The sequence below is a fragment of the Vanellus vanellus genome, assembly GCF_965231255.1.
Source record: "Vanellus vanellus genome assembly, chromosome: Z".
Lineage (NCBI taxonomy): Eukaryota > Metazoa > Chordata > Aves > Charadriiformes > Charadriidae > Vanellus > Vanellus vanellus.
In genome coordinates this window covers 20,912,396-21,056,574 of record NC_138908.1, presented here as the reverse complement: position 1 = coordinate 21,056,574, position 144,179 = coordinate 20,912,396, and the positions used below count along the sequence as shown (strand labels likewise).

At 40.7% G+C, this 144,179-nt stretch overlaps 1 protein-coding gene across 2 annotated transcripts; it reads left to right on the top strand.

Moving 5' to 3' along the window:
- Positions 1-26,912: 26,912 nt before the first annotated feature.
- ZNF608 (zinc finger protein 608) lies at positions 26,913-113,411 on the top strand (the record flags this gene model as incomplete). Of its 2 annotated transcripts, XM_082497267.1 has the most annotated exons (10): positions 26,913-26,994; positions 27,126-27,284; positions 30,608-31,655; positions 67,461-67,716; positions 104,843-104,930; positions 105,410-107,861; positions 109,636-110,053; positions 110,614-110,786; positions 111,695-111,848; positions 113,096-113,411. In XM_082497267.1, 8 exons carry the CDS (start codon positions 30,768-30,770, stop codon positions 113,179-113,181), a joined length of 4,515 nt encoding a protein of 1,504 aa, XP_082353393.1. In that variant the 3' UTR covers positions 113,182-113,411. The 2 variants fall into 2 exon arrangements, with proteins under 2 accessions (XP_082353393.1, XP_082353394.1); XM_082497268.1 differs by lacking the exons at positions 26,913-26,994; positions 30,608-31,655 and having other exon boundaries at positions 27,243-27,284.
- Positions 113,412-144,179: the final 30,768 nt, after the last annotated feature.

Genomic DNA, 144,179 nt, shown 5'->3' with positions numbered 1-144,179 from the left:
TCGGCAGCGGCACGGCAGACACCGCCAGGCAGCCAAGGAAGCCAGCTGGGGGAGGGAGAAGGGGGGGACGGGGACGGACGGACTACATCAAAACATTGTTAGCACAGTGTATAAAGAGCTCTCAGATGCTGATCACAGATTGCTTCTTCATTAATAAGACTTTACATCATCCACCTGAAAGGAAAAGTAGCAGAGAAGAGAAGCAGAAAGAAGAGTACAGTGATAATCTTTTTTTTTTTTTTTCGGTGGAATGTGGCAGTCATTAAGTTAAAAAAAAATTTAAAAAATACCACCCAAACCCACAGTTTTCACAAGAATAGAGAGACTGTTGCTGTATAAGGATCCATTGAAAACACTCCTCCAAGGAAAATGGGTCAAATATTCAGTTGCTATAATTGTGCTAAATCGGAAAACACTCACCATAAAATCTTCCTTAGAATATTTTTGGAGCTGTAAGAGGCTGGAAAACATACCACCTGGCAAACACTCTCTCTCTTTTCATGTGTGTGTGTTTATACATATATATTTCAGAAAACCAAAACCTCAGAATTCACAGTCATAAGAAGACATTATTTGAAATTATTTCCCATTGCTCTGACTGCAACTTTCTTTGCTCTGAGCCGGCCATGATGACTAGCTGAATGAGGTTTCTGATTTGACCTGAGGATAACGTGGGGATTCAGGCGAAGCTGTTGAAGGGCATTGATAGTGCGAAGCCAGTCCATTTTAAATTAAGCTATCCAAAAAAGAGATTCAAATAACATGGGCATTTCATTTAGAAACAGAGCGTATCCCAGCTGGGTCACTAGTGTTTCAATGTCATCATGACTTGAAGGCTGCCTAGTGACTCATTCAAAATGAATCAGTGCTCCTTATTTGTGGTTTGTTTCTTTTTTCTCAGTTGTGTATCCCTCTCACAAAAAAAAAAAAAAAAAAAAAAAAAAAAAACCACTGCTAAAGAATGGACAAGAAACGCTCATATTGTTTCCTCAAGTTGAAGCAAGGACTGGATGACTGCTAGATTACCCTCACACCCATGGAAGCTAATGCTGCTCTCCACAGTGGGAGAGACGTGCACTTACAAAGACAAACGTACCATGTATCCTCTTCAGTGGTCATGTCACACATTCCCAACCCTGCTAGATGCCCGCATGTCCTGCCAGGCTGTGGATGGGGGTGATGGCTGATCCTCATGGCAGCAGGGCCAGAATATGCTGGCAAGTGGCTGCCCTGCGGAGCCTTTCGCCATTCCTCTTCTCCAGGTCCAGCAAAGAAGGCATGTACTATGTCTTCACAGGCACCTTCTACCTCGAAAGGGTGGTTATATCAGGTCACCGCTACTCAGAAAGAGAAGTGTGTCTCCACACTGATGCTGTACTGCTGCCCAAGAAGCCAGAGCAACAAAGCTGAAGAAATTGATTGTAGGTCATGTCCAGAGTTGAGCACATGTTCCCCTCATTGCTTGGGGCAGGGTGTTTGGACAAGCAATGGAGAATCTATCAAAAATCTTTGTACACAGAAAAAATAGTTAATGATCTTTACTGTTAAAAAGAATGCCCCTCCCCCCTCAAGACTGCACTGAGACGGTGCTGAGTTTGACCAATTCATTCCATGCTGTTATGTCTCCGATGGAGCTCCATAGCACCAAATTTCTGATTCCTCATAAGAATTTGCAACTGTGACCAATGCTCCCATTTAACATCTCTGTGATAAACACAACTGACTGCACACCCCAAATCTTTCACGGGGAGACTTGTTTGCCAGCCTTTAAATTTCTCTTCTGATTCTTTTTTGTGTTTTCTCCAGAATATGAACATACTGCTTGAATACAGTGATTCTGTACAAAACATCCCACTGAAAAAAACCCAAAACATAAAGTTAAGATTTCATCTCGTGAATTTTATTCGAGTTACCCAGTTTTGCCATTCAGCTGACTATTCCCTATCAGCTTCAGCTCATTTTCAGAGCTGCTAAAGTCCTTTACCCTGCAAGTAACGGCTTCTATTATTTGTTCCAAGCCAAACTGCTATATGGTTTAGCTGGTCCCTTTCTCCTTACTTTTGTTGGAAAAAGAGAAGCCACAGTGTTGTGTCAAAATGCTACAAGTTATGCCTTAAAATAATGTGTGTAAAGAACCTGAGTGTGCTAACACAGGGGATTCTTTCATGCAGTTACCATACCTTCAATAGTTTTTCCATGGTACAAATACAGATTATAGACAGGAATTGTTACATTTACACTTCACCTTATAGTGAAAGGGCATTCATACTGAATACTGTTTTTAATATTAATTTTACTCATGCCCTGTACATTTCAAGAAGCAGTTACCAGGATTAGTATCGGAAAAGGGAGCATATTGTACACACGGAATTGGCATAGTAGTAAGAATGAAGCCAGGTGAGCAGGAGTCTAACACACAAACAAGAGTAAATATATTTTCTCCAACACACTGCAGGAGCTAAGTGGCTTTTTTCCCCATTCTTTCCAGAGTTCAAATCCCTGGCAAACAGCTTGCTGCAGCTCAAGTTATTTTGTTTGGAGAAATCTAAAAAGGTTAAGCCAACTAACACCATGAAACAAATGGATCAGAGGTATTTGAGCTCTGGAGAGTCAAAGTATCAAATAAATTGTAAGTTCATACTGTGCCAGTTCTTAGTTTTCATTGCCTTAATCTGAAGGATGAAGTAAAATAAAACTGTGTCAGATAAAACCAAAACAAAATAAAAAAATATGAGTAATGTGACATAACATATATAAAGTAGAAAATAACTGTTTTCACTCAATCTGCTCACGTAGAACCTCAGCAAATTAGCACATTTTTCCTGAAAGCAGTTCAAAGAACACGAGCTGCTATTTGCACCCTGTGTTTTTTGCATCTCTTTGTGCTTGCCATCTTCCATGCCTGCTTCCTAAAAGCTTTGCATTGTAGATACAAAATAGGAGTTTTGATTGTGAACCTGACACCGTATCAAGGTTTTTTTTGGCAATCTTGATGGGTTCAGTTCTCCGCCATACAAGGACCCACTTAACACAAATGGCTTATGAACATCTGCAACCGCATGCACTTTCAAAACCAAATACTCCTGAATCTTGAATGCACTTTACATGCATTGGCTTGAGGCACAGATCCTTGTTGTGCCTGCGAATCAGGCCTGGTAGGTATTCAAAGAGCATAGAAATGCATACTACATAATACCTTCTCCTGTCCACCTAGACCTTCGCTCTATTAAAAAGTAATAATAAATGTCATTCTTCTAAAGTATGGTGGCATGTTCATCATGAAATCACTGGTAGGTAAAGCAAAATGTGTAGAAATTACCCAGTATAGCTCTAAAAACAACTTTATGAAGACTTTTTCTTGGTCCCCAAATCAAAACTGAATACCAGCAAAATTGGAAAGATACAAGTAGTTTTCCAGTGTGTGTGTGTGTGCATTTTTGTGTATGGTCTATTTGGAGTTATCTTTAATCCTTATTCGGGGTTGTTGGTTGGTTGGTTGGTTGGTTGGTTTGATTAGCATTGTTCTCACCGAGATGACACTTTCTACTCTTAAATCTTGGGGTATTAGTGAACCTTAGAAAGATGACCAGAATGAAAACCCTGAAAAATGCATGGAAATGTTGGTCTTTTGCTATCTGTCCAACCCTGCAAGGTGTTGGAGTTTTACCGTTGCCATTGAACTGACCTGGGAGGGATGATAAGCCTCTGGAAAAATCATGCACCCGTGAGGACTGGGCTCAAGTGTGTCTGTGGGTTCAACAATTGGGCTTGACGCGTACATGCAATCTGCATTTGCTCTTTGCTTTATTTTAAAGGTTGAAATGTGGCATTTCAAAAATATAATGTCAGATAAGTCATAAGTCTGAATGTTAAGGGTTTACTGAATATCAGATTTCATCCAAGGAGACGAGAAAGGCATAATTTCTGCAATATTTGCTAGATTAGGGCTTTTATTTTTGTAGGAAGGGTAGATTTTGTGAGGGTGGCTGGCAGCTCCTTGTCAGCAGACGGGTAGGAGTACAAGAAGCTTCCTTGTGTTCAGTATCAGCAACTCCTGCTTAATTTGCATTTGAGGGAGTTTTTTCCATAGCGTATTCATTTGCCAGTGAGTTAATGTGTCCCTGTATAATCAGATAAGAATGGAATAGAATTACTAATGATAAGAGGAGGTGGAACAAGGGCATGCCAGTAGAGCAGCCTTTCCTTCGCCCACCTAATCTGAATAGACCATAATTTCAGCTATCTCAAGTTTGGTTTGGTCTTATTTCTTTTCCCAAGGTAGGAGTAGAGGTATTTTTTTTTTTTCTCTCAAATCTGAGTTTAGAAAATTAAATGCTGTGGATTGGCTATGACAGCTACTACCTCATTCTGTGAAGCTGGAGTTAAAGAATAAAGCACTCTAGCTTGCAGCTAGGCAAACACATCTCTTACCTTCTAAATCCAATCCAAGAGCCAATTAATTAAAGCAGAGTAAAAAAAAAAATATTCTCTGTGAAGCACGAAGGGAAAAAAAAAAAAGAAGAAACACAGCAGAAAAATTCTGCTCCCAGTGCAACATACCCTTAATGTGTGCAAGTCAATAGTCATAATTGCATTAGAGTAAATGCAAATGTCATAAACCTTTAGGGTTGTAATGTGCCGCTCATGAGGCAGGTCTGCACAGCGAAGGAGGGAGGACTTCCAAACAGCTTTGTCAGCTGGTATTGGGCCTCCGGGGCTCAGAAAGCAGGTTGTGCGCAGCAGTGCGTGGGGTGGGCTGCCCTGCCAGAGATGTTGGTGTTGGAGAGGTGGGGCCTGGGCCTCACCCCGGAGGTGAGGGCTTCTGTTGCGACCAAGGACCGTGCTTCGGGCTGTTTAGCAAGGCGCTTCTGGGGCCTTCTTTAATATTTGGTAAGGGGCACAGTGACGAGCGAAAAGCTGCAACACCAAGCTGCAGCGTTGTTGAACATCGCACAAAAAACCCCATGGATTTACCACGAGTAAATTCATCTCTTCTGGTGTCCCCGGGACAAAGCAGCAGCACAAACACCCTGGAGTTTTGTGTTGTGTTATTACTTCTGAGCTTCTGTAACTCGACATAGATTATCCCTTTTAGCTGAAATACTTTGCAATGTAGATGAAGCCACTTTTGAATCAGAGAGACAGGTGTTAATGGCCAAGATGTAGGAGGCCCCATTTTAAACTCGTGTATGATGTCATTTCACTTGGCTTCACTCAGCTTCTAATTTGGTTTTGTCTGAGCAAATTCTCACTGAACTGAGTGAGCTACACCCTTTAAACATGATAGCTAATATACGAAGCAGATACTTCATATGCTTATTAATTCTGCGTAACAAACTCCATAGTGATTTTTCACATAAAACTGGCAGCATGTATGCCATGACACACGGGAAGGGGAAGGGGAAGGGGAAGGGGAAGGGGAAGGGGAAGGGGAAGGGGAAGGGGAAGGGGAAGGGGAAGGGGAAGGGGAAGGGGAAGGGGAAGGGGAAGGGGAGGGGGAAGGGGAAGGGAGGGGAGGGGGAATGTGAGGGGTGGGAAGGGAAGGGAAGGGAAGGGAAGGGAAGGGAAGGGAAGGGAAGGGAAGGGAAGGGAAGGGAAGGGAAGGGAAGGGAAGGGAAGGGAAGGGAAGGGAAGGGAAGGGAAGGGAAGGGAAGGGAAGGGAAGGGAAGGGAAGGGAAGGGAAGGGAAGGGAAGGGAAGGGAAGGGAAGGGAAGGGAAGGGAAGGGAAGGGAAGCTATTAACACAGTATCTCAATAGGTCTGTTATGGTCTTTAAACCTTTAACCTTTAAGTTTCTAAATATGTTTTATGTGGCAAACCTTAAATAGTTCCTGCAGCCTAAAGCTTTCCTGCGGATTTCGCTTTGGCCCCTTAAAAATGTACATATACATTTCCTGTTTGCATATCATCTGCTCAGCAGGACAAATAAGCCAACTATAAACTACTCTGCCTAAGTAACATAAACTACACAACCTTGCACTGGCCTTTGCAAATGGTTTGGACCAATGATGTGTTTAATTGGGAATTTAATGGGTGAAAGAGATGCCCCCGTGCTTTTCCAATCCACAATTAATGTTCTTATGCTTTTACTTCCAGAAAACTCTACTGACTTTGAGGAAGACACACTTTGGACAAAAAAAAAAAAAAAAAGTAGCAGTGCAACAACCTCACGCCATCTTCACTGCTGAAAACCAGTGGAATTTGCACCACCATAGAGCAAGCAGATCAAGCTGTAAAACAAGGCAAGTAACTATGGTGTTCACTGAAAGAGAGTCCCCAAAAGAAGCACCAGATCCTTGAGAGATCTTTCAGCCACTGTCACTGAAACTAAACTTTGTGACTGATAATGCTGTTGAAGAGCATTGAAGAATACTTGATCTTATCATCTCATTCAAGCAATACAGCCCAAGAATCACCCTAAAGATTACAACAGACTAGTCCTTTCTGAAGAAAGCCTGTTTGATGCTACCAAGTTCAGTATTTATAGTTCTCTTTCTTCTAAATTCTCTTTTCTTAGTAACATAGTTGAGAAAAATATATAGCTATCTAATCTGAATAGGTTTTTATATTTTGTCCATCACTGTAGTGCTTGAACACTTAGCACTGTCTTGGCAACTGTAGCAGTATCTGTCTACATACAGAATTATGGGACACCTTGTTTATATAAGAATATCCTTCAGAAATCACCCTCAGAATTCAGATTCTATCCAAAAATTCTAGCTTTGATTACCTCTAAAGTCAGAATATAATTAGCAAACTACTGAGAAGATGCTACATGCAAGAAAGGTGAATGTATTGAGATCCAGCATAGCAGCAAAACACAGTGCAAGAGGGCTCCTCCCATGGAAACTGGAGCACATCTCAGGGGTTGTTTGATGCAGAGATGTCAAGCTAAGGAAATGTAGCACCTGAGGCAGATACTCATACAGGAGGAGCAATCCAAGTTGGATGCTTATTCTGTCTAAAACAGAGAGATACAAGCTATGGACAGCGTGTTCAGATCACAGAGAGATCAGAAGGAAAAGGTTTGGCTTCAATGGCAACCTGCTGCGCAGAGATTCTACTTTTCCATTGGTTTCTATTGGTGCAATTGCAACTCACAGAAAAAAAAAAAAGGCATGATCTGACTGTGCCCACACTAGAATGACAATGATTAATTGCTAATTCTTCATCCCCTTATGGAGTTTATTTATGGTAGGCAACTGGTAAAGTGGAAAGAACTACATGCCTCTGATTTTTAAATACCATTTTGTTCCCTCTGTACTGAAGATTCGTTTCAAGCACAATACATCATTCAGTGAATCACTGAACTTACAAGAATCTGAGGCCCGCACAAAATTTTCCAAAAATAGGTGCAACTAGCTTTCTTATTTCAACTTTCCCACAGTCCTTTAAGGGATTGGTGTTGCCCTTCAGGTACCCAGACAATGTCTGGGAATGTCCGTGATCTTTAAAATACAAAAATTCCAGCTCCACTGTATTTGTATGAAAGCCAATTTTGTATTTTTCCCTAAGCCATAGAAAATGTTAAAATGTGTAAGGCATAACGATGGTCAGAATTAGAGCCCTTACTGCATTATGAATAGATATTAAGATATACCACAGCGATTGTCATACATAAATAAGACCAAGAAGCCTGTGGTTTTAAAGATCTTCAAGTGGATATTTGCATAATAATGGTTGTGAAGGAGTAGGTGTGTTCTGCTACGCAAACCTCTGTAAGTCACTTGTTTCTGCAATTGGCAACAGCTTTTTGCAAAATGTTATAGGAATGTCTTATAAAGTTGTTGCCATCTAGCCAGAAAAATAATATCCAGATTTTAAGAAGGATTTATTCATTCACATAACTAGACACTGAAGCCGTAAATGGCTGTGCCATGCTTTATGTTTCCATTGTTCCCAAAGCTGCTACATATGTTTGTCGCAGTGGCCCTTTCCAGTGGTTAGTGCTGGTCAAATCTGACTTTTTTTAACTGAAAGGGGAATAATTATTTTTCTGTAAATAGCCCCCTAAGCTATGGTCCCGAGTTCGTGGGATTATAAGCCTATGTTTAGGATCTATCTTATCCAGTCTCTTCTCTAAACTCCAGCAACAACGTAAAGGCAATATTCAAGACACACAACCTTAAGAAAAGTTACAGCGAAGCCTTTGAAGGGCAGAGATTTTGCTTCAGCAACAACAAAGATGAATATTCATCCCTGCCTGTTGATAGGCCACCAGAAGATGTCTAATAAAGTTCACAGACCTTAACTTTCATGGAGAAAAGCTACAGACTGTCAAAGTAGATGCTCTCTAGAAACAGGGTGATCGGAAATGATCGAAAGGCATGGGACATGGTTTCTGTGCATGCACAGCAAGACGGCAGGACCAGACTTCCAGTACATGGGCTGCTTTCCATTGCTTTGTGAAGGCAGCTGATCACTGCTGCCCAGGCAGCTCCAGGGACACCTGCGGGGTTGCAGAGCAGCTTTGTAGGGAATGTGCAATTGATACAACGTGCCTGGTGTAGAGTTTCCTGCAATGGTTGTTGGAGCCTCTGTGAACAGAGACCTGCAGCTCCAGGGGCTCCTGCTCTGAGAGGACAGTGAACACCAGGAGCAAGAGTGAGAAGCACTGAGAAACAGATTCGTTATCCTTGTTGATTGTTTTGGTCAATTCTTACTGAGTTGTGAAAAACAGACAAAGCGATCACCTTTATGCTTTTGAAATCTATGTGGTGATGACAAGCATACATAAATTCTGCCAACATAATTCATTTCCCTTTTTATGCTTTAGTGCTTCATAGCGACCTACAAAAAAGTCCAAAAAGCAATAGGGAAAATAGTGTGCAGAAGAGGGAGATGGTCTTAGTAAACAGGTGTTGAAATATCTGTTCTTTTTTTCTGGAGGTTTTTGTCAAACAACTGCAAATCAAAATCACATTATTTGATTACAATGTCTTGTATATCATTTTGTGTAATCGTTCCTATTGTATTCCTTTAGCAGCACAGAATACATGTCAATTACCATTTGCAGGTTTGGAGATGTATATATTTGTTACGTCTTTACTGAAAGGCTTGAAAATAAAAGCATTTTCATTTAGCTTATTAACATTATGTAAATGGCAACATAACTAGCCTTGATTTGCTGCCACTACCTTGGAAATATTTAAACATTATTATTACTTAGCTCAACATTCCAGTTTTATCTCTGAAATTAATGCTGTTAGGCTCAATTTATGCTTGTCAACAAATAATGATCATAGATGTGAGCTGGTTCATAATCCAGAGGTACTAGGTTACAATGTGTTGCCATGGAAACTGTGTTTTATTGCATTTTCTCTACTTAATTTAAGACATTTGACAATCATAGCAACTGTTTGCCTGTCTTCTCATATCATAAAAAATCAAAAATACAAACAACCAATCGGGGACATTCATACAGTTCTTGGACCTCACTATAAAAATAAAAAAGAAATTACAACCTTATATTTAATGGGGACCTTTTGTGAATAGTTTATCTCACAGAATGTCTAGGAGTGTTGGAAAATTCAATCAGCGGTTAGTCATCGAATGGACCTGTCTTGCCTGTGGTTCATTTTGTTTATTGCATCATATATCTTTTATGATCACTGGGACTTTAGCCTGAAACAGCATTTTCTTTAACAAGAGCCATGTTTCCTCTAACATTGTTTATTGCATCTGAAACATTACTCTTTGAAACCACGGTACATTTTCAATTGAGCAAAGGTCTGTAACGGAATACAGCATGTCTGTGTTTATTCAGGATCCTGAGTAAAAAATATCCCAGTTCATGTAACATTAATCACTTTGCCAGTGTTCAGCTGAGGTCATTGCCACATTCCTAGCAGTATTAAGCCGAGTCAAGATTAATCACGTACATTAAACCCTGCAAGGAAAGCACGTGAAGCGGATCTGAAATTAGACATTTGGTGAAGGACTAAGGGAGCACTGTAACAAAATATGTTAGCAGTGCTGTAGCAAGCTTTCAGAATGATATGAGATTTTTCCTACTATGTTGTTGTCAGCTCATCTATATTTAAGGCTTTGTTGTCGTCTCCTTCATTTAACCCATTTTTTAGAAGTTTTAAATAAAACCACTAAAAACCTTTCTACACTGTAAAACTGATTTTTCCCCTTTTTTTCTTATTCATTTATTTTTAAAACGCATTAATGTATTCTTACATAACTCAAATTAGGCTTCCTGGAATTTTAAAAAAACAGGTGATAAAATTCTGCAATATTTTAAGACAGAAAAGTTAATAATCAAAGAGTATTTAAAATCAGTTATCCTTTCATACTTTCTCTATGTGCACATACATTAGTACCATAATGCTTCATATTTCATGCTGATGTTGCTGCAAGTGTAAAAGATGCATTTTACACTACACCACTATGTTCTACATGGTAGACTGTAACAATTGCTTTGTCCATTCTTGTAAACTTCCATTAAACGTTTGTTTGTTTTTATTATGTTACACTATCATGAAAGGATAATTGAAGCACAAATAATTCCTACTGAAAACCCCAAGGAGAAAAACCTATGGTGACATGAGGTTTACAGTCAGGTATCTCTGTCTTGAGAATATATTGAAGTATCAAAAATACTAGATTCATGTTTTTTTTAAAAAAAATAGGAAGCTAGGCAATTCAGCAGCAGGAATAGAAACTAAACTGCTGAACTATAAAATTAAAGCAGGTAGATTAACATTATTCTGCCATTCTGCAATGGCCTAAAAATGGCCTACAATATTAAATGCTCTCTTCTTCAATGATAATAGACTTTTTTTTTTCATACTGCCAGCATCCAAAATCTGGGCTTGCCCTAACTGTATGTGTATAAGGTTGTGGCCTTATACAGCTCTACAGAGTCACAGAAGTAAATAAAACACGCTCTCACACAGTCGTCTCATCAGAGGACAAAAAAGGCTCCTTGCTGGGGCTGGAGGGGCTGAGCATTGAAGGCAATCCTTCTCTCCTTGGAAAGTCCTGTACTCCCTACCTGACTTCTGTGATGTGCAGGAGGGATATCGCCATCTCAAAGCCCTCGACGGGTATAGAAGTATATATTCTATAGAAGGTATATATTCTATAGAAGTGGCATCTCACCTTGATAAAGACCCTCATCCTGAAAAGGACGCCTAGCACCAAACTCTACAAGCTTTAGGAGAATCATGATGTTTTTGAATAGGTTCTGGACACTATGAAGTTTTTTATCTCCTTTCCCGATGAACTTTCACTGAGCAAGAGTGGGCTTTTTGCAGTAGACCAGCGCAGAAAGCAGTGAGAAAGCCTAATGCTTCCCTGCACTTAGAAAAGAATGTTCCTCTTGCGGATCATCAGAGGCATTAGTCACAGCTGAAGGCGGGAGATGCTTCTAGTAGCAATGAAATTTATGAGACATCTGTTTCGTGTGTGTTTTCCACAACTTTATGCCAAACTGACGTCTGGAAACAATTTTTATTCAGATCTGATTGGCATGTACTCTTGATGTTCCTCTATAGAATTAGTCTTTTTCCAGTGGTTGTCTGGGAGGTTTCTCTAACAAGTTCCCCTCTGCTACAGAGGCTTAGAACATCGGGGGGAAAAAAAGGTCTGCTGCCTTCCTGGGACGTACTATAGGTGTGGCTTTCGTTGTTTGGATATATGTCTCATATTTGCTGTAGGACTTGGGAATGAATTCTGCAGCCTACGATGTTTCAGTAGTATGTATAATACATATTCTGTGAACCCCCTAAAATACTTACTGCGTAGTTTTCTGCAACAGCAGGGATTTGAACTTCTTGTACATTTTCTTTTGTAAGGGAACTAATGTTCCCTTACAAAATGGCTAGGAGTCCAATGATTTTGACTGTGCTCTTAGTTCTGCCACAGACTTCATGCGTGACACTTCAACTTGCACTTGTCCATACTACCTGTCTACCTACCAGTTTTTCTACTAGATGTCTCTGTCACATTTGGGCTTCTGACGTGTATTCTGAAGGGGTATTTATGAGAAATAAACCACACCTCCTTGGGTTTTTTCAACTCTTTGTGGAAGATAAGACGTAAAAAAACTCAAAAAAAGAAAAAGTTTTGGTCCCTCTTTTCTGTCTTTGAGAATATTTTCTTCCAAAAACTCCATTAATCCAAGTTTAAAGTCAACTGACAGGGCCTTATGTGCCTGCAGTATTTCAAACTGTATGTGCAACATTGCCCCTGGAGATCAGAGTTTATCACTGGCTTTATCTGAAATGAAATTGCACCAGTACCTGTCCCATTGGCTTTAGGTGATGCCATGGTATTATGCTGGGTTGGTAGTATTACTGCAGTTATAAAGTTCCACCACCATAACAACCTGACAATGTTTTTCTGAGTCCTTTTTTATTATTATTATTTGATTGATTGATTGATTGACTGATTGGATGACTGATATCCTTTTATAGATTTGGAATTAATAGTCACTCTATACCAGTCTTAGGAGCAGGGATGCCTCTTAAAGATATTCCTCCGTGCTCAATTTTAGAGCTGAAGAGACAAAGCAAATGTGTCATGAATGTCACTAAAAAGTTCTGGTTTTGTTCAATTCACAGTGAAGAATAAGATTGTTGAAATCCTCTGTGAAAAAATAAGAATCTGTGCTCCATGTGTGCCAGTGAATGCATCCCAGCTGATGCACTGAAGGCCAACAGAGATACGGCACAAAGCAGTCCCCATGGACGAATCTGAGGCAGGAATGCAATGCTTTAACAAATAAGTAGCCTGCCCAGAAGACAGGGAAGATGCCAGTAGGCAACGTGGCAAGAAATCAGGTGACTTTGTATCAGGTTCCTTCTATTTGAAAGAAGTCATACAGAGATTTTCTTAGGATTTCTAAAATCACTCAATGAATTTCACTCAACATGAAAATACACAGACCAAGACAAGAAACAGTAACTCTTGCAATTATTTCCTTACTCCCGATTTCTTACCATTTTGGAACATTCTTCTGTAGTCAATGGCCTGGCCCAGAATATTCCGTGTGACTCTTCCAAACCATTTGTCTTCCAAACCATTTACTGCCTTCAGCTCAGCTCATCATCTATTGCATATGTTGATCTAACAGCCAAACCTCTCTGCTCTGCTATGAAAGCAGGTTTATTTCTTCCCCTCATTTGCCTAGGATTTCCCATGCGTCTCTGTGAGTCTCTGTTCCAACACCTTGATTTCTTTGCTCTTTTTTTTTTTTTTTTTTCAGTGAGGAAGTTACTGCATACTGTTGTGAATTTATAGCACAGTCATTCTTCTGCCCTAAATCCCTCTCAACGCGGATGCTCTAAGGACAGAGGCAGATCATTTCTTTTTACTGCAGCCGTGCCAGAGGAAGGGATTTCTATCTCTAGGTACCAAAAGTTTTTACCTGTTCCTATGAATGAGGTGCCTTCATGAGTATGTCTTAGTCTGCTCCTGGCAAAATGAACAGGATTGGTTTATGTTTAAAACATATTTTTTGACAATTCAGCTGGCACACGTGGTGATGGCAGCTGGGACAGCGGTCCGAGAAGAGGCAGGTCTCTGTCCTTACAAGCATAGTTAGATGAAATGGCATAACCCAATTTCATGGTTTGCTGTGACTAAAAGGGGTGGCTCTGCTCTGTTCAGCTCTCAATTTCCTCTCCCTTGCTCCCACCTAATCTACACGCTGCCGGTGACCCCTTTAGAGGTGACACAACTGCCCCTCTGACTGCAGAGTGAGCTGATTCAGCTCACTGAGCCAGCAGCAAACTAACCCCACAAAACAGTCAACAGTTTTTTTGTTGGCTGAACAAACTCCACTGACTCACTGAGGGGTCAAATGAGTGCCAGAGCCGTGCAATGGAGAGGATGAGACCACACAGCTTGAAAGGCTGGAGAAAAAGTGGGAAAACAGGGCCTGAAGAATGGGACTGCCCCTTTTGGCAGCTGTTAGAGCAGCTCAAGTGTCTGGCTGAGCTGCGCCCTCACCGTGCACAAAGGATGCCCATGTGAGAAAGAGCGCCGTAGTTAGTGTGCTGTAAAGTCACACCCCTGCATACTTTGCAGTAACTTCACTTGATCCATAAGTCTTTTGTTCTGTGTTTGTTCTCCAAATTCCCTCCCTGCAGGCAGGTAAGGGAAGTAGCTTCAGCTAATCTCCTTAGCATACCTATTGTCTGGCTAAAGTACAGTCATTATGTTCAACAAGCCTCCATTGTAACCAGTCTGGGAGAGAGAAGACACAATCCATGTGAGTTGGATACCCATTTGCCAGGGCATTCAGAAGTACTGCAAACACGCAAGCTCGCCGCACCAGCCAGAACTCCTAAATCTCACCCATTCACCCCATCGCTTCATTATGTCAAGAGTTTAAATTACTAGACGTTGATTAGGTGGGAGAAAGATTTGCCAGAAAACAACTTCTTCTGGCTCAATGCACACACGTCGCACAGGCAGAACATGTCGGGCCCCTTATCTAATTAATTCTGTAATTAACAGACATTGCCCAGTTTTGGAGACATCAGCCTTTTTGTGAGTACAAGTAACGCCAGTGACTGGGCCAGAAAATGTGGTTTTGAATTAAATTTTCAGTGACCAGTTTTGACCTTATTCCCTCTAGTATTTAGCAAGAATATTCTACTAGAATAAACGGGTTAACAACAATAGACGCAGCTTCAGGATGTGACTATTAGGCTGTAAACCACCACTTCAGGCAGACTAGAGTTATTTTCTAAGTCTATTGTGACTTGTTTATCACTGTACTCCCATGCCTCTTCCCAGAAGTTACTAAACTTCACCTCTTCCAGTAAGAGCTCCCTCTAACTCATTTCTGCCTAAGTGGGTTCAACTACGTAAACGGGGGGGGGGGGGAATAGTTTTGCTAATTTGTCTCGTTCTGACTGGAATGGTCCAGGGAGTCCTCAGGTCAGAAAGAATATGATGTACTATCCCCAGGCAGATGATGGGCAGAGCCACTTCCACTGCCGCAGCAATTTGCAGAGATAATGTCTATCTCTACCACTCCAGTCTCCCAGGGAGGTAACCAGTGATGTCTTCAGAGTAAGAAACTTTTAAGGAGCAATTAGATATATATTGGACAAGCCATTAAAACATCATTTCATTTTAATGATTTGTATCTGCAAGAGGATGTAAATTAGTGATGGCTTATCAAACTTTATAGTTGAAGTTATTAAAAAAAAAACCTCTGAATGTTATGATTTTAAAAAACTGTATATACATTTGGATATACATATACTCACGCACATGCGTATACATTACTGCAGGAAGAGCTAAAATCAGTTTGGGGGGTTTTGTCTCTCATAAAAGAAATGGCTCACACATGTTGTCCAGCTTGAAAGTTTCCAAGAGAGCTGATTGCCAGCAATTATTTTATATTTTATGGTGCATTCTTTCACTCTATATTTGGTTTTGTTCATATGGAGTGCTCAGTGCAATACAAAGGTTTGTAGAGGGTTGGAATTCCTAGATCCCTCCTGAAAGCTTGTTATTAACAGAGGCTGCTTAAAAGTACTTTCCATAGCTGCTGGCTGCTCCTGAAATGCATAACAACGAGCTTTCTTGCTGGGGGGGGGGGCAGGATTTAAAAAGACAAAAAAAAAAAAAGGAGAGGACACTAATTTTCCTCATTCTGAGTAGGAGGTATAATGTCTTTATAAAGTAATAATTAAAAGAAAAACAATTACTGGTGCCTTATCTGAACCTTGCAGCTGTACTTCCCCCTTTTGCACTAGCAGTGTGTGTTCTAAGGTTATGAAAAACCATGAAAATTGCATCTTAAGAGGAGTTTTATTCTTTTTCCTAGGATTTGATTGAAACAGACAGCTACATTTTGTGTATATATAATTAGGCAGTAAAATAGGCTTTGAAGGCAGATTTCTGTTTAGTATGTGAGTCACACGCACAACAGTCTTTCATTCAGCAACCAAAGACTGATCTTTTTAATGCCTCAACTCGCTCAACATGTTTTCTGAATGCTACATATTGCAGGAAAGGAAAAAAAAAAAAAAAAAAAAAGGGGAGAGAAGGAAAAAAAAAAAAACAAACAGCTTTTAAGCCATATTTCTGTCTTTCTTTCTGTTTTTCCTCGTTTCCCCAAATGAAAAACAATCTGAAAAGCCAATCTAGCTAGTCTGTGGTGATTTAACCTTATGACAAACTGATTTTTATCGTCTTTCTTTCCAGATTGTTGTCCAGGGCAGCACTGAATGCTGCACCAGCTCTAGGCGTATCTAATCCCTCTCATAAAAGGCCATTGTGGTAGTAAAACTGAGACCAATGGCTTTTTCATTCTCCACCTCTCAGCTCTCCAAAGTAATGGCAATGGGGTCTCCTCTTCATGTTTTTCTTTTCAGATGCATAGTTTCTCCTTTTAATAAGGCTAAAATAGAGAGAAATAAAAGGAACACAATCACATTTTCCTCAAAGCTCTTTCTATAGATACCTTCTGGAGAACTGAACTTAGGAACAATTATCTGCAATCTGAGTTGTTGTGACACTGCGTGTGAATACAGCTATGTATCCTTGGAAGTTTCTGATCATTATGAAGTATGTGAACATGTTAAAATGTTGCGCGGATAAAACTTAGGGCTTCATATTTTCTGCTTAGGGTCACACACTGGCATTCTTCCCCACCCCGAAGTCTATGGAGCTAAGGATGAGATAAGGCAACACTGGCACAATTCTCACACCTACTCCTTGCAAAACAACCACGTAGAAGCCATTGTCCACTTATTTTGTGCACTTACAAATGCATTCTTGTCAACAATATTTTCCCCAGAAGACAAATTATAACCCCTTTTTTTTTTACAAAGAACAAGTAAAAAGAGTACACAACAGATATCCCCCTGAAAAAGTGCACTTTCCTTTTTTTTTTTTTTTCCAAAAGCCTTGACCTCAGTGCTAAATCTTTTCATCAATAATATGCTAATGGATTATATTTCAGAACTAGTTCACCAGTTTGAACAGCAGTACAAGAGAAAGTTGGTCTGCATTCGATTACAGATTTTTATTTGACCTCAGAGGAATGCTTTTAACTGGCAAAATACAGAGTGCTAGATAAAAAGATTTACAGCTAGAAATAGTTCTTACAAATTCATTTCTCCAAATAAAAACACTGCATTTTAATACTTCTTATTAATATCATTGTACTTACAGATATCTTTTATCATCACCATAGAATCATAGAATGGTTTAGGTTGGAAAGGACCTTGAAAATCATCGGGTTCCAACCCCCCTGCCATAGGCAGGGAAACCATTAAAATTAAAACTCAGCAACACTGTTTAAAAGCTATAAAAATGCTTTGGGCAGAATTTTAACACAAGTGTTTTAATTCTGAGGGCATTACATTTGCGCATTTATAGAAATGCAAAATAAAAAAGCAAAATTTTATAATAAAAATCTATAATCTATTCCTAAATTTCAAATCTGGAGAGAAAGGGAATGGAGTATGGAGTATTCCAGAGTATGGAATAATTCATAAGTATTCTTGTCTTTTAAGTACAATTTGGAAATCGTCTGTTGGGCGTTCTTAATGAATATGAGCTCGAATACACTCTGTAGAAGAAGCGATCCTCACAGCATTTCTTCTGGGTTCTTTTCTGTGGGAAGATGGTTGAAAAATTGGCACTTCTGGCTCTAGGACACCACAGAAAACCATAGGCTCCAGAAAGATCCCCGAGCATCTCCTAAGGACTCAAGACTTCTTTAACCAGAATTATGAAATGTGCACCAGGTCTTTTATCACATCCCCATGACTGTTCAGGGAAGACAAAAAGTCAGCTGCGGTCCCCCTTACAGGGTTTGAAAGCACCGAGCCTCTTCACATAAGGCAGATAAAGCTGAGACCTGTGTGTGACTCCTTGGACTGTCTTTCTTTTCCCTAGCCCCAGAGAAGAGAGCAGTTTCAGTCACTGGAAGGTCTGCTTTAATAGTAGTTATTTGCAATACACATGTCTAAATCTAATGCAGATGTTCTTAATCACTTTACACTTGATCTCAATGTGCTTAACAAAAACAGTCCTCAGGGCACCCTGTAAGGTAAGCAATCACTGTTATGCGAAATTACAAGTGAGGAAGCAGAAGCATTGTGATGAGAAGACCGACAGGTTTCAAAGTCCAAATTGTGCAGAGGCTCACCAGCTAAGCAGATCACCTCTACCGTGTGTCTGAGACATGCCACTGCTGTAGAAGAGAGACATAAGTGATGCACTCGGTTTAGCTACAGTATTATTTTCTGCTCTAATAATAAGAATGATCAATCAGTGATGATGACGTGTGTTTTTTTCTTGTATCACAGCTGTGGTGTGTAAAACCAACTAAGTTTCATGGCCCCTGCTGTGGTACAACTCCTAGACGTTGAACCAAGGAGCATAACGAGACTATTGGAGTGTTGCACACAGAGCACATACAGACAGAGTAAGACATCACCAAAATAGTTTTGAATATTGTATAAAATTTTCTGGATTCTCAGGTGATTTATTGCCTTTTGTGGGAAATTCTCACATTAAATTTTTGTGTGACTTGAGACTGCCAGACTTCCAAATCTATGCATTCCTCAGAGGTTTTTTCTTGACATTTTCTTCTTTATTTATCAGGTTTCTTCCCTTTCTAAATTAAACTTTTGCAATCATATCTATGCAGAAAATATCTAAAGGCTGGATGGGTCTTCTCCTCAAACATCAAGAACGCAGTTCTGCAATGTTTGAGGTAGCTCCACAGAGAATATCGGCCTTGAAAGTGAATAATGTCTCATCTGATCCAGGCTCCCCTTCCACTGAAAAACCTAGCTGCATTATTTTTGGCTGAGGAATTGGAGATGTTTTTACAGCCACTCATTGTTTTAGTTACCATTTCAAGGCAAGATGGCCAAGTCACAGAGAGAAGTACCATGAACTTCCCAAGGTCAAATAGTAACTGTGAGAAAGCTGAGAACAGACCACCCAACTCCCCATCCTCTGCACTAATGACATCATTCCTCCCCTTTTGTATTTACACTGTCCTCTTTTCTGTCCCCCTCTCTTGGTGTCAACCCCCCTTTCTCCTTCTTTCCTACTGTCTTGATCTCTGTCTCCTCACACTTCTTTTCCAACAGGTCTTCTTGTGCAGTTGAGGGTACAAAGCTCTCTCTGTGTTTCTCTCCTCCTGCCCCAGTACAGCAAAAAGAGTAACAAGGACAGGCAGGAAAGCAAGAGGCCACAGTTGTCTGCCCTGGTACATATAGAGAAGTTCTTAAGGATACTCCCTGCACTCGTAGCTCCCGTGGCCCACTTACTTCATTTGTTAAAATGCCTCTTGGCCTGATTATCAAGATCTCAGGCGTTCATCTTGTCCCAGAACATTTATTTTCTCCTTCCACACCTCTGCGGTTTTTAAATCTACCAGACGTCAACTCCCAAACACATTCTGATAACTTCTTTGGTGAGTTTTCAGGGTCATTCCTCTTCCAGCTCCTTTCTGTCAAAAACGTAGCAGCACGTTTCCTCATTCCTCCCCTGGGGATGATATACCTAACCTTGGCTTCAAAAACTTTCACAGATTCATTCCTCACTTCACCAGCCAACACACACTTTGCCTCTTAGTCATCGTTATCTTATTCCTGGTATGTAGGAATCTAATCCCATTGCTGGCCTATTCCTTCTGCTCATCCAGAATCATGATTCTTGCTTTCCTTTCACATTGGACAACAAATACCTCTCACCTGTGCTTCTGCCACAGCCTCCTTACATCTAACTGGCTACTTTTCTACAAATTCCATTTCACAACTCATCTTCCCAGTCCCTGGCCTATGACTCCTAGCCTTCTCTCTGACAAAACAATCCAATCCTAGTCCCTAAGCCTCAGTTTTGTTTCTCTATGTTCATGTGTTCTCTCTGAAAACCTGAAGTATGGCACCCAGCCAATGGCCTTTTGTACATTTTTCACCTTTCATGTGGATGCTGCCCGACTGAAATACTGAATCTGCATCCATCATTTCTATTACAAATTTGTCCTGATTTGAGGTAAAACAGAACCGCTTTTGCTCAGTGACTTTACTTCTTAGCTGGGCCTCTTCTAACTACTGAAATTAACAGCATATTGTGCAGACACTGTTCGCTCTCAGAGTGATGAGACCTATGTTGATGATGCCCAGGCATGGTATGCAGAGAGGCTCTTGCTTAGACTTAGGGCTGTAACACCCAAGGGCAGATAACGTGGTTATTTGCCCCGTTGGAGGGTGGGAAGAGGAAAAGCGCAGAGGGGTCACACCTGCGGGGAGGAGCGGACAAGGCAGGTGACCCAAAATTGCTCAACAGGGTATTCCATCCCATCTGCCTCATGCTCAGTAGAAAAGCTGAGGGATCAAAGGGTCAGCCCTCTTTCTTCAATGGCCGACATCTGAGGAGGACTCTCTCTGTTCATCTGCCTTTGATCCCCATCCTGAATGCAGATCTAGAATCCAGTTCCCATCCATCACTGCGTCCAGCCTGGGACTTCCCCAGTGCCAGTTGGTGATGTGATTGTCATCCTGGGAGCCTGATATGGTTTTGTATATATTTTATCATTTCTCTTTTTTTATTATTATTATAAATATTTCATTAAAGTAGTTTAGTTCCTTCTAAACTCATAAGTCTCTCTCTTCTCTCTCTCTCTCCTGCCTCAGTCATTCCACCTGAGTGGCCAATCCAGCCAAAACTGGGCTATCTTGTATGAAAGTAGCTGTAAAAAATACACTATGTAATAGAGTATTAAGGCATACAACAGGCTATAACAGATTTTAGCATGTATTGCCTGCTTCCTATTGAACACAGTCTATTAAGCAAGAAATACATGTTTTTAATATTATCTGACTGTTTACGCAATGCACTACACAAATTAATAAGCTGTTGTTTAAATTGAGGAGAAATCGAGTATCTATACAGTGAACTGAAGGCTATGTTCACGTCTGAGTAAAAGGTTTGTAGTTCAAATTCTATAGCAGAACTTCACAGCACTATTAAGTTACGAAATGGAAAAGACTTACTAGGTCATTTAGTCCATTCTAATGCCAGAATGGAGTCATTCTCCACAGTATTTATTTTTAGTGCCTTTTCAGCCTAATTTTCAAGTCCTAGGCAATGGGACTTAAGAACTTCCTTTGGGACACTATTTATTTCACTGATTAGCATATTTCACCGTTAGGATTTTTTTTTTAAATCTTCAACTATTGTTTTTCTTTTGTGTGTGTGTGTGTGCATGTGTTTTTTTAACCCCAGTGTTGTCTTGTAGTTAGAATTTTAGCCAGTTTTGTTGTCATTAAAGTTAGTTAGGCCTGTTAACTATTTGCATTAGCTGAACTTCTGATACAGGGTCTTGTGTACGACCATTTTGTTATATACTTGGCCAGATGGTCAGCCTTGGAAATGTTTCTTCACAAGTACCGGAGATATTAGTAGAGGAACTCTTTGAGACATTTTCATGGATAATGAGGATTCTATCCTCAAGTCATATGAGAAAGAACACCTAATCAAGGAAAGCAAGTATTGTTGTCGTTCTTTGAAGTGAAACATCCTGGAGCATACAAGCATAGGAACCTTGAAGATGTGATGAATCTACCATGTTTTGAAAGGTCTAGCCAACTTGGCAGAAAAGTGAAAATTTTGAGTGTCTTAAGCTGAATTACTTTCACTATGATACTAAAAATCACACCCATAGGTCAAGACCCTTGCCCAGGCGGAGACCCGTCCCTTGCGCAGGCTCAGTGACTGAAGAGAATGACACAGCAAACATTGTAATCGTATGTAAATTACTAAACAATCATTGTAACTGGGAGTGTACTACCTTGTAACTTTCATGCATAAATATGATGAGGAAATGAGCATGGGACGTGCATGATTTGTGGAAATACTCCACCGGGCACCCTGGCCAGAATAAAGCAGTGTCTCCTCTCTAAACACAGTCTCTGTGTTTTGGGAAAATTGGGACTTAGACCTCTTTTTCAGGTAACACCTATGCTCTTAGAAAGATAGTTTCTATCCTGTCTACCTCTTATACTCTCCCCCTACCCCCAGATAAATACACACACACACAGAGTCTTTCTGAAATCATTCCCTCCAGGTGCCAGTTGCCAGGCCATTTTGGTTGCTCCTCTATAAATGCCACAGGGGTACCTTGTTTCCATGTATAACCTGTATTTGTGTGCTGAAACATCAGAGACACTGACCGTTACACTAAATAACAAACTGAGGCTCCTTGTGAATGTGCAGATAAATGCAAAAGAGTCTACGGAGTGTTCTAAAGAAGAAGAAAACATTGTTAGCACTGCCTCTTTCAAAAGAAGAAAAAAAAAGTAGCATCTAACATAAGTAGGTGCCAAGTGTATAATGACTCCTCTGTATGTTTGTATCACCAGTTCCCACACTCCAGTCTATGGATCACTGGCAGTCTGCAATGCTGCAATAAATTACCCGCAACAAACCCGCAGAGCCAGTGGTTTGTGCACCACCAATTAAAAGTTTGTCCATAAGACTGTGTGATAGAATGTGATAAATTCTGAGAGTTCTATGGGTGTGCGAATCCAAAATTTTCGGATCAGTAAGACAATTTCCAATGTACTGCTTTCAAACCTGCTGCGGGAAACCCTTTGTGCACAAAAAGTTGTATACGAGAGAAATGCCACTCAGTTGTTTACCTAATCAATCTGGCAAACAAGACCTGAAGAAAGATTTTTGTCCTCTCTTTAGTGCACAGTTGAAGGAAAAAGAACGATAATCTTTATAGACGTGCTGTGTGGAATACAGAGATTGCACATACGCGTACCCCTGATCCTGCAACACGAAGCGCAGGAACAAAGAGAAGAGGTCGTCTCAGGGAAGGTAATTAAGGCTCCGCTGTAAATGACGGTGCGACTACGTGGCATTTTCAGTCAGTAATAAAGTTAACACCGATAATCTTAAAAGTTCCTCCTGGTAGCGGGACTGGGGCATCGGCAAGAACTGGGGGGGGGGGAGGGGGACGGACGGGGACACACGTTCCCGCAGTCACCCGTGAATAAGTTCTTGATGTGGCCTTTATTTCCCCGGACACAGGTGCCCCGGGATTGCGGGGAGACGGGAACGGAGGGGGTGGGGGTGGCAGCCCGCTGCCCCTTCCCGACCCCCCCCCCCCACTCCGCGGCCAGCGCCGTCCTGCCCAGCCGGGCGCGCCCCCGCCCGGCCTCAGCCAATGAGAGGCCAGAAAAGCGTTTTCTAGAGCGCTGATTGGTCGCTGCCCGCTCGGCGGCTGGGGCAGCCCGGCGGCCGCCGGGGGGAGCGGGGTGGCGGGCAGAGCGGTGGCCGCCGCTGCCCCGGGGGGCTCCCGCCCGACCCAGGCGGCTCAGTTTTGTCTGCAGGCTGCTCCGGGAGAAAGGAATTGGAGCGCTTCCTTATAACAAACGTGTTTGGGTTTTTTTTGTTTGTTTGTTGTTTTTTGGGTTTGTTTTTTTTTTTTCCCCCCAAACTGCCCGGGAGTGTAGAGAGCCGCGCGTTCCTTTCGCAAAAAATAGACGTTTGGCGGCAATTTTTCTTAGCGTGTGTGATGCATGTGTCAGGCAAGATTAAAAAAAAAAGGGGGGGGGGGAAGGGAGGGGCGGGGAGTGTGGATGGGGATCTCTTTGGGATTATTAGCGCTCTGCAGCTGCATCAATTAAAACCGGATTTCCTATTTTAGACAAACATCACTAATTTATTGGCCTTCTGTCTGTCTTGTAAAAAACGTACGCGCATACAAAGTTGTAATTTAATTTGGCGAACAGGCTGAAATTAAGGCGAAAAAAGCCACTAAATCACACAGCATGCGCTGGCCTCTTTTTGGAATGGGGACATTCCCAACTTGACAAGACAATGTGAGTTAAGGGGTCTTTTTGCAGCCACTGGGAATCGGCTGCTGCAGATGCACCCATGGGCCTGCGAGTGGTCTTGCTGTAATTTCTGCCACAAAAATAGGTAAACAAAACCCTGCTTCGGTAATCGTGCGGCACGTTGGGCAGGCTCCTTCCCTGTATAGTCACAGACAAAAGTTAGGAGGGGGAGGGGCGAGAGGGGAGGCTCCCTTCTGAATTTCGTGACCAGGGGAGGTTTGTGAGGATATTTTACCCATCAATTGGCGGCTGTGGTTGGAGAAACGGCTCTTCCACGGACCGTTGCTTTCAGAAATTAAAATGATGGTGTAATGCAGATAAAGCAGAGGCATTTTTGCAATCTCTCCCAGTGACTGTTCCTTGGCTAGTTAACAGACCATCTATTCAGAAGCAATTTTCTTTGGGCTGAAATTATGTGCTGACCATAGCAGATCACTTCCCATAATACCCCTTCCCCCACCCAACGCTAAATACAAACTGTCTCCTACTCACTGTATAATAATGTGAAAATGACTGTAATTTCGCAGACGAGAAGCAGCCCAAAGTGAAACGTGTCTAAACAGAGGTCGATATTGAAAAATCAGGGCCATTACCTAAATCTGAAAAATACATACTGTAAAGAAACAGGAACAGTGATCCGCAGCTAAGTAGACTAAAAAAAGGAAGCTCGGTGTTGCTGATGTTAAAATTTTCGCTAACCACTGAGTGAAATCACCCAAAAGTTACCCTGGGGAACCTGTGATTTTCAGTACCTGGTAACATTATGCATGCTCGTTCTCCCGTGAACTGCAAATGCCCGTCCCATCCCCCGTGCTGCCTGCAGCATCCCAGACATCTGGGCATCCACATCTGGGCACCGCTCCGTGTGATCATCCCCGGCGCTGTCCCAGTGCCGGGGCGGGAGGGCAGGGACGCGTTCACAAACATTTCGTGTTTGCACGATGCACTTCCCGTGCCTTTTCTTTTTTTTTTTATTTTATTTTATTTTTTCCACCCCCTTTATAATCACTTAAAAATTTGATGTGATCAAGGGCCTCCTTGGCAATGAACTTACCCCTGCTCATAAACCCTTCATCATCAGCCTCTGAAGATGAGCTGGGAGGCCAGAAGTGGGTTTTCTGCCCAGGCCTCCCACGGGAGTGTTTCCCGGTGACCCCGGAGCCCTCGGCGTGGGGCCTGGGGGGAAGGGCGATGGGAGGCCGGGGCTCACCGTGTTACCTACAGCCGGACCGGGAGGGTAGCCTTGCCTCCCCAGGGCCCTGGGCACGGTGGCCTGGTGGCCAAGGCACGGCCGGGTGACACATCACGGGTGGCCTTTACCCCCCACTCCCCCCCATTTTGCGTCCCATGCCCCCGCGGTGAGCAGGTTTGAGGGGGTTTTACTCCTCCGCTACCTCTCCGCTAATCACCCCTTTGATGGGAAGCGTGTAACGCGGGCACGCTAACGCCCGTAATTTGCTCAGCTGGATGAAGTCCAAAGAGGGTATTTTGTCACCCTGTCACGGGTGTGCAGGACATCGTAAATGCCACGCTTTGACTGCTCGCCGGAAACCTTGACTTGGGCAACGCGTGCGTTTGGCAAGAAAAACATCCCCTATCGATTTTCACAGGGAGATAATTCCCAGTGAGATCAAGGGAAAAGGGGGAAAAGAAAACAACCCACCAGCACAACCAAAAAACAGGGTGGGGGTGGGGGGAAGGAAACCGTGCTTAAGGGCATGAAAAAGGACAGGGTCCGACCCCCCGGCCCGGCGCACGGCAGGGCCTGCTCCCCCCCCACCCCCCTCCGGTGCCGCGGGCGACCGCCGCCCCCGCCCCCCACCGCCGTCTGCGAAGGGTTAAACGCAATTTAACGCAGTGGTGTAGCATAATGGCTCCCAACCTAAACAAAAGGAATGATTAAGGGGGATATTTTCGAGCTACACAAAGCCCGATAGGGAAGATTTGTGTTACTAATTCCTGTGAAAGGATGTTCACGTGGTAGTTATACGGTCGCTGGCATTCACAGTTCAGTGCGTGCAGCAGTAAATCAGCAGGCTGGAAACAAAAGGGTTATTTTCTGCTCCCCCTCCTTCCGAAAAAGAAGGGGGGGGGGGGGGGGGGAGGAGAAAGAAAATGAAAGAGAGAAAAAAAAAAAAGAATAAAACCCGACCTGCCTAGCTTAAGCCATATTGTAAAAATGAACATGGAATAAAACACGCGAGGAGGGTACGGGAGCGAATGCAAGGGAGCGGGCGGGTGGGAAAAGCGCAGCAGCGCCGGGGTGTCCCCCCGGGCGGGGGTGGGGGTGCTGCCCTGCCCCGAACCTTCCTTCAGCCCCTTCCTCCAGACACTGTTTGCTTTTCCCCTCCACTAAGCACGAAAATAATCGCACATGTGTATCAGCAGCCCTCTCTCACCGGCTTCAAGCTGTTATAATTTTGAATGAGGGGGCATTTAAAAATTATGAGTGAGATTCTAAATTGCCTCTTTGAAACCGGCACAGAAAAATCATTCATCATCGCTTCGAAAACTGCCCTGAAATTAAATTAAAACGAAATGAGGGAGTCTTCCTCCCAACGTGTGAGTCTTGGCAGAGCTACTCTCCACCTTGGTTTTCTATATTTTTTTCCCCTCCTCCCTCTCTTTTTTTTTTTTCTTTTTTTTTTTTTTCCTCTCCCTAAGCCCTAAATGTTATATAGGATAATTGAAATGGGAAGCATGATTTGTATCTGGCTGCAGCGGGAGGCTGCCGGCTGTGGCACTCGGAGCAGGCTGAGGGCTGTGTGTGTGTGTGTGTGTGTGTGTCGCGTCTGTGTGTCTGCGTGTGTGTGTGTGCGTAATGTGAGTGTGTGCGCGCTTAACGCCTGTGTGTGTACAGAGAGAGTGTGTGCGTGTGTGTGTGTGTGTGTGTGTGTGTGTATGTGTATGTGTGTGCGTGTCTCTGTCTCTCACCCTCGCCGGCAGGCAGGAGGAGCGACGGACCAATCAGAGAGCCCGGTTTCATAAAAGCTGGCTTCTGATTGGCCAGGAGGGACAGGGCATTGTGAACAAAGAAAAGTCGCTCTCAGGTAGCGCGGCGGAGCGGGTCCCACTCCCCCGCCTCGGCCGCGCCGCGGGGCAGCGCCCGCGTCCCCCGTGGGTGTCCGCCGGTGCGGGGACAGGCGTAGGTGCTGGTTCTTCTCCTCTCCCCCTCCCCCTCCCTTTTTTTTTTTGGTGTTGTGTTTGTGTTTGGTTTTTTTTTTTTTTTCTTTTCTGGTGTGTGTGTTTTTTTTAAAATTTGTTTTAATTTTGTTTCTAGAAAGAAAGGAAGGTTCATGGTATCTGGTGCTCTCTTCTTCCAAACACAATAAATCTGTTGAAGACATTAGATTTTTTTTTCCTAAAATAAAAAGCGGCTGCAACAAAAACACACTCAATGCAGTTAGAAGGAAAAGGTCAACTCGATCCAATACAGACCGTAAGTACGGTTGCGTGGTGTGTCTATAGCACTTAGAGGGGATTTTTTTTTTTTTATCTCTGCAAAGGGGAGTGTTAAAGAGTTTTGGGAGTTGAGGTAACTAGGGTGTTTTTTTTGTTCTTTTTTTTTTTTCCGGGTTTTTTAAAAAAAAGAAGAACCCCACAAGCAGGATGAGTTATTTGAGGGAAATGAGAGGGTGAAAGCGCTGCAAGTCCCACAAATCATACTTGACGGTGCACTCGGGGGGGCGTTAAAGCATAGTGCCTTTTTGGGGTTTTAACTAACCAAGGGGGAAAAATAAAAGTGACACAATTCCAGACAAGCCTGCATACCTCCCTTCCCCTCCCCCCCCCCCCCCGGCCCCGAGAGCCAGGCGCTCGTTAGGAGGAGTGATGGGGGGTACGGACAGACGCCGGCGGCACGGCAGGCATCGCTCCCCTCACACCGACACGCCACTGAACGCCGGGCTGGAGTTGGGGGCGGGCAAGCTCGGGGGGGGGGGGGGGGCGTGAGTTGCCCGTGGGTCGCCGGTGCCTTGGCCGTGCTCGCCCCCACCGTCCTGAGGCGAGAGGCGGGGAAAGTCCCAAGGTACCGGCGGTTTGGTGAGGTGTTCCCCGGCAGCGCCCCGCTCCACTGGGGGGGGGGGGGGGGGGCTGCACGGACCACACCAGCCCCCCCCGGGGGGGAAGGGGGGGAGGGGGAGGACGGTGAGGGGGCGGGCGGCAGGCCCTGTCTGTCTGTCGGGGTGTGGGGGTTGGTTTTTGTTGGTTTTTGGTTTTTTTTGTGTTTTTTTTTGGGGTGTGTTAAAGACCCGCACCCGCGCTGGCGGGGATGCGCCTGTCACCCATTTTTGTTCTCACGACGACCAATGGAGCCCGCCAGCCTCACGTGACGCGGGAGGCCTGAACTGTAACGGAACCGCCGCGCCTCGCGGGTTGGCGGTTGCTGGCGCGAGCGCCCCTCCTCCCTTCCCCCCCCTCCCCCTTCACTCCCAGCCCGCCACCGGCAATTCATTACGGCTTTTAGCTTCCCATCGCCGGCTAATTAAAAATACTAAGCTAAAGCTCCGAGACCGTCTGACTTGGGGAAGGGGGGGGTGGGGGGGGAAGGGGGGAGGGGTAGAAGTAGGCTGCGAGGCTTTGCCGAGACAATGAGGTGGGAGCGATCTGTCCTTAAAAAAAAAAAAAAAAAAAAAAAAAAAAGTCGTCTGCTTTATCTCCTCGGACTCTAATTACTGAATTACTTACCGCATGACTGATTAGCCCGAGCTCCCGTTTTGTTGTTTTTTTTTTTTTTTTTTGGTTGGCTTGTTTGTTGTGTTTTTAATTTTTTAAATTTTTATTATTATTTCTTCCGAGACAGCCATTTGAAACTCTGTGTCTGTGCTTTTTTATTATTAATACCGTTTTTAAAAAGCGCTGATTTGAGGCGGGGGGGGGGTGACGGGACAGGGGGACGGACGGGGACAGACACAACCCTCCCCGAAAGCTTATCCCTGGGAAAATTCATTTTGTTTGAGAGCACGCTGTCCTTCCTCCACTCCCACAAAATGTTTTGATAACCGGTTTATCAGATCAGTGATTCCCCCCCTTCCCCCCCCCGCTGCTCCTCCTCCTCCTCCTCCTCCTCCTCCTCTTCCTCGCCACCCCTCCCCCGCTCCCCCCCCTCCCCCCCCTTCGTTTCCCCTCAAGTTACTTCAAGAAATCAGATCTGTCAGGACGGGCGAAAAAAATGCCACTTCCCAACTAACAGGCGGAATCCAGCCCAGATTTTCAGTCCTTTCTTCTTCTTTTTTTCCTTCCTCCCTTTCACTAATTTATCCCGATGTTAGCACATTCTGTCTTGTAACACCCGGGCGCCTGTAGGTTTGTTTCATGGGATCATTACTTACTGATCACGATGGCTCCCAGGTCCGGGGCTGAAGACGGAGTGTGAAGTTGGGGAAACATTTTTTTTTTTAATTATTATTATTTTTTATTATTTTTTTTAAATTAACTGTGATGATTATTACCTCTCGGTGCTTATTCAGGAAAAGCAAACAAACAAAAATCTGGTCCTTGATGCTTCAGTTCTGAATGTGAAATATTACCTACCAGCTGGTAAAGTTGTGAGGATCAGCATTTTTTTTTTTTTGGTAATTTTTTTTTTCTTTAAGCGAGGAGGAAAAAAACCTAAACAAACAAACAAAAAAGGACTTCTGATCCGTGTGCCAAAGTAGGGGGAGATATGTTATTGACCGATTTATACTGGCTGAGATGATACTTGCTTTCTACTTCTTGATCACTTGCTCTTTAAGTAAAATGAGGCACAGAGTTGTTGCTGAGACGAGTGGGAACAGCACTTTGATTTGCTGGTTTAATTAAAAAATGATAAAGGATTAAAGGTAAGCATTATGCCTATATATGTATAAATATTTCGACATTTGACTGTAAAAGGGAGAGATCCCTTTAAAAATCGTTTTAACTAAGCTTTGTCAAACACACACTCATTTGCGGTCACTGAGGCCACCTTGGTGCAGATCACTTAAAGTGTATGTCTTAATCAGTTTCCTGTACAGTCAGTAATACTATATTTAACAGACCTAACAATTGTGTGACCTAGGAGTACATTAGAACTGCTATTAGAACTGTAATGTTGAGAATATTTTTTTAAAGAAATAAGACCTTTTTATTTATTCTCTTTTTTTTTTTTTTAACCTATCGAGTTTAATATTTTCCAGTAGACATTTGTGTTTATAGGTTGTTGGTTTTTAACAGAAGCTGTATTGTGGCAAGGAAAATTAGGTTTCCCACTTCCCTTAGTGCCCCCCCCCCCCCCCCCCAAGAGATTAAATAGAAGGGGGGTAAAAGATAATATAGGAGAGTCACAAAACTTCAAGGGTCTGGTTTAAAGCCACAAAATCCATGGAATGCAGTGAAGAGTGAATCTGTGTCCTGCCTTTTCTCCCTTTCGTGTCTAGGTGGTGGTCCAAGGGGTTAGATTACAACATGTGCTCCAACAGCTAGGCACCACTTCTAAGACTGTATTTCCTGAGCTTTGTGGATTTAAATCATGTAGTTAATTTTTTTCTCTCTTTCTTTTTTTCCGGACGTGACTTTTTAAGACGAGACTTCTTAAGACGAGACTTTTTAAGATGTTGGTATACAACTAAGATGCTGACTATAAAAGCATCACGGCTACTGCCTCCGGTTTAACAAACTTAAGAAAAAAACGTGGCAACGGTGCATGATTTCACTCCCCCCTACCTCGCCCCCTCTTTATTAGTCGTATTATGTTCTGTTAACACCCAGACAAGAAATATTCAACTTTTCCTCTCTTCACAGGACAAGGTGGACGTGGACTGCGGGCTGTGAACCTAGACACACCTGGGGGAGGAAGACAAGAAGAGTTGAACTTAAGAGAGCCCAACGGAGATAAACGAATGTCCCCACATCTCCAAAGGAAAGTTCATCGGATTTTTACTCTAGAGATCTCATCTTCAGGATGTCATTGAACACTTCCACTGCAGAAAAAGGTGTGGATCCAAACGCGGTTGACACTTACGACAGTGGCGATGATTGGGAAATAGGTGTTGGGAATTTAATAATCGATTTGGACGCCGATTTGGAGAAGGACAGACAGAAATTTGAGATGAATAATTCTACTAATACCACCAGCAGCAGCAACACCAGCTCCAAGGATTGCGGGGGTCTGGCTTCCAGTGGGGCTAATGCTACCTCAGCCTTAGCTGATGGCCTAAAATTTGCCTCTGTTCAGCCCTCTGCTCCCCAGGGGAATTCCTCTCACAAAGAGACTAGCAAATCAAAAGTGAAAAGGAGTAAAACTTCTAAGGATGCTAATAAATCTCTGCCTTCTGCTGCCTTGTATGGGATTCCTGAGATCAGCAGTGCTGGCAAGAGGCAGGAAGTCCAAGGGCGCCCTGGAGAGGCAACTGGCATGAATTCAGCACTGGGTCAAAGCGTGAGCAGTAACCCAAACGGCAATAATAACAACACCAGCAACACCACCACCATTGCCTCTTGTGGGAAAAACAAAGAGGAGAAACCAGGTAAAGCCCCGGGCAGCAGAGGCTCCAAGCGGGATAAGGATGCGGGAAAATCCAGGAAGGACAAGCAGCATGACCTGCAGCAGGGCCACCCCAACGGCAGTGGGGGTGGCAGCAGCCAAGCTCCCCCTGGGCACCTCTATGGCTTCGGGTCCAAGGGAGGTGGTGGTGGAAGCAGCAGCCCCTTCCACTGCACCTCGTCTGCTGTGGGGGAGGTGAGCAAAAGTACCCCGGATTCAGGGTTAATGGGGAACTCTATTTTGGTAAAGAAGGAAGAGGAGGAGGAGGAGAGCCACAGGCGAATCAAGAAATTGAAAACAGAAAAGGTAGGACAAAGCTCCTCTCCACCTCTTCTCTTCTCTTCTCTGTCTCCTTGTGTCTATAATAAATGTTCCACAACTGTGTGTTCGGCTCCTGTGTCCTTCTCTCTGCTGTGTATTTGTGATGTGCATCTGTTCTTCCTCCTTCTCTTAAAAAAAAAAAAACCAACCAAACAACCCCGAGACCTCTTCCCTAGACAGAAGACACCATGTTATGAGTGTGCTACTCTTCTTTATGATTTCTCCTCCCTGTCCTCATACCTGGAGGACATTTCTGTGTTTTGTCCATTCCTTTTGATCGCACTCGCCCAGGAGGAGAAACCCTGAGATGACCCTGACTGAGCTGTCCCCAGTTTTAGCAGAGAGCAGCAGTGTTGGTACCAGCGGGATGGCACGTGTTTGCAGGCTGGAGGTCCGTGTGTTTGCCTAGGGGGGGTGTGCAGCGCAGGCTCCAGGAGCAGCAGGTCTCCTACGTGCTGACACTTCTCCACAGCACTGGTGGGCATTCGCGGCCGTTCCTCTCCCAAAGTCTAAAGGGACCCCTCTGCCTTCTCCCCTGACCCCCTGTCTGGAGTTGAGATCGTGCTTTGGGGGGGAAAAACAGGAGGCATCGGCAAAGACCCCGGGCTCCACCGTTGCGCTTCTTCGTGGAGGCACAGGATGCTTGTGGTCCGGGGTGCTCCTGCATACCGCAGGCAGCCCAGAGGCCCCAGAAGCTGGCGTGGAGGACGGGGTGGAAGGAGCCAGCAGCCAGGCGGTGCCTCATGTCCTCCTGGAAGGAGGAGGCTGGGAGGAGGGGAATGAATACACCTTGTGCTGAGATACGCGTGTCTGCTGCAAAAGAGCTTTTGGAACAGAAGGGAGCGGTTTGTCTCCTGTCTGGGGGAGCTTTCCTATCTGAGCCCTGCTGGCTCTTGGATGCCAACTACTCGTTTGTTGAGTGGTTGAAATGTATGAAAGAAATCAGATGGGGGTGTGTGGTGTTGTTTTTTTTTTTTTCTTTCCGTTACGTTACGAAGGATGCTGTCTGTAAGAATACATGGGCACGACTCTATTCATCAGGAAGGGTGGAGGGAGAGCTTGGCTTTTGTTAACGCTGGTTCAAGGAGGTTCTGGTGTCGGCGGGAATTGTTCTGTCTGTAGGGCAGAAGGCGCCTTCTGGGGGACCAAGGGTTGAACGTTGGCCCAGGATTACGAATCCGATGAATTCTACAGGTTGTTAAACAAAGATAACCTGGTCTGCCTGAAAAATAAAGCAAACCAACACCCACCCCCCACCCACCCCCAAATGAACAATCTCAGGGTGTTAGATTGTGACTTTATTGTCAGCTGTTGGTCTTAAATTACCTGCTTTTACAACTTCCCTGAGTGAATGTTCAGTGATGGGAAAACTTTCAGGTCAGTGTTAACTGTATGGTCTGCAAGCGTTTGGGAGGGCTGAAGGTCTCAGGGAAAAGTTGTGTCTTTTTACTACCTGTTACTGGCGCTTTTTTTGTTATTTCGGTCATGTTGAAGTTTTTGTAATATTTAAGTGGACCAGAGGATTAGATTTGGGTGTTTCTGACACGAGATATTTGTTAAAACTGGAAGATAATTTCAAGGGCAAGGCAAGGAACAAATTAAATTTCATATTGTATGCATATTATTGCTTTTAAGATAGCGTATCTACAGATGAATTTGAATGAGCCTTGTGACCTTTTCTAAATGCAGATGAGAAAACCAGATTGCTGTAATTCATGTGTGTATGTTTGCGCTTTGATTTATGAAAGTTCTGTTGGCGGCGGAAAGGTGTCCTAAAATCTCACGGTCTCTTTATTAACTTAGTACAGTAGGCATTTACTTCTGTTGCCAATAGTCTTCAAATTGCAGTTCTCTAATCTGTTTTAACTATCTAGATAAATTGCCCTAATCCAGTCTTCACAATGGCTGTGGTTAAAGAGTCAGAGCCATTTGATTGGATTCAGTGGCTGCCTGGAATGTGGGAGGTACTGCCCTTTTGCAACCCCCTTAGCCTTTTAATCTCTCAGCCAAATGTTCACATTCAACAATTTTGTTTAGCTGGCAATCTGAACATTTCAGTATCTCAAAGGCTGCTGTCATGGCAACAGAGATTAGAGGGTGGTGTGGTTTCTCCCGTTTTTGTGTTCTTTTCACTCTCCAGTCACACAGGGAATTGTATGAAGAATCCATCTACGCGTGGGTAATCTTACGTGCAGCGTAAATTGGATGGCATGCAGATTCAGAGCAAGCGTGTATGGCGGAGTGGTTGGGAGCCGGTGGTACACCTTGTGGTGGTGTTGCTCCAGGAGGAGGTCTGGAGCTTGCATTGCCAGTAACAACCACTGCTGTGGGCACACACCGACTCTAACACAAGCTTCGCTCCTCAAAGTCGCGCAGTGTTGGCCATTGGCACAACGCCATGCTCACTTGCTGCCTTAAATAACACCCCTTTGTGTTTTTCTTCTCAAAGAACGTCCCCTTCTCGACAGATGATAATCATAAAACTCATTGCTGACAATGGTCGCAACCTTAAGCACAGCCTGTGGCTCTATTAGTGAAACTGAAGTGGTTTGTGTTTGTTCTTCTGGCTTTTTTCCCATATGTTATAAAAAAAAAAAGATTATTAAAGGGTTTTAAATAAGTGTTCTTGCTTTGACTGTTTATACACTAAAACATATATGCTGTACTTGCACAAAGCACCGTGTGTCTGTAGATAAATAAATAATTTTCAAGCCTTGCATGTTAAAATAAATTTCCAGTTATCTTAACATTGTGAAAGACAAGTCTCATGAACTTGGATGTTTCCTCTCTGGTACAAATGTGTTCTTGCGTGCTGATTCAGAATCTACAGGTTTTTATATGTGGTGTGGAATATAATATTGCATTTGTTTACTATTTGTGAAAAGCTTGGAGCAGATTCCCAGGAGTTGTAGTCACTGTTTAGCTTTCACAGCATGCTTCAATGTCTATTTTTGGTCTATTTATTCTGTTTCCTTGCTGCAGAAAGTCATGTAAAACATGATAAATTGGATCTTATGAAGCCTAATTAAATCAATGACTGTGTTCTGCTGGCTCTTTTATGCAGAAACCGCAAGTATGTTGTAAAAGTCGCCACTCCCCTAATATGTGGATAAAGTCAAAGTATGCTGTAATTCTAAGATGTTTGGGCTATATTCGTGCAGCCCATTTTGTGGTTAAGCCACCAGTGACATGTCTGAATAAGTGGCTTTGACAGGTAGGCTAACCACTCCTAAGATTTTTGGTGTTAAAACCTGTCTCCATTTTCCATTTCTCATCCATACCGTTTTTAGCACAGTTACTGAGTGTTTGTCAGCATGAACTCTTCATCTGTTTTAGCAAAGGTTTTTTTTTTGTATTTTTAACAGCTGTTACATTGAAAAGTGTTCAGACTATCTGCAAGAATTGGCTTTGTGTGTGTTGTAGGGAGATTTGGGGATTCAAACAGTCACAATTTACTCTGAGATATGGGAAAATTGTATTTGGCATGTGAAAATCAGTATGGTTACATGAAAATAATACAGAAGATACAAAGCTGTAATCATAGGTGTCTAGTTGCAGTTTGTAAATGAATCAGTCTAGTGATATTCCAGGATTGAATTTTCCTCTTGTATTAGCTTATTGCTTCTCATTAAAACTGCATTTCACATCTGAAAGTTGTCTTCGGCAAATTAACATGTTGGCTGCTATTGCTTATTTTATCTTCGCCTTTTTTTTTTTTTAATAGTGGGATTGAGAGTGTTTTACACTTCACCAGGAAACTCTGCCCATTTTACCTATTGATGTAAATCATTTAAGTACATGCTTTGATTAATGATGTTATGGAGATATGCTTTTCATGTACTTCTCTTGCCGGCCTTGGGTGTAGTTTATTCACTGTGAAATAAAAGGGCAGGGAGGTCACTTGCTGTAATTAAAGAACAAAGTCTATTGTTGTTTGACAGCAAACTGTTTTGAAAGCTACATAAGGGATTTAGCTGTTAAAAACATTGATAACTATGGGTGTCTAACAATAAGCGCGGCTCAGGGTTCTTAAAGTTCTGTCGTGCTGTCTAGTGGTGTGACGGTGCTTTTTGAGCTGGGTGAAGAGGTGCTGCCCTTTGGCCGAGGAGAGCTTTCTGTGTGAACCTGCTGACCTCTGCCAACATGTGTGACCAGATCTGCTATTGAATGCCTGTGCAAAGCCAGGGTTCGCACAGCACAATGGAGGCTGGTCTAGAACGTTTCTAAAATAAAGCAGGGAAGCTGATAACGTGACTTGGAACTACTGGGAAGAAAAAAAAAAAATCACTTTGGGCATTGGTAATTTTACAATTTTAATAACTTCATAAATACCCAGTAAAAAGGAAAGGATTGATTGTCCAGATGTCATGAGGTTAACCATGTTCTCCATGTTAAAGGGCTTTCCTGCAAGACTGTTTTAATTATAGCTATATAAAGACTTGTTTTTCCAAAGTAGCATTTTATAGTCCAATAAATGAAATGTATGTTAAAAGTGCTAAGCAAAATCTCCCGTAACCATAGAGGTGTTCAATAACCAGATTCAAGTACATGGAAAGTACCATCTGTTCCTAGTTTTCAGCACAAAACCAGGAATTGAATAGCAGAGATTTGCTCATATTTTTTCAACTCTCTTTTCTTTTTTTTTTTTTTATTATTATTATCATTATTTTAAAAAGTTCACCTGGCACTTTATAGAAGCTTTCTGAAATGCAATAATACAGGAGAGACTGTGAAAACACATGTTCGTACATACAGTTAACCAGTTCCACTTTCATTTAAAGAGATTTCCAGAAGCTCAGTCATTGAAGAATTTATAATAGTGAATCACCTCCTGCAGGCAAACACAATAAGGGTCAGTTCTTCAAAGGTCTTACTATTTAAGTAGAACCTGAATTATTCTGTCAATTTTTCCCGACAAGGTAAAAGGAAGGGGGGGGGAAATGCCTCTCAAAGGATAACTTTAGCAAGCGCTTATCAGCCACCTGATTGCATATGGGAAAACCATTGGCTAAAATTTTCCACGCAGAGACTTTTCTGCTCTTCGGAGAAGCGTTCTGGAATTGTTGGGGGGGGAAATTACTCTTTTTAAAGATAACTTAAGTTCTGACCTGTTAGGCAATGAGATTCTTGGCTGCAGCCTACCCGCCCTGGATAAAACGCCATCCGGCCTTTGTTTGAGGTCTTTTACTGAAGCTAATGACTGGTCTTGTGCCGCCCTGAGATAAATGACATTATCTCTGAGTGGTCTGACAGGAAACAGACATGTTAATGGTGAAGCTGCGGGGAGGATCTGCTGCCGCTCTGACAAAAGAGTGAAGCGGGGACCCCTGGTTGCGATCATTAACACATAATGCATTCCAGCTTCTCCGGCCGGGCCCTCGGTAATTGGGAAGCTTTTTTTATCGACGAGAACGAAGATCGCAAATCATAAATCTGAAATGTAATGCTTTTCTTGCATGCTCAATCTCCCGATTTGGTTTTTTTTTTTTTTTTTTTGTTGGTTGGTTGGTTGGTTTGTTTGGTTTTGGTAAGAAATGAACGATGTCATCCGTAGGCTGCGTGGTACTGATGTTTGTGGGAGATGCCGTGGCCCGCCTTCTGTTAATTGGACACATCCTTTGCATGTTGAATGCGGGTTCCCCTTTATCTGCTCTGTGTTATCCATGCGATTTGCATTTGTAAAAGTAGGCTAAATGCTGTTGCCTTAGTGAGAGCCGGCCTTGTCCTCTGCTTGTTTTGTAAAACAGGTGGATTCACAAAAAAAACAACAATCCACAACAGCGTGGGGGGGATGGGGGTAGAAAAAAAGAGAACAAAAAGACTGTTGAGAATAGGTGGCAGGGTGGAACATCATGGTACCCATGATAAATTGAAAATTTGACACTGTACAGGGTTAAACAGATCTGCTTCTGTTTGTCCCTCATGCCACTGTCCTGCACATGTCCATAAATCCACCAGCATGTCCCGTACCTGCTGGCATGATGGATGGTGGTCCCAGACCTTCCTGTGTACTTCCTAAATTTGCTGTGGAGACCACTGGATCTCAGAACGCTTGTGTGTGCCCCGCTGACTACCCAGGCTATCTCAAGACTGTTCCAGTTGAGGGCTAGAATGCATGCGTCCACTTGTTAAAATCCATGGGACAGTTAGGAGGGCAGGTGTCTGAGATATCCCCAAAAAGGTGTCAGGTGTGAGGTTAATAATGAGCATCAGATTATAACCCAGCACCTTTTTCTCCCCTCTGAAGCCGCTAGGATTACACAGGTGTCTTGGCACCACACATGGGATTAAAGGTTAAAAACTGTAGCCTGTGAAACAGTAGATGAAGACTTGCCTGAAAAGAGGGTATAATGAAATGGAGTTGGGGAATGTAGGCCAAATATGCGTAGAATTAGAATTTCCTTCAAAATGCCCAGCATGTCCGCAGCATCTTGACAGGCTTGTGTGCTTGAGCCTGGAGCTGTGGTCTCGGTTGCAGTGCTCTTTTGGAACCATTCTTTTTGCTTATGTAGTGTAAAAGAGTTAAGAAGAAATCTGTGTTTCTCTACATCCTACACGTTGTTATTGGTACATGTGGCATCGAGCACATTTTATGAGCATCATCAGGAATATGGTCTCAGAAATCCTAACATTTCTGCTATTAGAAACACCACCTTCTATTTTGGTTTGCCATCACCCACCCTTGAAAAAAAGGTTAGATTGCTTCTGCAGCTACTTAGGCAGCTTTGTGTCATTGCCACATGTTCCGTATTTCTCAGATACAGTGCTGGCTTTTCAAATGGCATGTCAGCTACATGTTCCAGATTTGTTCCATGGTATACAACTGGGATTGCTGATTGTTGAGCAAGTTTTAGAGTTTGCCTTGTTCTGATCTAAGGTACTTTGTACAGTTGATCCGACACCCAGGTTATTCTTTACGTAATGTGCTTAGCACTGTACCAGCTTTATATTGTACTTACATAATGTTCTAACGTACATGGTGATATGTCACTCCGTTTCCTGAAAGGCTGGAGAGATTATCTGCCTTCTTAATTGTGCTTTATTTCTTACAACTGCAATATGTCCTCCCATGAGTCCTTAGATAGGGTCACACCTGTGGATCTGTGGATGCAGTGGCTTCAGTTGAAGGGCTGGACATAGTTTTGCTAGAAACTGGTGTTTGTTGTAGGGTATTTATGTGTCAGGGAGTTATTTTTGTTTCTAAATAATAATCTTAGAAAATATGTTGATGTTTTTTAAAATTTTGGTCTGTCATAACGTTGCCTGTTGGGTGAAAGACAGGAAAACGATGCTCCATGAAATTTTCTGATGATGGCATGATTACAAAAAGTAAATAGCTTTTTAAAATGTAGAAAAGTTCGTTTATATTTCTTTTCTTATTTTCTTTTCAGTTTGATCAACTTTATTTCTTTTTCCCTTTTTGCACCAGTGTTTCTGCCCAGTGGAGCCCTTTTGTAGCGCAGCGTTTTGCGAAAGTGAATAATAATACACACTATCATTTTTTAATTTGCTTAAAAATATGTTTGAAATGAGATAATTTTAATAAAGATAATTACCAGTTTTCATAGCAGAACTTGACGGGTTTTCTTAAATTGAGATTTTAAATCACAAGTTTGTTGTTTGTTTGTTTGTTTGTTTTTTAATTATGACTATATTCTAGAACTAAAGCCACAATACACTACAGGCTATGAGTAGCCATGTGGGCAGATATGAAGATCAGACTATGACTTTTGGTTGTGCTGTAGCCAGGGTTTCAGTAAGCACTCTCTGTTGCATTTTCTCTTTTAATTCTGACTAAATGGTCTTGGCAATGGGAACAAAGCCTTTACATTTGAATGAAAGGTTGTAAAACTATTCAGTGACTTGACTGACTAGCAAGTTCTTTGTAATTCTCCCCCCACCCTTTTGGAAAAAGCTGAAAGAAAATTCAAGGGGGTGGGAATAGGTAGTTTCCTCTGATGCCCCTGTTTGCAAGTACATGTACACATACATAATATATATGCTTGTATATAGGAGTACTTGATTAAACAACTTACCTGAGCACGTAGGGTAAGTTGCATACAATGAGATAGGATTGATGACTGTATATATAGGTTTTCCAGCTCTAGGGTAGCTATGGTACTGGATTAAATCTTCTGAAATCTGAAGCCAACACTGCAAGTAAGAAAGTTGCATTTTAATGATAGAAGTTTATAATATGTCTGCTTTTCCTGTAAGTTGGCAAATGCTGCTAAATCTCAAAACAAAGGGATCAACTCTTGTAGCATCTACCTGTAATGTCCATTGAGGCTATTCAGATCAAAGCCATTGGGAATTAAATGTGAAGCCCTTTGTTTCAGTAATTTTGAAGTGAAGATGTGCTATGTTGAATTGTTTATCCTTTATGATAAAACTTCCTCAACCATTTTTGACTTACCCATCTTCACAAATCATAACATGGGTTAGGCTGGAAATGATGTTTAAGATCGAGTCCAACCGTTCAGAAAAAATAAATACCAAACATTTGGTTCCCTTATCTTCTCCCATCTTCTCCCAGTTTTTGAGTCTTCCTAGCTTAAATCTCATGCCTGGTCACCAGCTTGGCTGAGGTGTTGCTTTGTCCTGAGAATCTCCACCAAATGATAACATAAGAAAAACGTCCTCATGGGGATGTTTGAAGCGTATGCCAATAGTTGCATGTGGATGCAGTTTTTCCAGTCAAAAAAGCAAACTAAAATCTATTGATTGTGGTTACTTGGTGTTTTCAAAACACTGGTATTCTATTTGTTGAATTGTCTTGTCATGTTAACTGAGAAGCAGATGGCATTATGCCACAGAAGTGTATTTTTACTTAAAGGAACTTTAGAGGTTTTGATGTGTTTTCTTTTCCTCTTATTTCCCTGATGGCTTCTTTTTATTGAAGAGTAACATGAGGAGACCTGGTAGCAATTTTATTACTTTCCCGTAACAGTTAGAAATAATAGCTTGGTCTTTGGTTGCCAGTCAAGTTTCTACCAGTCAGCTTGATTCTGTTTTTTATCATGTGGCAGCGGAATATAAAAAGTATATGTTTGTAGCTTGCCCTCAGAAACTGCCTCTTTTTTTCATGCTTCAATTAGCAACAGAAGACTAAGCTCCGATTGGTCACACTCTTATAAACTCCTAGAGCTCGCTTTCTCCGTTCTGATAAAGAAAGCGCCAAGTTTAGGCTCAGTTTCCCAGGAAGTTTTGAGGCACATCTGGCCTCTTTAACTGTGTGCACTAGACAGTTTGATTTTGCGCACGTTTAATCATTTGCATTAGCCATTGAATGAATTCAGGGATTTTGTTCAGTCCACCCCACCCCCAACCATAAATTCACACTACTCAAATGCCGCCTTGATTGATGAATGTCAGTGATGCTGTGCTGAACTATGGTAGAAATAGGACTGTGGCAGGAGTGGTACCATAGGTGTGTATTACATAGGCATAGCTTTTGTAGTTTTTACTGCTTTCCTTAACCACTAAGAAGAGCGAAAAGCAACTTGTGATCTCCTTTCTCATAGAGCATAGGGCCAGACCAAATTATTTTTGGATTTCCTGTCACCTCCTTGGCTGATTTCAGTGGATGGCTTATGTTGAAAGCAACAATAATGTTTGAATTGGAAGGGTTTGGTCTTTGGGTTTTCATTCTTCACGGAGAACTGTTTATTTGTGTGTGGTTCGCCACACTACATGGATAGTACTATCAAATCTGTGCTTTATTACAGGCTTATAGCAGTGGAGTAATGGCAGCAGTTGCATGTTTCGGGGTTTCGTGTTCTTGCCAATTCTTCCTTTTTGAAGGAGGGAAATGAAACTAGATCCGTATCTCTGGGACAAAAGGTAATAGTTGGAAGCAAATACAATTAGAAATGGACCTCATTACACAGCTGAACTTTGTTTTGCTGCTAGGAGCTTTAAATCTGATTTAGTAAATGTCCAGGGAGTTGTTCAGTTAGCTTGCACTGACGATAAGGATCTAATATTCCAGGAGCAGGAGTATTTCTGGATATATTGAACGTATTTGACATAAAGTTTTACTGGTTGATTTTTGCCCTGGGTTTAACGTTAGGCAGTGTATCTTGAATTGCACTGGAATTTGAAGGAAAATAACTGCTGCAATGTGAAAACAATGAAGGTGGTTGTTCCACACCCAGTGTGACTTAAAAAACTAAATTCATGTTCTTACTCACTTCAGTCAGTATTAAGTGCAGTGTCATGTAATAGTGTTACTAGTTGCTGTTTAAGGACAAGATTGTATACAGGTATGTGTTTATGTATACCAACATATATACTCATATGTATGGGGGAGGTGTATATGTATATATGTGTGTGTGTGTGTATATATACCCATACACACATGAAAAAGAGATGCTACTGTTTTATAAATACAGCAACTGAGTTTTGGCTAATAGTCTATATTTACATTTCATGTCCAGATCCTTTAACAATCTTTCCTGTGATGCTGCACCAGATGCCAAACATTGAAGGAGAAAGCTAGCAGCTGTTTCCATTACAGCATTCGTACATTAGCCTCTGCACTTTATTTTCATTTTTATATTCCCTTTCAACCTTTCCTAATCACCCTCTAAAAAGGATTTTTCCCTCCTGCCTCCGATTTAGCTGTCTGCAGGGTTCTGTGTCTTTCTTAGCTTTAAAAATAGAAAATCTGTGTGATTTTTTTTTTCCCCTCTTAAGAGCTTAATGCTTTGACTCTTGTTCACAGTGAGCAAGGGCTTACCGCCCTTTCTCAACTCAAGTAAGTAGTTCATTGCATTATGTCTGTGTAAGCCCTGCTTGAGATGAGTCCAGGTTACAAAACGGGGACCAATATGACCAATTTGATTATTCTTGTAACAACTTGAGACACTGTATGATTTATATTTTTTTGCACACTGCCTGAATAGTGTTTTGTTCATTCTTACTCTTTCCTTCACCATCTCTCTGAAAATAATAGGTTGTTCATGGCTGTATGCTGTTATTGCTGAGATATGACTGAAAACTGCATGCAGTACAGTGAAGCACATTCATTTTCATCTAGTACCCGTTTATTGCCTTGAGCACTGTAAATCTGTCAGCTCTTCACGATGCTTTCACCTCTTTCTTCATTTGCTCCAGCTTCTAGTTTGACAATGTTCCCCTGAGGCAGAATTCTAATCTGCTTCCAATTAGTTGCAAAATGTGACTCAAATTTCCACATTATGGCTGCTGTTTTACTTGCACGCACACATCTAGAAACAAATTAATGCTCTTGAATATTTATTTTTGAGCCTTCAGATTTACTCTGGGAGGAAAAGTTGCCAACTATTTTCAAACTACTTCCAAGATTTACATTTTTCCTCAAAGTGAAATATTTATTATAGGTTTAAAATGCCTCTTACGGCTTTATTTTTACAAAACCTTTTCATCTGGTCGGTAGTTATTGAAGATACATTGCACATGGATAAATCCGAAAAATGAACAACACTAACGATTAAGGTTAAAATTTGGTTGTGATTGCTGCACCAGTTCAGGATGCGTGATGTTTATTTTCCTCAGGGCTAGTGCAATATTTATTATTTTTTTAACCTTTAAGTAGTTTTTCAGGACAAATAGACTTATCTGCCACCTGTCTACCTGCCACCTATTATCTGCAGCTCCAGAAGTTGTCATTTGGCTGGGGGTTGGGAGGCAGAGATTCATTAGGTCTTCGTTGAGTCTTAATAGGTACAGCTAATTAGAATCTGTTCGCGTGTGTCCCTTTGTATGTGTCAATACTTGTGTGTGCATGTGTGCGTATACATGACTACATGGGTGTTCCTTTAACATATTTTATATAAATTGAGTTTTCAGGATTCACCAGTAGTGTTCATATTCCTGTGAGCAGTTGCAGTAGGAATATGGCCTTTACTGTTGTATTGGTTAGGGGAGAAGTGAAATTTTGAGTGGAAAGTGTGGAAATCTAGACTAAAACACTGGGGAGAGGACTGGAATCTAAACCCAAGAGGGAAGTCTAAACTTCAGGTCTTGTTCAGGCGAAAATGGCATCAAAGGCTCCATGACAATTCTGCTTTACTGCCCATTCACCTCAATGCCTTATGTCTGTAGTTGCCTATATGGAGAAACACAGTGTATTTAATTCAAATATACCAGTAGCTAAATTTATAGGCGCAAATCTTTAGTGGAGCTTAGCACTCTGCAGCTTGGCAGATTGATGTCGGCAGTCGTAATAGACTTTAAATAGGCTTGCGGAATTTCATTGAAAGTGTATTGCTGAAGTTGATATTGCTAAGTACCTGTCATTTCTAAGTGAGATTTACACCTGTAAATTTAGCTTTTCATTTACAATAATACACTTATTTATAGACACATTTTGAAAAATATTTCATTGTCTGTACCGTCCCACATTGAGGTGGTAGTCTGCTAGCCCTGTGTTGTATGTATAAACACCTAAATGAAGGCGGACACACACACGTGCTGTGTTTTGGTTCGTAGTCCCTAAGAACCTATTTTCCACCACAAACAAAAATGTAAAAAGAGAGATAAAGGAAAATGACCTCGATGTTATTTTCTCTTCTCTTGGGTTGTGAGTGACTCTTTAACTGCAGAGATGAGAAGCCTAACATGTTATTTATTTCTCCAAAGGTTTCGCTTACTCTAGTAGACTCCTGTGATTCACAACATCGTTTTATAAGGAAACAATATTTGCAAACATTGTGAAATGCTGCAGCAGCATGACTTTTTTTTTTTCTCATACAACATCAAAGTCTTTTAGGTTCAGCTGTGTAGCCACGGTGAATTGCAGTTCCTGTGATTGTCAGTTGTTAAGAAAAAAGCACACGGACAATTAAAATTGGAGTGAAATGCATGTATTTGTAGCTTACAATAACTGACTTAAAGACATCCAGAGGGCTTAACCAGGCCAGCACATAAAAAACCACCCCCTCACATCCACACGTATGTATACACAGGCGCACGCAACCACACATTATTAATTTTTCAGGCAAAAGCCACAGTGCTTCAGAGAAGCATTAAATGCTTTTGTTGATAGCTTATAGTTTTATAAACTCCAAATGAGCTTATTGCCTTTTAACCAGCACTAAATAATAGAAGAACCTATGAGCCTCCACATTGGACAGCAGCCAAGCAGCCAAAGAAAGAAAGAAAAAAAAAAAAAAGAACTGAATGGTTTAATTGTAGAGCAAATCATTTGTTTACAGATTAAGACCTATTTGGTAGCCAAATCCTATGGACAAGGAGGTGAAAGAATGAGGCACCAAGGTACAGGAAATGAGCTTTATATTTTGTGACTAAGTCCTGCTATTTTTGCCTCCTCCTAAAGCAGAGGAGGCAAGGAAAAGAAAAAAAAAAAAAAAACAATTGTTTAACAGCAAAGACCGCTGAGCAAAGTGCACATATTAAGTAGGAACAAAAGGGTGGGAGAAGGGAAGTGTTGGTGCGCTTTACGGGCTGACAGGAACCTGACAACTGGAGCTGCTTCCAGCTAAGGGGCACCAGTCGGTGGCACGAAGAGCTGCCCTATTTTGTTTTCCCTCTGAATGGGGTGGGGGAGGAATGCTGTTAATGTGAGCAAACATAATACATTTTCTTCAACCTCTCTCCCTGAAATGCAGTTTGGCTTGATCACAAGACCTTACCTCCTTCCCCCCCCCCCCCCCCCCCCTTTTTTCCCCGTCTTTTTCTTCTCGTTCTTTTTTAAGAGCAAGTTGTTTTTTTTTTTTTTAATGGGCCTTTGTTTCAGTATCATAATTAATTAGTTGACAGTTCAAATGGTTAAGAAGTGCTTGTGGTTCCTGCTTTATTGTTGTACAACATTTTTTTTTAAAGAGCCACTTACTGGTGGCCTGTAAATTTGAAGATATCATTTTCATGAGTCATTGGTTTAAAGATCAAAGTCAAGAAAGCATTATCGCAGAAGTGGAATAACCTCTACAGTAAAGGTTGTTGAAGCTTCTTCATTTGAACCTCCTCTTTTTCAGTAATTTATAGCTTTTCAAAACTTTTACCTTTTGAGGTGAATTTTCTATGACTACTTTACTGTAATTTCCCCACCTACGTGCTGTGAAAATGAATTTATGAAGTCTGAATAGGGAAAATGTATACTAAGGGACAAAGAAGTGGTCATGGAAAAGAAAACGTTTTATTTATACAGAACATCCCTGCTGCCAGTAGTTTTGTAAGAAAAACCCTCTTGGAAAATGTGTTATGATTGTTTGTGTGAAAATTTGCTTTGATTTGATCAGATTACAAACCTTCTAAAGAATATGTTCGGCCTATGTAAAACTGGCTATAAATATTCCATTTTGTGTCTTCAGCGGCCATAGTAACTTTGCATGAGAGAAGGAGTAGGTATAGCTGAGTTTGGCAAGTTGCATCTGGTCAGCTGAAGTCATTACAAAACATGCTTTTAGTTTGATCCCCTTTAAATTATAATAAAATGGGCATCAAGTTCGTATCCCTTTGACTAGTGGCAAGTTGATGTAAAGAAAAATCAAAAGATGCAGGAAAAAAAGAACTTGCCAGTTGTTCATATTTGAAATCCAGTAGAGGAATAGGAAAGTTTTAGTGTACCTTATATTGTATAGTTTCCATAAGGGCAAAGGAAAAAGTTAATGAGCTTCAGGTGTGGCCTTTTAAGTGCTTAGCAACGCTATGTGTTTTTTCTTTTCATATTGCTTGATTGAAATTTACTGACCGTATATAAAATGTTACTCTCAGCTTATGTATAAACAAACATAAAGAGCGTTGCCAGTAGCTTGTGCTATTAAAAATGTTACGCTCTCCATCTGAAGTCTACTAAGTAGTAACCCTACCAACAGTATTCTTCTTAATAGAGTACTTTTTTCTTTGTATTTAGTTTCCACTACATTTCCTTATCCAGAGAACAAGAGATATTAGACGGTGAAGTGCATGTAGCTGTATTCCCAAGTAACAGCCCACTTCGCCCATCTCATTAAGAGGCAGAATATGGTTGCTTTGAAATGAGGAGCAACCTTAGCGCTAACATCTTTGCGGTGAGAATGCTGCCTTGAAAGTTATGTAAGAATCGCGTCTCTTATGTGCCGTCTAATTATATGCATATTTGTGTACGTTTATGTCCCTTTGTTTTTCTCCCTAGGCAGTGAAATGACTGTTTCCGTTGGAACATTAAACCAGTCTGTTATCCGATATCTATTTGGTAAAATGAGCGTTGACATCGTATTTTAAGTGATTGAAAGCAGTGTTCTAAGTGACCCTTAAAGAACTTTACATTATGTTCTGGTATTGTGATTTTGTTCACATTGTACTTTAGAACTTGTATAATGTGACTGGCAGGGCTACAAAACCAGTCTGTAATAGGAAATTTACAACAGGAAATTTTAAGGCATATCCTCCGTGTGGTTTTTTTGCATCTACTTACACGTATATAATTGTATTGTTGTTACTACTTCTAACAGATACATGGATGGTCTTCACACTGCAGGTTAAAAATGATAGTGTTGAAATAACAGGTGAAGTTTCATAAATTCTCAAGACAAAATTATTCCTTTCTTGCTGGTATCTGAGGCTTAACTATCAGTAGAGAAATTCACTCCAGGCTAAGTCTTCCATTTTTGATCAATGCAGTAAAGTATGTAATAGAAAGTTAAGGGTTTTCTTGTGTCAGTAGTAGCATCTCCGAGTGCTCGGTAAGCTTAATGCACTTCTCTGTCTCCTTGGTAGAGTAGAAAACAGTAATTAAGCAATATTGCCCTGAATGTGAGTCTCAGTCAATTCAAAAGGAAATTTGCATTCTATATCAGCAATTTAAGACCAAGAAATTACTTAATCTTGGGATTTGGGGAAATTTGATACTGGCTTAGTTTATTTTTTGTTGTTGTTTTACTGGAAGCCAAGGGGTTGGTAAAATTCTGAGGGAAAGGAAGTTGCTGACATGATTTTAACTCATTAAGATAAAAATAGCTCTCAATCATATTTGTGGTGGCATAAGAGGTCCTTTTTCTTATGAATATGCTTATCAACTTCTAGTTCATTCAAGAAAAGCCATACAAATATAATACTACTTTCAGAATTGAGCAGGTGGTGAGCAGTTTAACCTCCACTAACAAATTTTCAGTATCTTGCAGGAGACAAACCTTTGATAAGTTTAAATACAGAGGTCAGAGTACATTTTTTTCTGTCCTGTGTTTGTATGGCCCATGGGTGTTTTTGATCTGATCTTGCCTGTGTTGCACAAAGGAGTCACTGTGTTTACTTACTTACGCGAATAAAAAACAGCTCCATGGATGAGGAGTGTGACACCTTTGTTGTTCATTCTCATATTTTCAGCATTTTGACTTAGAGGAGGTCATCTGATTTGGAAACTGATAGTCAGTATACCAGGTTTTCCAGGTAAATAGGCTAATTTGGTTTAGTCATTACTAGATTTGTAAAGCATTCGCTGAGAGACCAGGCTATGAGCAGGGAGCAAATATTAGTTACTTTGAGATTTTAATTGACTCTCCTTTTGAATTACCGCTTCGTTTAAAAATAAACTCCTAGCCTACTTTAGAGTTGAATTACTGCATTCATTGGTTTGGGGTATGAGAGCAAAGCATCATTACAAGCCTGTTGAGTAGGGAAACGTAATTTCTTTGGTTTGATTTAAGTCAGGCTGCACTTCCCGGAACCAGTACCTCCAAGACTAACTCCTCTTAGAGCACTACAGAAATTCTTTGTTACCTGTATGGGTTTGCCACCGTGGAAGTGGGCTATGGTAAATCTTGTTTTCTTGATTTCTGGACACAAAAGGTCACATTTTTTGCTCAGTTCTCCCGCAAAAGGTTTTGCACAACTCTCTTACAAAAGAGTGTCTGCAGATGTCTTTGCTGTACTGTAACCTTTGCGTCTGGATGCGTAGTGAAGCTCTATCTGTGAAACAGTTGTGAACGGAGCAGTGCCAGGACACAACTGGTAGCTGCCTGCCAGAGTGTGCCACAGCCTGCAGGTATCGGTGGAACAGTTCTGTTAGGTTTCTGAAAATCAAACTCAAGCTCTAATCCTGTGTGAGGTTCTAACAGCATCTACCCAGAGTACTACCAATACGCATCACTGATGAGTACTTTCTTATTTTCCTTCCTTATTTTCTACAAGGTGGGCCATTCCCTAGCCTGCTTCTGTCAATAAAAAAACCCAAAACAACAACAAAAAAAAACCCAAAAACCACAAACAAAACAAAAAATAAGTCCAGGTGATTACAATAGTATGCTTTTTCTAACCCAGTGTCCAGCTTGGTTGGGATGAAAGGTAGGGTTACGTGGGCGATGTGGAGGGAAAAGCAGTGATCTCCCGAATAGGTGAGGTGGGGCTGGTGATGAGTAGCTGGGTTTGATACCTTCTTTTCAACTGAGTTCAGTTGCAGCTGTAACAAGATGTGTGACTCCAGCCTAAACGTATTGAGTTTATTGTGCATTTAGACTGACATTTGCAATCTCCTGGTTAACTAGAGCATTTTATTTAACAAAAAAAATAAAAAATCTAGAGCAATAAGCACTGAAAGTCTTTTTACTTTATTATGTCACATTACCTGCTTTCTTCATGAAGGATGTCACTACTTTCCACAAGATGAGTGATGATTCTTACTTTTGCTTGCATTTGCGTGATACTAATTCCCTGCATTTTAATCTCACATTGTAGTGCCTTTTTAATTTTTTCCCATCTTGTGCCATATTCGATGTAAGCAGAAGAGGTTGAATATAGGGAGAAAATTTTCCTCAAGACCCTCCTGTTCCTTTGGCAGGTTGTACACATAGTCAAATCTCTGGTTTGCTGGTGTTCTCTGTTGTTTCTGTGGACTTACCAACTGGTTACCGAGGCGAGGAAAGTATTTCAAAATTAATAGGCAAATGTGTCATGAAATTGCAGAAATGTATAGAAGTCTCCAGGGTAAGCTGTATATCTGGAACGACGCTGTCGGGGCTTTCCTTTCTAAAAAGCTTTCATTAACCTGAAGGGCAGTGCCTGTAGAAACCTGATTGCTAAAATCCTTGTCTCCTTTGCTGTCCTGTCTTGGAAGTCTCCATCTAGACCTCCTCTTTAGCAGCATTTGAAGCTTCTCATCTGGCTGGCAGGTGGCCAGGTGCTCTGGATGTAGCTAGGAAGAGTATCACAGATAGCAAGATGGACAGGGTTTTCACACATGATGGTAGGAGCTGGCACTGAGTCACTTCATATGAATGAAGCTCTCTTAGATAAGATGAAAGTTCACCCTTTGGTTCTTCAAGGGAAGCTGTTGGGGGGGTGGGAAGGCTGAACAACATCTGTCTTCTGGTCATGAGGAGGGTCCTGTGCCATTCCCCCCCCCCCATTTCCACACTTGCCACCAGACTCTGGAAAACACATTTTTTTTGGAGCTGGCACAAGACAGGAACCGCCTTGTCTTTATGGCACTCTTGAGTGCTAAACGGGCTTTTGGGGATCTTTCATTGGTCTGTTGATTGCCCTGTATACCTGGTGAAATAGTTAATAGTAACCTATGGAAATAGGTAACTGTGCGATTCCTTGTGCAAGTAATGTAATTTCATAGATTCTGTTCTTATGTGGAAATCTATGCTGTTTAGGGAGCCAGGTAGTGATGTGACTGTAGAAATGGCATGCTGTTGGTTCTGCATTTAATGCACGTTAGCTAGCTTTCAATAAGCTATCCCGTGATGAGGAAATAAAAAAGCATCTCTTTGGAAAGGAAGAGGCAACGAGAAGGGAGGGATGGACAGTCTCTTCACTGAGTCTCTGTGTTGCCCACTTGAGGTTGTGACACAGTGAGACTCATGAATCTTGGCTGCGTCGTCCTATGCCTGAGCCAAATATCGCAAGTGCTGTGTTTAATGCTGAAGTGTAGCTTCTCAGTAACCAATATATGTATCAATGGACATTTTGTATGAACTTGTTCCTCGTAGATGTGTTTTCACAGTGCAGAGCAGCCTATGGCAGTCCCAGAGGGTTGGGTTTTTTTTCAGTACGCCAGTGTTTTCATATAGATGCTTATGCTTGTAGTAACTTGGATCTCAAGCTACTTTCATCTCAGCAAGAGAAGCCTATGAAGCTCAAGAGATGTGTATTTGCTGTTGCAGTACAGGGGGCTGAAAGCAAAACACCATCTTTCCTGGTTATAGTTAACCTCTGGTTGAACTCTGGATGGCTTAAACTGGCACCAGCCCCATTTCTTTCTTTTGGAGTTTCCTCTTCCAAATTTGTACATGCAGATATCGTGGGAGTTACCGTGATGATGACTGATGCCTTTTACAGGGCAGTGGAGGGCTAGCTGGAACGACCTGGCCTGAGAAATGTGCTTTAGGTGGTTGTAGAAAGAGACAAAAGGCATTTAATGTATGAGGCAAATGAGCACAGTAATGACAAAAGAGTTTCCAGACTGTTTTGTCTAACCTAATTAAAAGATCCAAAGACTTGTATTAATGAGCCACAGATATGTACTGTGCAGAGACCTGTAGTTGCTTCCATATAACTGAGCTTGAAGAAGCGTAGATCATTGGAGAAAATATTTTGGTGTGATGTGCATCTAGAAAGCAGAGGCTATCTTTGGTCTGCCCACAAAATCTGTGACCAGTTTAGTGGATATCAGCATTGCCTTTGAATATCAGTTTCAAAGTACGGTGAAATAATATTTGTTCCCAAGCTGTTAACTTTCTGAAAAGTTGTTGTAAATCAGTTAATTAATGATGTTTATAGGATCAGCATGTTGTTCAATAAACAAATTCCTCGCGTTAGTTAAAACGTGAGTGTTATAATCTTAAAATACAGGTATCTGACTTTTAAAGGAGTGGTTTGTGTGCTACTCTGTGCCACTGTTATAATGAATTAGCCATCAAAAAATGAGTCTGTTTTCTCTCTAATGAAGCTAAATGTGGAGACCTCTTCCTCCTGTGTCGCTGCTGTTACAGTCAAAGGTGTTGTCAGTATAAAAATTCGAATACCTCCTCCTCCTCCTCCTCAACCATCGCCGGGGAATAAACTTGTTTTTGGATTGTAACTTTACAGATTAGCAATTCCTTGCTGCCCATATTGCTCTCCAAAGCACAAGGGTAGCCTAAAATGGCTGCAGATTATGATGTATGGCTGCTCTTGTGAAGCTGCAGCTGTGAATCTCAAAGAGGATGTAACCATGCAGAATCGCTCTTTTAGATGGTCATTAGCGCTGCATAAGTACAAGCCTCTTTTTCAGATAGCGTTTATTCTTCACGGTTCTTCTACTAGTATGTGATGGCAATGTCATTTGCCAAGCATTGAATAACAATGAATGTTTTATTGAAGTACAGTATTCTGAACCAGTGCTTTTTTTAAGCTGTTTAAGTGCTTAATTTTCGTTTGACTGCTCCTTTTCATGCAAATGCGAGTGTAGCAGAAAAAGCCAATACATCCTCCTCCCTTGTGCTCGTGTGATGTATTGGACTAAGCTGAAGGCTTGTGTGTGGGAGAAGGAAACATAGCTTAATTTGTCAGAACCATCCACTGGCATCCTACCCTACTCCACTTTTAGTCGTCTTTCTTCATTTTGCTTAGAACAAACACGTGCAAAAAAAAAGCAGAAAGCGTTCTGTGTGATACTGAGGAAAAAGCGAGCCAAGAAACAGTCTCTTCCTTGCCCCCAAACAGATGGAAGACCAAATTCCAGATTCCTTTTACGTGAATGAAAAGAGGAATTAGGTCTAACTATTTCAATGCGTGGGTTTTTTTTTTGTTTTGTTTTGTTTTGTTTTTTTTTTCATTCTTCTTCCCAGGATCTCAAAGCACTTTTCTGAAGGGCAGATTTTTAATGTGGTTAACACCTACAACTATGCAAGATTTTTGAACAGTCTAGCACCTACTTTTGCCATTATGAGAATCTGAGGGAAACCCATGCACCCAGTGTGCTTTGTTCTTATGAACATCTGGCCTCTTGTTTTGATTTGTGAGCTATTTTGAAAATCTGGCATCAGTTCTGGGTTTTAAATTCTAATTAAATATAGTACACAGTCTGGCCATAAGCTTCACAATACCCAGAGGGAAGGAAGGAGTGGGGGAAGCTATCCCCATTTTATAGTCAGTGAAATTGGGATGGCGAGATTATAGAGTTATTGAAAATTGCCAATGTATTTCCATACTGAGTAGCTCCATCAAAACTGGCTTTTAGAGCCTAAATTCAGACCAAAAGAAAGGCATCTGTGACCTCAACATTCCTAGCTTTGAGAACCGCAAAGCAAATTGTTTGCATTATGGCATGGAAATTAGCTGTACTATGGCATAAACATGGACGGCATCCATTCCTACGTTATCACCAGACTCTTAAACATGATTTCGGAATGTGAAATAATATACACTTGTTTGGGGGCAGAACAACAGATACTGTGTTCTTTCTGTGGAGTAGTAAACAAATATTCCTCAGAATTCAAGTGCCATGACACTAATTTTAATAAAACACATCATGATTCCGTTTTAATTATAAGTAGTATTGAAAACAAGTGGTCAGTCTTCAGTAGATACTCAAGCTAATCCATTCTAGGGTAGCTTAAATACCTATTTCTTTGCTGTGTAAGAGTCAAGAGTTTTCTATATCATGCCTATCGAGATCAAAGAAGTTTGTGTTTATCTGATTCTTTTTGCCATTTTTTCTCTGTAGAAAAGCTAGGTTGCAATGTAAGAATATGTATTAAGTTCTTTGCTTATATTCAAAGATCCACCAACTCTGTGTCTGTATGTTGGATGTCTGTATATGCTTTTCCCAACGTTTTTGTGTGTGTTTGTCCCTTTTCTTCTTTCTCTATCCTCAACACACAAACAGTGCATCTTCAGGTGTCTTTGATCCAGTCTTCTCTGCTTGGCCATTAGTCATATTGATTCTCCAGTGATAAAGGAAGCTTTGTTCTCAATGCAGTTTTAGCAGTACAGTATCAGGGCCTGTCGCATAAACACTGTTGACATCAAAGAGACTTTGCAAAAACGTGTAATTTTGCAAAAATACAAACTGAGTTGTATTTTGCCTTTTGCATTTCAGATACAAAAAGGAAAACTGTCTAGGTTGGTTTTAGTGTCCAAAAGGAGTGAAATTCCAGGAGCACATAAAAACATTGGCAAGAAAATTTAATGTCTTCCTTTTTCAGTTACCTAAAATGCTGGTAATAATACAAGCAAGGTAGCTTCATTTTTAGTCTGTCAGTATCCCTTTAATACAGTTAGAATTGATACCATTTTCTACATTTTCAGATGGAGTAGCTTCCTCAAAATTGAAAAATAAGTATGCCATTAATTTCAGTATCTGAGAGTAGTGTTTTAAACTACTTTGTTTGCGAGTTGGCTTTGAACTAAAATACTGTGTTACACATTGAGAACTGTTGTCAACGACCAGTGCACTTTTTGTGTTTTGTTGTAGTACAGTATTTGTTTTAACCCATTTAAGAGCCAGTCCAATAAGAAGGAAAGGAAAGGTAGCAGAGGTGTAATAAACACTGGTTTAATTTTTACAGCACAGTACGTTATAGAACTATAAAATTGTGTGATTAACTAAGTCATTAACACTGTCTTAAAGCAAATAAGTGTTTAGAGCCTGACACGCTTAGTGCTGAAAACCTTTCTAACAGTGAATTTAAAAAGTAGCTGGTGTAGCTTGGAATAAAGATTCTGCTGCTGTGCATCATCAGGAGCTCTGTCTTAGGGCTATCATCCAATTATTATATTCTAATGCTTTCTGTTTTACAGCACTCATTCAGTCTGTATCATTTTGATACTTCTTGAGAACTATGCCATGAAGAACCTGCAGAGCATGAGTTAATTGACTTAAGTCCTGCCCTCCTCTTCATGAAAGGCTTTCTTTTCACTTGCTGTTTGTCCTGGCTTTGGCTGGGATACAGTTCTTCCTAGTAGCTGGTATAGTGCTGTGTTTTGGATTTAGGATGAGAGTAATGTTGAGAACATGCTGATATTTTAGTTGTTGCTGAGCAGTGTTTACACTAAGTGAAGGACTTCTCAGCTTCTCTTACTGCCCTGCCAGCCAGGGAAGAACCTGGGGGGGACACAGCCAGGACAGCTGACCACAAAGGGATATTCCATACCATATGATGTCATACTCCACATATAAAGCTGGGGGGGCGGCTGCTTCTCAGAGACCAGCTGGGCATTGGTCGGCGGGTGGTGAACAATTCCATTATGCATCACTTGTTTTGTTTATTTTTTAATCATTATCATTATGGTTATTTTCCTTTCCTTTTCTGTCCTATTAAACGATCTTTACCTCAACCCATGAGCTTTACTTTTTTTCTGAGTCTCTCCCCCGTGCCAGTGAAGGGGGGAGTGAGAGAATGGCTGTGTGACATTTAGCTGCCTGCTAGGTTAAATCACAACACTGTTTTTGTCCTGCATTTATTGGTAGTGAGTTAGGAGGCATAGTAAGAGCCAATCTAAGAGTCATTAGATACAGTTAAGGTCTCCACTTTTCTAATAGGATCCCATTGATTCAGGCACTATGTTAGTTGTTTATGCACTTAAATCAAAAGTTTCAATTATGATTTAGGAGATCTCCAATTGCCTGGTATGAGACATCTCAAAAGTCCCAGATTTTTGTACACAGACTGCTCAGTGCTTTCTGAAAATGATGTCTTTAAGTTAGAAACTTAGAAAATCTTGACCCTGTTTTGAGTACAGTCTAAAAATAGATAAGCAGTCTCTCTTTTTAATTTGCTAGATACTGGGAGGCCACTCCTGTCAAACTTAACTCATGGCACTTGGCGCATTAAGTCCAACATTTGGTATTAGTTTGTATTAGTTCATTCAAATTTGAAAACAATGTTAGAGAACATTTGGAAGACAAATTTCCTGTCCCAGCCAGCTGAACAAAAACATGGCCTCTTAATAAATTTAACTTCTTTTCAATCCAAAATTCTTTCTTTTTTTTTTTTTTTTTTTTTTTTTTTCCATTGTCAGCTGCTCAGTGGTTGAATCACTTTCTTGTTTTATGATGCGCTTATAAAGTTACTGCTTTGGAAGACATCTGCTTGATAAACGTTTTCCCAGGTTAGCTTTTAAGCAATTGAATCATAAAATCACTAGTCCTCATAGAATGCCAGAAAGAAAGAATACGCTGAAATTGTACTTGAGGTGTTTTAGGGTGGCTCTCATAGCATGGTGTTCTTTTTTGGTCATGTAAGAGAAACGTATACTTTTTTGATATATATCAGAGGGAATATTTTCTTTTAAAACAGTGGATATATTCCCTAAACATGTCTAGGATAAGATAAAAAATATTTCTAAAATTGTGTCAGCTGTTAAGCTGCAAGCAATAGATCTTTAAGGGCACGGCGTGCTCCAGGCGTTGCTTTCGCTATGGGAAAATAAAGTGCAAACCTAAGTGAGCAAAAGACTTACACGCAGTATTAAGCTATCATGCATCAGTGTGAGCTGAAGATGTTGCATGTCTCTGCCAGTGGTTGCAATCTCAGTGGCTGTGCTGGCAGAACAATTGTGTGAGGGTTGTCTGTCCCCTTCAGTGCAAAGCGTGCACTTAGCCTGTGGTTCCACCTCGGCAGAAACCAATCTCAAACTGAGCTGTCACTGTCACGCTTTCCCTTGGACCCTGTGTAACTAGCTGGCATGTCAAGATGAATCCCACCAAAAGCGTGAGACAAGTTGTGGGATTCTCTTTTGGCCAGATGTGAGTTGTCCACCTGTTCAGCTACGAGAACACAAGGACTGATACAACACTGTACCCTTAGTTAAAATTGTCATTACAGGTGTCCCTGAAGCAGTAAAGCTGTGGGAGCTCACATTGCCATGGTTACCTGAGCAAACAATCTGGAACTGACATCTCTTTGCTCCAGCTGTTTACTAAAGGGGCAGTTCTACAATATGAATCTGCTGCTTGAAACGCTTCCTGCCTGTGTGTCCTTCCACCTGTGATCGTGACCCTCTTCGGCTGTGTCAATTTGACTGACAATACGCCATCCTCCTGTAGGACATGTATGTGTAATACTCCAGGCAAAAAACAATGAAGGGAATGAAAGTGGAACTTTCAAAACTGGCTCATCTAACAAAGAATATGTATCCTGGAACTGTGCCTAAAGGTGTAATTTTCACATTACTGGCGCTGGGGCAGCAGAGACAGTCTACAAGGTTCCTGCTTCTTGCCCCCTCTTTGCTCAGAGGTTAATTGCTGGCAGTACCTGGGATCGCTTAAATAAAGGTAGCTCTGGAAAGTCCCCACAGTGAAATTCTCTCTTCCAGATTCTATACCTTTTAATATGGTATTGGTAGAATTTGAGGCATGTTGTTTGCAGCTGTGCTGTAAGGCATCTCTCTTTTTAGACCCTAGAGTAGAGTTCAGACAGGGTAATCGACGACTGGACAGTGATTGGACCAACCTTAAAGACTATCCAGTTAATATTGCTGCATTTAAAATGCCAGCAACAGGTTGTTTGAAGTCCGTCTCCGTAGGCATGTTTACATTTTTACAGAGGAATAACTGCTCCCTTTGGAGGTTTATTCTTGTCCTGTTTCCATTTCCACATAAGAAGAGTAAACCCCTAGTCAGCCACCCTGCATAGTAGTTAGTAAGAGGCACAGTTGTGGGATTTTTTTCCCACACCTTTGAAGACCGATATGAACCTGAAGATATGAGTTGGTAATATTTCTACTTTAGTTTTTCTAAGTCATTAGCGAATGGATGCCTTGAAAGCTGGCTAATTTGTTTATAATAGTAAACAGCTCTTGTTTTGAGGGAGAGAAAAGCCATCAAACACTTCTGTGCATGGATGTTCATTTCCAAATATCTGAATAATGATTGAGGTTGTATAATTGATACATTCAGGAGAGGAATGCATAGAAGTTGTCGCCTTTATCCACCAAATAGAGCTTTTGCAGCCTTTCACAACTTCCCATATGTTAATGAAAAACATTTTCTGAGAAATTGGCAGCTTTGTGCTTTGTAGCTGATGCCAGCTTTTTTCATGGACCAGTTCAAGGCAGAGCAAAGGGAAAAATGCCTTGGTTTAGTGCATGAATTACTCTGACAAGCTTTCACATTGCCCCTCCTCTTATTAATATTCTTTTTGATGTGAGCTTGTAAAACAGAGGATTGGCTGTTAATCTCTGGGATCTCAAGGGCTTTTGGCAGTGGCCCATAATTGATGTGTTCACATGGCTGTTGTCTGACTACTAATGATTAGACAGCAGTGTTATCTCCCAGCTAAATCAGTGTTGCTTATAAATCACACTTGATAAACTGCAGTTTCATTTCTTCAAAGGATCTGTACACATCTCTATAGTTTGACGGAACTGCCAGAGTAATTTCATGATTTCATGACATCTTAGATTAGGTTTATTTTTTATTTCAGTTGAGCAAAATATTTGAATTTCTACCAAGTGTACAAAAATGTTTCTTTTTGTTTGTTTGTCTTTGTTACAAGCTTATCATGCAGTGGATAGAATAGAAAGGATACATACAATTAGGACAGAGCAGGGAATAGAAGGTGCAAGTAACTGCAGAATGTAACATATGTAAAGTGGAGTACTTGAACTACTGATTTCTTTTGCTTTATTTGAACAGAAAAGGAGCTTCATTGCGGCAGGTGTTGATCACACTGTTACGCTATAAAAATAGTCTACGAGAGTGTAAGAAAGGGGAAAGTTAAAGGTTAGGCTGATGTACTGAAACACAAGGTGTCTGGGATTTTCTGGCTGAAATTGGGTCCTTTGCACGCCTCCGTTCTTTCTCGGCAAGACAGGAATGATAAGCCCTTACTGAAACTATGCAAATGTAAACTTTTATCTGTGTTTGGGTGCTTAGAGAGCATGCTAATAAGGATCCCAAGGTACTAAGGTAAAGTCAATAGGGAAAACTGTCTTTGCAGTAGGGACATGAGAGCAGGGATCTCAAGGTGACTTGCTCCTAAGCTACAGAAAGGACAAGATTTGGCTCTCTGTTCAGTAACCTGTAATCAGATGATTTGGTGCTGATAGTGTAGACACTCTCATGAAAGAGAATTAAGTGAACACTAAACCTGGGTTCATCCTCTCTGCCAAAACTGAATGTCCTCATAGCTGAGGCAAGCAGGTAAGTAAATTTAGAAAGGTCTTCCCTGCTGACTCCAGTTCTTGTGTTTGCCTTCATACTGTAAGCTTAATCCTTCAGTCTCATTGTTAAGGATTATTGGACACTTTGCATCAGTACCGTGTTCAGTTTAGAAAGAGGAAAAAAAAAAACAGATCCCAAAACAATTTGGAGGGAGTAGGTGTTAGTGATTTCCTCCTCACGAGGATTATTTTCCTCTTAAAAACTTCACTGTACATGTATTTTTTTCAGAATCTTTTTAGAGCTCTTGAAAAAATACTTGAAATGTTAATTACTTTTTTCCCTGATAAAACAAGTACTACAGTCCAAATTCTGCCCATAGTTATGCTTCAGTGGAACTACTCTGGATTTACACCACAATAAACACGTACACCAGTTGAGAGAAAAAAATGACTTATAATAAATTTGCTTTCCCTAAGATACTGTAAATACCTCAAACTGCATTTATTCTTGTTATTAACTATAGATATTCTACAGCAGGTAGTTGCAGGAATAGCTAAATAATAATAATGCTTCAGCTCTTTTTTTCAGTTGAACTATTACAGCGAAAGGGAAAGCTGAACAGTCATTTTAGAAGTGTTTCCTTTGGTGACTTGCTAAATAATCATGAATGCATATGTCCCATTCTTAATAGTACTGTCTTGTTCTTTAAATAAAATGAGGACATGGCATCATACACTTGGTAGTGTTTGTAGCTAACACCATGAAGCTGGTCTGAGAAATATAGAGAAAAACTAACTGATACAGAATTGTAAACTCTGTTGAAAAGGCCAAGTGGGAGATATAGGGCAATAATACAGGAATATACTAACCAAAGATCCACCTGTCTTGCCTAAGAAGCCTAAGGGCTAGTTAAATTAAAAATTTGTGGGTCTGTAGACACTGGCAAATATAGGGCCATGAAGTCAAATCATGACTTTTCAGAACGTGCTAAAAAATGTAATCCATAAGTATCTAGTTAGCCAACTAAGTTTTTCGTATACACAGACCATCAAGGAAACTCAGTTCTGTTACTGAGAATTATAGAGGTTCTTTGACAAGCTTTTGGAAGAGGAGTGATTTGGTTGCTTTTGCTCAACAGAATTTATTGAGTTGAGGAAGCAACAGCCTGAATCATAATGCACGCAATTTTGCACTTGCAAAGTATAGTAATCTACAAATGGGTAAAAGGCAACAAAAACCTAGTGATAGGTCATTGACATGCAGAAAGTTGAAAAGGTGCAAAGAAGCCATTTGTCTTCTGAGTATTTTTTGCTGCTGGATTACACACTGTGTATTTGTGGAGAAATTCACAAAGCTATATTGATTCTTTATGTCCATGCACTTCAGAATGGCTGAAAAGGCAGCTATTCCATCAGACTGCAGTCACATCATTGATTAACTGAAACCAACGTTTGCTAATGGGAACTTCTGCTGCGGGATCATAGAGTTCTGCCATGATTTGCTTGGACATTGAGAATGAAAACTTGAAATCTAACAGTTAAATGGTGCAATTAAATCATCCATTATATTAAATCATCCACTATATACGATTAAGAGTGGGAAAATTTTCCTTGGTCAGTGGTGTTTTGATATGTCATAGAGCAAGCAGAGCTTCATACCTGTTAGAAGTAAGCATTAGCAACTTCAGGGTACCATTTATTAATAGTGCTGTGAGATTTCCATAAGCAAATACTTCGTCTTTTTTCAGGCTCAGGACCCTGAAAGGTTGAGTGTAGCAGAAAGATGGGAAGTAGAAAAGTGACTGTCATCTTTAAAATGAGATACTTTCTTCTTTAAAGTGTAAAGCTTCTGAAGGGTCACAGGACTCAAGAAAGCAGTACCTGACCCTTACCAGTAAATGGCTGTGCCTCGATTTTTAGCATATTCGGTCGCACGACACCATCTGATACTGGAGATCATCTTATGCGTGATCTGTCTATACCCAAACATAGAATTTCAGAGAAATCCTTCTTGACTGTGGAATACCGTGTATCTTTCCAGGCAGGATAGGTGTATTTCAGTGCTTGTTTGTTCTGTATTAAAGCTTAGCAAAGCACCTAGGCTGACTGCAGAGAAGTTTGGAAGTGCAGACTGAAGAGCTGACCAGGAGAAATCATGTTTCATTGGAGAAAGGTGTTCTAGAGAGCTATGGACAAAATCATCTCAATGAATACCATTTTCTTGTGCTGAAAGAAGAGAAATGTCTTTACTAGAAATTTGCAGGTGGTGATCTGGGCATCCTCCCAGGACTCTGCCACACATTAGAGTTGACATACAGTTTTTCACAGATGCAGCCTTTGGCAGAAGGATATCGTTGGCAGCTGTCAAATGCTAATCTTTCCCACAGTAAAATGGGTGAATGGCTTTGGGAAATCCCAAGCATCTAAGCTAAAATTGAAGATGTAAGAGAGGACGAGGAATTTTCCTTGCCTGTTGTTTAGCACCGTTGTTTCAGCATTAGACCCTACTCAAAGCTTTGAGATTTTCATCATGGTCTTCATTGTATATTAATGCTGTCCTAAAAAAAAAAAATCAGCGTAAATGTGTCTGTGGAGGTGCTGTAAATACAGCCACGTGATGTCTGAGGAGGTCTGGAGGTCTTGCACCTTGGAAGAATATGTAACTGTGAAAAGATGGTGAGTTTGCAGAACTGTGTGTGCTGGATCAGCAGCTGTTGGAAGTGGCGTAGATCTTGAATACAACGGGGAATTTTTTCCTTGTAGTAAAAGATTAGTAGCATAGTAAAAGCTTTAAGTGGATTTTTTTTTTGCTTAATAACAAATATTCAGAATATAGACATTGTTCCAGATGTGAGTGATTTGCTGATTTACTGGAAAAAAAAAGTGTCCGTTTCTCTTAGTGTGTCTTTTTGCTTGTTTTTTTTTTGTTTTGTTTTGTTTTGTATTTTTTCCCCTTCTCTCCTACTTCTCAGTTGACTGAGAAGTTCGTTTTAAGAGCAGGAAGTACTTGGAATCTCCAAGACACTACTTGTCTTACTCAGTTCAACACAATTACATGGTTTCTCATCCATACTACAATATTTGTAAAGCATAAGTGGATTTTTTTATTAATCTCGAATATAGGTTTTTAAGTCTAAAGTTTGGATGAAATTTAGGCAGTCTGAATCTCCTTCATCCTTCTTTTATATTCAAACTCTTGTGATTCTTAACTAAGTTGACCAAAAAAAGTAACTTCCTTAGTACCTCTGACTTTCCTGGTTTTTTTGATTGTAAGGCTTGTAATAAGTATGTCTGTCCTGTGACCAAAATTCTTTCTACATCCATGTCTTGCAGTATTTCTTTCCTGTTTTTTAAGCATGTCCTTCATGGCCCTAACCTTTTCTTCCAACAGTTTGATGCAGAACGTTTGTTTGCCAAAAAAAGCCTTTATTTGATAATAAGCATGGTTTTTAATAAATAAAATATTGTTAGGTAATGACTAGTATTTCAAAGGTATAAATAAATCCTTCTCATCTCAAAATTAATACTAGTTTATTTAAGAAAACAAAACATCCATTCCGTTACGTATAGTGTCAAAACACTTCTGAATTGAGATTAAATCGAGATTTTTCAGATGAAATAGAGGTTCTTCATATGGGTAATTTCTGTTACATGGTTAAATATGAAGGAATAGTTTTAGTTTTAACATGTATGACTTCTTTGTGGGGTAAGGTTTATAGCTAGAAAGGATTTAAAGATCAATGATATGTCTAGAAATGCAGACACAATCCTGAGCACACAAACATTTTTTTCCATGTCACATTCTCCCACATTTGTTTTCTTCCAAAGTAGTTTAATTGATTTCATTGGAATTACTTCTGATTTATGATGCTATGAATGAGATTACAATGAGGTCTTCTGGGGTCACTGTTGCTTTAGAAAATTAAGATGGGGCAAGCGTGCTTTATATAAAAACAAGGTATTCTCCCTTTCACCTTAAAATCTAGTTAAAGCAATTTGGAGAAAGCAAAACTTCCATATAGGGCTGAATTCCTTTATTTCTTGTTTTTCATTTCAGACATAGTGATTCTGTGAAGTATTACTTCATAACTCTAAATAACTTGTCACTGTTGGTTTTGGGGCTGGAGGTTTCTTATTCCTTTCAGTCTTTATATTGGTGTCTTTTTTAAGGAAGGATTTCATTTTGGGAAGGGTCAGGCTTTGTTTTTTAGGTATGTCCCTAATAATAGGATTTTTAGGTATGTCCCTAATAATAGGATTGGGATCTTCTTTACATATTCTTTCTACTAGTGCAGATGTTCCCACTGGGAATGCTTACAGTAGATTTTTTTCTCAATTTAAAAAGCAGTGCTTCCTTGGAAGGACTTAGTCTGAGCCTTAAACCTCTTCCTCTGCCTTTTTCCAGGCTGTATATTGGTAGATGGATTAAATGGCTTTTGGTGTGTACATTTCAAAATCACCCGGTGGGTGACTCTGTGGCAGTGTATGGCCCCATTTGGGCTTAGACTGGTAGACTGTGTCATCATAGAGATACATCTTCGAAGATATACCTTCATTAATGAGGTGGAACTACATGTACATTCTTAGATATACATATGATTGCACACTTTGATGGGTCACACCACGTGGCCTAGCTGCATGGCAGCTATTTCCTAGTTTACATTTTGTGATTTATGACAGAGACATTTCACACTTAAGATACACACCCTCTGAAAGTTTTCAAATTTGAAACGAATGAAATACGTAGATACAGAATACTTCCACTTGATAATATGATCAGAAGTTATCCCTTTAAATGTCTGTGAAAAGTGATTTCATTTTGAATACTACTGTAAATGCGCTTTTGTCAGATGAGTACCATGTCAAATGGGACCATAGGTGTTCCTCGTGTCTCGCTTTTCTTTCATTCAAGTGAGTTTTCCACAGGAGTACATCAGAGACTCTGTTCCATAACGACTTAAAATTCTCCCTTTCCTGAAGGAACGGGAATATGATACGGCTGATTGCAATAGTATGATGTTGGTACTCTCTGAATCTGGGCAGTCCCCTCATATCTGTGTACCTTCTCCTGTGAGCTCAGCATTACCCCCTGGAATCTCTCCTGGTTGTCAGGAAATTGTGTCCAAAGGACACAAAATTTCAGATGTAATTTTAGAAGCTTACACTGCATCAGGAAGATGAGTTTTGATGAGCAGAACTTAATTCCAGCATATGAAGTGCCCGAGTAACTGAAGAAGGACCCTGGCCATTAGGAATTCTTGCACATTTCTAGTTACGATGGTATTTCCTCTCTCTTCCTCATACTGACTAATGTTATGTAGCCACCAAAATATTTATTTTTTGGTCATGTTCAGATAGAGGAGAGGTCCATGGAGCACTGACTACATTGCTTGGCAGGCATTCTTCATTTTCTGTGAGCTTTCTACTACTGAGAGCCATAGCGCTCTGATACAATCAAACACTTGGCAGTGGAAAGCTGCCATGAATAACACTCCAGCTTTGTAGCCTTTGTCACTAATCAGCTCTCAAAAGCTCTTGGAATTAGGTGAATGAAGAAAATATTGCTTGAATATTTCTATCTTTTTTGGAGCCCTTTGATTATGTGTCTAAAGAGAGCATCTATGTAAATAACCTTCCTCAGATTTAGATTTTCATTCTCATATTGGAATCTCTCGTGTGATAAACAGCAAGGCTACTGCTCAGTGTGCGCCAACACCTGGGAATAATCATGCAAAAATAACAGTGAGAAACTGCAGAGCATCTGTTCTTGACATTAACTTTCCTCAGTTTGACAGACTGCCACCACCAGATGTTAGTCTTATGTGCTTTTTTTCCACTGGAGATGGCAGCCTTCCTGCCTCTCTCTTTGCCTCTAATAGCTTACATCAGTGCCCTTTGGAGAATTCATGAAAACAATTGTGTCACCACAACGATTGCTCAGAACCACCACTTTGCTGTGCTGACGTTAAGATTATCAAACAAGATGGGATAATTTAAAAACATGGAAAACTGGAGCAATATTTAAGCTCAGCCTATTTTTTTTCTTATGAGTAAGGTCATATTTGTGCAACGAACAGGAACCTCAGGGGCAGTAAATGTCGACTTAATTCTTGACCAAAGGCTTAGCATGTCAATTCACAGAGCAACAGCCCCTTTTACTGCAATAGACACCCTTTGGCCTCGTCCTGTGTGTTTCTAGTGGAAAACACGAACATTTATTAGCAGGTCTAAATAAACCAGAACTGAATACAAATATTTGTAACAAAGAACTTAGTAGGGTACACTGTCAGATCCGTGCTTTCTTTAGCTCCCCCTCACTGTTTATAATACTTGGAAAATGGAAGACACATCTGCCAATTTAGTCTACATTCATTTAAAACATTGGCTAGTTTAGTATGATAATAGCAAACATTTTGTTTTTTTCCCTGGCTTTTGATGAGTGTGGTTTGTGGAAGGATGTTGCGTGTGTAGTAGGAGGTTGTGCACAGCTTTACAGAATGCCGTGTAAACTATCAAGCAGGCCGTTCATCGGCATTTGTTGGTTTTATACGGGGATGTGGCTTAGCTTTTATTAAGCACTGCACTCCATTTACCTGCCGGTTACTGATCCTGATTCTCTTCTGGCTTGCAGTAAGATACCTTAAGAACTCCTCTGAATGATGCCCGGGGTGTGTACCGACCCCGTTTCATTGGCAGAGCCCAGTTGGGCAGCCAGTACCCGAGCGGAGGGCTCTGTGCCATCCAACCGTTTGCCTCCCCTCGGCATCAGCCAGCCAGAATCTGCACAGCGTAGGATCAGCGTCCCCCCCTCCCCCCCCGTACGAGGCACACAGGGCTATGGTTTTATGTTATGCTTACCATTAGATATTGCAAGTAACAGCTGCTGTTGGGGGTCAGCCAGTATTTGACTTGCCTGTGCGCGTTCAAGTCTGCTCTGCAAAGCATTCTGGCCTGTGCTTTATCTCTGCAATTGACGCGGCGTAAAGAGAAGAATAAAGATCTATCACTGCCTCACTACATTGTTTTTATGCCACCGGAGCTCTGCTTTACTCAGTAGAATCTTGCTGGTATTAGCAGGATTTTACTCCTAATGGATGCTTTTAGTATTCATGTTCTGCTTGGATTTTTTTTTTTTTTGTATCTCTAACCTGAAGATTATTTTAGTCCTAAATAAAAAGAATGTCCCCCAAATGAGGAAGAGTTTGGAGAAGAATGTGGTTATAACTCCCTCATCTCTCCTCCCTAGTTCTAGTGTAATTGAGATCAGAATCCAGGCTGGTCATACAAAGATCATACAAAACATTTTTTAAAAATATTTAGCGCACTTAAGGCTAATTGTGTGTGCACAATTAAAAGTGTTGGCTCTCAGTTCGTATGTATGAATGGTGCTCAAAGCAAACGAACTGTTACAAAGGCCAATTGTAACAATTGTTACAATTTAAAAAAAAAAAAGTTCTTTTTAGTTTTAGATTTCTATTTTATTTTTTCACTATGAAAAGTGGCCATGTGATGAAGAGAGCTGGTCTATGATACAAAGGATATCCAATACAAGGATAATACTCTTTATGCCTTTCTTCTCTTTGTATCTCCATTTGCCAAGTTGGCTTTAAAAGAAACAAAATTAACTTAGATCTACATTAAGATATGTTTGAATGAAACCTAGATGACAATGTACAGTGAGTCATTATGTCTTTTCTCTTGAGTCTTCTTACAGGGTCCAAAATTAAAAACAGCGTAGAATTGAAGACATTTGGTCACCTATTTGAAAGCAGCTAGAAAGCAGCCATTTTTAAAAAAAATCAGTGAAGTATGATTTCTTGGTGTGATATCTATGTTCCAGTGGGCCAAATAAACATGAATTTTAGGTGATGTAGCTGTTTGAGTCGGCACACTCATACTCTCATTTAGCTATCTCTAGTGTGACAAAGGACCTTATGGCCACAGTAAAACACTGAGAGCCCTCAGGCCAAATCTGTGTACAGAAAATCTGCTACTGGGTGTATTGGAAGTCATAAGGGAAAGATAACTTCTTCAGTTCATATATAGATATTGTCTCTGTGTGAATTGCCTGTGTACAGACTGATTGTCTGGCGAGTTGTATTCTTCCGAATATGCATTTTGGAAACCCTGGGAAATTAGATGGTTTGGATAGATTCTTGTAAAAGTCCTCATCTGTTATTTCAAGTAGAAAGATGTAAATGTTAGCTGTAAGCTGTTAGGTGGGTGATCCTAATGTATTTTAAATGATTGGATGACGAGAGATTATATTTGAAGCCATATGGATATTAGAATTGTTCCAAGTGCTAATTTCTCTATGATGCACATGAAAAAATGGCATTTATGTCTTTGTACTGTCTTTATAAATGTTTTTCTTTAAATAGAAAATGAAGTTCCCAGTTTGCAAAATTAATTTTCATCCACAAATCAGGCTCTGTCAGAGCCAAGAAAAAAGTGGCCTTAGTCCTTGTTTTTAAAATTTATTATTGCTTCATACTAGCAGTCTATGACAACAGGGAATAGTCTTGTAGAAACTTAGCAATTTGCCTTGTTTAGCATGATAGATATTTTTGTACTTAATTTTTCATGTGCAGCATTTGGGCTGATGTCAAAAAAATTAAACTCGTAAGACTGAAATTACCCATGATACACCAAATCCCTGCATACACAAATGCAGTCTCAGCAAACTGGGCTTGCTTTTTTTTTTATTTATCTTTTTTTTTTTTTTTTTTTTTTTAAATCTCACAGCACCATTATAGTAAGTTTGTCTGTTGTTTTCAGGTTGATCCCCTGTTTACAGTGCCTGCACCTCCACCTCCGATTTCCAGCAGTATCACACCTCAGATTCTGCCTTCCTACTTTTCCCCATCTTCATCCAATATTGCAGCACCAGTCGAGCAGCTTTTGGTACGGACTCGTTCAGTGGGTGTAAATACTTGCGAGGTTGGAGTAGTAACAGAACCCGAATGCCTTGGACCCTGTGAGCCTGGGACCAGCGTGAACTTGGAAGGAATTGTGTGGCATGAAACTGAAGAAGGTAAATTGTTTTTTCCATTAGGTTTGTCTGTGAGATGTGTTAACGAGGAGGAGACTTTGCTGTATCTGCCTGGGTGCTAACTAAGGGCTTGCTGGTCTGTTGGGTCATCATTATGTACAACGGCACCCACAGCTTTATAAATCAGCTAGTGAGTTTTTCTTTTAAAAAGAAATGGCAGGGTTTTTTTTCATTATTTAAGCAACTATATTTTCCAAATGACCTACCATGTAACCCCAGTTAACAATGGAATTGTTTCTTATTGCTATATTGAGAATAGCATATGAAGAAATAGCTAATAGAATAGCATAAATATGCTATTTAAATATACATCATGAGGAGGGTATATGTGATGGGATTGGATATATGAATAGTTTAGATGAAAAATTAGAATGCTGAATATTTTGGAATTCAGACACTATGATCAAAACCGCCAGCATTACGTAACAATAGAAGCCCCAGAGACCCTGTAGAAATTCAATTTGATGTGATTATTGTTTGCATTTTGGTTATTTGAAACATGCTTTAAGAGGAAAGCATTCTTACTCAAAGAGAAGTGTTCCATCTGGTGAAGAAGCGGTTTCTAAACCATAGTGATTTCTTTAATATCCTTTGAAGGCATTTGGCCAAGTAGGAGTGCTTGAGAGCTTTGGGGAATACTAAGCGTTGATTTGCTATGATTTAGAACAAAGTAAGTAGGAAGAGGATTATGCTGTGATATGCAGATTTTTCCATTTTGGTTTTCAAAAGCTCGTTATTAAAATACCATCACTCTCCTGTTAATGCTAAAAATACTGCATATGTACACTAAACTTCTGCAATTTTTGGTTTAATAATAGTGGATTTCTCCAGTTATAGCTGCTTGAAAGTCTTCTTGTGATTGTTCTTATGTTGGTTTTGAGGGTTATTTAATTTTTAGTGATCTATCTCCCTCAACGATGAAAACAAGATTATTTACAAAAGGATATAATGAAAGTATACAGCAGTGCATTGCTTCATGATAAATCCTGACATCCTTCAGACATACGCACAATGGCATTTGGTCCTTTGCAGTGATATATAAGACCTCACCAAAGTGCTCTACGCTGTCCTCTCAAAAATCAATAGACAGAGTCAGATTTACTTGCTTTTATATGCTTTCATCCATCCATCTTTCTCTCTGTGTATGTCTACAGCAGATTCATAAGGTAGATTGATCCTTTTAGATTGTTTTTAAAGCACAGTATAAATTCTGTTTTAAAATATCCCTTCAGAGATGACTGCCCTTAGCAGCTCCAATCTTCCTTGACCGGCCTGTATTAACCAGTGTTGGAATGTGTGGGCGTTAACTGTGTTGACATGAAAGAGCAGTAGCTGTTAATAGTGTTATTCTTGCTGAATAAACTAAACTTCTGACCCCCACTGAATTCAAGAAGCCTGCCTTGTTAAAGGTTTGGCACCAGCAACGAAGTATTAAAAAAAGTGCTTTCTGGTCAAGATGACATTCCATTTACCAGTTTCTCAGCACTCTACTAGTGCAAAACTCTTATTAGTTAATAGAAATTAACTCCTTTAACCTTTTCCGAGTTTGTCTAAAACAATTTTCTGAAACAACTCAGAGTTCAATGACAGCATGTTTGAGTGAAACGTCTTTGAATGTGCCTGTTTTCACAGCTTTATAAATACTGTTTGGCGACACTACAGCTATGAGTGACTACAGTAATAGATAAAATGGGATTCTAAAATGCTCTAGAAATATAGCTAGAATGTAGACTAAGAGACTGAAGGTAATTGATATGATTTCATATTGTATGGTTTGTACTGTGCTCTTTGTGTTTCAGATTCAGCTGACTGAAGAAAATAAATTTTATTCTATTTTTCCTAGTGTTTCACAATCAACACTGCATTATGAAAAATGAGTTCCTAATGATCATTTTTGCATTTTAATTAAGTTTTGACGTTTGGGGCACACATATATGTATATATTTAGCTGTTTTCAAATTTTCTGACATGTTCATGAAAGCAGCTATATAGCAGCTTGCGCGAAGCCATTTCTGCCAAATTTTAGAAAACAGGGTGCAGATGGGTCTTCTATTTATCTTTAACAGAAGGAAGATTGTCAGATACTCATTTTCTCCAGTTAGGATTTTGACTTTAATTAGGCCAGAACATGACCTTTCCTAAATTGGTGTAAATCTAGAATACTCTAACCGAAGTCTTTGTAATTGGTGACATCTAAAACCATTTGATGTTCATAATGACCAACTGAAATACAAATTTCTTTTGTGATGCCCATATGTTTCTTTCATATTCGCTCCCTTCACTGCTTTCCAAAACCTAATAAAAACACACATGCAAACTCACACATGCAAAATCACTGTGATGTCTACTCACACGTAGACATCTATCTAGCTGTCTACGTATCCGACAGCTTTTTAACATGAAACAATTCTAAGAAGCTAAGGTATGAAAATTTCTGACCTTGGCTTGTGTTTCGATATATTTGAATTATTTTGTGTCTGATTTAGCCACTCTGTAAGATGAGTTGTGCAGGGATTAGAATAGGTTTGTAGGATGTCTGCATACTCTGTGGCATATGGGAGCTATGAACCAAATGTGCCGCTGAGCAGCCTTCATATGCTCCAGCAACTATCTGTGAGAATGCAAATACGGAAAGGATGTGGTGATCACAGTTATTATAATAAGAATAGTAGAGTGAGTAGAGAAAGATTAAATCAGATGATTCATGAGCAGAACTCTTTAGTAAATGTAATACGTGCTTTATAAAGGAGGATTCATGAGAATTCATGTTTTGAAGGGTTTCAGTACCTGAAATAACCAGTTTTCTTTTACGAATGTTAAAAAAGTTGTCACATTCTGGTGCATTTGTCCTCCAAGCTCAGAAAAAGGATGACGTTTAGGTTTATGAGTCATATTTTTTTAAGACACTCAGTCCAAAGGGGTAGAAAAAAAGCAGCATTGGATTTCAGACAAAACCGTGGCAGATCAAAGAGAGCGTTGTTACTACAGCTCTTTCCATTTATTCTATGCCAATCTATTCAGTTTACTTGATCAGCAGATTTAATAAATCAGGCCGTTTTTTTCCAGAGTGTTTCAATCTTAAGACCTGTAGAGGGAAGCTGGCATCTGAAGTCTGTCACATTTTATTACAGGGCTTCGTAACTAACCGTAGCTGGTTACTCACATAATTGACAGAGACTGCTGCTTATCACGTGGGCATTTCACTGTTGCGCTACTAAGTTGTGTAGTGTTTAATTTCTACATATATATGCTGTAGGCATTTTCATATGCATAATGACCTTGTTTGGATATGACTTGATAATGTGTCCAAAGTGTGTGTTAATGGCTGTAAAAAAGAATACTGAAGGAACTAGGTGAGGCTGCCCTGTAGTAGTGGAATGAGAAATGGTTATGGGCAAGTCAACCTGAAAGTTGGCAGCTGATGCAGATGTTTGACACTAGAAACTACTGTCCGGTAACAATAAAAGTCCTTCACAAAAAGCAGCTTTGTAGTGTCATTGGAGTGTATTTATGTTGTTGTTGTTGGTGGTGGTGGTGGTGGTTGTTTGATTGGTTCTTCTAATACTCTGGGAAACAGCTGCTAAAAGACTGTATTTCTATACCGAGAAATAAGGTCTATCTAGAATCAGGTACTTGCTAAATCGTGTAATTATCTTCTGGGAAAACAGTTTTGAAGAGAGCAGTAATTGTTTCTTACTGCCTGGAGGAAATAAAAATGACCCAGAAAAAAGGGAAACCGCCAACCAACTTTCTAAATTGCTTAGAGCTTGCTTTTTTGTTTAGTTTTTCACACGCAGTTGCCCTGGGTCATGTCCTGTTTTTGGTTCTGCATCTAGTAGAGTCTGCCTTTAGATGTGGGAAGCACTAGTTCTGATGATGTCTTCTTTGCTTGAAAACTGTGTAGGAGACAGCCAGCCGTCACCTTGCTGCCTTTGTGTGCAGAACAAGCTGTCTACATGAGGCGTTGGAGTTCTCGCGTTGCTGCACTGACATTCCTCCTCCTTGTGCCTTTTGGGTACAACTTGGTCTTGTTGTTCAGTAACAAATAGTGGGGAAATGAGTTGTATTTTCTAAAGTGTCCTCTTGTCAGGGTTTGCTTGTTGATTTTTATAACTTGAGACTAGTTGTCGAATGTAAGAACTGGGAATCTGCTGGATCTCAAAAATCCAATGGGATCATCTCCAGGGTATTCGAAATTTATCCTAGCATCAGTTCTGACACTGTTTTGCAGAAATTTTCCATAGAAAGGAGAACGTTTAGATGACAAAGAGGCACGCTGGTACTTGTGTGGGGGTTTCCCAGCCTGCCACATTTGCAACTAATATGCATAGGTGTTGTTTTGAAAGCATACTGGTTGCATGGAGCTGACGCGGATTCCTCCCTGCCCTACTATGTGGTGTTAGTTTTGCAAAAAAAATTTTAAAAGAACAGTCTGCTTTAAATGTCTTTGGCTATATATATGTTTGTACATGTGTGTCTAAGTAAGGGTGTGTATGTGTCTAGAGAGAGACAATAAGAAGAATGAGAAGTAGTCTGACTGCCTCTGATTCCCCTTAGCAATTTCTGTGGTTTAACAACCACATTTTCCTACTTTCACAGATACAAAGGTATGATGAAACAATGAAACTTGTAATGTTGAAAGCTGTGTCAAATACGCAAGTAAACAATGGCAGAAGTTAGAGATTTTTTAAAAATCTGCTTTATCAGAGAACATTACAATAATTCACAGAAATGCAGATAAACATGATGAAATCACACTGTTGTCTTGACCTCAGCCAAGGTTTATAGAGAGAGGTAATATCCCTTATTAAAACAAGTGATACAGTTGTAGAAAATGGGTAGGCTTTCAGACTGTGTGCATTTATATTCTGTCTTTTCTGTGTGATGTAGACCACTGACTTGCTGGATACAGGAGGCAGTGGTTTGTTGTTTGTTAACTGCCATATTCAGTTCAGAATTGAAAGACAGTGGGTATTTGTATAGGAGAGGAGCATAAAGATACTGCTCAAAAATCAGGCTTTGTTACGTCCATGTTACAGAGAAATGGTTTGTGGAGAAGATAGCTTTTTTGGCTAGCTACATTAACAGAACACCTAAAATCCAGATATTTTCTACTGTCATGTGAGTCATCTGCTGACCAGTATGAATGTCAGCCAGTGTCAAAATGTCATCTGTTCAGAAACAGCCTATACGTGTGTTCATATTTTGAGATGTTATGTTTAATTTTTCCTCTTTCCACTGTCTGTGATATCAGACATAGTAAATCAATTGATTTAAGGAAGCCTGAGATAGGTGATTCTTTATAGACCTCAGCTGTCTCATTGTATTATCTAAGGCACTTGGAGTCTGACACAGAGTACGTGTTGCGTAGAAACTTGTAGCAAAAGAAAAATGGGCTGTTATCTCACAATGGGAAGCCACAGGCTTGTGTAAAAATGTTTGCAGTTTATGGAAGCCCTACCTACTTTAGAAAAGGAGATTGTACTTTGGAATGTACACAGACTATCTGAGAAAAGTTTTAAGAGTTTGATGTTACAGGATTTGGACTGTGAGCAGGATTTAGCTGTAGGTACACTGAGGGATGTTGGGTCTGAGGGGCCTTTTTGGTCATCTCAACAGTTTCCCTGACCTTATCGGTGTATGTGCTTGTTTAGGGATGTAAATTCTGATATTACCCTGTAACTAGCTTCTGCAGTGTTTCTTACACGTTCGTTTGAAACACATGGTGCTGGCCAGTGTTAGAGGCAAGGAGTGGGCTAGATGGACTGCTTTGTCAAAGCCAGTATGGCAGTAATTTAATTTTGATCTATTTTATTGCTATAACACAACGTTTGTGCTGAGAGAACCAAAAAGGGAACTGTTTTTAACTGAATCATAGAATCATCTAGGTTGGAAAAGACCTTTTAAGATCATCAAGTCCAACCATTAACCTTGCACTGCAAAGTCCTCCATTAAACCATGTCCCTAAGGGCCACATCTACACGTTTTGTAAATACCTCCAGGGATGGTGACTCAACCACTTCCCCGGGCAGCCTGTTCCAGTGCTTGAGAACCCTTTTGGTGAAGAAATTTTTTCTAATATCCAATCTAAACCTCCCCTGGCATAAACTTGAGGCCATTTCCTCTTGTCCTATCACTTGCTACTTGGCAGAAGACATGGACTCCCACCACTCTACAACCTCCTTTCAGGTAGCTGTAGAGAGTGATAAGGTCTCCTTTCAGCCTCCTTTTCTCCACGCTAAACAACCCCAGTTCCCTCAGCGGCTATGAATAACACGCTGTCACACGCAACCTTCAATTTCCACCTTAGACAGCTATGTGTAGTCTGTGATACAGTTTTCATGCAAAATGAATGAAGCAAATAGTAATTTTAGAGCCAAACCCCTGTGTGTCCACAGAAGCCCCTTAAAATGGTTTTAAACCATTGGCACTGTCTCTTATGAACGAAGCGTACATGGTTGAGTTGATGTGGCTTTAATGAGTTGCCATGAATAAGCTGGGCTACGATAACCAAACCTTTGCAGGCTCTTTGTTCGCAGCAAACAGTAGATAAATCATGTCAGTATAAACCTTCTCAGTGAAAGAGAAATGCAAAATAGGTTATGGATGTTCCCTGCTGGCAGAGCTATATGTCAGATGGGAGATATTTTGACCTCTTTGAGTTTAATTCTGATCCTTTTACAAAGCACATTTTTTCTAGAAATGTTCAGTTAGTCATTCATTTAAACAGTAATTTAAGTTTAAAGCTGTTTGTCTAGGTGATGGAAAGCATCACAGATTAGTGAAGATCTGTAACAAAAAAAAAAAAAAAAAGAAAAAAAAAATGAGGTGAAAACAGAACCACTGCTAATTTCTGGGCTTTCTTAATGCAGAGAAGTCAAGCTAGTTCATCACCCCTTCCATGCCTTCCAAACACCATCGCTTCAGAACATTTTTGAAGACTGCAGACCACCACTGGAAGAAAAGCATTTAGGAAATTTGTGTAAAGAGGCTGTTAAATGTTAAATTTAGTATTTAAATGTCAGCGTTTCTCCTTGAACATATACACGCTGCAGAGTCTAACTAGTGCTAGTCCTACAACTTTGTTTAGAGAGGCCGTACATCTCTATTGCACGGAGGGATGCGTGATTTGTTTGCTGCCTAAGTGCTTGTCTTGTTGCTTCACTTTTACGGATACAGATGTAATGGTAAGCAGAGCATAGCCACAGTACAGCTGCAATTGCTGACCAAAAATATCCAAAGTATCTTATTTAGTCAAGTTAGTAAGGGACAGCTTATCTGAAGGAACCTGGCAAATGCCACGTTTTACAGCTCAGTGAGAAGACAGTGCAACCCTCTTGGTGTAACCCTACGCAGAGAATGAAAAAACTTAACGAATTCCAGACAGCGCTTACATAAAAAGCTGTATATTGCCAGACTGCTACAGAGGAAGACTCCCTGCGCTGCTTGTACATACATAGAAAATTATCCCTTTTACAAACAAGCATATGGGGGCAGGGAGGGTGCACAGAAAAAGGAAGGAGGATAATTGAGATTGGAAACATTTGCTTGGAGCTATTTGAATGTGAAACTGAGCCTGCTCAAGCAGTGAGGTTATGAACACTGAGGAGCTGCTTTAAGAACAGCAACAGTTTTGAGCATTTACTGCTCAAAAGCAAAATCTCAATGGTAGCAGATTGCTTAGAAGTGAGACCATTCCAGTACAAAATAGTTGCAACATGTGGTGTTTGGATTTGTAGATAGCAGGGGGGAGAGATGACTGCTAATGAAGAAAGCGTGTATGCGTGCAAGTGTTTTCTTACTAAATAAATACCACTGGAGTAAGGAATGAAAGCACAACTGAAATGGTATCTTTAACTGGTGTGGTTCAGGGATTAAACCACTTATTTAAAGATGTTCTCACTGACACTCTAATTTTGTACATAGTTTAACTAGTTGGGACAAGCTGTTACACTCCAAAGTATTGCTGGTCTTCTACCGTGGTGTTGGTTGCTGGACTGTATGTTTTCACTAATACAGATTAATATCAATTTAATAAAATAATCTTTTTTTTACCTGCGTTTCAGGCAACGTAGCGAAAAGCTGCTTTTGGCATTGGGACCAACTTGCCTGCGAAAGATCAGTGACTGGCCTAACATCCAGCTTTTCATTTTTTAGAATTGGTGGAAACTTACATTTTGTCACCCTGAGGCCATATTCATAATTCCTTCCAGTTATTACTGATGTGGTAGTAACTAGCTACTAGTCTGGAACTCTTCATGACAAGAGGCAATCCGGGAAGCAGAAGGAAAACGTCAATTTAAACATTTTGACCAGTGAAAAGTTCTTTGGCCTTCAGGGTTACTAAAAGATTACAGCTTATATTTTTGTTCTAAAAGGGGAGACAGGAAAGATAGAGGTTGAGGGTGAAGACAAAGAATATCAAAAGAGAAAAGCTCAAGGGAAATAGCTTTCTTGATTTAGACTGAAAAACTAGGTCTAGATTTATTAAAGTTAGTGTTGCAATGGAAACCACAATTGATGTTCAAGAATTTCATATCCCCAAATGCCATGAGATTTAGGGGGGAAACCCCCCAAAACATCTGGGATAAAAAGCAAAAGGCCGTTATTAGACTACCTTGCTATAAATCTGTTTTTTGATGGTTTGTTTTTTGTTGGTTTTTGTTGTTGTTGTTGTTGTGGTGGTGTTTGTTTTTTTTTTTTTAAGGAGCATCAACTAAAGCCAAAACACTCCCACGTCCATCAAAATTAATACTGGTTTGTATTTGCTAGCTGCAAATTTAAATCTGAAAGAATTTTTAAGGGGATATAGCTATGGAAATAAAAGGCCATAGAACTAATTTTTAAAGGCATAATTTACTACCCCTGTTAAAGATATAATCAGAATAAAAAAGTATATTTAAGAAAAGCCTTCTTTTCTCCCACCTTTTTTTTTGTTGTTGTTTTCATAGATGTCAGTTATTTGTTAAGATGAGTTGGGAAGTTTCTAGGGCTTTGCTTGAGGTGACATTTTAGTGTATTTAAGTGATTTTGTTTTGTTTGAGTTTTGCTGTTGTTTCTGTATGAGCGTTAACAAAGACATTGGGCCATTTGATTTTTCTCTAGTGAGATAGCCAACAGTATAAAGACCTCTATTAATAAAATGGAACTGAAGTTAGTTGTCAGTAGATGGCAATTCTGTAGCCAGTCCCTAACACTGAGGAGAAGCGTTGTGGAGAATCAGTTTCAAGTGGGGGCAGTTCCAGATCAATCTTCAATTAATCTAGAGGTGGGTTGTTTCCCCCTCCCCCCCCAGTCACTTAAAACTTCTGCATTTAAGTAGGTTAAAACAAGTAATTACGTTTTACTGCCTGTTTACTTTCCCCTACAGTGACTGAACCTGTACTTCCTAACCTTGCATTCATACAGAGCTGGCTTTTGTGGATCTTTTAAAGCCTGAGGCTATGTGACCCCCTCTAGTTGGGAGATTTTAGAAACAGAAAGAAGAGTGTCAGGTTTCACTAAAGGAGCTGTTTTCCTTAGGGAAGAGAGAAGCTGATGTCAACTTTTAGCACAGTACGACTTCTGGTGTGTGTTACGGATTTTTTTAAAAAGCTCACTTTTTAGGTTATTCTCTACAATTTTATTAAAGTCTTGAAAGTTATGACTGTAGGTTCTGTGGTTTCTGAGAAGGTTTTGCAATGAATTAACATTTGCTTCTCGAGAAATTTTGTCCAAACCACTACCGGTGGCAGTGAAGCCAGTACAAGTTTGTCTGCATCCAAGCCAGTTTCACCCAGAAGAACCGTTGGCTATTGGTAGACTTCATTTAGCTTCAGAACAAGAAGTATCACTGGTTACAAGCCTGAGCAGCAATTAAAAAAAAATATATAATTTTCCTGGTTTGCAGCAATTCCCAGCTAGAGACCTGTATTTAGATGTGATACAAACTGAACTAAGGCCACTGGAAGCTACTAACGTTCGTTACTTCATGAAAGTCAGATCATTTTTGTTAAATTCTGAAAGTGAGGATGACATTTCAGCTCAATCTGCACGCAGTTGAAAAAGCCTTTCATTTTTGCATTGTTCTGTAAAGGCAAGAAAAAGTTTTCCATGGTAGTCTTATAAAAATTAAGAATTCAGTATTTGTAAGCACGTCAGACCTGTGTGACTCCTCAGTGGCAGTGTGGTTTAGTGCTTCCAACAGTAGCCAGTTTCTGAGCTTTTTCAGCTTCACCGATTTTTTGCAAACCATGGCCTGGCCCCATTTCTCCCAGAGTGGAGGGGCTACTTAAGATGGGAGTGAAAGATTGTGGTTTTGAAACACAGTGTGACACAGTAGTTTGTTTCTCATTAAACTGGCTAGTCAGGGTTTGTTAGAAACAGATTTAGCTGGGAAAGTGTTCAAATGTAGCTCTGGTGGGGAGAGAAAAGGCAGTGTTGAAGTTGTCCTCAGGAGTGCTGGTGGAAGGTCGAGAGATCTCCACAGCACGAGGGAGTGGTGGCACTCACTGAACCGTGTGTGTCTCCTTCCAGCCTGGCTCTTTTGGAAACTTCCCAGAGCAAACCTTCACATCTTATTTGAGAGTTGTCTTCTAGGTTTTGTGTGTATGTGTGTGTGTGTGTCCCAAAAAGCTGCGCAGACCGGTTTCTTTGAATATTCCTTTCTCCACCACTTGAAGGTCTGACAGCCTGACCTGCCACGCTGTTACATCGAGGTGCGGCTTCTTGCTGACCGGGGGTACCAGGTGCCGGCAGACTTGAAAGGGATCTTCAACGACTATGCCTCCCCTGCAGAGACCATCCTATTGACAGTGGGAATGAAGTTGTGTAGCATTTCAGTCATTTATTTCACGTTACTCAGTCTGGAGGTTTTTCCATAAGAATTGACAGGCTGTTTCTCCCTCCGGTAAAGATTAAAGGTGGCACAGAGTTTCGGATTTACCAAGCGATGGTGTATTTTTATGAAACATGAACCGGAGGGCTAGCGCTGTTTCTTCTTGTCTTGATTCTGCCCACGCAAGTGGCACATGGAATTAGTAAAACTAATGGGGGAGAGGGACTCTTGAGGGGCGGGAGTAAATCTGGGCTTGGTTTTACTCCAAGGCAGTGGGTGGTGATTGGGTTACAAACGGTTCTGTTGGTCTAGACAAGCAAGTGACAGGAAATAACTTAGAGAAAATGTTTTTGTATCCCCGAAGCGTTATCTTCAAGGAGCACAGTCAGTAATGCTGTTGTGAAAAGAAACCTCCATTTGGACAGACAGCTTGATGCAGGCAAAGCTGCTAATTTGTTTTCAGCTTCAAGGAGATTTAGAGTCTTTGCATCCTTGGCAGTAACACACAATGTAATTGTTTCCCTTCTCCTTAATCTTCAGTCTAGCTGCATTGGCTTAGTGTAGCTAGGAAAGGCTGGAATGTTGACTGAATTAGCTGCACCAGAGAGCTTCTCCTCACCGGCGAGGAGGAGATACTCCGGCACTCTTCTGACTTTCTAGTATGTGAGGAGAACGCTCGCTGTTCTTTTCATTATTACATCTAGTCACAGAAACCCTTTTGCGCAGAAAGGAAAATAAATTGTTGGGTATGAAAAGGAGGTGACAGAATTAATGTTCTTACACTGGCAACCTTACTCAGTTATTAGGGGCTCTCTTTAAATAACAGCTTTGCTTTCATCTATTTTCTGCCTCTTTCTTCCACAAAAGTAATTTTGTAACCCTACAATTTTTAAATACTTAAAAAAAAACTAACTGTGCACCGGGAGATTTGTTTGCATTCCTATTATTCAGTTTGGCAATGTTTGTGGGCAGCAGCTGCTTATGCTTTTGGAGTATGTGCCATTAACAGACCACTAGTATAAACCTAGCTCAATTCACCAAAAATACAATCTTCAGTGAAGGGATATAGCATATCATTGAGCAATTAAATTATTTAGTCAATCCAGTGGTTAAGCTTGGGTCAGCTTTGAAGGGTAAATTTCATTGCTGGGATACATTCTTGGCTATGAATGAATGCATGAATAATCTTTCTTTGAACCTTAAGATGCACAATAGACACAATAACTCTTGAGTTGAACTCTTGAGAGTGGGCTGATTTATGGACAGCTGTTGAAAGTGCTCCTAGTCAAATTATTTTTTCATCTGCAAAGTAGGAACCCGTAGTATATTAATTACTGTATACCATCGCAATGGTAGACAGACAAAAGCTGTGCAAGTCTTTACTACAGGTTTTTAATTTATAGATTAAAAGAAAGAGTAATGATTTTGACACGGTACACTGCCATAAACTGAGAATCACTTGTCAGGACTCCAGCAGACAAATAGCTGAAGGCATTATTGACCTCAACTGCTCAGCCAGTGATCTGTTGTAAGTTACCTCCCATTTAGCAGAGGCAACAGCAGGGGTTGTGTGTGCTCCCCAGTGCCAGCAACTTCAGAAACCCACATAAGCCAGCACTCGTTTCATTTACATTAATGTTGTGTTTGCAGGTGACCAAGGATCTGACACACGTTTTCTTTGACCCTCCCTGCTCCCAGGGCTGTAGGCTCAAGCAAAGGACTGGGGCAGATATACAGGAGGGGGTAGCATCACCCTCTGCATCGAGATTTGGCCAAGTTTGTCTGCTGGAGGGCTGAGTTTGCTAGAAGGATCAACAGAGGTCTGCTTTGTGATCAGCAATAGTGGCTTGGCGCAGCGCCTTTTCAGTGCCGGGGAAGGAGGCAACTGTTCTTGCCTCAATACCCATTTCTGAAGTTATTGTGTCTACATTGCAAAGTGCTAGGAGGGATTGTCGCAAGGCATTCAGCATTATTGTAATTGTGTCACGGAAGTTGTTTTTTAGGGAGTTCTTCTGAGAATTAGTTGCAGAAGGAGCAATTTGATTTTATTTTCTTTCAGTTAACAGGCCAAGCAGATGGGAAAGCAGACCTGGAGTAGTTTTGTTGGCTGGCTGCCACATTTCTGTAAATTTTGATTTGTGTGGATATGTAACAGTTTTATTTTTCCCTTTTTGGAAATGTATGCCTGTAAGTCTTTGGGAAATTAATCGTTGGTTTCCTGTGAAATGTGCACTTGTAAAACAAATGTTGTAGCAATGTGTCGTGCAGACCCTGTGTTGTGTCAATTAGGAAGTGTGACATCAGCAAACTCCATAGTCTGTCAAAGGCTAAAGCACTTTTCAAAGCATCGTTCCCTCACAGCTCTCCAGAGAAAGGATTAAAAAATGACAGAAATTTGAACAGCAGTTTAGTACAGTTTTATTGTTTGCCTTTGCCACTCGAAAAGCACAGGGTTCGTAATTCTACCCAAATGAGACTTTTAATGCCATTTGACCTGACACTGTTTTGTATTTGAAATTAACAAGGCATTCACATTTGCAAAATCTGTATTAATAACTAAGTGTGAGTTGATCAAAACGTGGAAATCTTAAAGTTAATGTTCCACAGGGGAAAAGATGAAAAACACAACTCACGTTTCACCCTTGGTCTGGCTCCCCTTCACTTCTCACTACTCCCTGCACCTCCACACTAGAACGACCTGCAAGAAAAGAGTTACTTAAGCATTTATTAACTGTGGTATTGATGATGACATTGCCACTAATTACACTCCAAGAGAGCTACATTTAACAGTAAAAAATGCTAGGGATTTAAGCACATGACTGACAGCCTGGGTCACAGTTCTTTTTTGGTAGCTTTTTCCCTGGAAATTTAAAGAACTTGGATTCTCACTGTTCAGCATTTGAATCTTCGAGATCAAAAGGCCTTTCCTTCAAAGAGTTTCATGTTGTTATTTAAATGGTAATTGGCTCTATCCTTAGTTTGACTGAGCATTTTAACTTTAGTTGGTTTGGGATTTTCATTATTTTCAGTTCTGTGCTTCTAATGGAGGAGGTGATTTGGGGAATGACAAAGATTAATTGCAAATTTGGAAGCTAGTTACTAGTGACAAGAGTTGATAACTTTTGGGAAGGCACATATGCTATTTGAGCAACATGTGTTCCATAATAAATGGTCTTGCTGCTGTAATAATCTGTCTCTACTTTACTGGTGACTTCTGCATCTGGAGCAGTTCCTCACTGACAGGTGAATATTTCTGTATAGTGTGGACTGTGAAGTAGACATAAATTATGGGATTTTTTAAACTATTTGCCTGCAAACATTCCGTTCAATACAGTAATCTCCAGAGAAAAGGTCGTGGCCACGAAATCCTGATCTCCAGGGAGGCAGTGTTTGAAGAGTAGTAATCTTTGGTGAATACTTCCTACTGTAATCTTCAATACTGTCTGGTATAAAAAAAGTTATGCTCCCGTGATGTTTTCAGGAGACAGAACCAACATTTTGCTTTAATTGCTATTCACTCCTTGCTGAATTCAACTTCAGTTCCTCTTTTGTAAAGTCTGTTACCTTCAGCTGTCAATGTGATGAAGAAACAAGAAAACTGCTATTGTTGTTATCCAGAAAAGGCTAAAATACTTTCACAAATTAATGTCTAGCTATATGATATTGCTATCATTGAAGTAAGCAAACTGCTGTTGAAGAGCATTGAAGAGCATTATGAGACGCGATTATATTTCCGTGCTTGGTGAGTTGGTTTTCATTCAGGTGAGGAGTGGGAGAAGAAAAAAACAGGATTAAAATGTCTTTGTGCTAAACATTAAATAAGAAACTGCAGGCCTGGGTAAGAGAAACACACAGATGAATGTGACAAGTTTTCAAAATACAACAATTCAGTTTATATGTGTAAGGGAAAGAGGCATCTGAGGAGTCTACAGAGGGGTTTTGGATTGGTGATGTAGCACAAAGGACTGCATTAAGAACCTCTGGTGTTTTCTCATAATGTTAGAGGTATCTTCCTATTTGTTCATTTCCTACCAGCTTTAGACCACCCAACCTCACGTCTACGTCTAACCTGCAGCCTTTTTTTCCTGCAGTCTCTTTCCTCCCCTCCCCCAAACGTATGCTGCATGTGTATTCATGTTTTTGCTTTCTGTTCACGGAGGTATCCAGCTGGGAAAATATAGTGTGTACAATACTCTCTGCCTTCAACTGACATTTCTCATAAATTGCAACAGAAACACTGCTATCAGCAGCTTAATAGCAGGTAGAATACAGCTCTACATATCAAGTCTCAGCAGGACACAGAAACTATGGTTACCAAATTTCCAAAGAGAAAGGGTTGGGAGGGAAAGTTTTTATATAAGAATAACTGTGGAGGGAGGGTGAGAAACATTTAAAATGGATTCATTGAAAGCTGCCTTTTTGGAAAAAGAAAAAAAAAAAAAAGGCAAAAAGGCTTATAGGGGCTGACTCAGTGGCTTCAGCATTTGCTTTCTGCTGAATTGTTGTTTTAGAAGACCTCACAAGAGGTTTCTATTATAAGCGGTGCAAAAAAAAAAGCAGTGAAACTGTCTTTCCTCTTTGGTCCTTAAAAAAAACTACTCTCCGCACCCATTCCTTGAAATACTTTTTGAAAAATACATAATGCTTAACTGCTACCATAGTATAAGGTGTTTATGACAGAAAGTCCAGGTCAGCCACAGTGCATTTATGCAGGAAATACAGGTTTGGTGGAAATAGACTAGTAAATAGCATTATGTTCCTAATCACAGGATTTAATAAGTTTCCATTTTGCCCCCAGCTCTATTTAAACCTAAATCGTGACTGAAGAAGGTCAGCATATGTTAGAAAATAACCTCACAGCATAGGTTAGAAAATATATCACAATACTGAAATAAATGAATTGATTAAGGATTTTGTTTGTTTGTTTGTTTGTGGGTTTTTTTGTTTGGTTGGTTGGTTTGGGGAGAGTATTAAGTCAGATGAAATCTTGTTTATCACAGGTTGGTCTGTTCTTTGTGACTGTGGTAGAAAGGACAGGAAATAATGACCCTGAGTTGCAGCAAGAGAGATTCAAGTGAGGCATTGAAAAAGGCATTTCTAACAGCAAGGATAACGAGGCTGTGGAGTAGGTAGTCTAGCAGCTTGTGGAGTCTTCCATTAGAGGAAAATTTACGCAAACATTTTTCCGGGTAGACGCTGATACTGCTTCAGAAGTAGGGGAAGTGAACTGGACTACTTCTTGAGGTCCTCTCAATTCTATAGTTCAGTGTTTCTAAGAGCAGGATAGTTCATAATTGACTTGGTTGGTTTTTTACTTCTCACACAGGGATTTCCTAGGAAATTAGGACACAGTGTGTCACCTTTATTTTTTTTAGATTTAAAATTAGTTGAACAGCATGAGTGAAATATTTAAAAATGGCAGTAAAAAGGAAATTGTGCTGCCTAAACCAGGGCTATATATAAATTATAGCAGACAGCTATTAATCAAGAGCTCATGGGAACCAAATATGGAATAGAGAACAACTCTCTTATGGAGAGCGTATTAATGCAGAGACCAACTGTTGAATCTATACAGCTGAAGGAAAAAGAAGGAGGGTGTGCAGGTACTCTTTGCTGGAATGTTAGCACTGTGCTTAGCTTAAGCTTCAATTTTTCATACCAATACCTAACTAGTAAATATCTCATAATTTTGAAGGACACTTCTCCCATAACCTTTTTCTGTAATGTAATCTTTTAAAGCTGCCTTATGAGGAATGAGGGAAGGCAGTGTTATAAACATAGTACAGCATATTGAGATCCAAGAATACCATTGAGTCTGAGTGGGGCACATAAATAACACTAATCTTCCTTCTGTGAGGACAGCTGTTGGTTTCAGTTTGGAGCGTAATATAGATATACTGCTCTTCTCCTTCAGTTTTTCAAACTATTTTCAATGGAATATTTTTCCAGTAGTAAATATGTATTAGCATTTTTTGTTTGTTTCTTTGAGGGGTATTGGTTGTATGCTGAGTTTTGCATGGAGAGAAGAAAAAAAAAGCTCTTCAAGGTCTCCAAGATACAGCTAGATATATTTTTATTTATGGCATTTCTAAGACAGTTGGCAGCCGGCCATAAAAAGACTGAATTTCACTCTTAGTCTTTCCACTTTTCTCATTCTTTCCTCATTATTGCCTACCACCTATGGGTAACAGTATCTAAGATTTTCTTAGTTCTGTGTTGTTTCCCAGCTAGCTGACTTTCCTGTGACAGAAAAGAGTAATAGTGAACTTCACCGACAGTGTTCTCCTTCGTTCATCGTTCATTTGGGTTCTCTCTGCAGCCTTCCCTTGCACTCTTGAAGTTTTATGAAGTCTAAAGAACTCATATGAATTTCTTAGTTGGCCAGCTGTATAGTTTTGTCAAAGAACAGTCTTTACCCATTTGATTATCTAGGCATGAGCCTTTTTGCCAGTGAGCAACTGGCTGGCAAATACATTCCATTTCTCTCTGTCTAGAATCTCTAAAAGAAAGAGGATGTTTTCTCATGGACAACAAGAGAAAAACCCCACACATCTCAAAGTATTTTATGTAGATAGTTTACTGATCTCCCATTGAAAAGGTCTTGAAGAAAAGAGATCTTCAGCCAATAAAAAACTAACTTTTAATTGTGCCTTCTACATTCTCTAGGCAGGACAGGTGAGAGGTTAGATTCATAAAAATAAGTTTAAAGCATTTTTATCTAGACACAAATTCATCCTTTATGTCTGCAACAGCTATCATTGTGAGTATCTGAAATCCAGAGCAATTTGGAAGGCTCTGTATGCAGTGCCTTTGCTTTCAAAAACAAAAAGCAGGATTGACTCAAATCTTTTTGGAAGCATTCTGCCTTGACTGCTAAGGGACTGTTAATTATGTAGGTGGGAAGTCCTTTGGAGAGAAGAAATTATCTTTCTACTCTCTGAATGTTTCTGATGGTCAGGTAAAGCCTCCTATCCGTGGATGTCTACAGGCTCCTTTTCAGCAATTCCCAAATGTACTAAAGTGGATATATTTAACCACTAAAGACAGACGTATCAGACACAAAGATAGGTTTTAATTTTTCTAAACCAGTGGGTATTGTTCTGTGAAATTTAAAAGTACTTCAGATAAACTCAGTGGCTGCCATTTTGCATGGAATAATTTCTGAACTGCCTTAAAGGCTAGCTACTGAAAGAGTCATCTGCAGTCTTTTGGTTTAAGGATGTTTTACTTCCCCTTCCCAGTTTTTCAGGTTTACCAGATTCACCATTTGTCACCTGAAATACTGAGTCATATCCTTGCACTAGTCTACAGGTGATTAAAAGTAATACAGGTGATTAAAGGTAACAAAAAATTTTCTTTTCAGAAATCCCAGAAAACTTCTTGAAAGGTATGATTGTTAAATTCATTACTGTTTAGGAAATACAAATTGCTTCACGAGTGTGTTTATACCTTCAGGTTCCTATCAGTGTAAACAAAATTTCTATATTAATAGTCTTTATGATCTCTTTGGTCAAGTTTCTGATAGACCCAATGCCGATTTTGGTGTTCATAGAAACAGTTCTCAGTCACTATGCAGTTTTATCAAGAGAGGAAAAAAGGTCCTTTCCAGAGGAGAGAAGCAAAAAGTAAAATGAGTCTGCAAAACTTAAGGGAAGTTAGAATGGATCTGTTGGGCAACAGAGAATCTTTGCACAAGAGGTTTTCTCATAGCGTCCCTTCAGTTCTCAAAAACTTCAAATGAAAGGGTAAATGTTGCAACTTTCTACCAGCCTACCAATCCTGTCAGCTGGAAAGAGACCACAAAAAACCTGATGTAGGTTTCCTTTAGTGTAGCTGTTCTGTATCCTCATGCCTCCTTCCTTGGAATCTGATTCAGTACACCAAGCAGCCTTCTTATCTGCCTGTCCCCACAAGGTTTCCTACTAAAAAGAGGTTGTTTCTGACTGTATGCAGTGCACTGGACTCTGCAAAGAAAAAGACCGCTTCTCATAAATAAGATGCTAACTGGATCTGGGCTGTCGGTACTATGGTGAAGGGAAAAAGACATAGGCTCTACAAATGTTTTCCATGGACATTCATTAAAAACATAGTTTAGTCTCTTTTTTTGAGTAGTTGAGTAGATACTTTAGGTGGTTCCAGATCTTTGTTAAGAAGAATGTATCCGTTCCTGTTATTAAATCTGCAGTCCTCAAACCTCCACTGGTGTTCCTTGTTTCAAAACAAGGTGTCCCCCTTCTGTGGAGCTTTCATAGGTCATTTTAACAGTTCTTTCTCAAAATGAGAAAGCTCTTCAACCAGAATAGGAGATGTTTTCCAGGAGAAAACATCCCCTTACCAATGGGCAAAAGCCCTACTTTTGTTCACTTCCTAAAAGAGGCAGAAAGACCTCCATGTTCTTGTGTCACTCAACAGTTAAAACAAATGTATGGGCTTACCTCGATCTCTAGTGCTCCTTTCTGTGTCTGTCACAGAGGAGGGTCCATGAGAAAGAAACCCAGCCTCTGTAATTTAAGTAACTAGTAGACTAAAATACCCAAAGATGATAGAATCATAGAATGGTTTGGGTTGGAAGGGACCTTAAAGACTATCTAGCTCCACCCCCTTGCCATGGACAGGGATGCTTCCCACTAGACCAGGTTGCTCAAAGCCCCATCCAGCCTGGCCTTAAACACTTCTAGGGATGGGACATCCACAACTTCTCTGGGCAACCTGTTCCAGTGCCTCACTACTCTCAGAGTAAAGAATTTCTTCCTAATATCTAATCTAAATTTACCCTTTTCCAGTTTAAAACCATTACCCCTTGTCCTATTGCTACACTCCCTGATAGAGTCCCTCCCCATCTTTCCTGTAGGCCCCCTGTAGGTACTGGAAGGGTCTATAAGGTTTCCCTGGAGTCTTCTCTTCTCCAGGCTGAACAACCTCAACTCTCTCAGCCTGTCCTCATAGGAGAGGTGCTCCAGCCCTCGGATCATCTTTGTGGCCCTCCTCTGGACTCACTGCAGCAGGTCCGTGTCCTTCTTACGTTGAGGGCCTTGGGGCTGGATGCACTACTCCAGGTAGGGTCTCATGAGAGCAGAATAAGATCATTGGTAGAACCTCTGAACACAGTGAAACTGTGAGGAAAAGGTGCCACAGCCTTGGCTGCCTTGTGGGTGAGGAAAGAGGCTTCTGCCAAAGATTTGAGAAAGGCAGCCAACTGTCATTCCCTTCACACTTTCCTGAAGTGTTACAAACTTCTTGTTGTGGCATCTGTTGTTACTGCATTTGGTTGTCTACTTCTCAGAGATGTGGTCCCTCCACGGGAATCCATGGGTGGAGACATATGGAGGTCTGACCTTTTCCCTGTTGGCACCCTTTCTCTGTCATTGCTGCCTTCTTTTCATGATGAAATGCACTGATTCTGTGTGATTTTACTCCATCCTTACCTCTAAGCAGCCTTAATCTGCTGGTGAGCATTGCACAGAAAGTGTAAGGGAGAGAAAAATACAGTGTTGTTCTTGCTCATTACTTTTGTGGTTTCCGATGGTCATCTTCAGGTGATCTTGTGTCCTGAAACACAAAGACTCATCTTTATATAAGACAGGTAGGTGAGTTAAAAGATGATAACAAGTGTACAAATAGTGTGGAGGACCAAAAGCAAGGGAGCAGTCTTTCCATGCAGTTGTCTCCTCGCCTACAGAAGGGTGAACATCCACCCCAGTGAACCCCCAGAGCTTCCAAGGGTATAACAAAACATGCGTTGGCTAAATGGAACCACATTCACACATTAGGTCTGAGGGAGATGGGGGTTTGTGTGGGTTTGATACATCACGCTGGTATGTCACAAAAAGGGAGGTCCACGTGAAGCATGTAGATTATTATTCCATGTAGCGTAAACGATGGCATCATTTCATTTGCTTCCTTCCTGACAGAAACCATTAGCTGTAGAGGATTAGCTGCTGTCTGAGCGGAAGTTGTTCTGACAAAGATGATTGTGTAAGGAGTGAGCTGTAGTTTTATGTTAGGAGGGAGGTCAAGAAATGCATCGGAAGACTGAAGAGAAAGAACAAAACACTCCCAGAAGCCTTGCTTTTGTGGCCTGACAGAAGCAGCTTTCTTCATGTGGTCAGAGAGAACGTAAATGACAATAAAACATGCAGTGAAGAGTTGTACTTGACTAAATATTATACATAAAGTATCAGTCTTTTCTGCTCCTTATGCTGCAGGTGTATTTTTTCAGACATTCAGTACATTTCCCCCTACCTCCCTTTTGCTCCTATTCAGAGGTTGCAGAAACTTAAATTAGCTGAAATTTTCAGTATCATAAATAGAGGGTGAAGGGTTATCCTACTGTGATCTGGTGACAGTTACCCGAGTTCAGACATGCCATTTCTTTGGTATTTTTTCCCATCAGTTACACTATATTACTAAGCACAATTCACAGTGTAGTGGCGATCGAGTTCACGAACACTGTCGTCACAAAGATGGGAAGTTAAAATGTTCCTTGCCAAACTTTATAAAGAAGTGGTGGGTGAGGAGTGGAAATCAGAATTAGGCTCTTGGGGCTTTTGGTCAGTGTACAGTGCCCTCTCCAGCACCAGTCTGCGTAATAGAATGAAGGGAAGAATTTTCCTCATTAATTCATGTGACAAGGAAGTGAAACAAACCACACAGCTTGTACTACAAAGTTTTTATTGCTTCATAAATTTTATTGAGATAGAAATTAACCAGTTTCCTCTGTGTTTTAAACAGAGTCAGTTTATGTTTATTGACACAGGGGAAGCTCATCTGTGTTCAAGAATAGATCTGTTTTCTGTTAGAAGAAAAGGCTGCACTTCAGAGATGTTTTTAATGCTATCATGTATTAACTTGACACACTATGCTTAAGAATCTGTGGTTTGGGATTTCTTAATTTAACAACAACAGTTTTTCTACCTGATTGGTTTTGTGATAAGCGGTGAAGTATCAAGGAAGAGGTATCAAATTATAAGAAAACCACTGTGAGACGCAGCAGACGTGCCAAAGTCAAGCAATGTTTTTATGTATTTCCAAAAACTTTTCAGCACTGCATCCACATTAGGGCTGCTGCCATGTTTACTGAAGCATTTGAACGATGTTTCCCTGCTCATTTAGGGGGGAACATAAGCATGGGTGTGTTACATTGTGGCAAGCAAACATATTCAAGAATGTCTTTCATTTAAGCTGTATTATTCATTAAGAGTTTTAAGCTGCCCTAAAACATATGGAACATACACAGCTTTATTTGGGTGCTTCAATACAGACAGGTTCATATTTGAAATGGAAGCTTAATGATCTGTGACTATCTGAAAACTGAAAACGTATAGGCAGAGCCCTTGAAACGTCACCCATTTTTTTCTCTATTTTTACAATAATGATTTTACAAGATGGGATTTGCATTTCTGAGCAATGAGTTAAATACTTCCAAATCTCCTTGAAATCAATTTCGTGTGATCACGCATGCAGATTGAAAACCGTGACTTTGAGATTTACGTTCTGTGAATAAAATTTACGTTCCCTGAAAAGCAAAGAAGGCTGTCATTTCATGCTTCCTAACCTTCATTGTCTATTTCCCTTCGGTACACACAAGCCCAGTGCGCCTGCGCGCAGTCTGGAGGAACAGCTTTCTGCTCTGTCGATTTTGTTTTATAAAAGCCCTGTTTTCTTTATTGCCTTTATCTATTACATCTGTAAAATTTATTTAAGCAGTGACAAATTCCTCTTTTGGGCCTGGAGTCTAGAAGAATACCTACTGTCAGGCTATTGGTAAAAGATTTGTTGGATATGACTGTTCATTAAATTGCAGGGATCTGTGGGTGAGGCTGGCTGTCTGAAGCTGCTGTGAGTAGGTGGGTTATGGGCTGTACTTGGTGAATATACATCATCAGAGAGACAAATGTGCTTCAGCAGCCTCTTGTTTCGTTCAACTAAAATGGGTGTTGATTTTGGAAAGCTCAGCAAAATCACTGTCGTTTTTCTAAATCAGATATCATTCATCCTACAGAGCACCCATGAAAAACAGCATTTAGGTTAAATATAGCAGCATTACTTCTCAGCTTTGGAAGTTGACAAGAATAGCATTACATTTATTTCCCTTAAAAAAAAAAATAAATGCTGAAGCTGAATGAAGTGCCTGTGAGTGAGAGCTAATTGACAGCCCTGTAAACAGGAATCCTTGTACAATTGCACAGTCCAGGCTGCTGCAGTGCTTACCTTGTCACACCACTTTGCCAGTTTTTCTTAGCCACGTTTTGCATCCCTGTAAGGACAAGAAATGTCAACGTTGCACGCGTTGTTACTATTTTTGAGAAAGGAAATAAAAATATTCATAGGGACAAAAACTTGAGTTACTAATACGGTGACTGTTTGATCCACAGTTGCTACATAAATAAATCGAAAGGCCTGCTGTATTTTTAATTTTTGTTATGCTCCAGCACTACCAGTGCTCACTGCTCTGTTTATTCAGGTGTCCACCTGAATTACTGTGAAACTTCATCTTCAGTAGAATCTGAAAACAAGCAATTTGATGGACTAGAAATTATGAGTTCTTCTCATTCTTCAGGGTGTAAATATGCTTTCAGCTGAAAGCCAGGGAGGGAACAAGCTTTTAGTCTGCACTTGATCTCCTCTGGTTTTGTATGAAAAGCCACATTGGGCTGAATGACAGCTGAAAAGGCAAGCTGCTGTATCAGGGGATTTAGCAAAAGGAAGCTGCTGTTCTTTCAGCCAGCACCTTCCCAGAAAGCTCTCTGAATCTCTTACCAGTTCAGTCCAATCGTGAAACCGGTGCACTAACAAATATGAGGATGATTGAAAGTACCTCTCACTGTCTTAGTACTGATATTCAGGTTTAAGAAAGTAAATAAATATTCACTAAAGGCTATCAATTTCTAGGCTGTAATTTAAAATGATATTATCCTTTCCTAAAAGCTGAAGTTACAATGGCAGAATCATCTAAAGCTACAGCTAATTAAAAACAAAACAAAACAAACCAAAAAAAACACAAATGCAAAGAAAGAAAAAAGAGACACTCTCTTCCTTCTTTCTTCAGTATCCAGGGAATCTGACCCCTGGAGTTACTGCAGTGGGTTTTGTGCTAGTTGATCAGAAGTTCCATTCCTATCAAAGTGAATCCTTAAAAAACCTACTTTCTTCTTTTTTTTTTTTTTTGTTCCAGTTTTAACTTTGATAAATAGGAAAAAAGACATGGAAGACTTTCCCAACTGTAAAACCTAGTCATGTTACACAATGTTGAACTTCTTACAAAAGAAAGGGTTTCTGTGCATTTGGTGACAGCACATTATGCCTTGTAAATAACCTGTTGGTGGTAGTGAGGTTTATGCATGCAACTGAAGTAATACACTGTGGTTTAAATATAATAGGAATAATTAAGGCTGAATGTTTTCAAATATATGGGGTCAGGCATGTAGGAGTCCTACTTAAATGCTCTTCAGACCTCAGGAGAATGCTAGGGAAAAATAATGACATCATGATTAGTTCTGAAAGTGTTTTTCCATTTTGAGCACAATGTGAAACTGATCGTGAAATACTGTAAAGTGACTAAAGAAGAACGTATCTGTTTGTCCACAGTTAGCATAGCACAATTCCACAAGGGATATTTTTAATCAAATCTGTTTTGGTCACTGGTTTTCTGTTAAACAAGTTATGTTACGGAACATACCAACATTTGTTTGACAGTTCTGTGTGACTGGAAGGTTGTCATTCGCGGTGTGCATAAAATTCTCTTAGGAAATCTTTCTTAGTATATAAAGGTGATGTGTCTAGCTGTTTAAATGTTCCACCTTCCTTTCATACAAATATGTGTCTAAGGGCTGATCTTTGTTACTGATGATTATTAGCAATTAGGAATGTGTTACTTCCAGGGAAAAGGCTCTTGGGCCATTGTTGTACAGCTCAGAGTCAATAAACTCTGAGCTGCTCATAATAGCCTTTCTTTCTCATTGAAGCCTTGGACTTGCCCTAACTTCATCAGAGCAGAGGAAAAAAGAATAATGTGAACAATAGCAGCCGAGGAGTTTGACTTAGGCCTAATGTGAGGAGGCTGTAAAAGCTGTCAGGGAGCTTGATTGATGGGCTCTCGGGCTGCAGTCCTCAGTGCAAAGCAATAATGTTCCTGCCTCTTGTGAGAGGGCTGGATGTGCCACCTGGGGTCAGAGCTTATCAGCCGCCGGGGCCAACGTTTCAGATGAGGCCAAAGTGCAGTCAATAATTTATACAGAAATTTGTGTGTAGATTCTGGAGTAAAACAAGCTTTATCTTGATATTGTTTGTCTGACCAAGGAAAGAATTAAGTCATGTCTGAAAGTCCAGCCTCTTTTTTTTTTTTTTTTTCTTTTAGTGATATGGGAAAATAGTCTCCTCATATTGAAATCTGTGTTTCTGTCATCATGTTGGTTCTACTTTAATAAGGGAGGGCATGCCTATGATGACCCTTTGAGGGATGTTTAATTGCCAAAAGAAACGTAGAGATTTTTAACCGATTATGTTAGGATTCCGAGAACCCTAAGAGTTTACTTACATTTTATGCAACACTGCTCTGTCCTCAGTGTCTAAATAGTTTTGTTTCTAAACCTATGAGGGTCAAAGGTTGATCAGCTCTAGTGCATGAAAAAGCCAAGAGAAGCTGTGGTAGCGGCATAGATCACAGCAGGTCAGGGAAAACTAGCCAGGCTCTTATTAATAAGTGGAGAAATTGGGACAGCCTGCACAAAGGACATGTAGAGGAAAATTGTCCAACCAGTTGCTGGCAAAAGAAGAGAAGCATAGCAGAAAGTGTACTGATCGCTAATGGGAAATCAGTTCGCTGGTAGCTTGCCTTTTCATTGCACCAGTATTGATAACAGCTGAAATAAGCCAACTGGTTGACTAGATGTTTTACTAGTTTACTCAACTGGGGCATAATTTAAAACAGAGGGAAGAAAATAACAGTGAACTGCTCTGCAGAACTCTGACAGCTGTTGAAGTTGGTTAGTTGATGAGTAGATCACTTTTGTTCTGTCCCAGCAAAATGTCTACTTTGCTTCAGCAGGTGTTAACAAAAGCCCTTCTACCTTTTTTCTGCTCAAGAACAGTATTAGTCGTAGTTCAGTAAGCTTGTTTGCCAAACAGAACTGGTATCTTAAGGGTGTTACTGAAAAATATGTAACTGCTGTAACTGTTCTGGGCATCTTTTTCCCCACTAAAATGCAAGAATTTTATAATAGGAAGGACAGCACCGCCTACTACTTTTTAAGGAAAAGAACTAGTTTGTGGGATAAGAGCTGTAAAAACTATATAGCATTTAGCCTTGGCAATGCATAGTACTTATTTTGTGGTTTTCATATCTAGAAGGTGGAGTTTCAAGCATAGTTTTGTTTTTAATCTGTTAACTATAGCGACAGGAGACCTTACAATAAGGTTATTTCAAATCTTAAACTGAAGCAATTTTATCGGAAGAAGTACCTCAGATGTGCAAGGTTTTTGATCTGCTTTTCCTAGAAAAAGTGGAATGGTGGGCCTCACCTTAACTGTACTTGATTAATTTCTTTTTGGTGCATGGGTGGGAAAGAGGTAGAAGAGACAGAACTCCTCATTCACAATTGTAGTATTCATAGGAGTCTAATGTACATCCCATGCTTGACTAGACACCACTTCTAGCTTTATGTATTTTGCTGTGATGTTTCCTGATAGGCTATTACTGTATTAAGATCTTTAAATAGAGTTGACCTCCACAAACGTACAAGATGTGTCCCTGCAAGTTCCACAAACTGAATGAGAGAAAAGGTACTTGTCTCCCATTAGCTGTAGTAAGAAATCCTGAGGGACTTCTGCAAGAGAAATTTCAAATGGCTTTTCCCCCACCCTCTTCTTTGTCTTGGATGTGTCTGTCCCAGGTGTTTACTTACCCTTTTCCTAGGCTGAGGACAATGAAGTCTTCATGAAATAAGTGAAGCTTAATGCAGAGAGAGAGAGAGATGTAAAATGCAGTTCAGTAGATTTCAGTGTTTTCAGCTACTGCTTAAATTGCTATTTTAAATTCCAGTGAGTGGAATAATAGAGAAGTTATCATGTCTAGTAACTGCAGTTGGCCTTTGTAAAGAATGGCTTGTTAGGAGGCTTTATGATTTACTGAGGCCACAGCTGGCTGCCAGCAGAGCTACAGGAATGTGTTCTCTCTTGGGCCTGGTAGCTAGAGATGAAAAGGATCCAAAGCTGGCACAAAAGCAAATAAATGCTTTGACTTTAAATAAAGCATCATAATTTATAAGAGGCTCTGCTTCTCAATCCCAATGAGGTACATGGATCAGCAGCAGCTCTTTGAGGTTGAGCAGAATTGTCTGCCTGGCTCGACTGCAATTCTGGTATCTGCAGTCTACAGATTTGGAAGCATTTTCATGGTTTGGGGTTGGAATTGTTTCTTTATCCATGATGTTTCTTTTCCACAAATTCTCGCTCTTCTATCTTGCATTCCTTTATGTTTCATTAGCTGCTTTACTGTTTGATAAATAATTGTACCATTGTTTGCACCTGGCAGCTCTTTTTTGTGATGTGGAGCACTGGGGAACTAATCACCAAAACCACCTAAAGGTTTATAGTTGCATTTTGTCATCTGTTATTTGCTTGGTTTTTACTCTGCAAGTAAATAGTTTCTACAGTAGTTTCTACAGTAGCAGAATTCAGAGCTCAGACACAAACTTATATCAAGATGCCCTAATACTGAACTTAGGAAGAGAAACAAAAACGTATGGGCTCCTTAAGAGGGGTTGGGTCGTTTTTGTTTGGTTTTTTTTTTTTTTTTTTATAGACAGATACACACGCACATGCACACACACATAAATTTATACCCGCTTCCCTATTTCTGCAGCTGTTTCTCAACAGTCTGCTGATGAAAACAGTATTTCTGTGGTCTGGTGTCTGAGATGAAGAATAAAAATGAGGCAGATAATTATTAAAGGAACTCCTGACTGCTTGTCAGGGTGAGAAAAAATGGTTTTTCCCTTTCTGGTCTTACTTCCCATATTTAAATATTAGTGCTTTTCCCTAGACTCCAGTCTAGTTTAGGTTTGGCATTTACTTGCTTTTAAGAGTGAAAGAGTTCGGGAGAGAAGTAACTAGCTGAAGAGATCCTGTAATTAATATAAACTGCAGGAAGCGAGTGTGACGGATGAGTTGAAAAGCGCTGTGTTCTGTTGCTTATCTCAAGTGACATATGGTCCTAGAGTACCAGCAAGGCAGTGGATTGTGGGGCTTCTTTGACTCTGGTAGAAGGCAGAACAGTGTCAGTGTATTCCACAGGGCAGCCATACAGGAGCTGAAGTAACACGCCTTGAGAAGCGAGTGAGAAATTTGGGGGATTACAGAACAGCATTTCCTTATTCTAAAATTGAGACTATGTGACATTTTTCAGTGTCAGGCTATGTGAATCACAGTTATGATTACTGAAGTAAAAGAGAAAAAAATCTGCTAGAAACAAACTACTTTATTTCAGAAACAGATTTGGTTTTCTTCAGAACACACAGATGTTAAATGATTTTCAACTTGCATTTTTAGTGTCAGCTGAAATAAAGTAAGTCTGCAGTTTTATTCTCAAGCTTCAGCAGAACAGTAAAGTGGTTCAGTTACTCTGGCCAAAGAAAAGGTAAGGTTCGTACAAAAACAACTCTTCAGTTGTACTCCGGAGGTCAGAAACCAATGGTTAGTTTATAATAACATTAATTGCACATTTTCCTGTAAACACTGCAAACATGTGGTCTGACATTCAAGAGGTGTAGCAGCAATTTATCCAAAAGTTTTCCTAGTCCTGCCAAAATCTAATCACTTTGATATAAATCTGACAGGAAAAAATTATGTTGGCCGCTGTGGCTTCATAGTTGTCAAAATCACCATTCTAAGTAGCTCATATTTTAGTAGAACTATTCAGTTGTGGAAAAATCTACAAGCCGTTTGGGACACAGTCCGATGTACTTTCTGGGGTATTACCCAATTTTCATTGAGTCTTTTATTGCTCTTTTAATGAGTGTAAAATTTAGCCTTGTATTTCATTAGGACCATTTGTTTTTCTTTCAGCTCTCCGTTTGCATTTAGATCTTGCTTATTGGTTATTTGTTAGGCAGACTGTCTTTAGGAGAAACGTACACTGACAAATTATAGTGGCATTGTTATTATAACTGATAAGGGACATAAGCTCTTTGATTAGATGCTTCCCTGTTTTCCAGAGGCAGCCTGCCTTTAGCATTTCAGTCATAGCTTTGTCCAGAGGCACTACCATTTCAGATCACACTCAGCAACAAGTCTTCCTAACATGCTGTTTTGTTTTATACTGAAGCTGGAAAAGGATAATGTTACTAGGGAGGCAAGAAAAAGAAAAGAAACCAGAGCTTCTTTCAGCCGACCATTCAACTGAATATTGACCAACTGTCTTCATGAGAAAGAAATAGATGGTGGTGAATAAGCTAGAGTCTAGTTTTCCAAGAAGCTCAATGATTTTCCCAAATCAATACAGCTCATCAGGCTTCAGAACAAAGGCTGCAGGAGACGTGACAGTGATGGAAGTGGCTGTGTGTTCTTTTGTGTATTAAGCACATGGGCTCATGGGGAAACGGGCCTTTTTCGGTTATTTCAGTGTTTATTCTTCTATACACTCCGGGATAAACTTCTAGATTAAGAAAATATATTACAGTTGTTATTAGGTGGGATGAAAAACTGTCTCCTTGATGGCCCAACTCCATGGCTACAAGAAGTACTCCTCACTGTGTAATTGCTGCTTCTTGTCTGAATGCACATAGGAGTATGTAATGCATGTCCAGGCAATACATGTTTTGTTTGTGTATCATGCACAGCTATAGGCATAACACAGCTTTTTCAAAGTAGGGTGGTGGTTGCTACTCTGAATACATTGTGCTGATGGCTTCATAATGAAGGGGGAAAGAAAGGGCATGCCATTTGAATATAATATCCATGAAATTTAGGTTGACATTACTCAGAACTTCCTGGAAATCACATGGATATGAATGAAGTTTGTTACACTGTTGAAGAAGCTGCTGTAGTTTATGTGGCTAGAGTAACACCAACCTGCTTTAGCCACCAGCAAGGCAGCATTAACTAAAATAGCAGGTTTTAGCCTCTCAGCCCTTTAACCTTTAAGCTTACTATGCTTTCATAAAGTACTAAATTAACACCACAGCCAAGCATCTCAAAGGTTTATGACTGTACCAGCAGTATTTCATTATGCTTCTTTTCCTTAATGCTATCCAATATTCTTAGCTTCACTACTCTACAGTATTTGTTCAGATAAAGTCCAGCATCCAGGATGACTAATTGCAGATCTGTGCTCCAGATGGTTTGATTACAGGATGTGGTTAAAGTGACTTTCCAAACATTCCGCGAAGCAGTAGGGTGCTTTAAAAAAAAAAAAAAAAAAAAAAAGCCCAACCCTCCTCTTAAAAAAACCACCACCAAAGCCAAAAAAGCCCCACCAATCTTACATTTCCAGGCCACCTGACAGTCATTACATTCTCAGGCTTGCTGATGTTGATGTCTGTTACATGTGCACCTGCTGTAGATAAGTTTTTGTGCCATGTTAGACAGAGAGTGTGATTAAAGTAGTAGATAAATTGTACGTCTACCAGATCAGTATTCAGTGTCGAAGTCTTGACTTTATAGGTAGAATGTTTACTGTTAATTTTAGATTATTTTCTTGATGGAAGCAATCAGGGAGAAACAAGCCATTTGCATTGCAAGTCTAATATAAACATTGTTGTGTGGTTTTTTAAGCCTGGTTGAATTGCAGGTGTATATGTGGATCTGGGGTTGATGATGATGCAGTAGATGTTGTGAGGCAAATGAGTTATCCTGCTTTTACTAAACGAATGGCAATGAAAAAGCTTGAGATAATCCTAAGATTACACATTTTAATCTTGTCACTTTTTGCACTTCGAATACTTTAGGTACTGTTAGAACAGTGATGCCAAATAGATATATGTGGGATTAAAAAATTCATAGTGCCAATTGCAGAGTAAAATGTGTTTAATCCATAGTGGCGGTGTACTCACTGATGACAGATATGCCGTGGTTTGGCTATTCCAGGCACGTCTGTTTTATTTGTACTTGGCAAGGCTGGAACAAAAGGCAAATGGAATTTGGTTTGCAAACAAATTTGTGGATTCACTGATCATAAAGATACAAAGAATTGATTTTGCTGTAATGTTACGTCAAGTGATGATGTGATGCATCTCAGCTTTGAAGAGCTGCTACGCCACAGGAATATTGCTACAAGAATTTGTCATATTAAACTTTTTAAGAAACTTTTTAAGAAAAAAAATCACTACAAAGCATACTATATTTTGGTAGATCTTCTTCTGGCATCAGCAAAAGTTGTCTTAAAATGATAATCAGAATGGTAAAGGCAGTAGGCAGAACTGTCAACCGAGTGGGAATTTTGAGAAAGTAGGACTCCACTTACGTTTAAATATAAGTGAATTATTATGTGACTTCTTAAATGTAAGTGACTTTTGGTGACTGAAAAGCAAAGAAACAATTCCTAGTTTTAGAAGGAGATCATTTAAATATTCTTCAACAAATCAGTTACAGAAGTCTTCAGAAAGACTTTGTGCAGATCTCCAGAATTTCACAGATACTTTTGGCCAGATTCTCTGCTAAGCTCCTTTTACAAAAATGAAGCCATTCAAATAACTGGTCTTTTGAGTTTTCTGGGAAAATAATCAACTTGAACTAAAACAGAATTTGGATCAGTTGCTGTGATCTGAACACAAAAGCAGCCTATGCTGTTAACATTAAGTCAGGCTTTCCAGTCTGGTTAATTGACTAATGTCTTCTTATATTGGATTTTGAATGTGTTTGTTTTCTGAAGCCAGTATTTTCAGAAACTGGGGCCTGCATTTAAGATATGAATGTGATAATTTGATTCCTAACCACATGATCTCATTTTTAAAGCTTTGACTACAAAGCATAAAAATTCTTGACTTATGTTCATTGCAGAAAACAGAGTCGAGAAAGCAAAAGGTTTAGTATCTGTTTTAGACTTGATTCTTCAGTCTTTTGTTCTTTAGATGACTGAACAGCTCCAAGAGTGTATCCTGTTAGATTTGAGTAGATCCTTACAAGCTTGACGTGGCTGCTAGAAGTGCAGTGTCAGGGTAGTCGACATGAATGGTTCCCTGGCTGGGTACTGAAGATGCCTTGCGATTGTGATGTTCTATGTCAAAATGGTACATCTGCATTTGTTAGGCTGACTTCAAAAGAACATGGCTCTTTTTTCAAGTAGTGAACAACAAATTTAGGTAGTTCATTTCCAATGTGTGATGACATATTTAATTCTATAAATTTAGTTAATAGTAAACAGCCAATTTTAGTTCTGGCTCTTGTTATGCAGTCACTGAAAAGAAAGAAGGAAGGGAGGGGAAGGGAAAGAGCACAGATACATCGCATGCACAGAACTCATAAAAAGTGCTTCTTTCTGTAGATTTCTGAAGATGATTTTATTACAGATCACTTTTGTGACATGTGACCTTTCATTCTGTAGTAATATCCAAGTACAAATTGTCACAGTTATTTTTTACAGATTACTATGTTATATCTATTAGAACTGCTTATGTAAAATTGTTTTGTGCTCCTCTAGGCATGTGTTAGTTTTTCCTGTCTGTTGTTGGGTAATTTTTTGCCATAACCATTGTGGTTATGAATGTGAAGAGTAAAGAAAAAAGCTTATAGTGTTACACACACTGTGAAGGAAAACGCCTAAATACAAAAACTTTTCTTGCTTCTAACAGGCAAATTAAATTCCCCTGGATGTTAAAGGAGGGACTTCTATTTACAGTGGTGGGCGCTTGGTAACATCCTCTGTGCACCTCTGCTGTACAGTAAGGCTTTTGTGTGTGATCCTGCCTCAGCTAATAATGGATTTCAGCAGAAAACGTACTGACTAGAGTAGGTGAACTGTAAAACCTATAGCTAACATGACCCCGTTTTCTTGCGTTAGACACCGCTTCATAATTCCTACACATAACATGTTCACCACTTGCTGTGTCTACTCCTTAGTGATAAAGAGTAGCATGGGTGGTAACTTTTGAAATTGTCATTTTCTTGTTCTTGGCTGCTTTAATTTAGGATATTTTACACTGAAGATTGTGGAGGATATTGCTAATTTCAGATATGCTGCGGGAGTAGTTATGTAGTTTGCAAATGGAATGATAAATTAAATCAAGACATTTACACCCTCATTTTGCGCTAAGTTTTTCTCTGTTACATTCAAATCTTGTAAACTGTGCCCTGGTAATTGGTGAAACTCTTGAGTTGACACCCTTAACTTGGTGGAAGAAACATTTGCATGTAGTCTATATATATTCACCATTGTTTGATCGAACCTCACAAGAACAGGATTATATATTTCGCCAGGTTTCCTGAATTGGAATCTTAAGAGTCCCGATACTCTCAGGTGTGCTGCATTACAAGCATCTGAATTTTTCTCACATTCTTCAGTAATGGCTACTTTAAATAGTTTAGCCTCTTGGGCTTTTTTAAAGGTGAAGATAAGTCTCTCCATTCAGACAGCGAGGAACCTGTGGGTTCCTCAAACTGTCTTTGCATTTTTACTCTTGTCCAGGCAGCGCTCAATAATGACTGTTACATGATGTGTAGTCTAATGTAATGGGAAGTCTTATTACAGGGACTTTTTATGACCTGACACAGCCCCAGTGAGGTTTGAAACTGTATGCGATATGTTACTTAACCTAAGATGGAGGGAGCATGTGGAGAGGAGTTGGAACAACTTAGAGAGGGGTTAGTGCATCTGTGACTGCATGCCCAGGGTACTCAGGTACAGTACCTGGAGGTGAACTGAGGACTGCTGCAGTACTATTGGTGTACTGCCTCTGACACAGTCCAGAGAAAACCCAGCAGAGGTTCTTGTTTTGACTTGAACTCTGTGCCAGGACAAGTATTTTGAATCAAAGAAACCTGTAACAGTACCCCCTGACTGGGTGCAGCAAGAATAAACCTTTCTGTTCAGTAGTGCAACTAGTATATAGTGTGGACTACTTAACTTTCTCATCTCCATTTTCATTTTCCAGTGCTTTGGTCTAATAAGCCTCCAGTTGCGTGTTTCTTTAGGGGTCAATCCTACCTCCCATGTTACTTACATTCTCTTGACCCATTTCTGCGATAATCTTAGAAGATTAAATGAGCTACCTTCACTACCGGTTCTGTGGGATCTTACCTGTGGCTGAGTAATGTGCGGTTCATTAGGGAAAGGAAATTTATTCCTTGCCACAGTTATTCTAACACAGCATGGAGATTAATCTTCCCTCCTACTTACATACTGGGGCCTTTGCTAAGACTAACAAACTTAATGAGATGCTAAATGTAACTGACTTTAAGGGAGGAACTTACTTGTGTTTGCTTTTGAAGTATTGACTTTCTTACACTGGAAGGTCATTTGAATGTCTTCTAAGAATTACTGAAATACGTATTGATTTCAGGGGTATTTATTATTATACCTACTCCAGGCCTTCTACTTTGCTCTCTTTTCTATTAATAGGTAACAGACTATCCTTAGGTCTGTTTTATAAATTAATAAATAAATGCAGCACACATAGAGACAGAGAAGACTACAAATACTGAGGAAGATGGAGACTTTATTTAGGAATACACCTTGATTTAAAAAAACAAAATGAAACAACCCAAACCCACAAGCGCTAACAATTACATTTTTAATAAAAGAATAAAGGTGAACTAGCTGGGGAAAAATGAGCAGTTAATTCTCCTGTAAGACTCTGTGGGGAGGCAGAAGGGCCCCCTTGCCTTGTACACATAGATGGAGACAAGACAAATTATGGTGGATGCGGGGGAAATTGGTCAAACTCCTGCTATTGCAAGGAGATGGGCTGCGTGACTGAAGAGAAACTCAGCGATGGCCATTTTTACTGGGAGAGTGATGGAGCCACACCTGACAAGCTTTTAAGGTAGAAGGACAGCATCGAGGTAACCAGAGAACCCCCTTTTTTTAATGTCTCCCTCTGGTGTGCGAGTGGCAGATGGGGACAGCGCTTGGCCTTGCTTGTTGGCAAGGAACCCCATTTCCACCAACCGGTGGTTCCTCGGTAACCTCTGGATGCGTTCCCCTCCTCACAGTTTTTGAGTAGGTATAGAGGTTTCAAGACATGTCAGCACTGGAAGAAGACAGCACAGCATCTGGTGTCCCTTGGCCCACACGCTGCCCTCCACCCCTGGCCCCTGAGCCGCAGGAGCCCTCTTCCTGGCCATGGGACTCCTCCTAAAGGCCCGCTCGCCTTTACCCGCCTAACGCCCCGCCGCCGCCACCCGGGCCCAGGAGGCTGCAGAGGAGAGGGTGGGTTCCACCCCACAGGACGCTCCTGCCCGCCCCTCCTGGCCCCTGCCACCAATGGGCTACCGCAGAGCCAGGTGCCGCCAATCAGGAGCCGGCACCAGCAGTTGGGCGTGAGCCAATGGCGGCGGGGGGCCGGGGCGCCCCGCGGGGCTGGCGGCGACAATGGCACCTCCGGAGCCGGGCTGGGACAGGGCGGCTCAGGCAGCACTCCTGGGCCCTGCTCCGGGCCCCGCCGCCTTCTCCGGCTACGGTTCTCCTTCGAAGGGGACGAGGGTAAAATGTGTGTCATTTTTTTTCCAGGCTGCCAAATTTGTGTAGGTTGTAAAAATCCGGCATAAGGATTTAACTGCGATCCTCCCAGGCATTGAAGGCCGGGCTGTGACCTTGGCTGGAAGGGCAGTTCATCTCCCGTCCTGCAGTGCGGTTCGCCCCAGCCCATGGAATTCTGGTCGCCTTCGTTGTAGTGGCAGCTTAAAACCATATGGGGAATAATTTTCAAATCTGCTATGGGGAATTTTTAAGGAAATCCCTTCCTCCCTGGTACCTCCACTAACAACACTTCAAATACTTCCCCCGCTGTTAAACGGCCCCTGAGGAAATCAGCAGCTTGGTTGCCTGTTTGCTTTACCTTGGTGCAGCAGAGAGAGCGAATCATTTTAAAGTGCAAAATTAGAGAGCGCACTGGTAAGACAAAGCAAAAAGGCCGGCTGGAAACGTGCTGGCACAATGCCATTATTATATCCGTTACGGGAATGCTGCAGCCAGAACAAGGAAAGTGGAGAGGAAAAACAAGTCACGGGGCGGGCAGCTGCGAGTTAGCGTCTTCACACCCCTCATAAACTGGGGAGCGTTTTGCGTCGTGCCTTTCTTTGCTAGGTGAAATACATTTTTCATTTCAGTATACATTCTAATGATAAGAGATGGCTGGTTCAATGAGAAAACCTTGTGTTTGTCTGTGGATGTTAATGAGTTAAAGTTGTCATTATGCTGGCTAGGCCATACATAGGATGATAAATTACATGAAGAAGTGTTTGAGGGCAACCTGAAAAAATTTGAGTGATAGCGACCACATTTGTTTTATTGTTATTTAGGATATCATTACCGTGCACATATTTACAGGGATAATTTGAATAAACCAAAATTAGAGGTCTGCTTTAGGTGGGCCAACATATTTACATTTAATAAAAGTCATAAGTGGAAAAGCAATTAAACTAGAATACATAAGCAATTAAATTAGAATACATTTTTTAAATAATCCCTCTTTCTATGTATCTGTATTGTGATTCCTCTTAGCTTCGCTGTGTTGTTGCAATTTCTTGTCTAGTCCCTTGCTTTCCACAGAAGAAAAAGCAAAGCAAACAATCCACCTCTCCATCTATATCTGCTGAACAAAACCTGTAATGCATACATGTGAGTGTGTTTGTGTGTTTGGATATATGCAATTTCAAATAAATAGAAGCATCATTATCATATTGTTCAAAGCAAAGCAGATTCTTCTCAGTCACCTACTGATTTAAACACTGTAACTGGTGCTTAGTTTATGCTGGCTGGCTGCCAAGCGAAAGCAATTATGTGCAATAATAGCAAAATTAAGAGGTGAGTGTTGCTGTTTTACAGCAGGACATGGCAAAACCCATTTCCTTCTGTCATCTGTATCTTGATTACACACACAGGCACACACTCTCTCTTACACACATGCCCATGCGTGCGCACACTCTTGTTCTTTGTCGTTTGCTGTCTTTCTTGTGGGTTTTAAGTTGAGGTTGCTGAAACCAGAAAAGAGGAAGAGTGTAGACCACAGTGTTTGAAAGCAAATGAGAATAAAGCTCTCACTTTGAGGGGAAGGAGAGAAAAAATGAAAAAAGAGCAAAACAAAATACCCCAATTATTGTTCTGGCTGTGATAATACTTTGTTTTTCTCCCACTGGCAGGTGTCCTAGTGGTAAATGTTACGTGGAGGAACAAGACTTATGTGGGAACACTGCTGGACTGCACAAAGCATGACTGGGCCCCTCCTAGGTAGGCAATCATTCTAAGTCTGTTTTTTCTCTGCTGTATTTTCACCCCCAATCTTTGTCAAGAGACTGTTACAGAGATTAATAAAAAACAACTGGTTATAATTGAAAACATACACCAATGAAACAAGTAATTCTCTGCTGCACACTTGAAATGTGGGGTGGGAGTTTTTATTTCTTTTTGTTTCGCGCTTTTGAGAGGGAAGGGAAAATACATGGGATTCAATCAGAGGGCAATTAATTTACAAATCCATTTCTGTAAGGTTGGAAAAGTTTTCTTTCCATTGTTCTAATTTGGTGGTCTTGTTCTTACCATTTTTGTCCTTTTAGAATGACTTTCCCTTTGAGACTGTAACAGTCTCATTTGGAAGAAGGACATCTTTCCTTTGACATGTATGAAGGTTCCATTACGGGAAGTGATGATGTTTTGGTATTTATTCAGTTCGCAGATCCTGCTGATGAAATCTGCTCTTGTTTGTATAGGTTTTGTGAATCGCCAACAAGTGACCTGGAAATGCGCGGAGGACGGGGCAGGGGAAAGCGAGCAAGGTCCGCTGCAGCTGCAGCTGTACCTGGGAATGATGCGAGTTTTGCAGAGTCCAGAGGACTTCAGAATAAGAATCGAGGTGGTGCCAATGGGAAGGGGAGGAGGGGCAGCCTTAACTCAAGTGGGCGCAGGACACCCCCAAACTGCGCCATGGATGAAGTCAAAGCCAGCCCCTCATCCACAAACAAGAGGAAAACTAAGCCTCCAATGGAGCTAGATTTGAACTCCAGTTCGGAGGACAATAAATCTGGAAAACGTATTCGTACTAACTCTAGAAGCACTCCCACCACCCCACAGGGGAAACCTGAGACTACTTTTTTGGACCAAGGCTGCTCTTCTCCAGTGCTGATTGACTGTCCTCACCCCAACTGCAACAAAAAGTACAAGCACATTAATGGACTACGATACCATCAGGCTCATGCACATTTAGACCCAGAAAACAAACTGGAGTTTGAGCCTGACAGTGAAGACAAAATTTCAGACTGTGAGGAAGCACTGAGTAATGTGGCACTTGAATGCAGTGAGCCAAGCACAAATTTGCCAGGCTTTGACCCACTAAAAGCACCAACATCTCCTTCCTCCATCACTACCCCAGGGACACCCAAGGGAAAAAGGGAACTGACCAATAATGGCCCTGGTTCAGTTATCAGTTCCAAAACTGGCAAGAATTCTGGCAAAAAGAAGGGTCTGAACAGTGAATTGAACAGCCTTCCAGTAATTTCTAATATGGCAGCCACACTGGATAACTGCTCATTAGCAGATGGCAATTTGCAAACTGAAATGCCCAAATTGGAGGCTGAAGGGTTAATCGACAAGAAGAGTTTGGGTGATAAAGGCAAGAAAGCCAACAATTGCAAAGTGGATAAAAACCTTTCCAAACTGAAAACAGCCAGGCCCATTGCCCCAGCGCCAGCACCAACTCCTCCCCAATTAATAGCTATACCTACTACAGCCTTTACAACCACCACTACAGGGACAATACCGGGACTGCCCTCTCTAACAACTACTATTGTTCAGGCTACACCAAAGAGCCCTCCGCTAAAACCTATTCAACCAAAGCCCACAATTATGGGAGAGCCAAGCACTGTAAACCCAGCTCTCACATCACTCAAAGACAAAAAGAAAAAGGAGAAGCGAAAGCTGAAGGACAAAGAAAGCAAAGAGACGGGAAGCCCCAAGATGGATTCTAAGCTGGGAAAGCTGGAGGATTCAAAAGGGTCTGGGAAAGACTTATCTGGACATTTTTTAAAGGACCATCTCAACAAGAATGAAGTGCTAGCTAATGGACTATCCGAGTCTCAAGAGAGCAGGATGGCAAGTATTAAGGCTGAAGCTGATAAGGTTTACACGTTCACAGACAATGCGCCCAGCCCTTCCATAGGGAGTGCCTCCAGGATGGAATGCAGCACTTTGGTGAATGGACAATCTGCCATGGCGCCACTGCACGTGTTGACACAAAACGGTGCAGATAGCGCTGCTGCTAAAACCAACAGCCCTGCTTACTCGGATATTTCTGATGCAGCTGATGATGGTGGCTCTGACAGCAGGTCAGAGGGCATGAGGTCAAAGGCCAGCTCTCCGTCGGATATTATTTCTAATAAGGATGGTGTTGTAAAAGGACATTCTTCGACCACAGCACAATCAGCTCAAGCAAAAGAGTCCCATTCTCCCTATTACCATGGCTACGATCCTTATTATTCCCCAAGTTACATGCACTCTGGACAGGTCAGTGCCCCAGCAGCTGGGAACAGCAGTACCCCACAGGGACTGAAGATCAAAAAAGAGGCTGAGGAAGAGGCTGAAAAGAAAGAGAAGGCAGAACCGTCAGATGCCAAGAAAAGCGAAAGCACTTCCTCTAATTTGCAGCCACAACATCAGTCAGTAATAACGCAAAGACACCCTGCACTTGCTCAGTCACTTTATTACGGACAGTATGCCTATGGGCTCTATATGGACCAAAAGTCCTTAATGGCCTCTAACCCTGCTTACAGGCAGCAGTATGAAAAATACTATGAGGACCAGAGACTAGCAGAACAGAAAATGGCACAAACTGGGAGGGACTGTGAAAGGAAGAATGACCCCCCCTTGAAGGAGATTGGGAAGGATGACAACAAGCAGAAGAATATTCCATCTGCCACTATTTCAAAGGCCCCTTCAACTCCAGAATCCAGTAAAAATAACACTAAAATAGGGTCATCAGTCCCTAACAAAGGTGAGGAGGCAAGCAAATCTCAGATCCTTTCCAATCACCAGCAGCAGCTTCAGTCTGACAGTTTCAAAGCCAAACAAATGGAAAACCACCAGCTCATAAAGGAGGCTGTGGAGATGAAATCTGTTATGGACTCCATGAAGCAAACAGGAGTAGATCCAACCACAAGATTTAAACAGGTGAGATCACAGGAATTTGAACAAGAGTGTCTTGATTTATCCTTAAGTCATCTAAGATTTTGTCCCTGATTCTGCTATGTTCTTCTACCTTTGCAGCCAAACAAGCTCCGCCATCCTTTTTTCATGCTGGATAGTACTGTAGTCTGTGACCAATAGACCTTTCAGTTGAGCTGTTTGAAAAGAAAAAAAAAAGCATCTAGCAAGGTGGTGACAAAACCCAGGCTTAAGACCTGAATAGACTATTTTAAACTACACGCATGAATAAAATAGAATTAGATTTCTCTTTTAGATGTAAATTCTAAGCAATTCATGTAGTTGAGAAATGAGAAATTTCAAGCAAAATAAGCAGCTTTCATTGTGAGAGGACTTTAAGTAGATTTGAAACATGGTTTGAAGTGTTTCTTTTTTTTTTTGTTAAATGACAGTTGGCATTTACTAAAGATGGGTGAGCTGGTTCTTTGAAGAGTTGGCTTGAAGCTCAGCTCTTTATCTTAACCCAAGGTGACCTTTTTGAAGCAGTTAAGTTCCCCTTCTCTCCTCAACCAACCTCAAGCCCCTACAGACCTACACAATGGATGAAATCCTCTCTCCATTGAAGTCAGTGATAGTTTTGCCATCGACTTCAGTGGAACCAGAATTTCATCCAGTGGCTTCGTGCTGACCTTCCTAGATGTCACATTGCCTTCATTCGAGGCAATGTGACTGTCTCTCTGCTCTGAACTGGGGCCTCTATGCTTGATGCTTTCATGTTCTGGTGTACAGTACAGCCCAGACTTCACCCTTACGGGCTGTCTTTCAAGATGTGTTGGGGTCAGGTGAGTGGGAGTTAGGGAGCTCTGAAGGAAGTGGCATGGTATAGCCCCCAGTAGAAGAAGATTTCTGCTGATTCAAATGAGTATTTGAACCAGCATGTCCCTGTCCAAATGTCTAGTCGCATGCTTATGTTTTTGTTGCATCTGCCATAAATGTGTATCAATTGGAGACAATGTTTACAATTAGCTCTTGCATATCCTGTATTAGAAAAAAAGTCTTCCTGTTACTGCTCAGTGCTAATTTGGTGTAGTCTTGTAAAGAATGCACCTACCTAATTCTATAATGTGTTTGTAAACTGGTCTATGTAATACATTATGCAAAAATGTATTTATGATATCCTGTATGTGTTCTTTAAACAATGTGGTCCTGATCCTGTAAATACTTATCCATGTGTAGTTTTGCAAAGTTGAAATAAGACTGTTAGCTGAAGAAGTCTGCCTTAATGTCTGACTTCCACGGATTCCTGAATGTTTGTAATATCAGAGGCAGCATTAGCATCTTTCCAGCTAGATCAGTTTTTCAGGTTCATTGTTCCAGGTAATGTAAGTGTTCTTGCATATCATTAGCCAGCTTTAATTTTGTGGTTCACAGATATTTTTTGCTCTCTAGTGGGAAAATCTCTCTGTGGGCTTTAATTAAAATGTTTTATGAATAGTGTGGTCTCAGAACTTTGATACAATGCATATGTATTTCATGATTAAACTAGTTAAAGGCATGAAGAAGGATATAAGATGAAGCAATTGAATTAAATTTTGATAATAGTCTCTTGCTCCTTCATGGGAATATTGGTATGACTTTGAGCTCAAGGCACCTTGTAGCAAGCAAACCTCTCCTCTATGTAATAGGGATATGTTATTAAAACAGCTATTAAAAATACATTAACCGAAGTATGGGAAATATCAATAGCCATCTTATTTCAACATCTAAGTTCAGAACAATTTTTTTTTCTCCTCCATGTTAGGATCCAGATTCACGATCATGGCATCACTATGTCTATCAGCCCAAATACCTTGATCAGCAAAAAACAGAAGAACTTGATCGTGAGAAAAAGTTGAAAGAAGACAGCCCTAGAAAAACACCTAACAAGGAAAGTTCCCTGCCTAACCTTCCTGTTTCATTAGCAAGCATTAAAGAGGAGCCTAAAGAGGTCAAGCGTTCTGATTCTCAATCAGTGGATGAGAGCAAGATAAAAAACGATGATCGAAAGACTCCTGTAAATTGGAAGGACTCTCGGGGTGCTAGAGTAGCAGTTTCCTCACCAATGAGTCAGCATCAGTCATATATCCAGTACTTGCATGCTTATCCTTATCCACAGATGTACGATCCCAACCATCCAGCCTATCGCGCAGTCTCTCCTGTCCTAATGCACAGCTATCCTGGTATGTATTCTGAAATTTGCCTTGCACGCTAGTTAAGATTTACATCCTCAAAATGCAGTAAAGCCTGCATTTTAATATTTCTGTTAGTAGCTAGGGTAAATTAGAGGCTTCATGGGTGACATTTGTTTTGCTTGTGCTTCCACTAGGGAAAGTTCTGTAGATGAAACTGATTTAATACAAGATGTTCCTTTTATGAACTGTCACAGTTCCCAGCTACAGTTTTCTCAACCCTTGACAGTCTGCTATTGCTGTTAGACTGACAGATAGTTTATTGCCTATAAAAATATTCTAAGCACTTACTGTCAGAACCATTATAGTTACTATTCCTTTCACTTAAAGAGGACCCATAAATGTCTGAAATGGCTATCAGCTCAACCCCCTTTATAACCTCCATTCATCAGGGTAAATTAGGTGAAGAAATTGAAGAGCAAAGATGCCATTTGATAGTCACATGTTCCATTTTTGATGTTATCATCTGTCCTGGCATCCCATCCTCCCACCTTGATATAACCAAAATGTAAAACCAGTGACTTGATGTGGTATTTATTGTTTACCTGCAGGGGCCTATCTCTCTCCAGGATTTCATTATCCAGTTTATGGGAAGATGTCAGGGAGAGAAGAGGCGGAGAAAGTCAATACCAGCCCAAGCATCAATGTGAAATCAACCACTGAGTCCAAAGCACTGGATTTGCTCCAGCAGCATGCCAACCAGTATCGCAGCAAGTCCCCTGTTGTAAGGCTTCATCTGTTGTTACTGAAGAGCGGTACATATGGGGAGGGGTACAGAACATAATTTTAAGAAGCACACAATCTGGCATCAAACTCTGAATGCATGATTCTTCTTTATAGTACTGCTTAAAATAAAAGCAATTCATAGTCAGGATGCTTCTGTGTCATAAACTGGAAGTGACACATATAACAGTTCTGCGCTCAGAGTCTTCATATCTTAAATGAATGGACTCACAGAAATACAGAATCAGAGATACCTCCTGGTGCAGTTTATTGCAGTTAAACAGGAAGCTCCTGTTTGAAAACTGATAACGAAATGAGAAGTTGGGCTGTGGGATTTGGTAATGTCCCCTCCCTGTATTTGCCAAGAAGCTACATCTTCCAAACAGCAGATTACCAACCCCCATTTCTGAAGACTTACACATTGGAGCAAATACTGTTATTTTAGTTTCAGCTAAATTGGTGCTAGTTTTAATTGTGCATAAGTCAGTGACTCTGATTCTATTTTCAAAAGGGCTTTTGTGCTTTTCAGGCAAGCTTGATCCCCAGAGTGCATTAAAGAGGGCTGAGGATTCATTTACATGAGCTTTCAGCAGCTCAACTAGGTTGTTCAGGCATTGGCAAGTCAGCCAAGCTTAAGGGAGCTGAAAACTAGAAGTCATCATGGTGGCTTCAAGCTGCAGTGCGTTGCCTCAAAATCTTTGTGGCTTGGAAAATCTTCCACTAGCCAGATACACCAACTTTAGATTAGAATCAAGTGCAAATAATCCAGTAGAGATAATTCTTCAGAAGAAATCAGCTTCATCATTTGAATTCAAAAGGTTGTTGCCAGGTAATGGCAAGTGTGGTTTTGTTGTGGTTTTGTCCCCTTAAAAATTCTCACATCGGTTTTCTTACGCTTTCTATTACTAGCCTGTGGAAAAATCAGCAGCTGAGCGTGAACGGGAAGCAGAAAGGGAACGAGACCGTCATTCTCCTTTTAGCCAGCGGCATCTCCATACGCACCATCACACACATGTTGGAATGGGTTACCCCCTTATACCTGGACAGTATGACCCATTTCAAGGTGAGCAGAAGATTTCCAATGGTGGGATTAGCTTGCCTCATGGAGTTGTTACCTTGACATTGGAAATCATGCCTACGTGAAGTATTTTGAATAGAGATCCCCTTGTTAAATCAGAAGTGCTTTGCATTTAGGAAGAAGGCTTGAAAATTCACAGCATGGACTAACAGCAAATGAATAGCTTCGTTCCTGAGAAATACCAAGTTTTGTTTCCAAAACTGGGTGTTAGAGCATTGTTAAAGATGTACCAGTTAGACTGCCATTCATGTGAATGTTTTGATTCTTACTGCAAACTGACATTAACTGGCTGAAAGGCAGTAAAAAAACCAAACCAAACAAACTCCTTTTTGTATAATTAGGGTTGTGTAAGCAATGGAAGAAGTGTAGCAAAGACAAAAGCTTTTTATACTGAACATATTTTATGTACAAGGCATTGCAGTCACAAGGGTTTGAGCTTGTTATAATTTGACCGTCTGAAAGAGGACTCTTTGTATTTTGGCAAATGCAGTGCACAAAGTTGCAGTCAGGGAAAAAGCAGCACAGTAAGATACGATTCATTCTCCCTGGGTTTTATACCAGTCTTTGACTGTTTTGCTCTAACCCTGGACTTTAGCTGAATTAAAAGGAGATTTCCTCCCATGCAGCAAAGTACATGCTATCACAATTGGTGGCTAAATGACATTAATTCATTATGTTCACTTGGTGCCTCAGCAGTTATTTTTCCTGTGTAAAAGTCTTGACATTTCTCAGTTTGATTCAGTGATTCCATATGCCTTTTGGGATGCATTATGCTTGTTCAGTAGGAAAACTGTAAAAATGATAAGTGTTGTATTCTGAGCAGCTGGCATGCCGTTTCTGTAATTCACTGTGACTTTTGATTCTTGTTGTTTCCTGGTACCTATTACTTCTGCTGAGCTTCCTATTCAGAAACTCACACAAACCACTTGGCATCATGCAGTGCAGTACTTGGAAAGAAATACACTAAGTAGTAATGCTGTATTTTCTTGTAAAATATCTATCAAGGACAATTCAGTTTACTACATGAACGCATATTGATCATACTGGGCAGACTGTCTTAACACTGTGGCCTGAAATATTTGCCATTTATATAGTGTTAAAATCCCACCATTTTCTGATGATGGGGCTTTTTGTCTGTTTGCCTTGGAGATCCTTCCTGACATTTCTCTGGGCACAAAAGTCCATTAAAACCAGAAGTACATCAAAATTCCTTCCTTTCTTCTTTCCCTCAGGATTGACCTCTGCTGCCCTTGTTGCCACTCAGCAGGTGGCTGCGCAGGCATCTGCATCTGGTATGTTTCCTGCACAAAGAAGGTAAATAGCCAGTACATCTTAAATTATGTTTCTTAATATAGAGAGGAGAAAGCAAAGCATAGATTTTATAGCCTGATGGTCTGCAGTTTCTTGTATGACACAGTTTTTAAGGATGAAGAAAAACTTGGGACTTTGGATTAATGGTAGTTTTAGTCTCTCTAAGGTGACATTTTGTCCGTAGTTGTGTCCTTTAACTGTACCATGGATCATTAAGAAGGAACAAGTAGTCTGTCTTCTGAGATTTTCCACAGACTGTGTTTTAAGGATTGGTATTAAGATAAAGCAAGTAATTATGAAATATAATTTAAGATCCTTTTTTTTTTTTTTTTTATAAAAGGGGCTTAAAGTTCATGTTCAGGTAGTACCAGGTACTACCTGGAAAACTTAAGATTTTATCTATTCTGCAAGTCTGCCTGGTTTGCTGATTTTGCTTTCAGAGAAGTTTGCTTGGGAGTCTGTTAGAGGTGACATCGTATTTAAGTTACATACCCATTCCATGCATTTGGCTCTTGGTTATTTACTAGGTTTTTGGTAGAATTTACTCTTCAACCATCATCCTTGCTATTCAAGAGAAAAGACACTCTTCTGTATTATAAAGATCCCATCACAAGTGAAAAACCCAAAGCATCCTTAATGTTAGGGTTTCGTTCATTGCCACGATGTTAAGCTTCAGAGTTTAATGTATAAAATAGTCCTGTAATGTTCCATGGTTATGGGTGTCTTTCTGAAAGCTGACTCTGAAAACAAATGACCATGTAAGGCTCTTAGCTGGAATTATTTGAGTGAGAAAGGTTTGTAGCCCTGAAAGAGCTGATGGATGCTAGGATGTTCAGAACCCAGAAGATAAATCCCAACACAGATTACTTGTTAATATGTTGTTCCTGGCAGGGGAAGGGCAACGACATGGCTTGCTGGGTTTTCTTCTTGCAATTGAGAGTACTGTGCACATTTCATTTCATGGTGTATCTGAGGTGCAGAAGAAACCTAGGAGGAAAGGATACTTCATACTAAAACATTCTTCTTTCTCTTTTCAGAGAATGATGAGTTTGGAGATATACATTGTCATGTGACTGGATCACATGAGGAAGCGCTTTATTACAGACATCAGTTCCATGGTGTTAATTTGAAATGCCTTAATGGCAGGCAAAAACCAGTCATTTCATTTTTGTAAATTGCAGATTTTATCACAGAGTAACAAAAGTTGCTGTAATTAGACTTCTGTTTTTATATATATATATGCGTATATATATATATACATATATATATAAAAATATATATATATTCTTTACTTTTTTTGTATCAGTACCAAGGCTCGCACACAGGGTCTGCTGCTAAGTTGCGAACCACACAGTAAAGGAGATATGTATTTGTCATGTTTAGAAAGCGTTAACTGCAAAAGGCTGTTTGTTTCTTTTCTTTTCTCTTCTTTTTTTTTCTTTTTTTTTCTTTCCAATTGTACATAAATAATGTTATGTATCAGTGTGCCTGAACCTTGCATACCCTTCTGATATTTCCCACAAGCTCTCAGAGAGGCTAACTGTGATGACACTTTGGTACAATGTAGACGTCTATTTGGTGGCTCCTATTAAGATGCATCAGTGTAAAATGTTACTGTATTTACTGTTTCATTGTAATTGTGTATTGTGAAAAATATACCTTTGGAAGGCATGGGGATACTAGTACCACAAAAACTGTGTTGTATATAATGTATAGATTTTAAATGGAGATAATGAGCATCTGTGAATAATGAAATGTCTTTTTTGATAATCTTGAATGGCAGATAACCTAATAGCCTGCATACCAGAAGACATCTGTGATTGTTCTATTACTTGAATAGTCCTGCAGTCTTTTTTTTAATGTTTACAATTACCGAGTTTTAGAAGGGGGACTTTAATGCCATTGCCTGGTTACTTGTTTTATGCTGTAATCTCGTTTATTTTATGTAAGATGTATATTGAATGCTTTCATTTTTATACCTGCCTTAAATAATTTGGCAATCAGAATAAAGAAAAAAAGTTGGTTTTGTACTTTCTTGGTGTCTATGGGCCACTTTGAAAGATGTGTCATAGGTGTAGATAGCAGAGGCAGCAGCTACCACACAGCTACTAGTCTGTGTCCCCAGAGGTTCTCCCTGGGGCTCAGTTACTGGTGTGCACCTGCAGCCACCCCGTGCCTCCCCGCTGGGCCTGTGGTGTTGTCCTCTCCCAGCGGGTGATGTGGGGCCCAAGCCAGATGGCAGTGGACCTCTTTCCGTTGACACTGATAGGCTCGAAAAAGGCCCATAGTAACACCTTGGATGGTATTAGTGGAACTTACATCTCTAATACCTGTTGTAGAGCAGCTCTGTGTGCTATAAATTATAGGCAAATTTTTTCTATTATATCTGTATGCACCCCTCCCTCCCAATGAGTAGATGCCTAAAAACAGAGGACATGTTGATTAAAAAAAAAAAAGTCCCTTGCTGTGCTTAACCTGCATTACCACAAAATATTTTATGTGGCTATACCACTTGTTTTGTCACAGTGCGGTTAACACAGTACACAGTAATATGAAATCACTAATCATGACAAGAAAAAAAATCAGATTTACTGTTCAGGTTTTTGAGGCTTTAACTTTTGTCCTTTCCTGCATATCCCAATTATATTGATTGTCAAAAGTGTTTTTTAAAGTTTTACTGTTTTTTTTTCGGTTTTGTGTTTGTTTTTTTGACAGGGTGAATTACTACAAGTTAAAGCTTGTTCTCGAAGTCGGTTCCATTTCTCCTACCTTGTGAATACATAATACAGAAGGATGAATTAAAGATTCCCAACAGACAAGCACACTTGGACTTTTTATATTGCTATGATGAATCTGCCATTAATATTGCTATAATTGTTTTATTTTTATAGGCATAAAATCAGTTCCCTTAGTGACTAGTTATAAGGTTTATTGATTTTTACTACACATCATTCATCTGTGGCTTACTCTTATTGTCTTGTTCTGAACACATTCAGAAGTCTCACAGTGGTGACATACTACAAATTAGCCTCATAAAAAATGGGAAGGAAGGGGTGTTTTCTTTGGAAAAGGGGATATTGTGAATGCAGGGCTCTTGAAATAATAAATGCCTTATTACTTCTCTAGTAAAGGCTCAGGTGGCTTTTGTATTGAAATGTACCATTGATTTATTTTTTTTTTCAGCGTAGACCATTAATGCTTTTGCAGCAAAACAGATCTTATAAATTCACACTATTAGCGATTTTGATTTAGTGTGGTTTAAGATTGAGTGTCATAAATAGCTGGAATGAATTACTCTGATACAGGGTAAGCAACGGTTAAAAATATAATTAATGTTATAGCTTTATTATATCCTTGAAGTCTGTAAGAGAGGCTAACATCCATTGCCATTTACTGTCTTACTCCACTCATGGTTATTATCTTCCCTCTATCTTTATAGCTTTCCCTTCAGTTTAACACTTGCCGTGCTTACCTCCTTACAGGCTGTGCAACAGTGAGCATGGCTCCCTAGTTCAACACAGCCCAAAACCAAAGGGTATCCACTCACATGTCTGAGCATTGAGGTGCAGCTGCTGTGGCCATATGTGAGCATCCAAAGGATGAGCAAACTGAAGCAGTAATACAAGGAAGACAATTTACAAACCTGGGAACTAAGAGCTGCAGAGGCTGATCACTGGAAAGGGGCAGCTTAAGCAGCATGATACAGATACATTTGCACTCTGTTTTCCACAGCAAGGGCTTGTACTTTTTGTTACCTCCAGCTGACAGCTCTACCACTCTGCTCTCTAGCAGCAGCAATCAGTGACCCTGCTCCTATTATTCATCCAGATGTTGGTGGATGTCTTGTAAAGGTGAATCAGGGCTTATGCATTGCACTTATTTCTTTGAGTTTCTAGCTGCTCCATGGAATGCAGCTAAAGAAATGAAAAGTCCGTCAGTGGGAGCCCATCACACAGATCCAAAAAATCCAGCCAGGGAGCTACTGCCTGTGGTGCTTGCACCAGGAAAAAATTGATGTGAACAGAGTAGTTGTTTGTTTGTTTTTTTCAGTCGTGTAGCTCTAGAGGCTGAAACAGGAGTCTAACTGACAGAGCTGGTTGGCTACCAGGGTTAGACTAGAGCTAGTGAAAATGCGGGCTTGGAGTCACATTTCTCCGGTTTTGTATTTCTAGATTCCCTGGTGGCCTTAGGGAACATGTGAGAACTCACAGAGCTAATTCTGTGCCATGCCATCCCCCCTTGCTTCTGAAGGGTGCATGGGTGGGGCTTAGCCATTGGGTCATTAGTCCCACTTGTCACTCTGACAAGTGCTGGCAGGACAAGTGCCCCCAAAGGACATGAAGTTAGAGAACCCCTGAATCCATCCTAAAACACACCAGGGATTGTTGATAGCACAAAAACCAGCGTAAGCGAAAAACACCGCAGTGCCCTTCTGCAGCTCTCCACCCTGGCTCAGTGAAAGAGTCAAGCAGGGAATCTGATTCATATTTCCTTCTGGAGTCACAGTCTTGTCACTGTCTTTATCACAACTGGCATATATACTGTCCTCATCTTTCTGCCTCAGAATCTCACTGTAATGTTTGCTTGCCACACTCTCACTCCTCCTTTCTTCTCTCCCCACTCTATCCCACTTGCCCACTTAATAAGACCTCTTACATCCATTTGATATTACCAAAACTCACTCTATTTGCACAGCTAAAAACTTTCTGTATACATTTGTGATCTCAGCCTTTGATTAGTTCTCTTTTCCTTTTATCACACCTCCTCCTTTGACCTGTGGGGTTTTTTTTCTGTATCTTATGCTGTGTTAATGTATCCTGTTGCTCTTCAGCCTAAAGTACAACGTCTCACTTCATACAGCATAGTTCATATTTATAGTTCCCTCTGAATAATAGCTACGGCATCTCATAGGGAATAGCACAAAGTGCCATGAGTAGCTAGAGCAGACCATCATTAACAATGAGCTTAAGATGCCTGACAAAACCCGTTACAGTTTTAAAAGCTGTTCTGAAGCCATTTAATGCATCAAAAGTGGGGCGCTATACCAAGCCCACATAGGAAGTCTGAAGCTGTATCTCCTTGTATCAGAGGGAACTGGAGACATACAGTCATTACTTAATGAACCAGCTTTGTTCTGCTCTAGAAAGGGAGCTTGGTTTACTTCATTTGTTTCAGTTTTAGCCCTTTACCTAGCTTTCTGTACTAAACACTCTATAGTGTTACTATGAAGTACAGTTCCCCTCGATGTAGTTTGTTTTTCTTAGGTCAGTATTTCCTAAGTTCTCATAGCGTCAACCTTTTTTGTAAGATTTTTTTGAGGTACTTTTACCAAGAAGCGTAAGAGGTTTTCATTCAGGAGAGGAGACGTCAGCTGAAGTTACACATGTTGCAGTGGTGGGAAGGTAGACACCATTAAAATCCTCATACATGTTGGTAATTTTTGTGCAGCATATGCTAAATAGTGTTTTCAACCTCAGTAGCAACTCTGAAACTTCTTGTCTCGGCTGATAAATTAGCAAACTTAAGGATTTAGCAAAGGTAATTATTACTTGCAGCCTGACTATATTTATCATGCAAAAACCTTGTTATTCTCTGCCATAATACTGTAGAGAAGTGCTCTGGGGGCTTTGAAAGCAGATTTTGCTATAGACAAATGAACTCCTGCAGACCATGCTGGTACCTGTAGTTCTGTTCCAGTAGCCTCATAGTCATTTCAGCAGCTTTCTGCAGTCATTTTAGATGCTATAATGGTGAATGTTAATTACATGATTTCCATCATTTGAGTTTGCTGGTGGTAGACTGGTGCTTACTTATTGCTTTGAGCATAGCGCTACAGGATTTCTTCATGAAACTGAACCACGTGGCAGTGCCTGCTGAAAAAAAGAGCTAAATCAGGAAGCAAAGATTCTCTCAAAGCCTATTTAAACCCCTAATATAGGAGACTAATTTTAAAGCATTCATCTTGATGGGTAAATGACTGCAGTTCTCGTAATTGTTTTCAGGGCCCTGAGGGCACTACCATGCCTTGCTGGACCTGCCCAGCCTCCCATGGAGCCTTCCCACACCCCTGCTCAGGGACTCAGCCCCCTGCTGTCCACCCCCTGATGCCCTGGGCTGGGGCTGTACCTCAGCTGCGTTGCTCCCTGGCTGGGGTGGGTGGGATGGGACCTGCTGGCCCCCAGGAGCCCCCAGCCCTGGCTGTGCTCTCACAGTTGTGAACGAGGACATGCAGTTTCTGCTCTTACAGGGCTCTGGTTTAGGCTGTTTCTGATAGAACGGTGTGCAGGCTTCAGTAAGACCCTTACTAATACTTTCTTAATTAGACAAATAAGAGGTGAAAGAGGAATTTTGTCTTTATATGTTTCAAATCAAACTCTCGCAGAACAGTGGAAATGAGATGTGGAATAAAAAGCCCTGGAGTTTTCTGGTTGAAGAACCTGCTGCATAGTTAACAGGCTGCCATGAAAAAACAGTCCTTTTTTTCCTTATTTTTTTTCCCTTTTTCCTGAATAGTATAAACTTGTGTTTGAGAGTCCAAGTGACACTAGAAATAACTTGAGGGGAAAAGGGGAATTTTTTCCTCTCCCCATCCAATGTGGGTAACTGAAAGGGACAAGATTTGCAATTAGCTTTAAAAGGAGATGGCCCTTAATACATCTGCTCGAACTAGGCACCTTCTTCACACAGAACAGGTTTCTCCTTGACAAGCTCCCTATTCAGCAGTGGTCTGCTTCATTGGCTGCTTCAGTAACGTGTCTCTGCCTCCTGCCTGTGGGACTCCCCAGAAGAGAGTGGGAGGAACCAGATCAAGGGTGAGACAGACTGCAGGGATGGTTGAAGTTTCTGCTTTTCCACTGCTTACACATACCAGAGCAATAATCTCCTTTTGTCTGCACCTTTCCCCGGCTCTGTCACTAGGTCCGTAGGTGTTTGCAGTGATGAGCCTTGTCAAGCCACGGATTTTTAAGCAGAGCTCCAGACAGAAAAGGTCATTAAAATGTCAGTGACACAATATGTCTCCACATGCCATACATTGAAACATAAGAATTTAATACCAAGCTTTGCCACGAGTATCTGCTGTGCTAATTCATGATCTTCCTACTTGGAAAGAAGCTGGCTTCCTTTAATAGAGAATTTGCCAAATCCTCAGCCTCTGTAAATGGCTTGTGGCTTTGTTGGAACCAGCTGACCACTTTCCCTTTTATCTGCCAAAAGTCTGTCCCCATTTTTGCTTCCCTAAAGAACCAAAGTGCAGAAGAAACTACTGTAGAAAGAAAACACTAAAAATAGCAAGGCAGAGTCCACTGTTTTTTATGCTAGAGCACCTCTCATTAGGCTTAGGTGGGTTCTGCTTCTGCAACTCAGATAAGGTTTTGGTCCCTTGAGGCAGAGCAGTAATTGCTATTCCATATAGCTCTTTACTCCTTCCTTGAGTACAGGCACATGTAAGTCTCTCTCAGATGCTCATGTACTCACTCTCTCCTTTGTTAGAGGGTCACACATAAATGCTATATGCATGATTTTATATTAATTTGCTTAGGGGTTTCTTTTGTAGCTTTCTATGGTACTAATGGCTGCTCAGCTTTGGAGTTTTATCTCTGCACCTGAAACTGGGTCACAAGCTCTTAAAACCTGTCCCGCCTGTAAAAGGGTTAATTCTCCTAAGTTGTGGATGCACTAAAATTCTCTTTTGTTAATGTATATGTCAGTGTATGGGCCTGGCAAATCATTCAAGATGCATAGAGAAAGGGGAGGGAATGATTATAGTTGGCACTGGAGGCTTTGACATAAAAGTGACCTGGCTGAAAACTTCTGAGTCTGCTCTAAAGACTCCAGTGCTGAGCTCTGTACTGAAATACAGGGATTTGGAGGGTCATGGGTCCAGCAAGGTCACCCAAGCAGCACAAGGAACAGTGGCATCGCCTAAGTCACTGAGCAAGCACAAGCGAGTCCCCAAACACTGATACTGGGGACTGCAATGGCTCCTAGTATATAAAGCTCTGGCACTGGACAGGCAGATCTTGTTTATGCAGCTAACATGGACCAAATGCCCTCAGAGCAGATCTGACTGTCCTGACGCACTTGGGTGCTCGCCACAGGCTCACATGCTGCTGGCTTTTGAGCTGCCATCTTACTCTGCTCTGCTTTTTTCAGCAGCACAGGTCTGCAGCATCAGGAGACAGGGTGTTTGCCATCCAAAAAGCAGTTATCTTATCACGTCTGAGTGACTTGCAGAAGGTGAGACAACATAAAAGCATCAGGCAGCCTTAAAGTTCAATCATGGCCTTGACAACTTTGTCTTCAGAAGGCACTACACCTGTCCCAGTACTCACATGCAACTCCCCTGCCCCAAGGGAACATGATTTCACTTGCTTCCCAATGCTATACACCAAGAACCAGTCTTTTCTGTCCATGGTGCGAAGACAGGAGTAAAGAGGAGTCCTTATAGAGAAAGAGAACTTTATTGCAGAGTAGAAAATTACCAGCCAGGAGACTATATGTGGCAAACCAGAAGTGCGTGTCTCCATCTACACTTCCTCTTCATGGCAGTAAGTCGAAACCTTTGGTCCTGTCCTCTTTCATTGTTTGTTGTCATTAAATAGATCGATTCTTACATTCTTTTGGGGCCCATTAAATGGTGGTATTATATTACTAGCCACCAGTACAAAGGACCCATCTCTCCTCATTAATTGGCTGATACATGTTTAAGAAGCCATCCTGAGTATTTTTCTCTGTAAGAAGGATATTTCAATTGTGGGACATGATAGTTTCATCCTTACTATATGCTTCTGTTTTGGCTGGTATATTTGTAGACATTAGCACTTCAGCACGCAGCTTAGATGAGGCGTCAGCGGAATCTTCAGGATGCAGTACTTCATATGTTCATAAGTTCAAAATTGGTACTAGACTTTCATATTAAGTGCCACATATATTTAGCAATGTTTTGTTTGTTTGTTTTAAATCTTGTTCATTTGAAAGGGAAAAATAAGCTTCCAGGAATTCAACTTTGACAGGTTTGGGTTTTTTTCTCCCCCTCTTTCTTTAAAAAGACAGAATTCATTCACAGATCATTGAGATTCTTGGCAGCATCTGGTGACAGATCCAACGGAAAACAAATTTCAAAATAAATTTCATGGAGGCAACATTTATCAATAATACGATTACCCCTCTAACCCACACTGAAGCTCATTTGACTAGTGTACAATGGCCAATAGGATGAGAATTGAAAATCTCTCCATGTGAATTCTGTAAAGCAAATACACGACATTGGTTTCAGGAGAAGGTTTTGTCAGGGTGGCTAAGGGCAGTGGGGGATGCAGACAACTTCCCCATCTCCCTTTCACACCATGATGCCCCTTTTTAGATTATGCTTTGCCGGCTTCTTATATTTACTATCCATTAGTCCCTAGTGATAGCATCAAGGTCGGATGCTCTACTTGAATCAACAGTTGAATTACCCTATCTTCTGACACCATCAAAAGCAAATTGCTAGCTAATCACCAAGGAAAAGAGACTTGAACAACAAATAGTTCTGTGACCAGTGCAGCTAATAAAGACGAGTTTTCAATGGCTTTCTTGCCTGTTTAGATGCTCAGATGTTCCATAAAGTGTGAACTTCTTAAATTTTTCCTAAATGAGGCCACTAACAGGCTGTCTCTCCTTTGCCTGCTCACCAATAGTTGTGAAATTATACAGTGTCTTTCGAGTATCTAGTTTAACTGGTCAACAAGCTCAAATGTTATGTGCAAGGGAATGATTATACACACAGTGTGATCACAGGAACTGTAAGTGAGAGCTGTGCAAGGGTCTCTTCTGCATGGCCTTGTTGTGTGCGTATCCTGAGCAGTCAAAAAACGTAAAAGTGGCAGCGAGCATAACAGCATCTTTTCCACTCACAAAGATGGGCTGTGTTCAGGGCCAGGCATGGACCCTCTCTGTGAAATTACTCCAGTGTCTTGCACCACAAGTAAGATGCAGAATGTCTCCGGCATCATAGCTGCAGTAAAGAAAAGTAGCTGATTTATAATTTGTTCATCTTTAGGGTAAAGCTATGAACAACGGAAACTGAAATAAGCCTAGGTCATGGCTCTTGACTCCTAAATCTGTCAATAATCACAAAAATGTCTAACTTGGAAGTAGTCCATTATATTTATGTATTTAGCTGTAAGCTTTATGTGTCCTTATTATATACACTTAGGCAAAAAAGGAGCCTGGATTTAAGAAAAGCTATGGCCATAGTCTTTTTTTTAGTGCTTTTGGGCACCAACAAACAACAATGAGCTTTTCTGCAGTTTAATAATAAGCTAGTTAAGATACAGAAAAGAACAAAGAGTTATTTTTGAAAGCTCTGGGTAGTAACAACATAATGGTTTCATTATCTAAAGTTCAGTCACAAGGACAAAAAAAATCCCTCTTGTGTATGCTGAAGAGCTTTTCAGTTTTGAAAAAAAAAAAATCAATACCATATTCACACTAATGTTTGCTTGCATAAAATATTGACTGTAGTCACACTGGCGGTTTTACATAAAGACTTAAAAGCAATCTTGATCGTCTGAAAGGTTCTAATTGTTTTTCCCCTTTCCTGAAAGAGTAATGAAAGGACAACTAAAAAGCAGAACTATATAGTTATTTTATAACTGGCACTAACAAATTTCACCAATTACAGAGTCCATTCTGTAAGCAATGAATGTGTGGCTCCCAATTAATCTAGTGTACCTCCAGGCAAGGTCTAAATCAGCTGGATACAGCTAAAGCAATTTGCACACAGCTAAAAGCAAATTGGAAAATAAGTGTTCCACGCTACTGCCTATCTTTCCAAGCCAAATATACAATCAGTATTCTGGCAGCAGCACTCTGTCATGTTATTTGCAGCTATCAATTTTAATTATAACAATTATTGATTAGTTGGGAAAGTGAATAATCTAATGTTCAAATGAGTTTGGCGCGGCTGCTGGGGATCTTTTTTCCCTTTCATGCACATGTACATTTAGTGTTAGGAAATATCAGACAAAAAACATACCTGCACCACAGTGGCTGAGCTCAGATAACTATTGTTGAAGTTGCCATGGTGATTTTTTTTGTTTGTTTATTTACAACAAACATCCAGTTTTAGGATTCACCAGTCTGCTGTACAGAAAGGTCGATATGAATTGAATTGGAGCATGAGAGGTCTCAGTTCAGGAACACAGGCCAATACTTTCAAACTTGGGCACCTAAAGTCAGACCTCTATTTTCTTAACCACCCAAATGAATGAGCTGTTCTCTGTGGGGAGAGCGCTCCTGTTGCCCATTGACACCAGCTATTTTGCTAACCTATTTACTTTTAGACACAAGCTGTTTCTTCTTGTAGAACAATGATTCTCTTGGAACGGAGAAAAAGGAAATATCCAACCCGAGCTGCACTAACAAGAGTTTTATGTGTTTCAGCTAAATAAATAGCTGGAGGAAGAGTACATCCTGACTTGAGCAGGGTTACAGCCACAAAGGCTGAACACAAACTTTCTGAGTCCAAGTTTTTGGTACAGGCTCATCTCCACTGCTAATGAAATGCCCTTTATAGTGTTGCTGAAGACATGCTGTTTCCATTTGAAGTGATCCAGTAAACATTTAGCTAATAATTACTGTACCCCAAAGAAGCCCTTCAAGTGCCCCTCAGACTGCCTCTGCCGAGGCTGCGAGAGCAACAGGAGAGTCTCCGTATCTCCTGCTCTTCCTGAGCTGTAACCTCAGGAGGGAGGGGGACACGCTGTGGCAGTTTTAACTCTAGGGCTTTAGGACGCTGTTGCCAAGTGCAGCCTGCTTGCCCCATAGCTGAACGTGCCCATCGTGCTGGGGACGGGCACTGTGGCATGGCACAGAGCTGCCCCACATCTGCCCAAGGCTGTGCTGACCCCAGCGGAGGAGACTTGAGGCACAGCCACACTGTCCAGCTGGCTACTTCTCACATGGGCATGACATTTTTTGTTAAAAAGGTAAGGCAGGCATCTGGGGGTAGCAACACCCTAAAGCTCTGAGCTACCACTGAGGTCAGATGAGCAGCATCAGACCCAGGGTCACATTACCCATCTACCCACTTTTGAGTTTAAAGCACGTACTAAGAACAGAGCACTTAGTACTTACACATACTAAGAACAGAGGACAAAAAAAAATAGTTTGTGCAGTTTTGCAAATAATGGCCCCTGGATAACTGGCATAGTAAGGTGGCGTGTTGCACTGTTGCTCAGAAACTGTGGATGGATGTGAAACGGGGAAGGTCAGCTGCTGCCATTGATTATCAAGAGAGAATAATTTCAAAGACCTGTACAAGGATTTAGTGATGCAACTCCCACTGTCTTGGCAAAGCCTGGGACAGCTAATCATCTGCTTTGAAAATGTGAGCAAATGCATCCTTGAATTGGACAAGAAGATCTCTCTGCCTAATCAGGAGCCAAAAAAATGTGCTCACAGGCCTCATATTGTAATGGAAAAAAACAAAGGAAAAGAGTAGCAAAGACATGGTAATGAATCCTGAATGTGCCAAACATGGGAATGCATGTGTCTGATAATAAAACTGCTCTCTGAGAGAAAAAAATAGTGGAACACATAGATAAATACACATACATGCAAGATCATCTGGTGATCAGATATACCTTCAGCACATGTGCACACACAGTGAGTGTACTACTGTTGTCTAACATGCCTTCTGCTTTGCCTTTTGCCTTTCTGAGCTCTTTTGTTTGGAGTTTAAATTATTTTACCCTGCCCACCAAAGCTTCCAGCCTGCTCAGCTTGACGTTACACAAACACGCTTACAGACAGAGACCTGTCCCTATCATTCTCTTTCCTCTTTTCTCTTTTGTTGTGTTGAGGAAAAAAAACCCCAACATATAGCAATTTCCTGTTTAATACTATTTACCACTTTAGTATTGTTGTAATAGAGAACTATGAAAAGTTATAGACTGCAGTCCTTTAATCTGGCATACAACAGTGGGATTCATATTTTGTTAGGCCATAAATTGATAATCTCACAGTTTCTCTATTATTTAAAACATAATATTAATATTAAAATTGCTGTGCCTGTCTATAACTTTGGGATCAGAAATGTACCTCAAGGGATCCTGCTCCATCTGCTATAAGTGCTTTTCACTTCAGATTAATATACGTTCATTTGCCCTGTCAGCCCATGCAGATGGAGCAGGCCTCAAACCACGTGGGGTCAAGTAGGAGTCCAATTAGGCGAAGTTATTTTTAAGTTCTGGAGGGCAAAGGGTCAGCACGCTGGAGAGATTTAAGCACCTAAAGATGTAGATAGGTGTCTTATGTATTTTCAGAAGTGCTATCGCAGTGCAATCAAGGGGAGTTAGGCATCTGGCAACTATCTTGTGAAACACATTTTGAGATCCCTGCAAAGAGCCTGAATGGTCTTGGAAATGCAGCTGCTCTTGCCATAGGAAGGTTCAGGCCGCATAGCAGGGGCCACCAGTGGTTTCACTTTCCCACTCCTGCTGTCTCAGGTCTGCTGAGATTTAGCCTCACGGCCAAGATTTGTGCGGCAGCCTCCAGACAAGCTTACATTGCCCAGAAGGACACACGCACATTGGCCATCTTGGGAGCTGTGGAATCAATCCGGCAGCAGGAAAGCCGATGGCCATGGGTGAGACAGTTGCACTCTGGCATGGCATGGGGATCTACTCACTCAACACTCTTCTCTGTACTCTGTGTAAAGGAAGGTCAAAGAACATAAACCCAACCACTTTCCAGCTAACTCAATCATCAGTAGTGGCCACAAGCAAATGCCTGGAGAAGAGCGAGAGTAGGGAATGTATCTATGCTAACACTCTCAAATCTTCTGATAATTTTCAGCCAGGGCTTGTTTTATTGTGGTTTTCCTATTCAATAATTTAAAAACTTTTTTTTTTTTCCAAGGCGCTTGTTCAATCTCCTCTTGAATTGAGTATAAACTTTTTCTATCCACAGTGTCCTTTACCAAGGAGTTTCCCATATTCATTGTCCATTGCATGAACATTGCATGACTTGTGTGTCCTGGGTGTAGTCCCTCTTACCTTTATTTGATGACCCTGGAATCTTGTACTGGAAATATCATCTTCCCTAGTCATCTTCCTGCTATACATCTTGTGATTCTATAGACTTTAATGTATTCCTCATTAAATCATCTATTTTCCACACTAAAGACTCACAGCCTAATCTTTTTTTTTTTTTTTTTTTTTTTTTTTTTTCCTGTATGGAACCTACTAATCATCCTTGTCATTCTTGTCTGAACCTTTTCTATTTCTGATATATCATTTATAGTTGTGGAGGCTCGTATTTATCTTTCTACTGTGGAACAGCCCATTTATTCCTACCTTTAACTTCCTGAATTTTAGCCAGTTATTTTTCCTATATGTGTTTTTATGCTGGTGACTTTATTTAAAAGGCATGATGAAGGTCCCTGTCAAAAGCCTTTTGGAAAACCATGTAGACTATATCATAGGGGCTATCTGGTTGAATCATCCTTTTCCATATGCCTGTTGATCCCCTGACTGTCAAGAGGTTTGTAAGGCACGATTTCCCTTGCCAGAAAGGGTACACAGAAGCCAAGCCTGGAAGTGCATTTTTTGTTTGCATTCAGCGTGAAAGGGAATTAAAGTCCCTTAGAGTTATGGGCACTTTGAAATTTTTATCTAGTTCTGTGAATTGTCTTGAGATTTTATACAGACTTGGAATAGGGCAGATGAGACATAGTCCTTAGGAGGCTTTTCAGGAGTCAATTTAGGAAGATGAGAAACATGTACTCTCATCCATATTTTATTAAATCCACCTCCTTGTTTTGCTCTTAGAATCAGAGAATAATTTCTGCTGGAAGAGACCTGTGGAGGTCTGTAGTCCAACATCCAGCCCAAAGAAGGTTCAATTAGATGAGGGGCTGTGTCCACTTGGGTTTTAGATATCTTCAAGGATGGAAAACCCCCACCTCTCTAGGCCTCTGTTCCAGTACTTCATCACCTTCGTGGTGAAAATTGTCTTTATGATACCTAGTTGAAATTTCCCATATTCCAGCTTGTGTCTTTTGTCTTTTCTCCTACCCCTGTCTAGCTTTGGGAACGGTCTGGCTCCACTTTCTCTACATCCTCCCATTGGGTAGCTGTAGACAGCAGTCAAATCTCCCTTCAGCCTTCCTTTGTCAAGGCTGAACAAACCCAGTTCTTTTTAGCCATAAAGAGGTGATGCATTGGTTTGACAGCAGCAGCAGTAGCATGTTTCAGTTCTTGCTCTTAATACTGAATGGGACAGGGCCAGGATACGAGTGTTATCAACATGGAGCTGGGAGAAAACCTTTACAAGTTTTTTAATCAGGTTACTCAAAAACAGGCAGTTAAATCTAAAGAATTGCACTAGAAGTCAGTGACTTACAATTCCTCAAGTATTGGTTGAATGATGTAATATGTACAGTACGTACCAGGGCAGAGACTATGTGCACTACAAAGTTCAATCCTAATAGAATAATGACCCCAGAGGGGACCATCAAAAGCTAGTAGAAATTAAAGCAATTCAGGATGCTCTAGCTTAGACCGAAGTGATTTCAATACCACGATCCATCAGAGTGGATTTGCAAAGACCAGCTGACGTTTCAATTGCTGGTTTGCATACTTGAGTTCTTACAGCCTCCAGCAGCTGCGTGTGGCTCCTGATTTCCTGTGGTTCGCAGCAGAAGGGATGGGGCTTTACATCAGGGCCTACAAGAAAGGTGGAGAGAGACTTTTTACAAGGGCATGTAGTGATAGGACAGGGTATAATGGCTTCAAACTAGAAAAGGGTAGATTTAGATTAGATATCAGGAAGAATTTTTTTGCTGTGAGTGCGGTGAGGCACTGGAACAGGTTGCACAGAGAAGCTGTGGATGCCCCATCCCTAGAAGTGTTTAAGGCCAGGCTGGATGGGGCTTTGAGCAACCTGGTCTAGTGGGAAGCGTCCCTGTCCATGGCAAGGGGGTGGAGCTAGATAGTCTTTAAGGTCCCTTCCAACCTAAACCCTTCTATGATTCTATGATCGGGGAAGCAGAGAGCCTTCACCATGGTTCGTTCCTCCATCTGACAGTGTGTTGGATACTACACCACACAGTTCTCCTCTGCCATTTCACTATTTCACATATATAAGTCTACCAGCAAGTGAAATGGGAAGGTGAGATGAGGCTTTTCAGTCTACTGGTGATACACAGATTCATCTTTCAGTCGATCCATGGAGCACATTGAAGTACATTTCCCAGAGTTTGAGTATGGTGTGATGTAGATAAAGGCAAATCAGCAGAAATCAGTTTGGAGAACAACAAAAAATATCACTGGAACAGCTGCTTTCATAAAATTCCTGCTATTTTGATAGGAAATACAATTGGCAGCTCACATGAGACACTGACCACAGCAAATCCAACATTGACTGTCTGCTTAGACTGTGATCCAGATCTGAAATCTAAAACATTCAGGGCCAAGAATTTTAATCCAGGCTGTGTGTCCTCACATTTACAGTCCGGAAATTTATTGCAATTCTCTACCGCTTCCAAAAAGTGTGTTTAGTGAGTGTCAGATTAGGAACAGTGTTGCAGACTGCAAACCAAGCTCCAGCTTTTCTTGCAAAAAGATACATGACAGGAACACAGACCCCAGTGCTAACTCCAGACAACAGAGTCTGCCTGAACAAAAATTAGTGTCTATTGCAGGAAAAACGGGCGACTCCTCAACTGTATGACATATAGTTCAGTGGCCTTTACACCTGTCGGTGCTATCACCCTGTTTTGGCTTGTTCACAAATTCGTTTCAGCTGCTGTGGGAGTTCTGGAAGGCTCTTGTGCAGGCAAGTACACAGAGCTAAGTACCCACAAATCTCCTTTAAAAGTATATTAGTATTAACTGCATTGTGTGTATGGGGAAAAAACAGTTCTTCCTAAAGGGACCAACTAGAATCTGATCCATTAAATAATTCCAATGTTGAATTAATATGGTATTTTCTCCAAACTGGTTACACTTTGCGTGTGCCTTTGTTCATATATATTTCAGAGATAATAATAAGACTCTGCTATAATGCTTCATCTTGGCCTTCAGAAGTAATGGTGCTAAAAATGCAAAACAATATCAAGCAAATCTGGGCAATGTGAAAAATAAATAATAAAAAAAAGAGCAGCCAAGACTGTCCTTGACAATGTTACTGCTGAACATGACCCTGCCTGATTAATGCATCCATTTTATAAGGATTTAAGTCTCTTACAGTAGGTTTGTAATATGATAGAGGATCAGTAAGGTGTCTTTTGAAAAAGAGGAGAAAATTGGATCTGATGCAAACTTTAAATGAACAAAGGCATATTAGAAAACTTATAGTTAAACCTAATTTCACAGTAAGGTGTATTTTTTCCCTTTCTTTTTTTCTTATTTCTAATGTGTGACATATTATATGTAAGTCTACTTTCAAAATTTTATATGTGTAGGTATATATGTATATATAAGTATGTACACATGCACATATATATGGAAAACTACATTACAGATTTTCAAACTGTTAAATATGTGTTGTATTTCCAAAGGCATTTCATTAACTTCTTCATAAGTGTGGAAGCCTGATTAAAGGCTATTTTTGAAACAAACCAGTGGGGGATAAGGAGTCTCAGCAGCATATGCAGGCACTGTGGATGTAGAGGTGGCAACCTGGCACACAAGTCACTCCGAGCCACTGAGAAGGAGACCAGGCAGCGCGTGCTGGTGGAGACCTGTGGGGTGACTCTTTAGTTGAAGGACATCTTACAGGTTTTGGGTGTGTGTTGGGTTCTCCTCGTTCATCCCTTTTTCTGGTTTGTTTAAGGAGACTTTAATAGGTGTGAGATAACTGCTGCCTTTCAGCACATATTTAGCAAATACTCCAGAGAGGCCCTGCCACTTTCCTTCCCCCAGCAGCATCACTTGCTCTGGGGCAGTGCCAGCCAAGGGCAGGCTTTGGGACAGCAGGGATGGGATTTTCTTTGTATGCAAGGCAGCCTCCTTTTGGGCACTTTATCTCCCACCTCCCAGCCATCTGCTCATCAAGTCCATTGAGCGTAGGAATCCATTAACGCAGTGCACATTTTGAGAAAGTAGAAGCTGCTGCCACCAGCAAGGTTCAAGGGGATGATAAAAATGTTATGGTGGCCAAGTTTATTTTGTTGTTCTGACTCTTTTTTTGTTGTTGTTTTTGTTTTTGCTGCTTCAGCTGCAGTCCCCTCTCAGCAGGTGAATTGTACAGATTTACATTCACCATGTCAGAGATGCTGACCTCCCTAATTAATTCAAATTCACAGTGATGTCAAGGGTATAGAGGTAATTTGGCCCAACAGATCAAATGCAGAGTGAAAAACATGCTATTCCCACAGAAATTAATGGAATTTGTTTTCACTTAGAGCAGGGCTGAGTGTGGTTCAATGACACTGAATTTCACAGATTTGCATTGATTTGCTAATGAGAAATTTACACCACCATTTACTTGCCTCTAAATTTGACCCTTTCACTTCAGCTTGAATTGATGATTACTGTGGGAACAGAAGAAGCTGGAGTTACTTCTCTGGAGTGAACATAATTCAGTGAGCAAACTATAAAAGAATTTGAGGGCAAAGTAATCCAAGGATTAAAAAAAGCCACCGCAAAAACAGCAGGAGAAAGAGTGTCTGTCTGATAGCTTATCACTGCGACTAGTATGTGATCACTGGCATTCCTAAATGCCGGGGAGCTGCTCCCCGTTAAAGTGTAATGTGCTATAGATGAGGGCTTGAGATACACAAATCTGATTTTAATAAGCCCCTGAAAGGTGGCCTAAAATCCAGCCCGCTTCCCCTGCCTCCTCTGGGCGTGCGGACTGCGGAGGGCTTTGCTGTGGGGATCTCGCCAGGAGCAGAGCGGTGGGCTCTGGGGACACTGGACCTTCGCGTCCTGGCTGCAGCGCGGGAAAAGCCCGCGCGAGTCACGTCCTTCAGAGCCGAGTCGCAGCGCAGGCACCGGGGGTTCGGAAACGGTTCACAATGCGGCGCTGAACCTTGCTGCACGGCTGACCTGCTTTAACTAAAGGAAAGAAAGCCCACATTAGCATGTGAGCAAAGGAAGTCAAAATGATCTCATTCATAGAGCTTTCTCCCATTTATGTAAGGGGAGTTGGCCCCCACAGAATAGCATGTCTTTCTCTGGGCCACACAGGGCTGTCTGCCTAATTTTCCTCATTCTTAACCTTTGCCTCTCCGTGGGACTGAAGTGCAAGACAAAGCTGGGACGCTGCATTCTTCCCTTATATCTTAGCTACAATGGCGAGGAGGTGGCAGGGTTAAAAATGTTTGCACACCCATGGGACAGCTTGAATGCACAGAGCTGTTCTGGCATCGCTGTCTCTGAGCTGCAAGGACTGACTGGCTTGAGAATATGCATCTCCGCCAGAGTCTGCGTGTACCAGGCAGACGCAGACGCCTAAGCTTAAGCATAAGCCATCGAGTTCAAATTAATGATAAAAAATAGCTTCTAAATAATAAAAATCCCCAAAGCAAAACTTTCATCTAATACTACTAATTGCCTTTGAATTAGTTCTTCTCTATAATGCCACGTTAGCACAGCAGCACATTAATTATTGAGCAATATTTAAATCATTCTGAAGTAAGTAATACATTCATTTACCACCTCCTTTAGATGAGAGATATCTCTTATAGTATGTTACATTTTGCTAATCTTTGTTATTTAAAATGACACCTTTTGTTTGTCCTTCCGCCTTACATAGTTGTGAATTTTTGTGAAGACAATGCTGCAATCGAACTGCAGGTTCAGAAGAAAAGTATTTATCATGTTTTTAATCTAATAACTAATCCTTTTTTAAAATTATGCCTCTTAGAGAAGTGTATTCCTCGTATTTTCTTGCTGTACTGTTCGACAGCTTAGTAAATTGCTTTTTAAAGGGGTCTACCTGGACTGAATTAATTATTTATGACACTAATAAACTAAGTATTCATAAAACTGTATTGATTGTGCAAACATGGGTCTTGAATCTGCCTCAATGTTCAATAGCTAATATTCACATTCCTCTGAAAAAGAATGCAGCCTTTCTGTGACTTTATGTGCTATCTGTACAGTGTAGAAGATGAAATTACCTTGCCTAAAAGTAAAGGCAGGAATATACTACGGTTGAGAAATATTAGCAACAACTTTATTCCTTCGCTATTATATTATTCTACAGAACCTATTTCTTCTCTTAGCAAATATTCAAAGTAAGGTCTTGTTATTTTGTAAGACCTCTTTTGTGTTGCCCTGTAAGAAATGCATTCAGCTATCTATTCCATTGAATTTATCAAACAAATATTCATCCTATCTATCTCCTGGCTTTTTAGGGTGTTCAGACAAGACATTCAGCTCCTCAGCAGAGAGATCTTAAGGTGCAAGTCAAAACGCCCTGGCTTTCATAAATAACCACCCACACACAGCCTAACATATTCACAAACAAAACCCCCAAAGTATACGAGTATGTTCTCCTTAGAGGGCAGGCTGGTGAAGGTACTGACATTACAAGTGTGCAGGACCTCACCACGCTCAGATTCGCTAGGCATGTGTATGGGCAACACAGTATTGGACGCATATTGGGTCATTAGGAAAAGGGGGGAGGTACCATCATTGGTGCTTGCCCTGGCATATGTGCCGAAGACATTCTTCACCGTTTAGACAGGATTTTTCTTCTCTCTTTCCTCTACAGCTCTCCGGTTGTTCCATGAGCTACACTGTAGGATGCTCTAAGACCCAAATGAACCTCTCAATAGCTTCTTAGGGACTAAAAGAGTTATGGGACCATCTACCTCTACTGTGCCATTTTGCATGACTTGTCCTCAAATACTATACACAAACATTGGAGGCAGCTCCTTTGTGTCATTCCGATATGGTGTTAAAATGAAAACAGTTACAGGAAGTCACAATGAGACCCAAGCAAATACAGATCCAGGATGTTACAAGCTTTACTACTGTGCCTGGGAAAATTGTGGTACAGGTCCTCTTTTAAGCTATTACAATATAGGCATGTGGAGGGCAAGACTGTGACTGGGAAAAGCCAACACAGATTGATCAAGGGTAAATGGTGCATGAGCAGTCTGGTCACCTACGGTGAAACAACTTGCTCAGTGGTGAGCGGAAAGCTGAGGACACTATTTAACTTGATTTCAGCAAGGTGTTTGACACAGCCTCCCACAGCATCCTTGATGACAAGGACTGACACATGCTGATATGGACTGGACACATGGACCAAAAGATGTATGGAAAACTGTCTGAACTGGCTGGTGGTGGTCAATGGCTCAAAGTCAAACTCTGCCACTCACAAGCAGAGATCCTCAGGGTGAATACTTGGACCAGTGATACTCAATATTCTTATAATTGACCCGGACGATAGGACTGAATGCACCTGCTCCAAGTTTGTGTATTACACCAAAATGGGAGGAGACATGCACACACAGGAAGGAATAGACACTCTATAGAGAGACATTGACAGGCTGAAAGGTTGGGTTATAAAGAATTGCGTGAGGTTTACCAAAGGTAAACATGAATTCCTGATGCTGGGACATAGTAATCAAAAGCAAAAGCAGAGGCTGGGGTCTAACTGGAAAGGATCTGGGGTTCCTGGTGGGCACCAAGGTGAGCATGAGCTAGCAGCGTGCCTTGGCAGCAACTGCCTGTGGCCAGTCCTGGGCCACATCAGGCCACATTTTATCCTAGCCTTGACGCCAACCTGAAATCTGGATAGTCAGACCATGTGCCATCTCTAACAGAGCCCTATTTCTTCATTCTCAGATTTCTCCTTTCTAGTTGCTTGTTCCATTCTGGTCCTCTGATTTTTCTATTCCAATTCTGGACTCTTGCGGTGTCCATTCTGTCTTCCTCTGGATTCCTTACCTCATGCTCTTTGCATCTAGTTCTATGAAAACCTCATTTTTTTCACTAAGCGAGATGGTAATTTCCCCCATAAACTTCTGACATTTAAATCTTTGGGACAATATTCCCTTTGTGAGAAAATCCTTTAAGTCTATGGCGTCAGCCTTCACTAATATTTGGATTCGTGTTGGAACTATGGCCTTTTCCTCAAGCTGTAAATTTCTCCAGGTGACTAATGACTGCAGAATGTTCAAATGTTTGATGGATTAGCCAACCCACTTGAAGGGTGGGACTGGAAGGAACATATGGAAGGAAATCTGAATGTTGTGTCTCTAATTCATGATCCTTCCATGAATTTGTTAGTCTTCTTATCAGAACTGATGGAAGGCACCATAATGTTGCATAAACATAAAAGCCCTCAGCAGAACTTTCTAACACTAAGTGGAAGACTCCACACAGCATGATGTGTTGTTTTGATGGATGACCTCAGTAAAGTAGACAGAAGAAATTTTCCAAAACAGACCTCATAGTTTTCAAGGATGCAACCTATTTTTCATGATACTGAGATGATATTATGTATAGAAGACCCAAAGATGGACATATCTTTGTAAGCACGAAGTACAGTACAATTTTAGAAATTTCTAAAATATGCCTTTAAATAAGTCTTAGATTTAAAAGTTTTCTAAGGCTACTCACACTCTTCAGCAACAGAAGGGATTTCTGTGTAAGTACTGCTAGAAATCTTTGCAAAGTTTTGAAATCTTTGCAAAGTTTTAAAATCTTTGCAAAGTTTTAAAATCATTATTTTCAGGTGGAGACTATGGACAGCCAGCTGTTCTGCACTTGGCACTTTAAGGAACCCCCTAGAGAATACTGCAGTTTGGGCTTGATGAGCATAGTATGAGGGGAACTTACCTCTGGAGACAATCAGAACCTGGGTCACAGACCTAGCCAGCTTTTTCTTCTTCTGTTTTTGTTGTTGTTGTTTTTTCCAGTTAGTCAGTTCAGGGCTGTTCTTTCACTTCTGCTGTGTGAGGCTATGACTAGAATTTCCCTGGTCCTGGGACACAGTTTAGGTGATTTTGCTGTCTTTTGTTTCCAATTTCCAAGCATTTGAGACTTTATGCCTGCAAGGACTTTCCTGCACACCCTCTGGCTCTTTTTGGATCTGAGCTGCCTATGATCCTCAGCTACTACTTCTTTCCGAATGCTAGTTTGGCTGTTGGCACTATTCAGCAATAAGCAAAAGGAGTAGCTATATCACTGGAGCCCTTGAGTTGCTATTGTTGTTCTATCTGAATTACTGGTCTGAGGAGATCACTGCACCTTTTGGATAGGAGAAACATTTTCTAGGTATGTAACATGCTATTTCCAGTGTCTATGTATTCCTGACGAAGTCATGTCTATACATTATTGTGCAAGAAAACATGATGGTTTCTCTGCATCTCATTTTGTCAAACACACTGTAATTCAGAGCCACTGTCCATGACACTTTCTTTTTGGATTGGTTCATCCCACTTCTGCTATAAAACCAGGTGCCTAATTTTTTTTATCCTGAACGTAAGATGTGAAAGGAGATATTTTGTTAACTGTCTTTGCCATGAGCAGTTAGACTAAGCTAATGGAAGCCAGTTGTCTTAGTCTTTCTCTGAGAGCTGGGTATGATCCACTGGGCCAGGGTATCAAAGTGGTGAGTAACCTGGCAGGGGTGATCAAAGTTTTATCAGAAGATGGGTATCTTCTCCAGACCTACGTCCTCTCTCTCCCCACTTCACTGATGGCTTAGCCTTGGAAAACAGGAGAGTAACAACAAGGACAGGAGTATAGCTGCCTCAATCATAAATTGAACCTGCAGAATCACTGAGGAGGGGAGGATAAACTCTGGTTGAGAGACACAGGTAGGTGTTCCTGTTTGCGCACGGATCTGTGTGGTTCCCGTATTGTCCAAGAACAAAGTTTTAAAAATTCCTTTGCAGACCTCGTGTGTTCTTTTCTTTAACAATGGTTTCCACAGAGAAACACTTTTGACCAGAGTGCCACGAAAGAGGAGCTCTTGGAAGTCAATATGAACTACCAAGGAAACTTTGTGATGGGGAGCTTCTGCACTGACCTGGCCAAGACCCTCATCCCAAGGGAGAAGGAGGGGAAGAAGAGGAATACACACCCACAATACACCTAAGTGGCCTGCAGGTAGAAAATAAACAGGATAATTTGTGTGGGAAATCACAAGGTCCAAACCCTGGGTAGACTGATTCCCAAGCATGTGGTAGGACTCAGCCAGTGCTGTAGTGTAAAGCATGGGGTGAAAGAGCAAGGAGAGTAGCATTTCTGTCAGTGGAAATGTATCCTCCGGAGCAAGACAGGAAGAAGGTCCCCATGTAGAATGAGAGGGTAGGAGACACCATATGTTGGATAGGAAAAGATGGAAGATTAGGATGTGGGGAAATCCCGTAATGAGAAAGAGATAAAGGGAAGGATTCAATGGCAAGAAAAAGGAGACTTTGGGGATAAAGGATAACAGAAGTATGAATGTGGTAGGGAGAAGCAAGAAAAAAACAGTAGAATGGCAATGAAAAGAAACAGGCAAAAGAAAAGAAAATAAGAGAAAGATCATAGGAGAAAGAGAGAAAGTGTGTGGGTCAGTAAAGGGTGCTGGGCATAAAAGCAGTAAAGAATGAATGGAAAATAAATGCTCTTTTCAGAAAGAAAAAGAACAACCAGTTACAGAAGAGAAAGGCAAGAGAACAATATGCAGGACAATAAAAATCTAAGATAAATAAATAATACAGAAGTGAATGGAATGAATCAGAACTAGTAGAAAAATGAAGGAGGGGGGAAAAGCCTGAAGAGAATAAAAAGATAGGTCAATATTCAGAAAAAGAAGATGGCCAATTTTAATTTTGTTTGTTTGTTTGTTTGTCTATATTTAATACTCTTTCTGTGAGAGCCATATCTTCCTAGATTTTAGTATTAAAAGTAGTGGCTACCTATAGACTAATGTTCAACGTTTATCACATTTTATGATTATATTGCTCACAGAAAAGCTTTTACGAGTGCTACAGTAATATAATCTGAGTAGCAGAGGGAATCTGTAGGAAAGGACACCCTACAGGAAAAGAAAAGTGACACTCCTCCATTAATTATTCTAATTATTATTTCAGAGTGGAATTGAATTTAATTTGGCCTCTTTTAATTAAGAGGCCAAACACCAGCTCATTTCTTTCCGAGTCACACTTTATTTTTATTACAAGCCCACTGTTTACAGTCCATCTGAAATCTGAGGGTCGCATGTCCTGCTCTTTTGCACACAGGAAAATCAGCAGCTTACGTTTAAGATGTTTTGCTTCTTTTCTGAGTCTCTTGCTAGTGTACTTAGCAGAGAATGATTAAAACCTGCGCTCTGTTAGAACTGTTGCAGTGTTTAAACAAGGAAGTCTGTGTTTGTTTAAGAGAATGGGGAAATGGTTATCTTGACAGATTAGACTGAAAAAACAGGACAGCCGCAGTCTAGCACAGATGTCCAAATTTGCCACTTGGCTGGTTTTTTGAGGTCCTCTAAACAAAACTTGCTTGTGTTTTTGTGCCTTTGCTCTGTTTGACACCTGACTGAGGAATGTGATTAAGCACTACTGCCAGGGATTACATGTCTCTCGTGGGCCAGCGTTCACAGGGCTGATGTTTCCTCATGTCTTTCTAACTGTGGCATAGCTTGCTAAGGCAATACAAGAGAAACATCTCAAAATGGTTTAAAGCCCTTGCAAAAATGTTGGTTTGTAATGAAAAGGCTGTTTTGGATGGAAAACCAGTGAACTTTTTTTAGAGCTGAGCGTCTCAGCTTAGTGAAGCTGAGACTTAGTGAAGGAACATGTGGAAGTGAGAAACATATAATTTGTCTGTGAAATACTGAAGCCAGTTGCAAGAGATATTACAGCCTCCCAGATGGAAAGCACATCTCGATGGAAAGAAATGTTACTTCCTTAATCAGTGTGTGATGATAATTTTCTAATACATTTAAGATGCATGGTCCACTTGATAAGTCCATACAATTGTCTACTTAAACAATTAATCAGCTTCCATTGATGTTATTATCTTTAATTTGTTGTCTTCACATTACTTCCATGATAGAAAAGGCACTTTTCAAGCCACTGCCATTTTCATTTCTTTAAAACATGCTTAGCTGAAAATAAAGTTTTGCTCTGTTTGATTAAAGTTAAACCTAAAAGCAATAGCAAAGATTTGAAAGATAAGGCCATCAGCCTACAAGAAGAGGTCACTGCACTGTTCAGGCCTGTGTGCATGCAAAGGCTCGTGTTTGCACAGTGCCACATGTGAGAAATGGTTTGCTTGGCATGGTTGTTCTGTGTATTACATACATCCTGGCCATGTACACAAATGTGGTGTATGCCATAGGGCCCCAGAAATAGGTCAGAAATCTGGGCCAGATCCCAGAAAAACAGCAGTGCAAGGTACCTGATGATGGGGATGTATAAATACCTTTATAGTGATTGCCTTTGATCCCAACCTTCACGAGCACTCTGAGGAATTTCATCTATATATATCTATGGGATTACAACTGTTGGTTGTAACTCTTAATGGTGAATATACGGTTAGAATGAGAAGGCAGCTCTTTTTTTGAAAAATGACTGAAAAGCTGTTGATCAATCATTTGGACTCCTATTATCACACTGATGTTGGACAGGTGTTTTATAAATCCCTGTGGCAGAGGGATTATTGCTGATCTTGTGCATTTTCTCAGGTTACCCTAAACCTAGAGTTCAAATAGCGTTTTACCAAGATCAAAGATATGTGCCTACCGCAAATATGAAGTACCTGATGAATACATGATAAATAATGAAAGGGAAATACATGATAAACATGAAAACGAGGCTACTTTGGGACCCAGGTTTCCACACAGCCAAAAGGACCCCATAAGCAACTGAATTTTACAACTTGTAGAGTTGTTCTTGGGCTCTGATGAGAGATTTTAACACCTGCTTACCTAATAGTTTAACTTGCAACAGCGTCCGCTGAGTGTCACGACACTGTTTGAAGCAGTAACGAAGTTGAAGCCATAGTCAAGCTCCACCTTGAAACTTAGCAGGTGTTTTAACTTTTTGCTGGGGAGCTATTTGAACTGTCAGTCTGATGTTAGAGGAAGTGTGAGAAGGCCAAGGACCTTATGAGAGAATGCGTTTATGCCAGGAGACTTCTCTATTTGGTTGCTGATAGGCTTTTATCTATTTGTTTTATCATCAGCTGCTGATTTTTGTTTTCTTCCCAAGCCTTGGACTTGAAAGTTATGATGTTTCAGAAATCATATGCAAAACTTGCTCTAAAAGCAGAGATGAGTAAACTGCTTATGGTTGAAATTGTTGGCTTGAAACAGCTGACTGCCACGAGGTGCTTAAAAATCTGAGTTTTTAGACTGTGTCTGAGCAAGCGTGCAAAAAGTGATTCTTTGCCTAAGCAGCTGGAGCAGCTGGATTTGTTTTGTGTGTCACAGTGCAGAAATAGTTCCACCAGCTTTGCAAGGGGGAGAAAAATGGGAATCCAGGGTTAACACAGCTTGTTAGCTGAGGCTAGGAGGCTAACTTATCTTCAAACTCACAGAATAATACTACAGCAAATGATAAAACAAACTCTTTGTAATCACTTGAAACAAGGAGTTGAGTAACTGTCAACAAAACAAGAACAAATCAAGACACAACTGAATTTCCCTCTTTGATAGGACATTGAGAAAATCACAGCAGATGTTACCTATCTTGACTTCAGTATGACTTTTACTGTGCATTACACAACGCTCCCAAATACAAATGAAGGAGGTGTAGTGTTGATTAAGCTGTTGTGAAATAGGAACAAACGTGACTGGCAGACTGTGTTTGGAGAATAGCTATCAACAGTTCTTGGCCAAACTTAAGAGTGTGTACTGGGAGGGGATTCCGATTCACCTGCTCTAAGGCCACTGTTCAGTGTATTAATCAGTAACTTGCATAATGAAATAGAGTATATATCCTTTTAAAACATATGCTTCCTACCAAACTGGAACGGGCTGGAAGTTCATTGAAAGGTGGGACTGGAGTTCTAAATAATCTTCACAAATTGGAAAAGTGCAGTGCAAAAGGTATGCAGAATGTGATGCACAGGTAAGGAAAATAAACTGTGCAAGTAGTGATTAGGTGGTGACTCTGTAGGGGTTTATAATGGATCGAAGTGTACAATGTCAGCAATGTCATGCTATTGTGAAAGCATCAACACATCATGCTGGGATATGAAACAGCATAGTCTCTAACACATGAACTAACGATCCCTCTCTACTGAGCAACGGGAATAATCAGCTCCGTGCCCTGTCCACCTTCTGGCCATCGCACTTCAAGATGTGGACTGAGTAGAGAGAGTCTGAAGGACAATGAGATTGGTAAGAAATGAGGGATTTCAGTTTTGAGAAAAATCTGATCAGAAGTGAAATTCTTAAAAGAGTATAAAAGGAAAAACAAAGGCTTCCTGAATTTTGTGGTCAGGCTGAGAAGTAAAGGAATGAGGTTCCAGCAAGGGAGAGTTACATTATCCATCAGAAAGGAAGACTATTAAGGACTGTCCTGTGAGGTCCTACCAAAAGTTCTTGTAGCCCAAAATACTGACCATCTAGGCCATCATCTATAGCCAGTTTTTGAAGCATTGGTAAGGTATGTGCTTTGGAGGCCAACTTTCCATGCTGAGAACTAGCCAGCATCCAGTATCTACCTTTTTTTTTTTTTAATAATAATTAAAAAGGTTGTGGTGAAATCTAAATATTCCTACCAGGGCTTTTTAGCTTCGCATGGCTTAAGCACAGACCATGATTGCTTTAGTACACTAAATGATAATGATCCTCTGTCATTGGGAGGACTGTTCATGAGAATCATGAGAATGTTACAGGTATACTTGCTGCTTTCAGAGTATCTTTTTGTTATGTCTGCAGCTTTCTGAAATTGCATGGGAAGGATAGGGCAGCTTCCCTTAACTTTTTATGCACATATTGGAAAAACGTTTCTGTTTTTTGCAGTTATTCTTCAATTTTTTTTTTTTTTTTTTTTACAATTATCTATCACAAAGATTTTCTCATGCTGAGTTCCACGGGTTTTTGTTTGCAGTGCATAATCACAGATTGTTAGGTTTTTCAGCTCTTGTGAAGTTGGATGATCTCTTAGGAAAAATATTTTACTGTTGACTTGCCCAATGCTATCTTGTGGGACTAATTAATTAAGCCTTGCTAACTTTCTGTAGCATTTAGTGCTCATTGATTTACCATAGATACAATCCTCTCATCATCCTGGCTCTGGACACAAACAGCCCTCCACAAAATCAGGTCAGCTAGGAACATCTGAGCTGATGTGGTATTTTTCATATTTTAAACTTGAGAATGAATACAAGTTGCAGGGAAAGGATGAGGCTATGAAAGGAATATGCTAGTTGAGCTAGGAAAATATATGAATATGATTTGACTTGCTCAGATGCTTCTGTGGTGACAATTGACCTTCATTTAAGAGGTAACTCCTTGTATTTCCTTCAAGTTTTCTAAGTAAATTGAACATAGAGTGAGTGGATTTAGTCCCCAGAAAAAATGAGGAGCACCAGAAGAAGCCCCCCTGCTACTTCTATACTGTTAAATTAAGGAGAGCTGGGGAACAGTGCTGGGCACTAGGCTCACCCATCCATACTGACTCTGCGCCAGGACTGCCTCAACCCCGGTTTGGTCTGTACCATCTGCTGGGTGTGGGACGCAACTGCACCCAAGTTTTAGGTTTGGATTTGGCCACCTTGTTTTGAACAGTAGGATAATTTAAAGGAAAGCATGTGCACTGTTTGATGTAGGTTGGCCTCATTGCTAGAGAATGGCCTTGGGGATATTGAATGTACTACCATGTCTTAGGCCATCTGTCCTGAACAAATAGGAAGGCGTTGATGTTTTGCCTCTCGCAAAGAGGTCTATACCCCAACGCTGAGGCCAGTGCAAGGTCACAGTGAAAAATCTTGGCATCTAATTGTTTACACTATTCCGGTTTGTACAAAATCCACCAGCTCCCAACATAACCAGCACTTCAGCTGTTGAGAGCACAAATACTCACCAGAGATAATTACAGGAAAAAAACATGGAGCTCCTCATTCAGTCCCCTTTTACAAAAGCCATCTTTGTCCTATAATAGTTGACACATTTGGATGGCACTAAAAACAAAGACTGGAAAACCATAGCTGACCTTATTTCTCAGTAACCACTAGTCAACCAAACATAGAAAGAATAACCTCAACCCTAGCCAAAGTTTTACAGCCCAGACTTGCCAATAAATTGTAAGCATGTTGTGAGTGGTGACCATTGTGCAACCACTCTCCCCCAGCAAAAATAGTTGTCAGCATTGTGCTGTTGGTAAAAGATTTTTTTTTTCCTGATTAGACCATTCTTAGAAACATTGACATCTCACAGAGACAATAGTACATTCCCCTGGAGACATGGGATTTAACCTTGAAAGAGCCTACCGTGACTGAGCAGAAATCTATCTGCAAGTCTCTCTCTCTATGCAGAGGAGAAAAAAGGAACTCTGGAAATAAAAATATGACTTATTTACCTACAAAAAAATGTCAATACAGTTATTCACATAGTGGCTCCAAGAAACGTACAATATGCTTGCTGACAGTACATTTACCTAAAGATTTACTTTATAGCAACAGCTATTTAAATTGTCAGTAAAGCTGCAAGGAATTAAGTTGGCGAAATTCAAATGGACTTTTGGGGTAACATCAATCAATTATGCTTTGCGTAGTGCTCTTGGGCTGATAGCGAAGAGTACAATATCATGCTATTTATTGTATTTAGCAGCCTTCGACAAATGCATGACAAAAACCTGTGAAAAACGTGATCGCCAGGCAGCCCTTGGTTTCTTTTGGCAGCCCCTTTGCAGCCCCACTCTTACTGTAGCTTTGTGTTTGCTCTTCTCTTGATGCTAACCCTAATGCCGGCAGCGGGCTGAGCCCCACACAAGGCTGCCAGCCCTTAACAGCCGCCAGCATAACTTTTATTTGGTTTTTTTTTTTTTTTTCAAAGAAAGCAGATTTTGTTTTTCTGTCTGTTAGGGATTACCTGTAGGTGGGCTGAGCA